Source organism: Entelurus aequoreus, linkage group LG24, assembly GCF_033978785.1.
Source record: "Entelurus aequoreus isolate RoL-2023_Sb linkage group LG24, RoL_Eaeq_v1.1, whole genome shotgun sequence".
Classification (NCBI taxonomy): Eukaryota; Metazoa; Chordata; class Actinopteri; order Syngnathiformes; family Syngnathidae; genus Entelurus; species Entelurus aequoreus.
Genome location: NC_084754.1, coordinates 33,191,532 through 33,314,173, shown reverse-complemented (window position 1 = coordinate 33,314,173; position 122,642 = coordinate 33,191,532). Strand labels below are relative to the sequence as shown.

Genomic DNA, 122,642 nt, shown 5'->3' with positions numbered 1-122,642 from the left:
AGCTCAATGCTATGTTATAGCTCTAGTGTAAATATGCATAAGGGACAGTTTTGTTCATAATTTGCAACTAACCCAGTTTCTCTCAAATTTGTCAAACCTGACATAACAATTTAAATGTCTCATTATTATAATGCTACAAGTAGTCATTTTCATGAGATTATTTTCTAATATAAGTGATTTGGCCCACTTAAATATTGTTTTTTTTAGTCAGCTATGTACTATAGTATGTTATGCCTGGGCGGGGGTCCTGCTTTGGAAATATTGTGTACCTCTTTCAGAGATCACATTTAGTTCCCCTTAAAACTTTCACATGTTGCATGAGATTAAGTGTACATTCCTGTAACTGTCTGTCTGTAAAATAAAAATATTTTTACTAGCAATTCTGTAATCTAGTAACATAATTTCATGATTATATCCAAACATAAAAATTCTTAATAAATGACTGTAGAATAAGCACACATCTGATTGAGGAGTCATAGTGTAACGACTTGGAATTTACACTTTATGTGTAATGTTGGGGGACGGGGGTTGAGGTGCAGGCAGCATACCCCTTCCCCTTCGAGCTCTCCTGGATGAAATTAAATTATTTTTTCCAATCATATCGGTTGATATCGGAATCGGTTATTAAGAGTTGGACAGTACCGGAGTATCGGATATCGGCAAAAAAGCCATTATCGGACATCTCTACTGTTTAGTTCTCCAAAAATATAGATTGTTAAATTTTGCTAACATTCAAAGATTAGCATCAATACAAATGGCCCATCGAATCCTAAATAACATTGCACCAGCGCCACTTAAGCTCTTTGTCCAGTTGTATCTTGTCTTTGCAGTCTATTCGATTGAATAAAAGTTGAAAGGGATTTGCAAATCATTGTATTCTGTTTTTATTTACGAATTACACAACATGCCAACTTCACTGGTTTTGGGTTTTGTAATTAATTTTTTTTAATTTCAGGCAAATTGATGCTCTGAAAAACAATGTTAATAAAGTTATTCTTTGTTTTAAGTTGTACTATATGTATTCCTTTCTTTTAAGTTGTCTTTAATAAGGATAACATGTCGTGCAGAGGTGTACTTATAACAATTTTATACACAAGCATATATTAACGGCGGAGAGTGGGGAGGGGGGGTGTGTTTTCTTCTTCGAGAGTTGTACCTGAAAATAATTGGAGAAGCACTGATCTACCCTCAGGTGAACACCTGAAGAGGACTTGTAAGTGGCAACACCTGCAAAGGGCAACAACAACAAAGCTTTTTTCACTTACCTTGCCAATAACATCGTTGCGACTGAGTCTGTCCTTGTCCATGACAGTGATGATGATGGTGGTTTCCCTCAGCACATGGGCGGGCACATCGAAGGGGAAGGACTCATTGAAGACGGGATTGAGACAGCGCTTCATCGTGACTGTCTTTTTCTTTTCTACACGCCTGTCTTTGTGCATCAGCCACACCTTCACGTAGGGATCTGCAATGTACATACCGAAGGTTGCGTGAGAGCAATGATCAAGAGCAATAAGACAAGATAGAATAGAAGAAGCATAACAGTGTACAGAAAATACTAAAACAAATAAGACAATGGAAGGTCATTCTTGAGGGTTGAGGGGCAGTTTTTCAATTACCCTCCATCGCTGATGAAAAGGGAAGGTGACGGGGGGGATACATTCACCATTTGAATGCAAGGTCAACTTATCCCATCGGCAAGGAAACATTCAGTGTAAATGAGCAAGCATTTATGAAACTAAATGTTTGGGTTAGTGAGCTAATAAAGAGACTATGAATATCTTGGATTGCAGCCGCGAGACTATTGTTGCGTCGGACCAGTTCTTCCTCCAAGGGAATCTAAGTTACTGGTCAATCCCAAGTTCTTTTGGATGACATAAAATCTGAGTAAGAAGGATCACCAGGACAGAATAGGAATATCATCAAGTTTTACTGAAATTTCAGGAGAACAACCTAGACTAATACATTCATACCGGCTTCCTAAGTTGCTCTAACACTTATACGGAAGAGCTTCCTTCTTACACAGAAAGAAAGCCCCCACCTTTCAGGGAAGGAGCACTGCCTCATTGTTCTACTGCAGATAAGATATAAGGGAGTACTCCTAGTCCTACATTCCAAGTCTTCAAGGTAACACACACAATTTACTTGCGGACAAATAGAAAGAGAACAAATGGAAAAACACTAGCTGTTTTCAAATATGACTATGAATAGAAAGAAATAACTCTTGCATATATATATATATATATATATATATATATATATATATATATATATATATATATATATATATATATATATATATATATATATATATATATATATATATATATATATATATGTATATATATATATATATATATATATATATATATATATATATATATATATATATGGGATAGGCTCCAGTGCCCCCAGCGACCCCGAAGGGAATAAGCGGTAGAAAATGGATGGATGGATATATATATATATACATTCTTCACACTATCAAACATCATTTTTAACGCCATCACCTGGTACATGTTGGTGTGTTTATGGCATTGTCACACTGGTAATGTTGAATCAAAGCATGTTTCATTCTGTTTAACATGAAGCATTTAGTAGGCTGTTAGCACCAGTTAAACTAAGCTAAGCTGAGCAAACTGCGGGTTACAAAAAATTTACAGTATTTGGGGGGGGGGGGAACAATAGCTCTATTTATAGATGTGAGAAAACTTTAATAACTGAAGCGACGAATAGACATCTGTACCCTTCAGGAAACCCGACTCCTCTCATCAGGCTCACTGAGAGAAACAGAATACACCTTCTTCTGGCAGGGGAAGCCTCCGGGTGAAACCAGAGAATACGGAGTTGGCTTTGCAGTCAAGAACACTCTACTAGGAGCAATAGTACTACCTACAGGTGGATCAGAGAGAATTTTAACCCTCTGCCTTAACACCACCATGGGACCTGTCCACCTGGTGAGTGTGTATGCACCAACACTTAGCTCCTCCCACGAAATAAAGGACAAATTCTATGATGAGTTTGAGGCGACTGTGAGAAACATCCCCAAACAAGATCAGCTCTACTTGCTTGGTGAGTTTAACGCAAGAGTTGGCTCAGATCATAACTCCTGGCCATCTTGCTTGGGTTACCGGGGCATTGGTAGAATGAACGAGAATGGGCAGCGTCTCCTTGAGTTCTGCACATTTCACAATCTCTGCATCACTAACTCATACTTTCAGTCCAAACCCCGGTCCACAAAGTCTCCTGGAGACACCCAAGATCTGGCCACTGGCACCAGTTGGACCTGATCATAACACGGCGCTCTGAACTCAGAAGTGTCCTCCAAACCCGTACCTTTCACAGTGCAGACTGTGACACCGATCATTCCCTCGTCTGCTGTAAAGTCAAACTGCAGACAAAAATTATCTACAGAGCCAAACCTAAAGGACCCCCCCGTGTGGATTGCAGCAAAGCAGCCGCTCCAACTAAAACTGCTTCCTTCAACCGTGCCTTAGAGGAATCCCTCCACCAACTACCCCAGTGCAGCTCTGCCCAGCAGTACTGGGAAAGCTTACGAGACACCATCCACACCACGGCCCTAACGGTTTTTGGCAAAAGATTGCGAAGGTCCAATGACTGGTTCGAAGCCAACGCATCTGTATTGGCACCGATACTGGAAGAAAAGCGCATCGCCCTTACCAACTACAAATGCACGTCGAGTGACAATACCCTACATGCTCTCAGGGCATCAAAAAAGAAACTGCAGAATGCCTCCCGTCGCTGTGCTAACAGCTACTGGCTACAGCTTTGCAGCAACATCCAATCAGCCGCTGACTCCGGTAACATCAAAGGCATGTACGACGGCATCAAAAAGGCCCTTGGACCATTACACCACACAACTGCTCCGCTGAAATCGGCACTGGGAGAAATCCTCACTGACCGCTCTAAACAACTCGACCGCTGGGTAGAACACTACTCCAAACTCTACGCCAGCGACAACACTGTCTCCGATGCAGCCCTCTGCCATGTTGAGTATCAACCCGTAATGGAAGAACTGGACATGGAACCAACAACTGAGGAGCTAAGCAAAGCGATTGACAGCCTAGCATGCGGTAAATCACCTGGCAGTGACGGAATCGCAGCTGAAATCCTCAAGTGTGGAAAGCCTGCTCTCCTCGACCAACTTCACAAGCTCCTCTGTCTGTGCTGGAGTGAAGGTGCTGTCCCACAGGACATGAGGGATGCTACCATCATAACCCTGTACAAGAATAAGGGAGACAGGAGTGATTGTAACAACTACCGTGGTATATCTCTACTCAGCACTACCGGCAAACTCTTTGCCAGAGTTGCACTGAATAGACTCCAGGTTCTCGCTGAGAAAATATACCCAGAATCTCAGGCATGGTTCAGAGCTGGTAGGTCTACTACTGACATGATTTTCTCTCTGAGACAGCTGCAGGAGAAGTGTAGAGAGCAGAGAAAACCACTATACATGGCATTTATTGACCTTACGAAAGCTTTCGACCTTGTGAGCAGGAGTGGCCTCTTTCAGCTGGTTGAACGAATAGGCTGTCCCCCCAAACTCCTTTGCATCCTCCAGTCCTTCCACACCGACATGCATGGCACCATCCAGTTCGATGGGTCCACATCAGACCCCTTCAAAATCTGCTGTGGTGTCAAGCAGGGATGCGTGCTGGCGCCCACCTTATTTGGGATCTTCTTTTCCCTCCTCCTGCGCCAAGCATTTGGTACAGCAACTGAAGGAGTCTACCTTCACACAAGGACAGACGGTAAACTATTCAACCTTGCCCGTCTGAAAGCCAAAACAAAGGTCAGGCCACTCGTCATCCGGGACATGCTGTTTGCTGACGACACAGTAGTGGTAGCACACTCCCAGGAGCACCTGCAAACCCTAATGGACCAGTTCACCAAAGCCTGTCAGGACTTCAGCCTGACCATCAGTCTGAGCAAAACCAAAACGATGGGACAGGGAACTGAACCACCCACCTCTATCACCATCAACAACTACACCCTGGAAGTCGTAAACACCTTCACCTACCTCGGTTCCACCATCACCGACAACCTGTCACTCGATGCCGAACTCAGTGGCCGCATCGGAAAAGCTGCCTCAACTTTTGGGAAGCTTACAGCGAGAGTATGGGAAAACAGCAAGCTCACTATCCGCACTAAGGTGCAGGTGTACAGAGCCTGTGTCACCAGCACTCTACTGTACGGCAGTGAAACCTGGACCCTATACTCCCACCAAGAGCGGCGGCTAAACATCTTTCATCTTCGCTGCCTTAGGCGTCTACTGGGCTTCACCTGGAGGAACAGGATCACAAATCAATCAGTCCTGGAAAGAGCACAGCTTCCCAGCATGTGCTCCCTACTGAGGCAGCGACGTCTCCGCTGGCTGGGCCATGTCCGGCGGATGGACGATGGGCGAATCCCAAAGGACATCCTCTATGCTGAACTCACAACTGGCAAGAGGCAGATTGGCCGTCCCCAGCTGCGTTACAAGGACGTCTGCAAACAAGGCCTCAAGTCTTTTGACATCAGCCCCAACAGCTGGGAAGATACAGCCCAGGACCGCCTTCAGTGGCAGCAGGCACTCCGCAGCGGACTGCTCAAGTCAGAAACCACCCTGGCCCAACACCATGAGGCAAAGAGGAAAAAGAGAAAGAAACAGGGCTCTGCGACACCGGCAACATCTATGGGACCGGTCTGGATATGTGACATCTGTGGCCGGGAATGTCTCTCACGAATTGGCCTACACAGCCACAGGAGACGCTGCGACAAGACCTGACTCCGAGGCACAGGAAATCAATGGTCTTCCGAGACTGCGATGCCGATGATGATATGAGATAGGCTCCAGCGCCCCCCGCGGCCCTGAAGGGAATAAGCGGTAGAAAATGGATGGATGGATATATATATATGAACCCGTTCTCAAACAATGGCAATAAAACTATTCTGATTCTGATTCTGATATATATATATATATATATACATTCTTCACACTATCAAACATCATTTTTAACGCCATCACCTGGTACATGTTGGTGTGTTTATGGCATTGTCACACTGGTAATGTTGAATCAAAGCATGTTTCATTCTGTTTAACATGAAGCATTTAGTAGGCTGTTAGCGCCAGTTAAACTAAGCTAAGCTGAGCAAACTGCGGGTTACAAAAAACGTACAGTATTTGGGGGGGAAAAAAACAATAGCTCTATTTATAGATCTGAGAAAACTTTAATAATTTCCACATTAATGCACAGTGTATTTTAAAGACTTCAAATATAGTTAGTTTAAAGCCAATTTCTGCAGGTGACACCACACAGTGACAAGTCCTGTTGACATACTGTACCTCTTAGAGGACGACAAGCTTCTCTTTCTGATGTAAAATGTGAAGGACTTGCACATACCCAAAGTTGGTTTTGTCCGTGAGCCTTAACCGACTTTGCATTCCAAAATGTTTGGCCTGTATAAAAACCATGTTGACGACTGCGATACAGGACACGTTCGGCAGCTTGCTCAAAACTCGCCTATGAAATGTGCTCTTATGGATAAATTTCAGCATTTTTTATTTTTTTTTAAGGTGGCGACCCTAAGGAACAGGGTCTAGGTTGTTTCAGTACAGTTCTTTGATTTTTTTCTTTCGTTCGATCTATTTCACTTAAGATGTGACTTTAAGGTTTTACTACCGTATTTTCCGCACCATAAGCCGCACCTAAAAACCACAAATGTTCTCAAAAGCTGACAGTGCGGCTAATAACCCGGTGCGCTTTATATATGGATTAATATTAATATTTATTTTCATAAAATTTAGGTCTCGCAACTACGGTAAACAGCCGCCATCTTTTTTCCCCGTAGAAGAGGAAGCGCTTCTTCTTCTACGGTAAGCAACCGCCCCCATAGAAGAGGAAGCGCTTCTTCTTCTACTGTAAGCAACCGCCAAGGTGAGCACCCGCCCCCGTAGAAGAAGAAGCGCGCGGATATTTCATTTCATTTGTGTGTGTCTGTAAAGACCACAAAATGGCTCCTACTAAGAGACACGCGTACAAGGTTCCATTGACATTTGATATTCCTGTGAACCGCACTGTGGATACAACGGGAGCACGTACGGTGAATATCCGTTAGCTTGCCATGTTAACGGCCAGAAACTTCCACCCTTGGTGATATTCAAAAGGAAGACCTTGCCAAAAGAGAACTTTCCAGCCGGCGTCATCATAAAAGCTAACTGGAAGGGATGGATGGATGAAGAAAAGATGAGCGAGTGGTTGATAGACGTTTACGCGAAGAGACCGGGTGACACCGAAGAAGAAGAAGAATTCGAGGGATTTGTGGATGAGTAATAACTTCAGAACGTGAGCTTTAAATGTTTATTTTGTGTGTTGTGTGACATTAACGTTCGAGCAAAGTTGAGTTATTGATGTTGCTATTGCTCTGCACTATTTTGTTGCTATTGCTCTGTACTATTTTGAGTGTTACTATTTTTGTGATTGCACATTTGCACATTACATTTTGGGAGTGAATAGAGTTGTTAGAACGCTGGTTTGTAATATATTATTAAAGTTTGACTGACCTATCTGACTGTTTTTTTGACATTCCCTTTAGCGCAGCGTAGGTGCGGCTAATAACACGGGGCGGCTAATAGGTAAACAAAGTTTTGAAATATGCCATTCATTGAAAGTGCGGCTAATAACACGGGGCGGCTTATGGTGCGGAAAATACGGTACTTATGTATAAAATACTACACGGTCTAGCTCCATCCTACCTTGCCGATTGTATAGTACCATATGTCCCGGCAAGAAATCTGTGTTCAAAGAACTCCGGCTTATTAGTGATTCCCAGAGCCCAAAAAAAGTCTGCGGGCTATAGAGCGTTTTCTATTCAGGCTCCAGTACTATGGAATGCCCTCCCGGTAACAGTTAGAGATGCTACCTCAGTAGAAGCATTTAAGTCCCATCTTAAAACTCATTTGTATACTCTAGCCTTTAAATAGACCCCCTTTTTAGACCAGTTGATCTGATGTTTCTTTTCTTCCCTCCTCTGCTCCCCTCTCCCTTGGGGAGGGGTAGTTGCACAGGTCCGGTGGCCATGGATGAAGTGCTGGCTGTCCAGAGTCGGGATCCGGGGTGGACCGCTCGCGCTGCTGACCCGTCTCTGCTTGGGATGGTCTCCTGCTGGCCCCACTATGGACTGGACTCTCACTATTATGTTAGATCCACTATGGACTGGACTCTCACTATTATGTTAGATCCACTATGGACTGGACTCTCACTATTATGTTAGATCCACTATGGACTGGACTTTCACAACATTATGTCAGACCCACTCGACGTCCATTGCACTTGGTCTCCCCTAGAGGGGGGGTTACCCACATTTGCGGTCCTCTCCAAGATTTCTCATAGTCATTCTCATCGACGTCCCACTGGGTTGTGAGTTTTTCCTTGCCCTTATGTGGGCGCTGAACCGCGGATGTCGTTGTGACACTTGTGATTTAGGGCTATATAAATAAACATCGATTGATTGATGATTGATAATCACAATTGTTGCGCCCTCTCAGAATACCGCAAGTACAGTACATACCCACGTCCAGCATAAATGGCTAACCAGCACCCACAATGCATTCGGAAATCACACGCTCTTTCGGGCCCTGTAGATTAATAACCATTTAGACCAGACCTGGGCAAATTACGGCCCGTTCAGATTGTCAATCCAACTCAACAGATGTTTCTAAATATTTTTTGTTAGCCCTTTAACATCGAAACTGTCGCCGCCATTATGATGTGCAATGCTGTTTTCAAATTACCCTAAGTCTTGAAATACACAAAATATTTCAATAGCTGGAATCTGTGCTTTTGCGTTAGATACAAATGATTACGATAATCTACGCCACAGCAGCTCAGACGACGCACCAAGCATTGTGGACGGGATTTGTTACTTTGTTTCTACAGAGTGTTTCCAGGCAGCGAGCCTGAAACGTGGGTGTCAGGGACATTCACCGAAGCAGGTTTTTACAACAAAGTTTTGCAGAAAAGTGATATTACTATCAGATTGTATGTGTTTTTTTTACCCTTTGCATTCATACTTTGCTGTGTTTGTTGCGTTTTGCTTAATTGTAACATATGTCGATCGAGGAGGTGGTGCGAGAAGTGAAAGTGAAGTGAAGTGAATTATATTTATATAGCGCTTTTTCTCTAGTGACTCAAAGCGCTTTACATAGTGAAACCCAATATCTAAGTTACATTTAAACCAGGCACTGGGAGCAGGTGGGTAAAGTGCCTTGCCCAAGGACACAAAGGCAGTGAAGCGGGGATCGAACCTGGAACCCTCAAGTTGCTGGCACGGCCACTCTACCAACCGAGCTATACCGCCCCTTTAAAACAACATGAGTTAAAAAGAGGAGCGATGTTCACACGCTGTCAATATTCAGTGTTTTATTGTTCCTGGTTAATATTGTAAATCTCACATTCTTTAGTTTCATGTACATTCAGTAAAAATATTTAAAAAATGTAATTCCTTTCCGTTTTTTTGAGGTGGCCTGTCATAGCGTTTTTAGCATTCAATTAGATATTATTGTGAGTTTTTTTTATTAGTGTTCCTAAAAAAAAGGGAACCCGGCACACACATTGTACAGCATATTTTTAAAGCATAAACACACCAGCCCCGAGGCACCAACTTTTTTTTCAACGTGGCCAGCGAAACAAAATAATTGCCCAGGCTTGATTCAGACCTATGTACCTAAGTGACCTAACATGCATGTTTTTGGACTGGGGGGAAAAAGGAGTACCCACAGTAAACTGACACAGGTACGAGAAGAACAAGCAAACGGCCCCCTCCCAATGTTTCTCATTGTATCCCATTGGGTTGAGTTTTTTTCTTGCCCTGATGTGGGATCTGAGCCGAGGATGTCGTTGTGGCTTGTGCAACCATTTGAGACACTTGTGATTAAGGGGCTACACAAATAAAATTGGATTGATTGATGACTTTGAACTGGAAAAGATGCCACAGGCGAACTGGACCAAACAGACAAGTGTCCATTGAGTAAGTGGTCATGATAGTGATTCTGATACATGGAGCACATCATGCTTAAATCACAGCTACATACAAAGACAATCTAGCCGCGCACAAACAAAACATGACATTTGGGCTAATGCTTTGCAAATAATGTGATTGTTATGTTTCTCAGTTTGTACAGGTTGTTGCCCTATTGTATTGTATTGTATTGGGAGGGAGGGGAAAGGTGTCACTCTGCCAGACAGGTAGTTTGTCGTTGTTAGCTCCTACAATAGCAGTGTCGCAATAGCTTGATTAATATGCAGGTCACAGCATATAAATGGAGCGGTTTTAGTCATTTTAGAGTGCTTCATAGGCAGAATAGATGACTTTTCCATTACCTGCCATGTTAACTGCCTCTTGCAAAAGTCTTTTCACGATTTAGTACTCACAGAAAAAAGTGTTCTTGTCTCACATAAGGATTGTGGATCATGGGCAAAATTTCCAGAAAAGCTTGAAAGGGGCTGTTTAATAACCTTTAAGTGTAAGCGTTATACCTCGCCCTTTTTCAGCTTTTTGCACGTAATGATGTAAACTACACCTGTACGTACAGTTGTGCTCATAAGTTTACATACCCTGGGAGAAGAAAGCCATCACTCCAAATTACTTTGTTCCAGAAGTTTTGAGGCTTGTCTCTGTGCTGTTTGCTGTAATGTAAGCGGGATACTTGGTGACATTTGCGCAGAAATGTCTTTCTTCTGGCGACTCGACCACGCAGCCCATTTTTCTTCAAGTGCCTCCTTATTTTGCATCTTGAAACAGACACACCACAATTTTTCAGAGAGTCCTGTGTTTCAGCTGAAGTTATTTGTGGATTTTTCTTTGCATCTCGAACAATTTTCCTGGCAGTGGTGGCTGAAATCTTTGCTGGTCTACCTGAATCCCTCATTTTCCACTTCTTAATTAGTGTTTGAACACTACTTATTGGCATTCTCAATTCCTTGGATATCTTTGTATACCCCTTTCCTGTTTTATGCAGTTCAATTACCTTTTTTCGCAGATAATTTGACAATTATTTTGCCTTCCCCATGATTTAGAATCCAGAAACATGTGTGCAGCACTGGATGAAAGATGCAATGGTCTGTCAGAAGCCCAGAAACTCACTGACCTTTTATACACACACATTAATTACAAACAAACATGTCACAGGTGAGGATTGGTACCTTGATTAGCCATTCAAACCTGTTTGTGTCAACTTTTGTGCATGTTATCAGATCAAAGTCACTGGGGTATGTAAACTTTTGATCAGGGTCATTTGGGTACTTTCTTTTGTCATGTTGATTTAAAAAGAGTAAACACAGTTGTTTGCCAATAAATAGCTTCACACAACCATTAAGCATGAGTGGAAGAAAGGTTTTTGTGTTATCATTCATATTCTCTGAAGAATGGCCAAGAAATCATAAATTCTCCCAGGGTATGTAAACTTATGAGCACGACTGTAATACACACCCATTAGCTTTGTGTTCAGGGACGTGCACATGATTATAGAGGGGCAGGGGCTCAAAGTCAAAAAAGGGCAGGACATTTTTTTTTGGTCCTTTACACAATATGGAAATTAATGTAAAATTGAATTTGCTAATAGGAAGCTAACTACTTAGCTGTGTGTCCTTTGTAGGTAAAAGTGATTGCCATTTCTTTTGTGTCAACAAATTATTGTCATAATGAGTTAATTCACATTATCATAGGCTTGGAAGACATGAAAAGCAACAAAACACTGGGTTATTATTAGGCTATTTATTGTTAAAGATAAGCACTCTAATATTGAACATTGAACAGTGCAACATGAACTCTGAAAAAAATACAAAAATAAATACCCAAATGGAAAAAACTTCACTGTGAAAATCTGTCCTTCTTCCCTTAACTTGATGAAAACACCATCAAGTTGTAACTTATGGTCTTTTTCAATTAATGCTCAGACTAAACAACTGAAACGCAATACAGGGCCAAAAATATGGACCAGGGGCCAGTCGAGGGCTGTAGGCCACCCATACCCAAATATGCTCCTCAATGTAAATTCAGGGCTTCCATGAAATGCAGTGAAATCATCCATTTTAGCCATGCATTAAGAGGTCTACTACCCTTAGCTGCTTCCTGGCGCTCCTTCTCCTTCCTTATCTGTATCCTTTCTTTTTTCGGCATTGTGCTGCAGGCATAATCAACATGAATCAAGTTTAAATACAGATGGTAATATTCCTAACAGATAACCTACATCTTATACCCCCAGAATGCTGAAATTATTATTATAATTATTATTATTATTAATAATAATAATAATAATTATTATTATCATTATTATTATTGTTATTATTGTTATTATTATCATTATTATCATTATTATTATTATTTTGTTAACCCACACAGTAATAGCAAAGTCACAATAAACTTTATAACTAAAACTCTACTGTGAGAAAAATGTGATCCGCCGTAAACACAGTGCATTTTATTTTGAAAATTAACCCGGTGTTTTATTTTATATTTTGTTCACTACTTCCTGTCCCGCACGATCCGCTCTGCTCTGTGCGGACTTGATGTGGCGTGCTCAATTGATGCGCCGTGCTCCGACGTCCGGCAAAAACAGAAGCTGACACATTAAATAATAGAATAATACAGCGTTTTTCTGCAATATTACCCATATTAGATGCTGAATAAGTGGACGCCGACTAGACCGTAACATAACTCACAGGTTCAAGTTGCTCCACTGTCACGTCTCAGGCTCAGGGGCGCAGTTGGCTCTCTCTCCTCTCACTTACTCACTCACTCGCCCTCTCTCTCTCTCTCTCTGGCCGAAGCGGCAGGCTCAAACAACCCCGTATTACAAGAAAATGTGGAGGTTTTTTCTTTTTTTTTTTACATCCCTGACAGGAATTTATTAATGTTGTTTAAAGAAAGAAAAAAAAAACACTCACACAGGCAGAGGGCACTTTTTAAGACGAGGCAAAAAAGGGCAGGGGCTCAAGCACCCATAGGGCCCTATGTGTGCACGTGCCTGTTTGTGTTGTCAGATAATGATACGTTTAACTACTAACGTTAGCTATCATTGAATGCATATTCTATCATAATAACATGACTGCAACTTATTAGTTGCTTGTCTTGGACTACTTTTCTGTACCTGCATGCGCTACCCGCGTGCACCCGTGGACAAGACAAGCCCGAACGCCAGAGAAATTCTTCGGACCCGCAAGTTATTTTTATTCAATATAATTATATTTGTGTAAAATATAAACACTTCAAAACAACATATGTTACAGGCTGTGTGTTTCCCACCTAGGCCTTCAGTGATGTCCTGTGTCCTATTGGGAATGATGACAACAGGACACCTGCTGATTGGAGTAAGCGTTGCTCTGGTTTGTCCACAAATTGGAAGTTGCTGGCAGTCTTCAAAGTAGCCCAAAGCTGCCACAAATGATTGGAGGATGCGGGAAGAACTGTGGACACTCTTGTGATTTTGGATCACATCGGACTGTCTGCCTCGCAGTTTTGAGGACCAGTTATAGACAATTTAGAGTGGAAAGCAAATTTTATTTTCACTCGCATACAAAACATTCTAACTTGGATTGTTTCCCTGGCGTCGAGACTCTCCCGAAGGACAGTGCGGCGAAGACACAACAAACTCTCTTCTTGTCTCTCATGTACACACACCTGTTGTTGTTGACTTTGAACTAGCGACTGCACAAGATCAATGCCGCGGAACAGAGACACACTACGGGCTTACACACACACATGCAACCACAAAAATATACGCCACACATACACACCCCAACCCCCCAAACCAACGCCCTCGACGCAAATCCCATAGGTGATGAATGGATGGTCAGCGCCTGAGAGCTGCGGCCTACCATCATGACCTCGCACTCCCTTCCCTCTGTTGCTAGATATCTCGAGATGTACGCTGTAATATGTATATGTGCTTTGCTATGGAGGTTTTTTCCCACTCCAGACTGGGCCCCCTTAGGAGCCCAGTCTAGATTGTATTTTTTTACTCATCCTTTCCCAGCGTTTTACCTTTTTCCAATCTTTTACGGGGCGCCTTGTGGCGACCCATCAGCGTTCCTGTTCTGTAACCCCGTACACTGTTTGTTTTGTATAATCTTGAGCGGGTTTGTGCTGAAAACAAAGTTTCGTTGTACTTGTGCAATGACAATAAAGACCTACCTACCTACCTACCTCTCAATGACCACATGACTATTGCTGGAGAAATGCTATACAGGAAAACAATTTACGCCCTACTGGGCATTGAATCACCACCAACGGTGTACAAAATGGGTTATTTTCTGGCGCATTTAAAAATCAATAAACGCACATCAGCAATTAAAACATATCTTATGTGGTACTGTCAAAATTTTAATTGCAAAAAAACATATCAAACGTGAAAAAATAAAGAAATAAAATACCTGAACTCACAATTTGTAGAGCCCATTCGAGCTTCCGGGGTTGGCAGACATCATCTCACAAAAGGTAGTTTCTCTTTAAATATCCTTCTTGAAAATATATGTGTTGTCTTGTCTAATCGTAAAAGATGCAGACGAGGCGTGTTGACTGAGTTCTTAAATTTTACTCCACAACGTGCTCATCAAAAACATCCCGCGGGAGCCATGACAACATTCAACCTAAACGGGGCTACTGCGCATGCCCTTCACTACTGTGGCATGCTGGGTAATGGAGTTCTTATGTTATCTAGCTCATAACGTCACAATATATATCTGCCTTAGGCCATCTATAAGGCCTTACTTGTGATCTGATTGGCTATCGCAACTGTCTGTCAAACAACTTTGTGTCCGTTGACTTACAGTGCAAGGACGCCAGCATCGTTGATTGTGAAGATGGGCAGATTTGGTACAGCATGGCAACATAAGCTGAATTCTAATTGGATGAAAACTCTATAACCTAAAAACAACAGCGCTGGAAGGAGCTTAATATGACATGAAGAGAATATGAATACTTTTAGATATTTAGGGAAAGTAAATTAAAAATGACTCTTGTCTTTAATTATGTTCATGATTTCTGGTTATGTTAGGCCAGCAGAGAAGGCCTTGCTGGCCCTGACGGCACACCACTGGTTAAACCACTGATTGTACAGGCTAGCCGGTGTCAAGGCCCGGGCGCACTCCAGTGTGTATTCATCTGTGCGCTGTGCAGAGCGCAACTCCAAGCATGTATCTGCGGGCGCCAATCTGCAATCATTCGCTGATGAGCTCCCTGGGCTTCTTAAGCCAGAGCAAACCTGTGTTCCGGGCCAGAACGTAGCGACCTGTTCCAGTACAGTAAGCCAACAATCTCGAGGTCTATGCCAGTGGTTCTTAACCTTGTTGGAGGTACCGAACCCCACCAGTTTCATATGCGCATTCACCGAACCCTTCTTTGTTGTTTTTTTTCAAATTCAAGACGAAGTTATACGTTTTTGGTAACACTTTAGTATGGAGAACATATTCTAAGTAACAAAGACTTAATTTAGAGTTTTTTGGACACTAGGGGAACATATTCTAAGTAACAAAGACTCAATTTAGAGTTATTTGGTTAGGGTTAGGGTTAGAGGATTAGGGCCAGGGTTAGAGGGTTAGGCTTAGATTAAGGTCATGCCGAATAAGGCATTAATAAGTACTTAATAATTACTAGTTAAGAGCCAATATGTTACTAATTTGCATGTTAATAAGCAACTAATTAATGGTGAATATGTTCCCCATACTACTTTTACCATGTTTTTTTTACTGGTGCGCAAAATGAACATCACCTTGTTCAAACAACAAAACCAACACAGTGCATCAACTCACAACAAATTACACACCTGCAAATCAGTCAGCTGTTGCCGTATCCGTAATACGCCGATAGGGAGAAGTTTTCATTTACACGATGAGTCGGGTGTGTCTTGACCTCCGCCGAACACCTGAGCCCGACTCACCGAACCCCTAGGGTTCGATCCAACCCAGGTTAAGAACCACTGGTCTATGCACTCTCTCTATCTGTGTTTCTCCCCCTCCGTGTTCATTTGTCTCGTGTTCCTTGTCGCCATCTAGCAGCATTCCTCCGTTGCCTCATCACAAGCTGCGTGTCTCGTCTCCCCGTATTCCCTCTGGTTCCCCTGGCTGCCTCTTTGGATCACAACCTCCCACCTGGACACAGATTTTGACGCCTCGCTCTTGCCTCAGACCTCATGCCTGTCTCTGGATCTCCAAGCTTGCCTTGCCCACTTGGACTTCCGCCTCTGGCTCAACACTCCTGGTAACACTCAGCTAATCGCCACACATAGTCACACCATACACATTTTGGATTCGTTTTCACACTTCATAATATTGTATAGAAATAAATAGAGCTAAACTGCGTCCCTGCATTCTGTGCCGTCTTCTTCCCCCCTGTAGTGTAACAGCCGGTGGTGTTTTTTGGTTTAAAAAATGTAAAATCGAGCAAATTGCAAAAAAACCTCTTAAAAGAAACTGTGAATTTCCTACAAACCCTGTTTCCATATGAGTTGGGAAATTGTGTTAAATGTAAATATAAACGAAATACAATGATTTGCAAATCCTTTTCAACCCATATTCAATTCAAGATATTTGATGTTCAAACTGATAAACTTTTTTTTTTTTTTTGCAAATAATAATTAACTTAGAATTTCATGGCTGCAACACGTGCCAAAGTAGTTGGGAAAGGGCATGTTCACCACTGTGTTACATGGCCTTTCCTTTTAACAACACTCAATAAACGATTGGGAACTGAGGAAACTAATTGTTGAAGCTTTGAAAGTGGAATTCTTTCCCATTCTTGTTTTATGTAGAGCTTCAGTCGTTCAACAGTCCGGGGTCTCCGCTGTCGTATTTTACGCTTCATAATGCGCCACACATTTTCGATGGGAGACAGGTCTGGACTGCAGGCGGGCCAGGAAAGTACCCGCACTCTTTTTTTACGAAGCCACGCTGTTGTAACACGTGCTGAATGTGGCTTGGCATTGTCTTGCTGAAATAAGCAGGGGCGTCCATGAAAAAGACAGCGCTTAGATGGCAGCATATGTTGTTCCAAAAGCTGTATGTACCTTTCAGCATTAATGGTGCCTTCACAGATGTGTAAGTTACCCATGTCTTGGCCACTAATGCACCCCCATACCATCACACATGTTGGCTTTTCAACTTTGCGTCAATAACAGTCTGGATGGTTCACTTCCCCTTTGATCCGGATGAAACGATGTCGAATATTTCCAAAAACAATTTGAAATGTGGACTCGTCAGACCACAGAACACTTTTCCACTTTGTATGAGTCCATCTTAGATGATCTCGGGCCCAGAGAAGCCGGCGGCGTTTCTGGGTGTTGTTGATAAATGGCTTTGGCTTTGCATAGTAGAGCTTTAACTTGCACTTACAGATGTAGCGACCAACTGTATTTAGTGACAGTGGTTTTCTGAAGTGTTCCTGAGCCCATGTGGTGATATCCTTTAGAGATTGATGTCGGTTTTTGATACAGTGCTGTCTTAGGGATGGAAGGTCACGGTCATTCAATGTTGGTTTCCGGCCATGCCGCTTACGTGGAGTGATTTCTCCAGATTCTCTGAACCTTTTGATGATATTATGGAGCATAGTTGTTGAAATCCCTAAATTTCTTGCAATTGCACTTTGAGAAATGTTGTTCTTAAACTGTTTGACTATTTGCTCACGCAGTTGTGGACAAAGTGGTGTACCTCGCCCCATCCTTTCTTGTGAAAGACTGAGCATTTTTTGGGGAAGCTGTTTCTATACCCAATCATGGCACCCACCTGTTCCCAATTAGCCTGCACACCTGTGGGATGTTCCAAATAAGTGTTTGATGAGCATTCCTCAACTTTATCAGTATTTATCGCCACCTTTCCCAACTTCTTTGGCACGTGTTGCTGGCATCAAATTCTAAAGTTAATTATTATTTGCAAAAAAAAAAAAATGTTTATCAGTTTGAACATCAAATATGTTGTCTTTGTAGCATATTCAACTGAATATGGCTTGAAAATGATTTGCAAATCATTGTATTCCGTTTATATTTACATCTAACACAATTTCCCAACTTATATGGAAACAGGGTTTGTATATAGAAACGTGGTCCACAGTGAGGCCTGCTACTATGAAAATGCGCATTAGACTGATCCGACCCAATTTTGTCTGGGATGCTGAGAGTCCTCTTAAATATACACAAGAGAGAACAAATGAGGGAGCAAGGTAAGACACTTGACGTAATGTCACCTTGCTATGACGAGCTGTAACCCTGCTCAGGAAAAAGGCGGCACACGTCCTTTGAACAGAGCGGGTCAATGAATGTTTAAATATGGAGCTGGCTTTGCGCAATGGCACGCAGGATTTAAAGGCGCCCTAAAGTGCTGAGCAAGGGTTAGAAAGTGAAGAGGAAACTACCTGAGGTACCCCCAATATCCATGGCTTTGAGATTACGAGCTTTGATGATGTTCACAGTTATGGTGTTGGCAGTGGGATTATAGCACAGAGACACCAGCAAGTCCCCTCGTCTTCCCTGAAGAATACAAACACACATTGGGGCATGAATCATCTCAACTAATGTCAGATTTCACAAGGGAATATCAAATTACGGATTACTCTCTATCATGTAATCCTAAATCGTTGCTCTAGTTTCTTGTGCATAACACAACAAGAACAAACCCTTAGGTTAAGATAAAAATGCCTTCGTCAAAAATAGCCTTGACATGTTCAGTGAGAAACTGCAATTGGAATTGATTGATGATGCGTCCCAGAGATTGTCCCTCCCACTCTTACACTGCCATCACTGCAGGGCTTGAGCTCCTTCCAGAAGGTCTTTATCTGGCCCAGTTCCACCTTGTTAAGGGGGATTGAGACCTCTCCAATAGGGTCATTCCTGCTGAAGCGGTCGTAGTCCAACACCTGAAGGTAAAGTGTGCGCTCCCTCACCTTCTCATAGGGGAAACCTAAAAAGGGAAATGAGGCATTTTTTTTAAAAACCATGGCACCACACTGCAAAAACTGAGATCTAAATAAGATTTAAATATCTCAAATAAGGGTGATATTTGCTTATTTTCTGTCTGATAAGATCATTCTTCTCACTAAGCAGATTTTATGTTAGAGTGTTTTACTTGTTTTAAGGGTTTTGGTCCTAAATGATCTCAGTAAGATATTACAGCTCGTTGCTGAGATTTGATGACCTATATTGAGTAAAACATGCTTGAAACTAGAATATCAACTGTTGCAAAGCTGTGTCATCAACACTCACAAGTATAAAACTACTTTTTAAAAGGAATAATTTCTTATTTCAAGCATGAAAAAAAAATCATGACTTTGATACAATTGTGTCTCATAAATTAAAACAGATGACAGCCAAATGGACTTTGCTGTTTTATTTTCAATGAAACAATAGAAAATAGGTACTCATATAGTAGTACTGAAGATGGCTGCGCTTCAGAGCAGCGGCTTCGTGCGAGCGCTCCTGGAAGTGAGGGCAAAAATACCCCTCAATTCAGTCAATTTCATGGCTGGCTCACAGCGTGTTCACTCCGTGATCACTTACGACCGACTTACAATTCTGGATGTGGAGAGATCGGGCCATTTTGGGCTGATAGATGCGTGTACGATGGACCTGCTCGCTAGCTTGGGAATTCTTCGCGAGCTACATCCAGCAGTGGCCTTTGAAGCAGCGGCGTCGACTACCAGCGGAGACTGTCAGCGAAAGAGACGTAAGCGGTGCGCTCGGAAGCAGAAGCGGGGGTGTCGGGCGGGGCTAACAACAAAGCTAAATGCTTTGTTGTTAGCGGGGCTAACGAAAAAGCTAAATGCTAATCCACAAAGAAGCGCTAATAAGGAGTCTGTTAAGCTAGAACGAGCCAGCGCCAGGCTGGATAATCCCTGCACACATAGCAATTCTTCTAGAATAATATACAACTCACATAATGTTTTTTCTGCGTCAGAGGTGGACATGCATTTTACTGAGGTGGCAAACAATCTAAAAATTCCTGTCATATCAATTCCTAGATATGGTCGAAATTATTTAAAGTGCACTATGCATAATAAACGTAACATTATTAATATTGCTACTACGGATACTTTCAACAAAAACTCCTCAAAACAGCCCACTACATATAATATGGGCTTTTTAAACATAAGGTCATTGTCCTCCAAAACGTTATTAGTTAATGAAGTCATCAGAGACAACAATCTTGATGTCGTTGGTTTAGCCGAGACCTGGCTCAAACCAGACGAATTTTTTGCGCTGGGTGAGGCGTCTCCTCCTGGCTATGCGGGAACGCATATTGCCCGCCCCATTAAAAGGGGTGGGGGTGTTGCACTAATATACAACAAAAACTTTAGCCTTACCTCGGACCTAAATAATAAATATAACTCGTTTGAGGTGCTCACTATGAGGTTTGTCACACCGCTGCCTCTCCACCTGGCTGTCATCTACCGCCCCCCTGGGCCCTATTCGGACTTTATCAATTAATTTTCAGAGTTCGTTGCTGATCTAGTGACGCACGCCGACAATATAATCATAATGGGAGACTTTAACATTCATATGAATACCCCATCGGACCCTCCATGCGTGGCGCTCCAGACTATAATTGATAGCTGTGGTCTTACACAAATAATAAATGAACCCACGCATCGCAACGGTAATACGATAGATCTAGTGCTTGTCAGGGGTGTCACCACCTCTAAAGTTACGATACTCCCGTACACTAAAGTAATGTCCGATCATTACCTTATAAAATTCGAAGTTCGGACTCATTGTCAACAAACTAATAATAATAATAATAACTACTATAGCAGCCGCAACATTAATGCTGCCACAACGACGACTCTTACTGACCTACTGCCTTCAGTAATGGCACCTTTCCCAAATTATGTGGGCTCTATTGATAACCTCACTAACAACTTTAACGACGCCCTGCGCGACACCATTGATATTGTAGCACCGCTAAAGCTAAAAAGGGCCCCTAAAAGGCGTACCCCATGGTTTACAGAAGAAACTAAAGCCCAGAAATTATCATGTAGAAAGCTGGAACGCAAATGGCGTGCGACTAAACTTGAGGTTTTCCATCAAGCATGGAGTGATAGTTTAATAACTTATAAACGCATGCTTACCTCAGCTAAAGCTAAATATTACTCAAATCTCATCCACCTCAACAAAAATGATCCTAAATTTTTGTTTAGTACAGTAGCATCGCTAACCCAACAAGGGACTCCTCCCAGTAGCTCCACCCACTCAGCAGATGACTTTATGAATTTCTTTAATAAGAAAATTGAACTCATCAGAAAAGAGATTAAAGACAATGCATCCCAGCCACAACTGGGTTCTATTAACACAAATATGACTGTATATACGACGGACATTGCCCTCCAAAATAGTTTCTCTCTCTTTGATGAAATAACATTGGAGGAATTGTTAAAATGTGTAAATGGGACAAAACAAACAACATGTTTACTTGACCCAATTCCTGGGAAACTTATCAAGGAGCTTTTTGTTTTATTAGGTCCATCAGTGTTAAATATTATAAACCTATCACTTTCCTCTGGTACTGTTCCTCTAGCATTCAAAAAAGCGGTTATTCATCCTCTACTCAAAAGACCTAACCTCGATCCTGACCTCATGGTGAACTACCGGCCGGTGTCCCACCTACCGTTTATCTCGAAAATTCTCGAAAAAATTGTCGCACAGCAGCTAAATGAACACTTAGTGACTAACAATCTCTGTGAACCTTTTCAATCCGGTTTCAGGGCAAATCACTCTACGGAGACAGCCCTCGCAAAAATGACTAATGATCTATTGCTGACGATGGATTCTGATGCTTCATCTATGTTGCTGCTTCTTGATCTTAGCGCCGCTTTCGATACTGTTGATCATAATATTTTATTAGAGCGTATCAAAACGCGTATTGGGATGTCAGACTTAGCCTTGTCTTGGTTTAACTCTTATCTTACTGACAGGATGCAGTGTGTCTCCCATAACAATGTGACCTCGGACTATGTTAAGGTAACGTGCGGAGTTCCCCAGGGTTCAGTTCTTGGCCCTGCACTCTTTAGTATTTACATGCTGCCGCTAGGTGACATTATACGCAAATACGGTGTTAGCTTTCACTGTTATGCTGATGACACCCAACTCTACATGCCCCTAAAGCTGACCAACACGCCGGATTGTAGTCAGCTGGAGGCGTGTCTTAATGAAATTAAACAATGGATGTCCGCTAACTTTTTGCAACTCAACGCTAAGAAAACGGAAATGCTGATTATCGGTCCTGCTCAACACCAACATCTATTTAATAATACCACCTTAACATTTGACAACCAAACAATTAAACAAGGCGACTCGGTAAAGAATCTGGGTATTATCTTCGACCCAACTCTCTCGTTTGAGTCACACATTAAGAGTGTTACTAAAACGGCCTTCTTTCATCTCCGTAATATCGCTAAAATTCGTTCCATTTTGTCCACAAGCGATGCTGAGATCATTATCCATGCGTTCGTTACATCTCGTCTCGATTACTGTAACGTATTATTTTCGGGCCTCCCTATGTCTAGCATTAAAAGATTACAGATGGTACAAAATGCGGCTGCTAGACTTTTGACAAAAACAAGAAAGTTTGATCATATTACGCCTATACTGGCTCACTTGCACTGGCTTCCTGTGCACCTAAGATGCGACTTTAAGGTTTTACTACTTACGTATAAAATACTACACGGTCAAGCTCCTGCCTATCTTGACGATTGTATTGTACCATATGTCCCGGCAAGAAATCTGCGTTCAAAGAACTCCGGCTTATTAGTGATTCCCAGAGCCCAAAAAAAGTCTGCGGGCTATAGAGCGTTTTCTATTCGGGCTCCAATACTATGGAATGCCCTCCCGGTAAAAGTTAGAGATGCTACCTCAGTAGAAGCATTTAAGTCTCATCTTAAAACTCATTTGTATACTCTAGCCTTTAAATAGACTCCCTTTTTAGACCAGTTGATCTGCCGTTTCTTTTCTTTTCTTTTCTAATCTGCTCCGGGGTGGACCGCTAGCCTGTCCATCAGATGGGGACATCTCTACGCTGCTGACCCGTCTCCACTCGGGATGGTTCCCGCTGGCCCCACCATGGACTGGACTTTCGCTGATGTGTTGGACTTTCACAATATTATATCAGACCCACTCGACACCGAGGATGTCGTTGTGGCTTGTACAGCCCTTTGAGACACTAGTGATTTAGGGCTATATAAATAAACATTGATTGATTGATTGATTGATAGTACAGTTGGCACAGTACAGTAAACTTACTGTTTATATGTAAACATTTAACATGTGACATTTCTAACAATTTTGAACGGAAAAGGTTCATGCACATTCAGTTAAAATCTTCAAAATTACAATTAAAAACATTTTGGCCGGGGGTCGGGCTGTATATATGCGCACTAATTGACTGAAAGAGCACGCACTTGGCGCGATGATGTCATGTTATCCATGGAAAAATGCATTTTTAGACAATATGATTTGCCTGAGCGGCTAGGAGACCCCGAGAGTAACAAGCGGTTGCCTTGATGCCTTTCCATTAAGAACAATAAATTAGTTTTTAGTATAAATTTGCTAGTTTCAAGAAATGTAATTCCGAGCGCATATCATTATGTCAAGATAATGGCACTAGCATTTACTTCATTTAAGAATATTTTTCAACATATTGAGCAAAAAGGTCTCATAATTTGTTTTTCTACCAAGAAAAGTGCACTTGTTATTAGTGAGAATATACTTATTTTAAGGTATTTTTGGGTTCATTGAGGTTAGCTCATTTGACTTGTTTTGGAAAGTCTTGACAAGCCAAATGTTCTTGTTCTATTGGCAGATAATTTTGCTTAGTTCAAATAAAATTGTATTTTTTTTTTCTTGTTTCTGAACACTGACTTTTTGCAGTGCACCCAGGGTTCTCTCATTCTCACATCAATGGCGGGACTTATTATAATGAAGGGACTTTCATTTTTCAAGTGCAATAATGTTCATTTTGCGGCGTGACTCCACTTTGTCATTGTGGCACCTTCAGTCCCATTAAAAGGGAAGCTCAGCAACTGTTCAGTCAAATGGCTTGAAAGCTAATCCTAAATAGAATTTACAGTCATGCCGAGCATTAATAATGAGGCTCATAGCACTCTGGTGGAAGAAAAAAACCTTAGGGGGTAAAAAAAAAAAACACATTTATTGAAAATCTGCCAAAAACTGCTTCCCCCAGGCAGTTCAACATGTCAGTTTAGTTGATGAGTGGCTATTCTACAAATGACAAACAGGGATGTTACCTTTTCTACAGGATAATGATTTAATTTTAACATGGGGATGTTCCGGTCAGGGTTTTATGATGTTAGATTCCGATACCGCTCGTCCATGAGTGAAATTGGGCGATACCAATCACATGATTTGACTGTCCATTTTTTAAAGTACAAACCCCGTTTCCATATGAGTTGGGAAATTGTGTTAGATGTAAATATAAACGGAATACAATCATTTGCAAATCATTTTCAACCCATATTCAATTGAATGCACTACAAAGACAACATATTTAAAGTTCAAACTCATAAACTTTATTTTTTTTTTGCAAATAATAATTAACTTCGAATTTCATTGCTGCAACACGTGTCAAAGTAGTTGGGAAAGAGCATGTTCACCACTGTGTTACATCAAATTCTAAAGTTAATGATTATTTGCAACAAAAAAAAAAAGGTTTATCAGTTTGAACATCAAATATGTTGTCTTTGTAGCATATTCAACTGAATATGGGTTGAAAAGGATTTGCAAATCATTGTATTCCGTTTATATTTACATCTAACACAATTTCCCAACTCATATGGAAACGGGGTTTGTATATATGGTCAGTGTCATAGACAGCAGGGATGTCCCAAATCAACATTTTTGCCCTCCATCAGATCCGATTTTGAGTCCTGATCCGATACTTGGACAATAAATCATAGAAAGGAATGTTTTATAGTGAGTAAGTAGTGAACACAATAACACAAGTTGATAAAAAAAAATATCACTATGCTAGTATTGTTGTAAATCAGATGATGTATAAACATTTGTGGTATCGGATGCTACATACATTCAGTTAAAAAAGGCAAATATCGGCCCCAATCCGATCCCATTGACGGGACATCTCATTAATTGATTTAATTAATTTAATTGAAGGTGTAACAATAACAACACAATATTTAAACCAGTTCCTTATTCTCTCTTATTATATACAGTTCTTAGAGTAAGTCAATAGTACCGTATTTTTCTGACTATAAGTCGCAGTTTTTTTCATAGGTTTGCCGGGGGTGCGACTTATACTCAGGAGCGACTTATGTGTGAAATTATTAACACATTAGCGTAAAATATCAAATAATATTATTTAGCTCATTCACGTAAGAGACTAGACGTATAAGATTTCATGGGATTTAGCGATTAGGAGTGACAGATTGTTTGGTAAACGTATAGCATGTTTTATATGTTATAGTTATTTGAATGACTCTTACCATAATATGTTACGTTAACATACCAGGCACGTTCTCAGTTGGTTATTTATGCCTCATATAACGTACACTTATTCAGCCTGTTGTTCACTATTCTTTATTTATTTTAAATTGCCTTTCAAATGTCCACTCTTGGTGTTGGCTTTTATCAAATAAATGTCCCCAAAAAATGTGACTTATATATGTTTTTTTCCTTCTTTATTATGCATTTTCGGCCGGTGCGACTTATACTCCGAAAAAAACGGTAAACATTAAATATCATCTACTATTCATTTAAATCAGGGGTGTCCAAAGCGCAGCCCGGGGGCCATTTGCGGCCCGCAGGTCCTTTTTTAACGGCCCCACGGCACATTTAGAAAATCTGATTGGAAAAAATTAAAAACATAAAAAATGGTATAAAAGAGCAAACAGGTGAAATAGAAAATGTTGCAATGTTTACTCTAACAACACAAAGCTGCCATGCAGGCTGTTTCTTTCTTTAAAAAAAAAAAAAAAAAGAATCAAAATCAATGTCATTATGAATTATTGACCTATTCAAGGCTCCAATTATGTCACATTAAATATTGCATTTTGAGATAGTTTTTGGGGAAAATGTTGTATATTTTGTGTTTGCCATATAAAAAACCGAGCTGTTTTTTTAAAGAAGGGCCTCAAACGAACAAACAAAAAACATAAACAACAATAACATTTATAATTGGCGGATAGATCTGAAGTTGAGATTATTGTGTTAAATGTAAACAGTAAAAAAAATGTATAATTTATTTTTTAACACTTTAATGAGTAGGACCCTTTTGGATCCCCAATAATGTTCGTGCGATTTGTTTTTAAGTGTCATTGCTCAAAAAGTAATAATGAATTAAAATCAATGGTGTTATGAGTTATTGACCTTTTTAAGGCTCCAATTATTATATAATGTCAAATATTCCACTTAAAAATTTTACTGGGTGAAAATATTGCATATTTTGTGTTTTTTCCATAAAAAAACGGGTTTTCTTTGACAAAAAGAGCATACAACTTAAATCTTTAAAAACGTTATATTGAAAGATAGACCTAATGTTTATCTAGAGATTTAAAACTTGAATAATAATAAAAATAATAATACTGAATAATGACACATTTTTTATATTTTTTTGACCAAAACCCTTTGGGGTACCCGGGATCAAACTTGAGTGGAGGCCTAAATGTATATTTTTTATACATATATTGTATTGGTTTTTTAAATAAAAAATATCAAAATGGGCCCCGCTTGCTTTGATTTTTCAGTGTGCGAAAAAGTTTAGACACCCCTGATTTAAATCGTTTGTTTTTTTTCCCCTTAAAGTCCTATTGTGTGCAGGCAATTATTCCCTGCATTTTTAAACATTAATAAAAACAAACAAAAAATGATTTTGAAAAAATAAAAATATCAACCTAAACACTAGTATTCATGCTGTACTGATCAACTAGCTTTGGTGTCCACATCAACAATTGTTGGATCGATCTGCCCTCGTCATACCAACGACTATACAAATGGGAGCCATTACCTCCCTGCTTGGCACTCAGCATCAAGGGTTGGAATTGGGGGTTAATTCGTCAAAATGATTCCAGAGCGCGGCCACCGCTGCTGCTCACTGCTGCCCTCACCTCCCAGGGTGTGGAACAAGGGGATGGGTCAAATGCAGAGGGTAATTTCACCACACCTATTGTGTTTGTGACTATCAGTGGTACTTTAACTTGAACTTACGTGTCTTGTACTGATTGTGACAATACTGACACACAAACATCTGTTGTTGTATTATTCTCTCTCTAGAATCGTATTAAAGTACTTGTTGATTTCTGTTAATACCTGCTTTCTGTCATAACGTGTTTCCATGTACACTTCTTAAACTTTACAAATCAATTATTTCTTGGTCTTGTTTGCAGTTAGCTTAGCAGTTAGCTTTGCGGTTAGCTTAGCGGTTAGCTTAGCGGTTAGCGTGCCTGCCCCTGGCTTGCTCTCAGGTTGTAACATACTTAGCCTCATCCTCCAGTGATAATGTAACTTTGTAATGATAATGAAGATAATAAGAAATGCAGTTCATTTGCCGTAATTGTTAAGATTATTATTGTCATCTTAGGGGGAGCAGCTCCACACATAATTACCGTAGCTGCTGGCCATTTTTCAGCTGTGGGACTAAAAAGAAATACATCGACACATCCTTAGTACAAAGAAAGGTGGTGCGTTACTTTGAGGGCTTTCCGAAATCCATTTCGGCCTGACTTTTTATGTTTCTGCCGATTCTTTGTGTCCTTTCTCTGCTGAGGGCATTCTGCGTCAAGTTTCCATGGAAACAGCATAATGGCGGTTGTTCTTTGAAATAAAACACCTTTGCATCTTCTTGCTAACACCTTTTTAACTAAGCCAATATTTTATTAAGTTGGCATTGATTTAATTCTGACAGTGTAGATTGTTTTACAGACAACGTCAATTTGATCTACAAACCCCGTTTCCATATGAGTTGGGAAATTGTGTTAGATGTAAATATAAACTGAATACAATGATTTGCAAATCCTTTTCAACACATATTCAATTGAATGCACTACAAAGACAACATATTTGATGTTCAAACTCATAAACTTTATTTTTTTTGCAAATAATAATTAAATTAGAATTACATGGCTGCAACACGTGCCAAAGTAGTTGGGAAAGGGCATGTTCACCACTGTGTTACATGGCCTTTCCTTTTAACAACACTCAATAAACAATTGGGAAATGAGGTTTGAAAGTGGAATTCTTTCCCATTCTTGTTTTATGTAGAGCTTCAGTCGTTCAACAGTCCGGGGTCTCCGCTGTCGTATTTTACGCTTCATAATGCGCCACACATTTTCGATGGGAGACAGGTCTGGACTGCAGGCGGGCCAGGAAAGTACCCGCACTCTTTTTTTACGAAGCCACGCTGTTGTAACACGTGCTGAATGTGGCTTGGCATTGTCTTGCTGAAATAAGCAGGGGCGTCCATGAAAATGACGGCGTTTAGATGCCAGCATATATTGTTCCAAAACCTGTATGGACCTTTCAGCATTAATGGTGCCTGCACAGATGTGTAAGTTACCCATGTCTTGGCCACTAATACACCCCCATACCATCACACATGCTGGCTTTTCAACTTTGCGTCGAAAACAGTCTGGATGGTTCGCTTCCCCTTTGGTCCGGATGACACAATGTCGAATATTTCCAAAAATAATCTGAAGTGTGGACTCATCAGACCACAGAACACTTTTCCACTTTGCATGAGTCCATCTTAGATGACCTCGGGCCCAGAGAAGCCGGATGTTGTTGATAAATGGCTTTGGCTTTGCATAGTAGAGCTTTAACTTGCACTTACAGATGTAGCGACCAACTGTATTTAGTGACAGTGGTTTTCTGAAGTGTTCCTGAACCCATGTGGTGATATCCTTTAGAGATTGATGTCGGTTTTTGATACAGTGCCGTCTGAGGGATGGAAGGTCACGGTCATTCAATGTTGGTTTCCGGCCATGCCGCTTACGTGGAGTGATTTCTCCAGATTCTCTGAATTTTTTGATGATATTATGGACCGTAGATGTTGAAATCCCTAAATTTCTTGCAATTGCACTTTGAGAAACGTTGTTATTAAACTGTTTGACTATTTGCTCACGCAGTTGTGGACAAAGGGGTGTACCTCGCCCCATCCTTTCTTGTGAAAGACTGAGCATTTTGTGGGAAGCTGTTTTTATACCCAATCATGGCACCCACCTGTTCCCAATTAGCCTGCACACCTGTGGGATGTTCCAAATAAGTGTTTGATGAGCATTCCTCAACTTTATCAGTATTTATTGCCACCTTTCTCAACTTATTTGTCACGTGCTGCTGGCATCAAATTCTAAAGTTAATGATTATTTGCAAAACCAAAAAAATGTTTATCAGTTTGAACATCAAATATGTTGTCTTTGTAGCATATTCAACTGAATATGTGTTGAAAATGATTTGCAAATCATTGTATTCCGTTTATATTTACATCTAACACAATTTCCCAACTCATATGGAAACGGGGTTTGTATATAATGATAAATGGGTTATACTTGTATAGCGCTTTTCTACCTTCAAGGTACTCAAAGCGCTTTGACACTATTTCCACATTCACACACACATTCACACACTGATGGCGGGAGCTGCCATGCAAGGCGCTAACCAGCAGCTATCAGGAGCAAGGGTGAAGTGTCTTGTCCAAGGACACAACGGGCGTGACTAGGATGGTAGAAGGTGGGGATTGAACCCCAGTAACCAGCAACCCTCCGATTGCTGGCACGGCCACTCTACCAACTTCGCCACGCCGTCCCCCGACGTATATTTCAAAAGTAAAATAGTTTGAAGGGAAATGACACCAACCTTCAAACAAGAAGGTTTCATTCCAGTGGGGGTTGAGGTTCTTCCTTTTGACCTTGGTTTCCAGTTTGTGCTTTTTATCAGGCAGCAGGTAGATTTTAACGAAGGGATCCGAGGTACCGGAAAAGTCCTTGGCTGGTAGCTCCTGGCCCCTGAGAACTTTGACTGTGAGGGTTGTGTTCTGGAAGCTGTAGCCTATGCTGAACTGGATACGGCCCAGCTTCTCACTGATAGGACCCTCGCCATCGTCATCCTCCGAACCTGGAGACAGCTACAGTGGCAACGAGTGCAGTCACATTAAAAATGAAAACATGCCATAGCAGCACAAAAGTTCAGGCAGAGGGCCGACACTCGACGGAGTAAGAATGTGTGCGCATGATCCGCAGAAACTTTGCAAGGAGAGGGATTTAGCTGCAGTTGCCTCACGTTTTACTAAGTAGAAGCTGAAAGTCAGAGATTGGTGTGACATTAAGCGGACTGACAAGAGTTTCATTTCCTTACTAATGTTCTTAAAAGGCGGAAGGTGCTCAGATTAAAGATTGTGGACCACCATTCCCTTTCACATACACTCTGGCTGCTTTATCGCTGCTGTGCACTAAAAGGCCACTATCTGATTAACGCAGGATATGGGTAAGGAAAGCGCAAAGAGACAAACAGTCGCAAAGAGAGACAGAGGGTGTGGCATTGTCTACATTTAGACAGAGAGTCAAGGTGGTAGAATTCAAGGTTCAGCAGTAATTTCAGCAGTCTTATTTAGTCCTTCATTTTATTTCCTGTGGCTGTCTTTATTGCCACTGTAACTTACATTTCCACTTTCCTTTTTATATTAGATTTTCCAGCAAATGGTAATCAAATTAATTACAATTAAAATTACCCTTATAGACAGTGAAATGTGGCAGGTCTGATGTTCGTTTTTTCTTTAAATCTTAAAGGGGAACTGCACTTATTTGGGAATTTTGTTCACAATCATTATGACAAACAAGAAAACAAACTTTTTTTTTTTCCGCTTTCTAACATTTAAAAATCGTCTCGTTCTTGGTAGCTAGTGAAGTGAATTAATTCACTCATATTATGTTCTACATATGGCAGTGGTTCTTAACCTGGGTTCGATCGAACTCTAGGGGTTCGGTGAGTCGGGCTCAGGGGTTCGGCGGAGGTCAAGACACACCCGACTCATCGTGTAAATAAAAACTTCTCCCTATCGGCGTATTAAGGATACGACAACAGCAGAAGTCAGACTGATTTGCAGGTGTGTAATTTGTTGTGAGTTTATGCACTGTGTTGGTTTTGTTGTTTGAACAAGGTGATGTTCATGCATGCTTCATTTTGTGCACCAGTAAAAAAAACATGGTAACACTTTAGTATGGGGAACATATTCACCATTAATTAGTTGCTTATTAACATGCAAATTAGTAACATATTGGCTCTTAACTAGTCATTATTATGTACTTATTAATGCCTTATTCGGCATTGCCTTATTATAACCCTAACCTTCTAACCCTGGCCTTAACCCTCTAACCCTAACCCTAACCCTAACCAAATAACTCTAAATTAAGTCTTTGTTACTTAGAATATGTACCCCTAGTGTCCAAAAAACTCTAAATTAAGTCTTTGTTACTTAGGATTTGTTCCCCATACTAAAGTGTTACCAAAAACATATAACTTTGTTTTGAATTTGAAAAAAAAGGAGGGTTCGGTGAATGCGCATATGAAACTAATGGGGTTCGGTACCTCCAACAAGGTTAAGAACCACTGACATATGGTGAATGTTTATATTCACCTTGGAGAAAGCAAACCCCCGAGTTTAATTAAATAGTGGTATTTCAGTTTGAGCACATAATAAGATAAGGCCCCTTAGTTTGACATTCGCAGGTGGATTGGATCACTTCCCGTAGGAAAAAGGGCCCTAATTGGGACTTCAGAATGCAAAAGGGATAACCATATCCTTGAGAAAAGCCTACCTGTCAAGCTCAAATCTAACATTTGAGTTATGACTTGAAGCAGTTGTTTTCCTGACACTACGCAGGAACATCTCCTTACATGGTCAGGTTGTGCTATCCTGACTTAGCACACACCCAGACAGAGAAAGAAGGAATATATAACGGATGGTTTGGCTTCTCCAGGTTAGGAGTCCTCCATTTTTGATCTGAGTTCCTCCAGGTACTGCAGACCTGTTTAATGAGGCTCGCTTGTAATAAAGCAACGTTTTGTTCATATATATATATATATATATACATGTTTTGTTGTATATATATTAGGGGTGTAACGGTACATGTATTTGTATTGAACCGTTTCGGTACGGGGGTTTCGGTTCGGTTCGGAGGTGTACCGAACGAGTTTCCACACGAACATATTAAGTAGCGCCTAAGCTAAAGTCTTAACAAGCTGCTCCGCTTCGTTGCCTCTGTCTCTGTCAGTACTCTGCAGCATGCAGCATTGTCCCACGCACACAACCATCTGATTGGTTACACGCAGAGTGGTAACAGCCAATCAGCAGTGCGTAGTCAGAGCGCATGTAGTCTGCTCCAGCGTCATGATGAGCAGGTAGGTGTTTAGCAGGTAAGCATCAGGCTGCGGACTCTCCCCAAATTATAATAAACACCACCCAGTCAACTACTAGTAACATCACTATGAGCCCGTTGACCTTCTAGAAATATAAACTGCAGCTCAGCTTGCTTGCAGTCCTGGCTTGAGGTGAAGGCTAATTAGCTTTTAGCATAATGTTAGCTCATTTTGCGGTGAGTGTGTGTGTGTGTGTGTGTGTGTGTGCGTGCGTGCGTGTGTGTGTTATGGACAGCAAAGCCCTGTCTGTCTGTTATTTCACTTTACCTTTTTCTGTGTTGATTGAGCTGTGTTGAAGCAGCAAAAAAGGACATTATGTTAAATGAAGAGTTTCTGTCTCTGATAGTTGATATAATAATGTAAGTGCATCATTAAGCCTACATGAACTCCATGGTGTTCAGGGATGAATAGTCTCTCCTATTGCTATTATACTATTTTTTTTTAGCTATAGTTACATTAATCATTAGTAATGGAGCAGCCTAGTTTTGAATGGCAGGGTCCCTGCTATCACATGTTGATAAAAATATAACATTTACATCATAAAAATCAACTACAGGCTTCCCAAATGCTGTAATAAATGAAGCATGATGAGTTGACTTGAAACTGTTTAATGTTGCACTTTTTATATGTAGAAGAAAAGTTTTGTCATTTTATTTAATCTGAGCAACAACTTGAGGCAGTTTAATGTTGATTAACGTGGGCAGAATTATTATAGTGTTCCCAATGTTAAGGATAAAGCCATTGTTTACAAATTTGGTAAATAAATAACCAAAAAATGTATATGTTGTTGTTTTCTTACTGTACCGACAATGAACCGAACCGTGACCTCTAAACCGAGGTATGTACCGAACTGAAATTTTTGTGTACGTTACACCCCTAATATAAATATATATATATATATATATATATATATATATATATATATATATATATATATATATATATATATATATATATATATATTTATATACACTACCGTTCAAAAGTTTGGGGTCACATGTAAATGTCCTTATTTTTGAAGGAAAAGCACAGTACTTTTCAATGAAGATAACTTTAAACTAGTCTTAACTTGAAAGAAATACACTCTATACATTGCTAATGTGGTAAATGACTATTCTAGCTGCAAATGTCTGGTTTTTGGTGCAATATCTACATAGGTGTATAGAGGCCCATTTCCAGCAACTATCACTCCAGTGTTCTAATGGTACAATGTGTTTGCTCATTGGCTCAGAAGGCTAATTGATGATTAGAAAACCCTTGTGCAATCATGTTCACACATCTGAAAACACTTTAGCTCGTTACAGAAGCTACAAAACTGACCTTCCTTTGAGCAGATTGAGTTTCTGGAGCATCACATTTGTGGGGTCACTTAAACGCTTAAAATGGCCAGAAAAAGAGAACTTTCATCTGAAACTCGACAGTCTCTTCTTGTTCTTAGAAATGAAGGCTATTCCACAAAATTGTTTGGGTGACCCCAAACTTTTGAACAGTAGTGTATGTAATTATTTTTTTAAAGTAATTTGCCCGACACTGCAAATATTAGCTTTTTTTTGCTCAGACCTTTACTTAACTGAAAAAGTGGGGTGCCCCGACATATGCTACGCATGTCCTTTAATATTTTACCAAAATGGAATATCAGCATTGTACTAACTTGTAGGTTTTGCATAGTACTCCATGTTTTACTACGTATTTGCGATTACAAAAACTACACTATTGATTTGGAGATACAACCCTCAGTTAGTAGAAGTACCTGTATCGTATTAGAACAGTGGTTCTTAACCTGGGTTCAATCGAACCCTAGGGGTTCGGTGAGCCGGCCTCAGGGGTTCGGCGGACCCTCCGCCGCGGAGGTCGAGACACACCCGACTCGTCGTGTAAATAAAAACTTCTCCCTATCGGCTTATTAGGGATACGGCAACAGCAGAAGTCAGACTGATTTGCAGGTGTGTAATTTGTTGTGAGTTCATGCACTGTGTTGGTTTTGTTCTTTGAACAAGGTGATGTTCTTGGATGGTTCATGTTGTGCAGCGGTAAAAAAACACATAACTTTGTCTTGAATTTGAAAAAATATATATATATATATTTTTCACTAAAGAAGGGTTCGGTGAATGCGCATATGAAACTGGTGGGGTTCAGTACCTCCAACAAGGTTAAGAACCACTGTATTAGAATATAGATAAGACAAGTCATTAAATGTGTTCTATATCAGCTTTGGCTTCCTATTCCAATCTGCTGAAGAAGTATTATCAAATCTATTTCATTGTACATCTTAGGTAATACTTAGTAATGGTTGTTAAAAGCTGTTGCAGATGGCATTGTGTCGTCTATTTGAGTGAGTTGCAATGAGAACAAACTGTTTAAAGTTGCAATAAATAAAGATCAGACAAAAAATAAATTATTTGTGCCTAGCTATGCATAATAACTCATTGTTTAGATGAATAAAATTGAAGTTTAAAAAAGAGCTGAAAGGATGTCTTGGGTTTACTCAGCCATCATTGATCATAGCTCACTATAAGACTTTGAGACATCATCTAAGTCAGTGTTTTTCAACCTTTTTTGAGCCAAGGCACATTTTTTTGCGTTGAACAAATGCGGAGGCACACCACCAGCAGAAATCATTAAAAAACGAAACTCAGTTGACAGTAAAAAGTCGTTGTCGCAATTGTTGGATATTACTTTAAAGCATAACCAAACATGCATCAATATAGCTCTTGTCTCAAAGTAGGTGTACAGTCACCAACTGTCACGTCACGCCCTGACTTATTTTGAGTTTTTTGCTGTTTTCCTGTGTGTAGTGTTTTAGTTCTTGTCTTGCGCTCCTATTTTGGTAGCTTTTTCTCTTCTTTTTTTTTGGTATTTTCCTGTAGCAGTTTCGTGTCTTCCTTTGAGCGATATTTCCCCGCATCTACTTTATTTTATCAGTCAAGAATATTTCAGTTGTTTTTATCCTTCTTTGTGGGGTCATTGTTGATTGTCATGTCATGTTCAGATGCACTTTGTGGACGACGTCTTTGCTCCACAGTAAGTCTTTGCTGTTGTCCAGCATTCTGTTTTTGTTTACTTTTTTACCAGTTCAGTTTTAGTTTCGTTCTGCACAGCCTTCCCTAAGCTTCAATGCCTTTTTTTTAGCGGCACTCACCTTTGTTCGGTGAGTCGGGCTCAGGGGTTCGGCGGAGGTCAAGACACACCCGACTCATCGTGTAAATAAAAACTTCTCCCTATCGGCGTATTACGGATACGGCAACAGCAGAAGTCACACTGATTTGCAGGTGTGTAATTTGTTGTGAGTTTATGCACTGTTTTGGTTTTGTTGTTTGAACAAGGTGATGTTCATGCACTGTTCATTTTGTGCACCAGTAATAAAAACATGGTAACACTTTAGTATGGGGAACATATTCACCATTAATTAGTTGCTTATTAACATGCAAATTAGTAACATATTGGCTCTTAACTAGTCATTATTAAGTACTTATTAATGCCTTATTCGGCATGGCCTTATTATAACCCTAACCCTCTAACCCTGGCCCTAACCCTCTAACCCTAACCCGAACCCTAACCCTAACCAAATAACTTTAAATTAAGTCTTTGTTACTTAGAATATGTTCCCCATACTAAAGTGTTACCAAAAACACATAATAACTTTGTCTTGAATTAGAAAAAAAAGGAGGGTTCGATGAATGCGCATATAAAACTGGTGGGGTTCGGTACCTCCAACAAGTTAAGAACCACTGGTTTAAGCATTAGATACCTTTTTACCTGCACGCTGCCTCCCGCCGTTTCCGACATCTACAAAGCAATTAGCTACCGGCTGCCACCTACTGATATGGAAGAGTATTACACGGTTACTCTGCCGAGGTCTAGACAGCACCGACACTCAACAGCAACACATCATTTGCAGACTATAATTACTGCTTTGCAAAAAATATCTTAAACCCAAATAGGTGAAACTACACACCAGACTGCATCTCACGGCACATTAGTGGTTGAACAACACTGATGTAAAGAATGCATTAGAGGCCTACTGAAAGCCACTACTACCGACCACGCAGTCTGATAGTTTATATATGATGAAATCTTAACATTGCAACACATGCCAATACGACCGGGTTAACTTATAAAGTGCAATATCCGGCTGAAAACGTCTTGGTATGATGACGTTTGTGCGTGACATCACGGATTGTGCGGAAGTATTGGGACAGCATTGTGGCCAGCTATTAAGTCGTCTGTTTTCATCGCAAAATTCCACAGTATTCTGGACATCTGTGCTGGTGAATCTTTTGCAATTTGTTTAATGAACAATTGAGACAGCAAAGAAGAAAGCTGTAGGTGGGATCGGTGTATTAGCGGCTGGCTGCAGCAACACAGCCAGGAGGACTTTGAGTTGGATAGCAGACGCGCTACCGTTAGTACAGCTTTGAATTCCAAACATTTGATCGCTTGCCCGTACGTGCGTGCCGCTATGTGCATGTCACGTACGTAACTTTGGGGAAATATATGTTTCTTGCCGACTCTGATGGCGGCCGGGGTGTCGTCGAAAGCCACAATGCCGTCCGCCGCCGCGCCGCTGTCCTCACCGGTGTCTGGGTTGACTTCCTCCGTCTCTGGGCCGCCGACCGCACCGATGATCGTGGTGAAGTCCTCCGTCGCGCCGTCGATCGCTGGAACGCAGGTGAGCACGGGTGGTGATGAGCAGATGAGGGCTGGCGTAAGTGGAGAGCTAATGTTTTTAGCATAGCTCTGTCGAGGTCCCGTAGCTAAGTTAGCTTCAATGGCGTCATTAGCAACAGCATTGCTCGGTTTCGCCAGGCGGGACAGCATTAACCGTGTGGTTACAGGTCCAGGGTTTAGTTCAGTGTCTCCTGATAGTAGAAGTAATAGTAGTATTGTTGATCTTCGGTCTATCCTTGCAGTCAGGGGCATGTTTCTTCTGTTTCTATCCGCAGTTAAGCACAATGCTATCACGTTAGCTCCGAAGCTAAAGTGGTTCGCCGATGTATTGTCGTGGAGATAAAAGTCACTGTGAATGTCCATTTCGCGTTCTTGACTCACTTTCAAGAGGATATAGTATCCGAGGTGGTTTAAAATACAAATCCGTGATCCACAATAGAAAAAGGAGAAAGTGTGGAATCCAATGAGCCCTTGTACCTAAGTTACGGTCAGAGCGAAAAAAGATACATCCTGGCGTCCTGCACTGCACTCTAATCCTTCACTCTCACTTTCCTCATCCACAAATCTTTCATCTTCGCTCAAATTAATGGGGTAATCGTTGCTTTCTCGGTCCGAATCGCTCTCGCTGTTGGTGGCAATGATTGTAAACAATGTGCAGATGTGAGGCGCTCCACAACCTGTGACGTCACGCTACTTACGGTACAGGCAAGGCTTTTTTATCAGCGACCAAAAGTTGCGAACTTTATCGTCGATGTTCTCTACTAAATCCTTTCAGCAAAAATATGGCCATATTGCAAAATGATCAAGTATGACACATAGAATGGACCCGCTATCCCCGTTTAAATAAGAACATTTCATTTCAGTAGGCCTTTAAGATTTGCTATGGAAATCCATTAACATTTAGATGACTCTAATTGATTGAAACATGTGTTGTTATCGGGCTCCAGTTTCTTAAAGCTATAAAAGGACAACTAACCTAGCAAGCTGTAAAACTTCAGAAGCTGCTGCTGAAATGTTATTTATTTGGATGACAATGTTCTTACCATCACCATGTCTCCAGTGAGAGAGTTGGCCAGGTCAGTTACGGAGGAGTGGCCGTCAGCATCAGGGGGTTGGCCTTTGGGGCTGTTGGCTGGCTTGTTACCCCTGGAAGCACAAACACACATTTACCAAGAGGACAGGACAGCCTCCACTCCAGAAAGAGAGAAAATCCGAGCACACGTTGGAGTCCAACCTACACCTGTTTGGCACATGAAAACTGCCTATCAGAAACATCCAATTTGGTCCAAGTTTTTCTTTGGATAGATGTCACTTCAAAGGCGATTATTATTTCTCTAAATGTCCTATTAACATGGGCCAGATCGGGATCTGCCAAGAAATACACAGATAAACAGCAGGCACCAAATTTGAGGACATTTTGATGCAGAGGGTTGTGTTTGGTGGAACTTTGAATCTGAAAGGTATGTAGAATGTGGCAAACATCCATATCTCCAACAAGAAAGTGTCCTCCAGCAACATAAAAGAGAAATTCTAAATTAATTGGCCAACCATGAAATCCATTGGGGGGCAATGACAGTACGCCCACATATAAATGACATGTACAAACCCCCGTTTCCATATGAGTTGGGAAATTGTGTTACGGATTACAATGATTTGCAAATCATTGTATTCCATTTATATTTACATCTAACACAATTTCCCAACTCATATGGAAACGGGGGTTTGTATAAGCAACACAACGTGACAAAGAACACAGAGGACAAACATGTATAGCAACATTGACAAGACTAGACGTTTGACAGGACAGTTGATGTTTTGTGTCGTGTTTATTTAAAGTCCCTATCACCAGTAAGAAAATATGAGTATAAACATGAAAAAAACAAGCAAATATCTCCCATGAATGTTTTGTTCCTTCACAGGAGGATTGTTGAAAACACAAGAAATACTTGAAGTTCGTATAGCATGAAAACAAGACGGCGTACTGAATGAAAACAAAACAAAAAGACAATCAATAAGATATGAAACTAAAGAAAGAACATAATAGAAGAATAAAATCCAAAAGTCCTGGTCGATGCAGTATGGCACATTAGAAAACACTCCATAGATGAAACACTGTTAGGCAATAAATGAACAATAGAGAAGAGAAGAAGCACACAGAGGAAAGAAATGAGAGTAAAATCAAACAAGAGGAGGCTGAAAGTTGCAGACACAAAGTTGACAGAAATCATAAAGATTGTAGATAAGATAGACGGTCCAACAGGTAATGTAAGAAAGAGGAAAGCAAGCAAAGAACCATTTATCTGTACAGAAGAGATAACGAGTATTAATAGTATGAACAGTGAGGTCACAAAAACCGAAAGCAAAAACAGAGAGTGAGATCGTTACAAAGAACAGCACATTAGATAGAAAAAAATAGAGCTGCAAGAAAAGATAGGGAGTGAAGGAAGGAAAGCCTGGAAACACAAGAAAGACTTAGTTGGTCAGTCTGATAAGTATCAACGAAGAAGTTACAAAAAGAAAGAGTTCTAAACAAATAACCTATCCAACAGTAGACAAAGAGAAAGGCATGCTGAAAGAGAGAAGAGAACAGTGAGGAAACTAAAAGGACAAATACAATTGACTACCAGCAAAAAAGAGAACAAAAATGTTGATCAAGATAAATGATAATGGGGTTCTAGAAAAGGGAAATAAGTGTGGATACACTAAAAACAATTTGGGAAGACAAATGATACATACTTTTGCTAGGAACATGGGAAATGCCCGTTTAGAGTGTTACAAAAGAGGGTGTTGCTTGAGATAAAGTAATGCAAACTTTACAATCCAACCGCATTTCCCAAACATTTGGCAACACTCTAAACGTGAGGACTGGGGGTCACAGGGGCCAAAGCACAGACGGGCATTGGCTACATGTGCATATAAGACATATGCAAGTAGTTGTCACTGGAAAGTGAGGACAATGCCTTGGACAGGCAGGAGGAAACAAGGAGCCTATAAACAAGTCTGTCTCTCTGGCCAGCATCTGCCAACTTTGATCCATTGATGTTTCGTGGCGTGTTGGGATTGTTTGGGACGCCAAAATTCCGAGATGTCGGATGTAATAGTTTTGCTGAGGACAAAGACAGAACTGGGGGGTGGGGGATATACTGACAAAAAGACAGACGGATAAAGCGAGCAAACAGGACAGGCAAACAAACACAATCACTTCAACCAGCAAATGATTAAGGATCGAGGGGGGAGGGCTGGGGGTGGGGTTGGGATGGGGGCGTTGACTATCTCCAGGAGATAAGGGAATATTAATCAATTGCCATTACAGTGGAACCTTGATTTACGAACCCCTCGTAACTCTTTGACAAACGAACCGCAGACCGAATACACATTTGCTTTGGTGTACAAACCTTGTCTCAGTGCACAAATTATCCATCCACCCATTTTAGGCCTGCAGGGCAGCCAACAATATGAAGTAGATTTCATTTTTGTGTTATTCCTAATAATTTCAGCAACTTGGCTATTAATGTTAAGGAGTTTTGCGATTTCAAACTGTGAGTGCACCACCGGGCTAGCGACAATGTGTGCGTCAGGGACAGTTCAGCTATGTTGGCATTGTCATCAAATACAAAGTTGATCCAGCGCCCATTTGTTTGATATAAAGTACTGTATTGCCCTTTATATTGTGTTCAAAACTGTCAAATCTCGTGATTAATCACAAAAAATATTGCATTAATCAGTAACGCAATCAGATTAAACATGCAATTTATTTTGACCATACAAGCTTTTATCTTAACCGCTTTACTGTCAGTGATCAGATCAATGCATACGTCAGTACAAAAATGAGTGAGGAGACTCAGACAGACAGGCAAATTTCACTGCAAAATACAGCCTGAAAAAGCTCTAGCTAAAACAGTTTTCCATTTTTGTGCATATAAATGACATGCATTCAAGAAAAACCTTTAAAAACGTACCTGGATGACATTCTGATGATAAAATTGCATGTGTGTACAAATATCAGGGTGTGTATTATTCAGGATTAATCCAAAGTTCGTAGAGTGAATCATTTGATTTAAAAAAAAAATATTTATTTGAGAGCCCGAGTTAAAAGTCTATAAACGTTTACTAAAATATGGACTTTTGTCAAGGGTGGAACCCATTATTCATGTTTACATAGTTTCTTATGAAGAAAATTGCTTCAATATACAAACGCTTCTATGTACAAAACCGTGTATAAGTGCCAATTAAGTTCGTAAATCGAGGCTCCACTGTAGTTGTATTAGTTTGCAAGGGAGGTCATTCCATTTCCTTCAGACAATTTAAATTATACATGCGAGGAATCATTTGTGATTAATCATGATTAATCCAAAGTCCATAGAGGGAATCATCTGATTTTTAACAAATATTCATTTGAGAGCCTCAGTTAAAAGTATATAAGCGTTTACTAAAACATGGACTTGTGTCAAGGGCGGAACCCACTATTTATGTTTACATAGTGTCTTATGAAGTAGTTTGCTTCAATATACAAACTTTTCTATTTACAAACCATGTATAAGTGCCAATTAAGTTCGTAAATCGAGGCTCCACTGTAGTTGTATTAGTTTGCAAGGGAGGTCATTCCATTTCCTTTAGACAATTTCAATTATGTAAGCGTAGAATCATTTATGATTAATCATGATTAATCCAAAGTCCATAGAGGGAATCATCTGATTTTTAACAAATATTCATTTGAGAGCCTGAGTTAAAAGTCTATAAACGTTTACTAAAATATGGACTTTTCTCAAGGGTGGTACCCACTATTTATGTTTACATAGTTTCTTATGAAGTAATTTACTTCAATATACAAACTTTTCTATTTAAAACCATGTATAAGTGCCAATTAGTTCGTAAATCGAGGCTCCACTGTAGTTGTATTAGTTTGCAAGGGAGGTCATTCCATTTACTTTAGACAATTTCAATTATGCGAGCGAGGAATCATTTGTGATTAATCATGATTAATCCAAAGTCCAAAGAGTGAATCATCTGATTTTAAAAAAATATTCATTTGAGAGCCCGAGTTAAGTCTATAAATGTTTACTAAAATATGGACTTTTGTCAAGGGTGCAACCCACTATTCATGTTTACATAGTTAAGAATCTGCTTCAATATACACACTTTTCTATTTACAAACCACGTACAAGTGCCAATTAAGGTTGTAAATCGAGGCTTCACTGTAGTTGTATTAGTTTGTAAGGGAGGTCATTATATTTCCTTTAGACAATTTCAATTATGCAAGCGAGGAATAATTTATGATTAATCATGATTAATCAAAAGTCTATAGAATGAATCATCTGATTTTTAAAAAAATATTTATTTAAGAGCCCCTGTTAAAAGTCTATAAACGTTTACTAAAACATGGACTTTTGTCAAGGGTGCAACCCACTATTCATGTTTACATAGTTAAGAATCTGCTTCAATATACACACTTTTCTATTTACAAACCACGTACAAGTGCCAATTAAGGTTGTAAATCGAGGCTTCACTGTAGTTGTATTAGTTTGTAAGGGAGGTCATTATATTTCCTTTAGACAATTTCAATTATGCAAGCGAGGAATAATTTATGATTAATCATGATTAATCAAAAGTCTATAGAATGAATCATCTGATTTTTAAAAAAATATTTATTTAAGAGCCCCTGTTAAAAGTCTATAAACGTTTACTAAAACATGGACTTTTGTCAAGGGTGCAACCCACTATTCATGTTTACATAGTTAAGAATGTGCTTCAATATACAAACGTTTGTATTTACAAACCATGTATTAGTGCCAATTAAGTTCGTAAATCGAGGCTCCACTGTAGTTGTATTAGTTTACAAGGGAGGTCATTCCATTTTCTTAAGACATTTTCAATTACGCAAGCGACAAATCATTTATGATTAATCCAAAGTCCATAGAGTGAATCATCTGATTTTTTTTAAATATTCATTTGAGATCCCAAGTTAAAAGTCTATAAACGTTTACTAAAATATGGACTTTTGTCAAGGGTGCAACCCACTATTCATGTTTATATAGTTGAGAATTTGCTTCAATGTACAAACTTTTATATTTACAAACCATGTGTAAGTGCCAATTAAGTTCGTAAATCGAGGCTCCACTGTAGTTGTATTAGTTTGTAAGGGAGGCCATTCCATTTCCTTTAGACAATTTCAAGTATGCAAGCGAGGAATCATTTATGATTAATCACGATTAATCCAAAGTCTATAGAGTGAATCATCTGTTGTTGTTTTTTTTATATTTATTTAAGAGCCCGAGTTAAAAGTCTATAAACGTTTACTAAAATATGGACTTTTGTCAAGGGTGCAACCCACTATTCATGTTTACATAGTTAAGAATCTGCTTCAATATACACACTTTTCTATTTACAAACCACGTACAAGTGCCAATTAAGGTTGTAAATCGAGGCTCCACTGTAGTTGTATTGGTTTGCAAGGGAGGTCATTATATTTCCTTTAGACAATTTCAATTATGCAAGCGAGGAATAATTTATGATTAATCATGATTAATCCAAAGTCTATAGAGTGAATCATCTGATTTTTTTAAAAATATTTATTTAAGAGCCCCAGTTTAAAGTCTATAAACGTTTACTAAAAAATGGACTTTTGTCAAGGGTGCAACCCACTATTCATGTTTACATAGTTAAGAATGTGCTTCAATAAACAAACTGTTGTATTTACAAACCATGTATTAGTGCCAATTAAGTTCGTAAATCGAGGCTCCACTGTAGTTGTATTAGTTTGCAAGGGAGGTCATTCCATTTTCTTTAAACATTTTCAATTATGCAAGCGACGAATCATTTATGATTAATCCAAAGTCCATAGAGTGAATCATCTGATTTTTAAAAAATATTCATTTGAGATCCCTAGTTAAAAGTCTATAAACGTTTACTAAAATATGGACTTTTGTCAAGGGTGGAACCCACTATTCATGTTTATATAGTTGAGAATTTGCTTCAATGTACAAACTTTTCTATTTACAAACCATGTATAAGTGCCAATTAAGTTCGTAAATCGAGGCTCCACTGTAGTTGTATTAGTTTGCAAGGGAGACCATTCCATTTCCTTTAGACGATTTCAATTAGGCAAGCGAGGAATCATTTATGATTAATCATGATTAATCCAAAGTCAGTAGAGTGAATCATCTGATTTTTATCAAATATTCACTTGAGAGCCCGAGTTAAAAGTCTATAAACGTTTACTAAAATATGGACTTTTTTCAAGGGTGCAACCCACTATTCATGTTTACATAATTAACAATTTGCTTCAATATACAAACTTTTGTATTTACAAACCATGTATAAGTGCCAATTAAGTTCGTAAATTGAGGCTCCACTGTAGTTGTATTAGTTTGCAAGGGAGGTCATTATATTTGCTTTAGACAATTTCAATTATGCGAGCGAGGAATAATTTGTGATTAATCATGATTAATCCTAAGTCAGTAGAGTGAATCATCTGATTTTTAACAAATATTCATTTGAGAGCCCGAGTTAAAAGTCTATAAACATTTACTAAAATATGGACTTTTGTCAAGGGTGGAACACACTATTTATGTTTACATAGTGTCTTATGAAGTAATTTGTTTCAATATACAAACTTTTCTGTTTACAAACCACGTATAAGTGTCAATTAAGTTCGTACATCGAGGCTCCACTGTAGTTGTATTAGTTTGCAAGGGAGGTCATTCCATTTGCTTTAGACAATTTCATTTATGCAAGCGAGGAATCATTTGTGACTAATCATGATTAATCCAAAGTCAGTAGAGTGAATCATGGGATTTTTAACAAATATTCACTTGAGAGCCCGAGTTAAAAGTCTATAAACGTTTACTAAAATATGGACTTTTGTCTGGGGTGCAACCCACTATTTATGTTTACATAGTGTCTTATGAAGTAATTTGTTTCAATATACAAACTTTTCTGTTTACAAACCACGTATAAGTGTCAATTAAGTTCGTACATCGAGGCTCCACTGTAGTTGTATTAGTTTGCAAGGGAGGTCATTCCATTTGCTTTAGACAATTTCATTTATGCAAGCGAGGAATCATTTGTGACTAATCATGATTAATCCAAAGTCAGTAGAGTGAATCATGTGATTTTTAACAAATATTCACTTGAGAGCCCGAGTTAAAAGTCTATAAACGTTTACTAAAATATGGACTTTTGTCTGGGGTGCAACCCACTATTTATGTTTACATAGTGTCTTATGAAGTAATTTGCTTCAATATACAAACTTTTCTATGTACAAACCATGTATAAGTGCCAATTAAGTTCGTAAATCGAGGCTTCACTGTAGTTGTATTAGTTTGCAAGGGAGGTCATTCCTTTTTTTTTTTTTTTTAGACAATTTCAATTATGAGAGCGAGGAATAATTTGTGATTAATCATGATTAATCCAAAGTCTATAGAGTGAATCATCTGATTTTTAACAAATATTCACTTGAGAGCCCGAGTTAAAAGTCTATAAACGTTTACTACAACATGGACTTTTGTCAAGGGTGGTACCCACTATTCATGTTTACATAGTTAAGAATGTGCTTCAATATACAAACTTTTGTATTTACAAACCACGTATTAGTGCCAATTAAGTTCGTACATCGAGGCTTCACTGTAGTTGTATCAGTTTGCAAGGGAGGTCATTCCATTTGCTTCAGACAATTTAAATTATAAAAGCAAAGAATCATTTATGATTCATCATGATTATTCCAAAGTATATAGAGTGAATCATTTGATTTAAAAAAATATATTTATTTGAGAGCCGGAGTTAAAAGTCTATAAACGTTTACTAAAACATGGACTTTTGTCAAGGGTGGTACTCACTATTCATGTTTACATAGTTAAGAATCTGCTTCAATATACAGATTTTTCTATGTACAAACCATGTATTAGTGCCAATTAAGTTGGTAATCGAGGCTCCACTGTAGTTGTATTAGTTTGTAAGGGAGGTCATTCCATTTCCATGGGCCCGTGGTTTTGTTTGATTTCTAAGGCAGGCAAAATGTCTTAAGTTTTAATATCTGAGACTGTTGAAAGAAGCATAGAGTGACACTTGGGATTTAGAGTAAAGCAGGCCACCTCCTTCCTCCTCCACCTCCCAAGTATCGATGGGGGAGTGAGCATCCTCTATTATTCATTCTCCTTCATGCTTCACTCAAAGGTTCATTGCATTCTCCGGTAAAAGCTCCTGAAGCCACGGGAATGACTCTCCTACTAGCCCTGCTCTACAGCACCACCGGTGGTCCTCTGCTCCGGTGCTGTTCTTTTAACCAACTGAACCAAATACTTCAACCCCTCTATGAATTAAAATGAGGTATTGTTTCCTTTTCCTCTTGGAGCCATTTCTGTCTGACCCCTTCGGGGGGGGTTGATGGAGAAGTTCTTAAAAAGCCTGCAGTTGCCTACAGTATCCATCAGGAGGCAGAGTTGACTTGAGTTCATATCCGAATGCAGCTCAGAAAGTGGGCTGTTGGCATAGCAACGGCTTTTGGAAACATAGCCCATGCATATTTGGAATTGAGGGTGTTGGGTCCAGGGGGCAGGTGTGTTAGGAGGGGAGTAGCAAACAGGCAAGCACAATGAGAACAGACATTGTCTAGGATATATGACAGGTACGGGTGAGAGCCTGGCAGACACACACCTTCACATCAACACACATATGGAGGCAGGCGGGGCCACTGTGGCTTTCACCGTCCTGTGATACTATCCTGTTTCGTTACCTGACCGAGGCCAGCAGCTCGAAGAGAGGGGTGGGGGGATTTTTGGGGAGGGGAAGACACTCCACTTCAAGGCTGGAGAGAGACGCGAGAAAGAAAGCCCCCTTTTGCCCCCCCCCAACCCCTGCAAACAAGACACACTCAGACATGCCTGAGACTATGGATTGATGGATTTCTATCTCATAGCCACCCCCAACTTAGCTATACATCTTCAGTGTATAGTGCACACACACACACACACACACACACACACACACACACACACACACACACACACACACACACACACACACACACACACACACACACACACACACACACACACGCACACACACACACACTGTTGTACAAACCCTGTTTCTATATGAGTTGGGAAATTGTATTAGATGTAAATATAAACATTTTCAACCCATATTCAGTTGAATATGCTACAAAGACAACATATTTGATGTTCAAACTGATAAAAACAAATTTTTTTTTCAAATAATCATTAACTTTAGAATTTGATGCCAGCAACACGTGACAAAGAAGTTGGGAAAGGTGGCAATAAATACTGATAAAGTTGAGGAATGCTCATCAAACACTTATTTGGAACATCTCACAGGTGAACAGGCTAATTGGGAACAGGTGGGTGCCATGATTGGGTATAAAAGTAGATTCCATGAAATGCTCAGTCATTCACAAACAAGAATGGGGCGAGGGTCACCACTTTGTCAACAAATGCAGGAGCAAATTGTTGAACAGTTTAAGAAAAACCTTTCTCAAGCAGCTATTGCAAGGAATTTAGGGATTTCACCATCTACGCTCCGTAATATCATCAAAGGGTTCAGAGAATCTGGAGAAATCACTGCACGTAAGCAGCTAAGCCCGTGACCTTCCATCCCTCAGGCTGTACTGCATCAACAAGCGACATCAGTGTGTAAAGGATATCACCACATGGGCTCAGGAACACTTCAGAAACCCACTGTCAGTAACTACAGTTGGTCGCTACATCTGTAACTGCAAGTTAAAACTCTCCTATGCAAGGCGAAAACCGTTTATCAACAACACCCAGAAACGCCGTCTGGTTCGCTGGGCCTGAGCTCATCTAAGATGGACTGATACAAAGTGGAAAAGTGTTCTGTGGTCTGAAGAGTCCACATTTTAAATTGTTTTTGGAAACTGTGGACGTCGTGTCCTCCGGACCAAAGAGGAAAAGAACCATCCGGATTGTTATAGGCGCAAAGTTGAAAAGCCAGCATGTGTGATGGTATGGGGGTATATTAGTGCCCAAGACATGGGTAACTTACACATCTGTGAAGGCGCCATTAATGCTGAAAGGTACATACAGGTTTTGGAGCAACATATGTTGCCATCCCAGAAACGTTACCATGGACGCCCCTGCTTATTTCAGCAAGACAATGCCAAGCCACGTGTTACATCAACGTGGCTTCATAGTAAAAGAGTGCGGGTACTAGACTGGCCTGCCTGTAGTCCAGACCTGTCTCCCATTGAAAATGTGTGGCGCATTATGAAGCCTAAAATACCACAACGGAGACCCCCGTTGAACTGTTGAACAACTTAAGCTATACATCAAGCAAGAATGGGAAAGAATTCCACCTGAGAAGCTTCAAAAATGTGTCTCCTCAGTTCCCAAACGTTTACTGAGTGTTGTTAAAAGGAAAGGCCATGTAACACAGTGGTGAACATGCCCTTTCACAACTAATTTGGCACGTGTTGCAGCCATGAAATTCTAGGTTAATTATTATTTGCAACAAAAAAAAAAAGTTTATGAGTTTGAACATCAAATATGTTGTCTTTGTAGTGCATTCAATTGAATATGGCTTGAAAAGGATTTGCAAATCATTGTATTCCGTTTATATTTACATCTAACACAATTTCCCAACTCATATGGAAACGGGGTTTTTAATAAAAAAGCTTGTTGTGAAAAATTTGTTGGAATTTCTCAAGAAAAAGGTCACAATTGCACAAGAAAAACTCAGAATTTTGGAAGTATCATGAAAGAAGTCGTAATTTTACACAAGGCAGGTCAAAATTTTACAAGAAAAACTGAAAATGTGTGCAATATTATGATAAAAGTTGGAATTTCACTAGAAAAGCTTAAAAGTTTGGCAATTTTATGAAAAGAGTCATAATTTTACTCGACAAAAGTCACAATTTCAATACAAAAACTTTGAAATGTTGGCAATATTATAATAATATTCGGAATTTCACTCAGCAAAATTATGACAAAAGACATAATTTTACTCAAAAGACTTCACTATTTTACAAGAACAACAAACACATTGGCAATATTGTGATACAAGACGGAATTTTATATGACAAATGTCACTATTTTGCATTAAAAGGTAATAATTTTACATTAAAAAAATAACAATTTTACGAGAAAATATTGCAATATTACAGAAATAGAAAGAATATGAGAAATATTTCCCAATTTTATGAGTAAGAAGTCGACACATTGGGAGAAAAAGACTGCTTTTAGTTCCTTTTGTTTGTTTGTAATTGTTTTGTAATCTTCATTATTTACTTCAAGTTATGACAGTATGTCTCTATACACATATTTATTTTTTTAATAAATTTTGGCCAAAGGTGGTGCTTTTCAATTTCTTACAAAGACTTGTTATTTCATATGTTGACCAGAGGGGGAGCACTTTTAAAAGCAACACACAGTCAATTTGAAAAATGCCTCCTTTTTGGGACCACCCTCATTTAGATAGATGTCACCAGCAGGGGGTGCTAATGAGACATAGATGTCTCCAGAAGGGTAGCAATACAAGAACACACACACACACACACACACACACACACACACACACACACACACACACACACACACACACACACACACACACACACACACACACACACACACACACACACACACAGTAATGCTTACATAACTTATCATTCCCATTAAACACATGAACATTTAGACAGTCATCCCTGCTGCTTGACCTCCCCAGTCCCCACCCCCAGACCAAAACTCGGATGCTTTCACTGTTAACTAATTGCTCCCTGCGTGTCGGGGCTGGGCATGTGACTTTAAATAGCAACATTTGCTGAAAGAACGAGGCACTACAACGTCGCATTCTGTGCCTCCGCCTCGTTGACAGGGCACTAGATTGGAACCAATATAAAGAGTAAAGAATCATTTTAAAAAAGGGACCCTGTGATGATTTTAAATCTGCATTTAAAACACTTAATTGTTGTGTCTATATGTATATGGTAGGGGTGTAACGGTACGTGTATTTGAATTGAACCGTTTCGGTACAGGGGTTCCGGTTCGGTTCGGAGGTGTACCGAACGAGTTTCCACACGGACATATTAAGTAGCGTACCCCACGTTGTGTAAACAATGCACAGTGAGGCACAACACACGGCATGCTAGCAGCTAACGGGCTACGATAGACTGACCAGTGACGTGCTGTCAGGGGAGGCAAGTGAGGCAGTGCCTCATCTTGCCACCAGGTGGGTAAAGGCTTAAAGGCCTACTGAAATGAATTTTTTTTTTAATTTAAACGGGAATAGCAGATCCATTCTATGTGTCATACTTGATCATTTTGCGATATTGCCATATTTTTGTTGAAAGGATTTAGTATAGAACAACGTCGATAAAGTTCGCAACTTTTGGTCTCTGATAAAAAAAAGCCTTGCCCCTACCGGAAGTAGCGTGACGTTGTCAGTTGTTCACTTCCTCATATTTTCCTATTGTTTTCAACGCAGCTAAAGCTATTCGGACCGACAAAGCGACGATTACCCCATTAATTTGAGCGAGGATGAAAGATTTGTGGATGAGGAATGTTAGAGTGACGGACTAGAATGCAGTGAAATACATATCTTTTTTCCGCTCTGACTATAACTTAGGTACAAGATGGCTCATTGGATTCCACACTCTCTCCTTTTTCTATTGTGGATCACAGATTTGTATTTTAAACCACCTCGGATACTATATCCTCTTGAAAATGAGAGTCTAAAACGCGAAATGGACATTCACAGTGACTCTTATCTCCACGACAATACATCGACGAAGCTCTTTAGCTACTGAGCTAATGTGATAGCATCCGTCTCAAATGCAGATAGAAACAAAATAAATAAATCCCTGACTGGAAGGATAGACAGAAGATCAACAATACTATTAAACCATGGACATGTAACTACACGGTTAATAATTCTCAGCCTGGCAAAGCTTAACAATGCTGTTGCTAACGACGCTAAAGCTAACTTAGCAACTTAGCAACCGGACCTCACAGAGCTATGATAAAAACATTAGCGCTCCACCTACGCCAGCCAGCCCTCATCTGCTCATCAACACCCGTGCTCACCTGCGTTCCAGCGATCGACGGCGCGACGAAGGACTTCACCCCAACGCAGATGTGGTTGGCGGCTAGCATCGGCTGGCGCGTCTGCTATCCAAGTAAGTCCTTCTTGTTGTGTTGCTACAGCCAGCCGCTAATACACCGATCCCACCTACAACTTTCTTCTTTGCAATCTCCATTGTTCATTAAACAAATTGCAAAAGATTCACCAACACAGATGTCCAGAATACTGTGGAATTATGAAATGAAAACAGAGCTTTTTTGTATTGTATTCAATGGGGAAACCATACCAATGTTCCCCTGGCTACGTCACGCGCATAAGTCATCCTCCAAAGGCTTTTTCAACCGGAAGTTTAGCGGGAAATTTAAAATTGCACTTTATAAGTTAACCCGGCCGTATTGGCATGTGTTGCAATGTTAAGATTTCATCATTGATATATAAACTATCAGACTGCGTGGTCGGTAGTAGTGGCTTTCAGTAGGCCTTTAACCATGAGATGTTCAAAAACGAAGTAATAAAATAAAATACATTTTGATATTTCTCTTTTGGTCTATGCTCTCTATGTGATTTTGGTGTGGTTCCTGTACATTTTGATCATTTTCATGGTCAAAATCGCGGAAATTCCGTGTTTCCTGATCAAAATAACAAGGCAGACGAGAAGTGAGGCAGCCACAGGTGGTGCCTCCACGGCTACACACAAAGTGTATTGAGCGTGTGCGTGCGAGGGGGCGCTTGCTTGTTGCCACGGGGAAAAGGCAGGCCATGAGGCAGCAAGTACCTCTGCCTCAAAGTAAAAAAAAGTATTTAATTAACAACTTTATCAAATACTTTTTGGACCCATTTATCATATCATAATATCATTATGATAACGTTTTTATGAAAGTGAATTACTCCCTTCTTTTTCCTGTTATTCTAATGTGCAACATAAATCAACAATGATTAGAGCTCAAAACATAATATTGAATCAAAATCAATGTTATTATGAATTATTGACCTATCCAAGGTTCCCATTACTTCACATCAAATATTACACTAAGAAAAATATTTTTGGTGGAAGATTTTGCAAATTTGGTAAATAAATAACCCAAACATTTATATTTTGTTGTTTTCTTACTGTACCGAAAATGAACCGAACCGTGACCTCTAAACCGAAGTACGTACCGAACCGACATGTTTGTGTACTGTTACATCCCTAGTATATGGATATGTTTTTGTGTAAATTGTGCATGCATTTTGCGCCTCAGTCACTTTTATAACCCATTTTTTTGAGTCTGTCAACAAGATGTTTGATATTGGAGGCATTCCCAGATTGCAAATGAAACCACGCCCCACACTTTCCAAAAGTATCACAGTTTATCTTTTGAAAATGTAAACCGTTTAAATCAGGGGTGTCCAAACTTTTTCCACTGAGGGCCGCACATTGAAAAATCAAAGCAAGCGGGGGCCATTTTGATATTTTTTATTTTAAAAACCAATACAATATATGTATAAAAAATATACATTTAGGCTTCCACTCAGGCTTGATCCCGGGGACCCCAAAGGGTTTTGGTCCAAAAAATATAAAAAATGTGTCATTATTCAGTATTATTATTTGTGTTGTTATTCAAGTTTTTAAATCTCTAGATCAACATTAGGTCTATCTGTCAATATAAAAATTTTTAAAGATTTAAATTGTATGCTCTTTTTGTCAAAGAAAACCCTTTTTTTAATAAAAAAAACCCCACAAAATATGCAATATTTTCACCCAATAAAATTTTTAAGTGGGATATTTGAGATTATATAATAATTGGAGCCTTAAAAAGGTCAATAACTCATAACACCATTGATTTTAATTCATTATTATCTTTTGAGCAATGACACTTAAAAACTAATCACACTAAAATTGTAGGGGATCCAAAAGGGTCATACTCATTAAAGTGTTAAAAAAATAAAATGTATATATATATTTTTTTTACTGTTTACTTTTAACACAATAATCTCGAGATCAACTTCAGATCAATCTGTCAATTATAAGTTTTATTGTTGTTTATGTTTTTTGTTTGTTCGTTTTAGGCCCTTCTTTAAAAAAAAACAGCTCGTTTTTTACATGGCAAACACAAAATATGCAACATTTTCCCCCAAAAATATCTCAAAATATTTAATGTGACATAATTGGAGCCTTGAATAGGTCAATAATTCATAATGACATTGATTTTGATTCATTATTATTTTTTAAAGAAAGAAACAGCCTACATGGCAGCTTTGTGTGATTAGAGTAAACATTGCTACATTTTCTTGTTACATTTCACCTATTTGCTCTTTCAATACCACTTTAAATGTTTTTAATTTTTTTCAATCATATTTTTAAAATGTGGCGCGGGGCCGTTAAAAAATGACCTGCGGGCCGCACTTTCGACACCCCTGCTTTAAATAAATATCTTGAAGTCATCACTAGGGATGCAATAATTAACCAACCCGTTTTCTTATTACCATATTTTTCGGACTATAAGACTATAATCCTTTCATTTTCTCAAAACTCGACAGTGCGCCTTATAACCTGGTGTGCCTAATATACGGAATAATTTTGGTTGTGCTTACCGACCTGGAAGCTATTTTATTTGGTACATGGTGAAATGACCAGTAGACAGCAGTCACACATAAGAGATACGTGTAGACTGCAATATGACTCAAGTAAACAACACCAAAATGCCATATGTTCCGTTGAAAATATAGAACATTACACAGGGCACTCAAAAATCCATCAAAATGTTTCGGTACGACTTTGGTAAGCTATGAAGTCGCACTGCTTGATGGATTGTACTGTGCTTCAACATACGAGTATCATTATGGTGTGTTTGCAAGGTAAGACATATTATCTGGCGTTTTGTTTCGTAATATTATGCAAAACTAACTTTTTTTACCTTCTGGTACCTGCTGATCTGTATTTAGGATCTGCATAAGTCCTGAAAATGTGTTCTGTGGTCTGACGAGTCCACATTTCAAAAAATTTTTTGGAAACCGCGGACGTCGTGCCCTCCGGAACGAAGAGGAAAAGAACCACCCGGCAAGGATTAGTGATTTAGAAGTAACTAAAACAATGTGGAGGCATGTTAGCAGCTAGCGAGGACTCTGTAGTGCATTGAGGAAGCTTTCGTTCTCTCGTCACTGTCAAATTTGCCAGGCATTGACATTAAAATTGTAATGATATATATAAAATGATTGTTGTATATCGTCTATATCGCACAGCCCAACATATTAAAGAACTGCTTGTAGAGCAGCGCTTTAGTGTTTACAATTTCACCTTTATTGTTCGTTTTGAAGCCAAGATATGCCCATTCTCCGTCTTCTGTCTCCACCCTGTTTCCACTTATAAGTGCTCTGTGCGTATGTTGACTCACATGCGCCTCGGTTTATATTACCAGCCACCTCTCAAGTGCGTGCCATAATGCGTACAAAACAAAAAAATTCTGGTATTTTTTAAAGGCAGCATAGTACCTTTTTGAATTCATTAGTGTACTGTACTTTATCAGTATAACATGGTATCCAGTTATTATTAACACAGAATGAAAGAGATTATTAAAAAAGAAAATATAGGCATGGATGACTGCTGATGACAATAACACTTCAGTTTTTGACCTACATGATTAACATTTTTCCCTGGGGATCAATACAGTCAATCTTGGTATTATATTAATATACAATAATACATTATCTATTAATTAATAATAATTTGCGACCCCAAGAGGGACAAGCGGTACAAAAATGGATGGATGGATGGATGCATGTTTATATTTATTAATTTGTACTGTTATTATAATATTAGTGGGGCTGCACGGTGGACCAGTGGTTAGAGCTCGTGTCTAACAGCGAGAAGGTCCTGGGTTTGATTACCTGGCTTGGGGTCTTTCTGTGGGAAGTTTGTGTGTTCTCCCTGTATCTGCGGGGGTTCTCTCTGGGTACTCCGGCTTCCTCCCACCTGCACCTGGTGATAGGCTGATTGGCAACAATAAATTGACCCTAGTTTGTCAGTGTCAATCGTTGCCTGTCTGATTGTCTTGGCCCTGAGGGGGCGGGGGGCGGGGTTGGGGGCGTGGTTATTTACAGCTAGAATTCACCAACTCGAGTATTTCATATATATTTCATATATATATATATATATATATACATATATATATATATACATATATATATATATATATATATATATATACATATATATATATATATATATATATATACATATATATATATATATATATACATATATATATATATATATATATATATATATATACATATATATATATATATATATATATATACATATATATATATATATATATATACATATATATATATATATATATATATATATATATATATACATATATATATATATATATACATATATATATATATATATATATATACACATTATATATATATATATATATATATATATATATATATATATATATATATATATATATATATGTATGTATTAAATACTTGACTTTCAGTGAATTCTAGCTATATATATATATATATATATTTATTTATTTTATTATTTTATTTACATAAAATAAATACTTGAATTTCAGTGTTCCGGTGGCTATCCATTAGATGGCAGTATTGTCCTGTTTAACTTCTCAGTTCATGATGAGTATATCATTTCGGCCACCGTGTTCAATGGAGAAGTCTGTTCTACATATTTACAGGCAACATACACCTTCCCCTCCGAACTGTCCTGGATGAACTGAAATTCTTGTTTCCATTCGTTTTGGAACTTGCAAGCGTATTTCTTCATCTTGCTCGTCGACGGCGTCGCCATGTCTGTAATTTCCTCGTTCTTCTGCTTTGTCTCCTTGTTGTGTGCGCAGTTGTGCACTCTACTCTCTAAAAGCCCTAGATGTTATGACGTCATTGGGCAGGCAAGCTGTTTATATTGTGGGAAAGCGGACGTGAGAACAGGCTGTCCCCACTCAGTCTCAGGTCCGCATTGAGCTGGAGGGGGCGTGGCCTCCAGCTCCGGCTGAATACCGGGAGTTTGTCGGGAGAAAATCTCTGCCGGGAGGTTGTCGGGAGAGGCGCTGAATACCGGGATTCTCCCGCTAAAAACGGGAGGGTTGGCAAGTATGGACTGATAATCCAGACAATAGAGAGTGACGTCTGCCTCCAACCCGATGAACAGATGGGAAGACTGGCCGTGACTCGGCCCCCCAGTGTTCGCCGTGGCATTTCAGCAACAGACACCTTGAGTCTAGACTTATAAACTACTGAAATGTAAAATGTTGTTTTAGGTGGGGCTGAAAGTTTGTAAACCAAACCCCTGTAGGGGCGTCATCCTCCCCCAGAAGATTTCTATGTGATTTTCACAAACAAATATTGAATATCTTTGCTCCTTCTCAACTCTGTGTTAATATTCTTTTCACAAAATACAACCAATAGTACGGTCACCTTGCCAACTGCCGGCTCCCTCAAAAACTTGCGACATGTGTGGCATTGTGATAAAACTGCACATTTCTGAGTAGCCTTTTATTGTGGGCAGCCTAAGGCACGCTGTTTAATCAGCACCTTGATATGCCACACCTATGAGGATTATCTTGGCAAAGAAGAAATGCTCACTAACACAGATTGAGACAGATTTGTGAACAATATTTGAGAAAAATAGGTCTTTTGTGTATAGAGCAGTGGTTCTTAACCTGGGTTCGATCAAACCCTAGGGGTTCGGTGAGTCGGCCTCAGGGATTCGGCGGAGCCTCCGCCGCGGAGGTCAAGACACACCCGACTCATCGTGTAAATAAAAACTTCTTCCTATCGGCGTATTATGGATACCCCCAAGCAATGTTCCCTCTAATTTTCCATATGCGTGAGCAAACACAAAAACTTCTTGAGCATTCAGTGGAGCACATGTGAGCGACGTTAGACGTAAACATGCACTGTGGCCACACCAGCAGCACACAGGTCCCAAACCTGACTAAATAACAAGTTAAATGTTTTATTATTATAATCAAAGGACAGCAGTCATTTCCATGAGATTATTTTCTAATATAAATATTTTGGCCCAATTACAATGACAATAACAAAAAATATTGTTTTTTATTGAGCTGTGTACTAGTATTGTATGTCTGGGTGGGGTTCCTGCTTTGGAAATAATGTGTACCCCTTTCAGATATCGCATTTAGTTCCCACTAAAACATTCACATGTTGCACAATGAGATGTAAACATGGGATCATGTGTACATTCCTGTAACTTTGTTTGTAAAATATATCTTTATTAGTATTTATTTAATATAATAACATAATTTCATGGTTAATATTTATAAATTAAGATACAATTAAGAACAAAAACATTTTATTGTTCACTAAAGAAGGGTTCGGTGAATGCGCATATGAAACTGGTGGGGTTCGGTACCTCAAACAAGGTTAAGAACCACTTGTATAGAGTAAACATTTTAGATCTTTGAGTTCAACTCATGAAAAGTGTTGCAATTAAATTGGTATTCAGTGTGTATACAGTATATGTATACTTCATATTCAGTGTATATATCAGTGGTTCTTAACCTTGTTGGAGGTACCAAACCCCACCAGTTTCATATGCGCATTCACCGAACCCTTCTTTAGTGAAAAATAAAATGTTTTTTTTTTTCAAATTCAAGAAAAAGTTATATGTTTTTTTTACTGGTGCACAAAATGAACCGTGCATGAAAGAACAAAACCAACACAGTGCATGAACTCAAAACAAATTACACACCTTTCACACATTACCATGAATTGATTAACGTGAACCCCAACTTAAACAAGTTGAAAAACTTATTCGGGTGTTACCATTTAGTGGTCAATGGTACGGAATATGTACTGTACTGTGTAAACTGTACTGTTTCATGTAATGTATTCTCTTCCTTTGCAATCTACTTGTGAAAGTTTCAATCGTTCAATCAAAAAACCTGCAAATCAGATGGAAAATTAGAGGGAACATTGTTTGAGGGTATCCATAATACGCCGATAGGGAGAAGTTTTTATTTACACGATAAGTCGGATGTGTCTTTACCTCTGAGCCCGACTCACCGAACCCCTAGGGTTCGATCGAACCCAGGTTAAGAACCACTGGTATATATACACATACACACACCAGCCCCCAGACACATTTCTCTCAATGTGGCTCCCGAGTCAAAATAATTGCCCAGGCCTGCCTTAATAGCTTGTCTCCCCTTCCATGTGTAATAGCGTGTACCTGCTGCCTAGAAGGCTGCAGTCAGGCCCACATAATGCATGGATGTGCAGAGTACACAGAGTCCGCGCTCCAATTGCTCCTTTGGAAGATTGAGTTTCCCTCAGTCCTTGCTTGACGCGCAGTATTAATGGATGGATAGAAGACTACAAACCCCCCACCCAACAACCCATTGCTTTGTGACTGGACTTCGCCTTTACTTAGCAAGTAGCGATAATGCACATTCCCCTGCGATGCAAGGATGTGAACGGTGGACATGGCGAAGGGGATTCCTCAGGGGGCTACATTCACCAAAGCCTCTAAGGAGGCGACAGATTAGTGAGTCCGGAAAAGCTTTCTGTCACAGTAACACAGCAAGTTCTAATCAATTCAAAGAAACACACAGGTTATACAATTTGAACAGTCATTTTGTTCCACCACAAAATGACCGACCACTGGATGATGAATACACACACGCTTAAAGTCATAATGTCCATCGACTATGTTTGATGTTGCCTCTCAAACGCGGTCAGTAGTTAAGCGCCACAATCATCTCATAAAATATAAAGCACTATTATACATCCCACTTGGCAATAAACAAGCACAATTGCAGGATGCATGCCATATTTTAGGCTATGAAATTAGCATCTATCTATTAATACCTCCCAGATGCATTCTAAAACAAGCTCCATCTCCACCGGCTTACACAAAATGATGCAACATCCACAGATGAATAATTGAAAGGCCACAGGCAAGTGGATTGAATGTTAATGTGGCATAAGTATACATCCCGCCTCCTAGTCGAGAGCCTCCTTCTCCATTGGGCGGCTGACTGGCTGCTCACGTAGAGATCTAGATTCAAAGCTCTTGGGGAATGGGGTTTCTCTTTATAGCCACGCTGAAGGAGTGTGTACTGTATAGGTTCACTGAATCGCATAGGAATTGTAAGAGTGAGAACCAATGAGGCATTAACAAGCCACTCCAACATTCTAATTAGGCTTTCTAAGATCCACAGCCTATGGATGCCTGGGACCGAACCATCTCAGCGCACTTGGCCCCAATCAGAGCAATAAAACCATTTTGTAATCCGACTGAACACGTCTGTTATTTTGTCCCGCATTTCCTCCTCCTCTTCTCCCACATGCAACCTCCATTCCAGCACCCCTCACGTGTCGTTTACTTCAAACTGTTTATCTACCCGAGCTCGCCGCCTCGTAAATTCATGGTTACGAGGAACGCCTTCATGCCGTTTTTATCATGTGATCGTGCACACGCAAGGTCAGCGACAGTGCCTAATGAATAAAGTTGCCTAGATGGCCTCGCCATGGCCAGTGGGCAGGATGGCGTGTTTGTTTGGATTGTTTTCAAGCTTAGCAATTAGGCATTAGCACACTGCTGAAGGGCGAGCGGAGGGCCCATACAGTATGTTATTTCACCCTTAGATACTTCACATACGTGAACACTTAGTTACTAAGCAAGGTCAAGCGTGTCGGGAAATACTCCACAGCGAGATCAAATATAGACATATTAACATCAACTAGCAAGTACACTTTAAGCTGAAACTCAATTATAATTCTGCATAAACTGATCAGTGCTGTACATGAGTCAATAATAGATTAGTACTGAGGCTGTGTCTAATACGAATTAGACAACAACTGGCTGTCTATCTGTGTTGGTCCTGTGATAAGGTGGTGACTTGTCAAGGGTGTACCCCGCCTTCCGCCCGATTGTAGCTGAGATAGGCTCCAGCACCAACCGCGACCTCAAAAGGGATAAGCGGTAGGAAATGGATGGATTGATGGATGGCTTGGTTTTAATCTAGTCATCCAGAATTTATGAGATCAGAAGTATGTTTTCATTGCCTTCATCTGGATGTTAAATTATTGCGCTCATTGTGTGTGATTAATCACAGTGGTCTCCATTCAGCAATATGTTCCTAACTTTTCCTCTAAGTGATTTCCTAAGAGGAGTCCATCCAAATTCATGATGTGTTCTTAAACGACCAAATTGTTCCCACCTGCTGTTCTTAAGTTGCTGAATGCCAAATGGTTAGCGTGTGCATGTCTATCATAATTTGCATATAAACACGCCCTTATTTCCCCAATATGCATATGTAAACACCCTTAATGCCGTAATTTGCATAGGTAAACGCCCTCAATTCCCCATATAAGGACACAATTCCGGCGGAAAAGCCGAACATCAAACACAAACAGATTACAGCAGAGAAATTCGTATTATCCCGCGGGGGAAATGCATAATGTCAAAACGTAAGTTTAAGAAAGGGGGGACATCTCTCGGTAGCTTAAAGCGTTCAAATAAATATTCGTCACTTCGTCCATGGTCGTGAAACATGCGCTCCCTCCCCAGGGAATGATCTGCGGCATCTTGCCATCTTGCAGTATGTGTGTATTATCCCACGGGGGAAATACATAATGTCAAAACGTAATTTTAAGAAAGGGGGGACAGCTCTCGGTAGCTTAAAGCATTCAAATAAATATTTGTCACTTCGTCCATGGTCGTGAAATATGCGCTCCCTCCCCAGGGCATGATCTGCGGCATCTTGCAGTATGTGTGTGTGTGTGTGTGTGTGTGTGTGTGTGTGTGTGTGTGTGTGTGTGTGTGTGTGTGTGTGTGTGTGTGTGTGTGTGTGTGTGTGTGCGTGCCTGCACGCACATGGTATTTTGAAATGTCTATAAATTGCTCATTTTGCTATATGTCTGTCTGTCTTGTCTATCTTTATCCATCTATCTATCTATCTATCTATCTATCTATCTATCTATCTATCTATCTATCTATCTATCTATCTATGTGTCTATTTGTGTATGAAATTAATTTAACATTAGACAATAGAAGTAAGGGAACTTGTCACACTCAAGAACAAATAGGCCACCCCAAGAGTGCCCTGGAGTACTCGTACATTTTGTTCTTACCTACGAACAAATCCCAGCTAAGAAAACATTGGTGAATACAAAAATCTCCTTAAAAACTCCGTAAGTGGGCCTAAGAACAACATTTGTTCTTAGGCCAAACGGTTGCTGAATGGGGCCCAGTGATATTTGGCGTGTTATGTTTTATTATCGTGTTGATCAAATTTGAAATTTTCACATTTTCGTTATTGTCTCTGTAAACTTGCGAGTTGTCTTGCCCTATTCTTGTGCCTGACTAAAAGTTACAACATTACTGCCATGCAGCACAAAGTATAATACATTATCTGTATATATTGTCTAATAGGTTATCTAAGCTAGATATTTTGAAAAGATATGTGAATGTGTAGCCACGGCGAAAAATAAGTCTAGCTGTGTCAAGATACTGATGTCAGCGGCTTTAACCTCTAAAGGCCATGCGTGGACAGCACCTTTTAGCTGTTATTTCCAAAATTGTGTACACTACTGAATTGGGGTCTTATGCCGACATATGGACACATACTGCTATCTGGTGGTGTCAGAAGAGTATAACATACAATGGAATTTGGAAAAAAAAAGTGTAAAAATAAAAATTAGCATGTCCCTACACATAAAGTACACGTTTGTTACTTATGGACTAAGTACATCATATAAAAATATGATTTTTAGTGTTTATTCTAGCCCAAATAGCAAAGAGAAATAAAAAAAACATGTAAACAAACAGCTTGGGCCTTAAGACGTTAATGAATCGTAAATTGTTTTTAATCACTTGACATTGCTAGCATATATATGAGTAAGTGATGGCTAGGAATGATGTTTGATAAGAAATTATCGAGTTCGAGCCCATTATCAAATCCTCTTATCGAACCGATTCCTTATCGATTCTCTTATCGAATCCAGATAGGTTGTTGTATATGGAAAAAAAACAATATTTGGTTTAACAAAAGCTCATTTTTATTTTATAAGAAAAAACTACAATAAAATAAACAAATAAATATTGACTGTTACCCCCCTAAAAAAATTAAAAAAATAAATATTGACTGTTGTTACCCAAAGTATATTAAGTGGGATTTTACAGAAAAACAAATATATACAGTAACACAAAAACAACCTGCCTCTGTGATCACTGTAGGTGTATAAATAATAATATAGTTTTAAATAAAATCAGTCCCTTGGGCACAAAACTGAAAATAATACAGCTCTCCAAAAAGTGCACTTCTGCAGCTATTGGAACATACTAACTACACATACAGGCAGACAGCTAACAAACAATCCATGACGTCTAATAAAGTTCCAAAGCAGATTAATCCATTTAGGCTCTTTATTGTTGTTGATCTTGCTTTGTCTTTTCCTATCTTTACTTTTGTCTTGCACTGGACTGTTATTTATTTATTTTTTAAACTGAAATACACACAATGACAAATGTATAAGCTATGTGATGCAATTAACATACTGAAATGTAATACACAATATGTAAATATTAGCTTCACACAAATATACAGTACTATCATCAAACAATTACTTCTGAGTGTTGAAATTATTTCGATGGTGGAAATACACGACTGGCAGCCATTTTAAGTCCTCAAAACATCCATTGAAACAGTGCACACAAATCGTTTTTCAATAAACATCTTACTATTAAATGTAGCCACTTTCCACCTTAATATTGAGTTACATAAACAAGCTAAACAGTTTACTTACAGACTTATATTTTCCAAGGCCTGTAAGCTAACACAACTTGTCTACTTCTCAATTGTCTCATGAACTAGACTAACATCGTCAACCCGGAAGTGCCCAAACTATTGACGCATAGTATTTTCATATCGCCACAAGGTGTCAGTAAGAGTCTACAATCAAATGGGCATAACATTGCCAATTTGGGATTCGTTCCCAGGGATTTGAATAAAGAACCAACTCTTTTTCTTTACTATAGTGGTCTCGATAACGGGAACCGGTTCTCAAAAGGGGATTCGAGTCCATGGAATCGGTTCTTTTCCTATCGAACAACCGGGAGAATCGGGTTCGAACATCATCACTAGTGATGGCCACAGAAATATGTCAATACACAGAATGTTATGTGGTGTTTTAAATAAAGTGAAATGAACAAAAACAAAGCCTTATTTTCAGCTTTAGGCTGTTTCCAGATGATCATCGGCAATATGGTAAAAATGTAGATAATGTAGATTTGATCATAGTAGGACATCTGTGAAGTCATCACTAACACACTACAGATAATCATACATTCGTAGAAAACTGTCACTGAGTACTGCTTACACACCATGGGTTGTGTTTGAGCCTCTATATTTAGCATCCAATTAAAGTGTGACTAAATCACTCACCGTACACTTTAGCCTGCAATTTGTCAATAGACACACAACACAATAGGTGGCTCAAGTGAAATTAGTTGACAGCACAGGTGGAGGGCGTATAAATGCTCGCCGAAAAGGTTACGGTCTTCAAGTCTTTAATTATAATCTCAATCCTACATTACATTTTTATTCTATTTCCAAGAAATTACATGAACCTCAGGTTAATCTATAAAAAATAACACAAAGAACTCCATCCAGGTTAATGGAGGTGAGCAGTCGTGGCTGTGTGCTGGACCGAGCAGCCTTGCATCGCCCGCCTCTTGTTGTGCATATTAGTAGATTTCACGAGCCATTAAAGGAGGTTTCCAGGTGAGCACAAAAGATGGACAAGCCAGACGTAATATGCAGGAAATGGCAGTTTGAATTGTATACTAATCCTGGGAAATTGAGGTAGTTTTGATGTTAATAAAAGACATCTTCTTCCACAGAGGACAGTTTATAAAGTTTAAAGGCCTACTGAATTTTTTTTTTTTTAAATTTAAACGGGGATAGCAGATCCATTCTATGTGTCATACTTGATCATTTCGCGATATTGCCATATTTTTGCTGAAAGGATTTAGTAGAGAACATCGACGATAAAGTTCGCAACTTTTGGTCGCTGATAAAAAAAGCCTTGCCTGTACCGGAAGTAGCGTGACGTCAAAGGTTGAAAGGCTCCTCACATTTCTTCATTGATTTCAATGCAGCGAGAGCGATTCGGACCGAGAAAGCGACGATTACCCCATTAATTTGAGCGAGGATGAAAGATTTGTGGATGAAGAACGTGAGAGTGAAGGACTAGAGTGCAGTGCAGGACGCATCGTTTTTCGCTCTGACCGTAACTTAGATACAAGCTGGCTCATTGGATTCCACACTCTCTCCTTTTTCTATTGTGGATCACGGATTTGTATTTTAAACCACCTGGGATACTATATCCTCTTGAAAATGAGAGTCGAGAACGCGAAATGGACATTCACAGTGACTTTTATCTCCACGACAATACATCGGCGAAACACTTTAGCTACGGAGCTAACATGATAGCATCTGGCTTAACTGCATATAGAAACAAATGAAATAAGCCCCTGACTGGAAGGATAGACAGAAAATCAACAATACTATTAAACCATGGACATGTAACTACACGGTTAATGCTTTCCAGGCTGGCGAAGGTTAACAATGCTGTTGCTAACGACGCCATTGAAGCTAACTTAGCAACGGGACCTCACAGAGCTATGCTAAAAACATTAGCTATCCACCTACACCAGCCAGCCCTCATCTGCTCATCAACACCCGTGCTCACCTGCGTTCCAGCGATCGACGGTGCGACGAAGAACTTCACCCGTTCATCAATGCGGTCGGCGGCTTGCGTCGGATAGCGCGTCTGCTATCCACCTCAAAGTCCTCCTGGTTGTGTTGCTGCAGCCAGCCGCTAATACACCGATCCCACCTACAACTTTCTTCTTTGCAGTCTTCATTGTTCATTAAACAAATTGCAAAAGATTCACCAAAACAGATGTCCAGAAAACTGTGGAATTTTGAGATGAAAACAGAGCTTTTTGTATTGGATTCAATGGCGTCCGAATACTTCCATTTCAACGATTGACGTCACGCGCATACGTCATCATACATAGACGTTTTCAACCGGAAGTTTGGCGGGAAATTTAAAATGTCACTTTATAAGTTAACCCGGCCGTATTGGCATGTGTTGCAATGTTAAGATTTCATCATTGATATATAAACTATCAGACTGCGTGGTCGCTAGTAGTGGCTTTCAGTAGGCCTTTAAAAACGTTTTTTTTTATGGTTACCCTTTGTGGGAGAAACATCTATAGCTATGTTTGGAGGCGGTTTTAAGTAGCAGAACGTTGGCCAGGAATGATAAAGCAGCTATCGGTCTTGTAATGGTGCTCTAGTTCAACACATGTCTCATACTAACGAAAGAAACACTGGTGAGGAAAAATTGCTGTGGGGAATAATCTAAATGTTTTTACCCTACTATGCCATTTTAAGGTGTGTGTGCGTGTGTGTGTGTGTTTGTGTATATATGTGTGTGTGTGTGTGTGTGTGTGTGTGTGTGTGTGTGTGTGTGTGTGTGTGTGTGTGTGTGTGTGTGTGTGTGTGTGTGTGTGTGTGTGTGTGTGTGTGTGTGTGTGTGTGTGTGTGTGTGTGTTATTGTATTTCCACCAGGGCTGTCCGATAATGGCTTTTTTGCCGATATCCGATATTCCGATATTGTCCAACTCTTAATTACCGATACCGATATCAACCGATACCGATATATACAGTCGTGGAATTAACACATTATTATCCCTAATTTGGACAACCAGGTATGGTGAAGATAAGGTCCTTTTTTAAAAAAAAAATTAAATAAAATATGATAAATTTAAAAAAATGTCTTGAATAAAAAAGAATGTAAAACAATATAAAAACAGTTAAATAGAAACTAGTAATTAATGAAAATGAGTAAAATCAACTGTTAAAGGTTAGTACTATTAGTGGACCAGCGGCACGCACAATCATGTGTGCTTACGGACTGTATCCCTTGCAGACTGTATTGATATATAATGTAGGAAGCAGAATATTAATAACAGAAAGAAACAATCCTTTTGTGTGAATGAGTGTGAATGAGGGAGGGAGGTTTTTTGGATTGGTGTACTATTGTAAGTGTATCTTCTGTTTTTTATGTTGATTTAATAAAAAAAAAAACCAAAAAAAAACGATACCGATAATACAAAACCGATACCGATAATTTCCGATATCACATTTTAAAGCATTTATCTGCCGATAATATCGGCCTGCCGATATTATCGGACATCTCTCATTTCTACCCTTCTTGAGACATCAACAGGGAAAAGTACCTTCCATATGAGGACGGGTGAACAATTTAGGACCGAAATCATTGTCCCAATATGGAAAACCATTGCATCTAATAGAGAGCCAAATACTACATTCCCGGGCGCGGGTGCTGCTCACTGCTCCCCTCACCTCCCAGGGGGTGATCAAGGGTGATGGGTCAAATGCAGAGAATAATTTCGCCACACCTAGTGTGTGCGTGTGTGTCTGTGACAATCATGGGTACTTTAACTTTAACTTAAGAGTCTGTGAACATTGCTCCAAAGTCAGGATTTTTTCATTGATTTAATGTGCATGCAAAAGTAAACATTGACAGGTGCAAAAGCAGCGATATATGATAAAACAAGACGGCAGCTAAAGAAGGACTTCCCTATTCATCCCCGAAAAAACCCGGCAGATGAACAGCTGATTTTTTACGACTTCCGGTGCTGATGTAAGACAAGCCGCGTCCCATATGTGACCATAGGATGAACAAATACACTACGGTACTAAGACTATAGTGGTCATTAACAGTTAACTTCTAAAGCTGGGGTGCCCAAAGTGCGGCACATGGGCCATCTGTGGTCCGTGACTCGTTTGTCATCGGCCTTAAGCACGTTACAAAAAAATAGAGATCTCATTTGCACCCCTGGTGGTGAAATCTATCAAAATGAGGGTGGTCCCAAAAAAGAGGGATTTTTAAAAATTGACTTTGTGTCGGGTATAAAAGTGCGCCCCGTCTGGTCAACATATGAAATAACAAGTGTGTGTAAGAAATTTGAGTGCTCCCCCTCTGGCCAACATATGTAATAAGAAGTGTGTGTAACAAATTAAAATGCGCCCCCTTTGGCCAAAATGTATTTAAAAAAAAAAGATAAATACAGTTTTTATCAGTGGTGTGCCGTCAGATCCAGCAAGGCCTTCTCTGCTGGCCTAACATAACCAGAAATCATGATCATAATTAAAGGTGAAATTATTTTTGAATTTACTTTACCTAAATATCTAAAAGTATTCATATTCTCTTCATGTCATATTATGCTCCTTCCTTGCTGTTGTTTTTAGGTTAGGGTTTTTATCCAATCAGAATTCAGCTCGCTTATGTTGCCATGCTGTACCAAATCTGCCCAGAGCCTTCAGATCCAACAATATCTGTGCACTGTAAGTGAACAGACACATACAGTTGATAGACAGTTGCGATAGCCAGTCAGATCACAAGTTGTTGACAGTAGCCTATCTAGGTAGCCTGACGTTAACGTGACTAAGATTGGATACTCACTTGTCACTCCCGAGTGAGTATCCAATCAGAGGTTGCAGTTTAGGAAATCAGGAAGTGTTGCACCGGAGCGTAGCCGTAGCAGAGAAACCCACAAAGAAGGAGAACAAAACGTCAATTAGGTGGCAGATATAAAATTTGCAAGGCCATTTTCAAGAGGGATAGTTAAAGAGAAACTACATTTTGTGAGACCATGTTGGCCAACCCCGGAAGCTAGCTCAGTCGTCCCGTCCACTTGAATCTACAGTCGAAAGGTGCTACAAATAGTAAGTTCAAATATTGCATTTTTTCATGTTTAATATGTCTTTTTCAATTTTAATTTTCACAGTACCACATAAGATATGTTATAATTTATGATGCGGGTTTATTTATTTTTAAAAGCGCCAGAAAATAACCTGTTTTGTACACTGTTGAGGTGTTTCAATGCGCAGTAGTGCGTAAATGTGTTCCTGTATAGTATTTCTCCAGCAATGATCATGTGGTGACATCAATGATGGTATTTTGAGAGGTAATCATTGAAGTCGGACATCACTGAAGGCCTAGGTGGGAAACGCACAAACCGCCATTGGTTTGTATATACAGTCGTGGTCAAAAGTTGACATCATGTCATGGCTGTCTTATTTTTTGTGTTAGAGTGATTGGAGCACATACTTGCTGGTCACAAAAAACATTCATGAAGTTTGCTTCTTTTATGAATTTATTATGAGTCTACTGAAAATGTGAGCAAATGTGCTGGGTCAAAAGTATACATACAGCAATGTTAATATTTGCTTACATGTTCCTTGGCTAGTTTCACTGCAATAAGGCACTTTTGGTAGCCATCCACAAGCTTCTGGTGGAATTTTTGACCACTCCCTTTGCCAAAATGGTTGCAGTTCAGCTAAATGTGTTGGTTTTTTGACATGGACTTGTTTCTTCGGCATTGTCCACACGTTTAAGTCAGGACTTTGGGAAGGTCATACTAAAACCTTCATTCTAGCCTGATTTAGCCATTCCTTTACCACTTTTGACATGTGTTTGGGGTCATTGTCCTGTTGGAACACCCAACTGCGCCCAAGACCCAACCTCTGGGCTGATGATTTTAGCTTGTCCTGAAGAATTTGGAGGTAATCCTTCTTTTTCATTGTCCAATTTACTCTCTTTAAAGCACCAGTTCCACTGGGAGAAAAACAGGCCCAAAGCATAATACTACCACCACCATGCTTGACGGTAGGCCTGGTGTTCCTGGGATTAAAGGCCTCACCTTTTCTCCTCCAAACATACTGCTGGGTATTGTGGCCAAACAGCTCAATTTTTGGCATGAACAAAGATAAGACCTTCTGGAGGAAAGGTCGGTGTTTTTTTGTGACAAACAAGTATGTGCTCCAATCACTCTATCACAAAAAAATAAGAGTTGTAGAAAATATTGGAAACTCAAGACAGCCATGACATTATGTTCTTTACAAGTGTATGTAAAGGTTTGTATATGTATATATATATATATATTTTTTTTTTATTTATTTTTTTTTTTTTTAAGTGCACAAATTAAAACAAAAAATGTAAATAAAAATAAAATAATTAATGGTTTTTATCATGACATTTTGGCAACTTCCAAAGGCATAATGGTAATTCTGCCCCTGACGCCACATAGCTGTTGTGTACCACACAAGCACAGAGCGCTTTGAGCAGTTTGTTTCACAAGAATGAGCCAATGTAGTCATTTGTAATTCATGAAATGCTTCATACCACTCCAAAAAGCAATTATTTTGGGAGATGAGCGTAATGGATCCTCATAGATGAGTGGTATTTTTTTTGGCCGCTAATGTGCAAGGTGGCAGGCAAGGAACAGGTTTATTTTTAACAGAATATTTATGTAAGCGACGAACATGTTGTGGAATAATGAGAAGGCTCTCTGGGCCATTGAGCTACAGAGACGGGACTCTGAGAGCAGCAGAGGGTGATTGAAGGCACATAATGAGCATGAGGCGAGGGGAAAAAAGACAGCAGTAGAAGAGACTAGAATAATAAAAAAATAAAAACATGAAAATACAAAGGGAATGTGATAACTATGGTGGGAGTGGGGTGGCAAGAGTGAAATGACAAACACAAAAAAAAAGGAATGGAGAGAAGAATGTCGTGATACAGAAGATAATTATCATCGCCAGATAAAAAAAAAAGGTAATCGGCTTGAGAAAACACAATTCTTTTTGATTTGGCAAAATGTGTAGAGGGGAAATAAGAGTGGCACATATGGGTGCAAATGACTGCGATGCTGTGATGTATGGCTTCATTATAGCTTTCACAGCTAACACACACACAGCTTCGCCTTTTTAGCTTTTTCTAAAATTGCAGAAATGTGTTTCCCAACAGCTCTTTTCATTTCAGCGTAGAGCTCCAGTGTTTTTTTCAATTACAAACCCCGTTTCCATATGAGTTGGGAAATTGTGTTAGATGTAAATATAAACGAAATACAATGATTTGCAAATCCTTTTCAAGCCATATTCAGTTGAATATGCTACAAAGACAACATATTTGATGTTCTAACTGATAAACATTTTTTTTTTTTTGCAAATAATCATTAACTTTAGAATTGGATGCCAGCAACACGAGACAAAGACGTTGGGAAAGGTGGCAATAAATACTGATAAAGTTGAGGAATGCTCATCAAACACTTATTTGGAACATCCCACAGGTGAACAGGCAAATTGGGAACAGGTGGGTGCCATGATTGGGTATAAAAGTAGATTCCATGAAATGCTCAGTCATTCACAAACAAGGATGGGGCGAGGGTCACCACTTTGTCAACAAATGCGTGACCAAATTGTTGAACAGTTTAAGAAAAAACTTTCTCAACCAGCTATTGCAAGGAATTTAGGGATTTCACCATCTACGCTCCGTAATATCATCAAAGGGTTCAGAGAATCTGGAGAAATCACTGCACGTAAGCAGCTAAGCCCGTGACCTTCCATCCCTCAGGCTGTACTGCATCAACAAGCGACATCAGTGTGTAAAGGGTATCACCACATGGGCTCAAGGAACACTTCAGAAACCCACTGTCGGTAACTACAGTTGGTCGCTACATCTGTAAGTGCAAGTTAAAACTCTCCTATGCAAGGCGAAAACCGTTTATCAACAACACCCAGAAACGCCGTCGGCTTCGCTGGGCCTGAGCTCATCTAAGATGGACTGATACAAAGTGGAAAAGTGTTCTGTGGTCTGACGAGTCCACATTTCAAATTGTTTTTGGAAACTGTGGACGTTGTGTCCTCCGGACCAAAGAGGAAAAGAACCATCCGGATTGTTATAGGCGCAAAGTTGAAAAGCCAACATCTGTGATGGTGTGGGGGTGTATTAATGCCCAAGACATGGGTAATTTACACATCTCTGAAGGCGCCATTAATGCTGAAAGGTACATACAGGTTTTGGAGCAATATATGTTGCCATCCAAGCAACGTTACCATGGACGCCCCTGCTTATTTCAGCAAGACAATGCCAAGCCATGTGTTACATCAACGTGGCTTCATAGTAAAAGAGTGCGGGTACTAGACTGGCCTGCCTGTAGTCCAGACCTGTCTCCCATTGAAAATGTGTGGCGCATTATGAAGCCTAAAATAGCAGAAGGGAGACCCCCGGACTGTTGAACTACTTAAGCTGTACATCAAGCAAGAATGGGAAAGAATTCCACCTGAGAAGCTTCAAAAATGTGTCTCCTCAGTTCCCAAACGTTTACTGAGTGTTGTTAAAAGGAAAGGCCATGTAACATTTTGGACAAAATGGCGGCGCATGAGAAATGCTGCGGCTCACTAATGCTCTTGGGAGTGTAGAGCGATTTGGCAAAAAACACCCGTCATTTCTGTCAATTTCATGGCTGGCTCAAAGCGTGAACACTCTGTGATCACATATGACCGACAGACAATTCTGGATGTGGATGGATCGGGTCGTTATAGACTGAAAGATGCATGTACAGTGGACCTCCTCGCTAGCATGGGAATACTTCGTGGGCTACATCGAGCGGCCTTTGTAGCAGCGGAGTCAAGTGCTAGCGGTGACCGCCAATGGAGACGACATAAGCGGTGCGAGCGGAAGCAGAAGCGGGGATGCCGAGCTGGGCTAACAACAAAGAGAAAAGCTAACCAAAGAAACGTGGAGTCTCCGGGTAAGAAGCCATTTAAACTAGAACTAGCCGGCGTCAGGCTGGATAATCCCTGCACACATAGCAATTCTCTTAGAATAAAACCCAACTCACATAATGTTTTTTCTTTTGTGACCGTGTCAGAGGCAGACATACATTGTACTGAGGTAGCTAACTATGATGCGTTCAGTTTATCGCAACATCAAGCAAACAATCTGAATATCCCTGTCGTATCAATTCCTAGATATGGTCAAAACTATTTAAAGTGCAATACGCATAATAAACGCAACATTATTAATATTGCTACTTCGGATAATTTCAACAAACAATCCTCAAAACAGCCCACTACCTATAATATGGGCTTTTTAAACATAAGATCATTATCTTCCAAAACGTTATTAGTTAATGAAGTCATTAGAGACAACAAACTTGACGTCGTTGGTCTCGCCGAGACCTGGCTCAAACCAGACGATTTTTTTGCGCTAAATGAAGCATCTCCTCCTGGCTATACCAATACACATGTTGCCCGACCTCTTAAAAGGGGAGGGGGTGTCGCACTAATATACAATGAAAACTATAATTTTACACCTAACCTAAATAATAAATATAACTCGTTTGAGGTGCTCACTTTGAGGTTTGTCACAACGCTGCCTCTCCACCTGGCTGTTATCTACCGCCCCCCTGGGCCCTATTCGGACTTCATCAGTGAATTCTCAGAGTTTGTTGCTGATCTAGTGACGCACGCCGACAATATAATCATAATGGGGGACTTTAATATCCATATGAATACCCCATCGGACCCTCCATGCGTGGCGCTCCAGACTATAATTGATAGCTGTGGTCTTACACAAATAATAAATGAACCCACGCATCGCAACGGTAATACGATAGATCTAGTGCTTGTCAGGGGTGTCACCACCTCTAAAGTTACGATACTCCCGTACACTAAAGTAATGTCCGACCATTACCTTATAAAATTCGAAGTTCTGACTCATTGTCAACAAACTAATAATAATAATAATAACTACTATAGCAGCCGCAACATTAATGCTGCCACAACGACGACTCTTACTGACCTACTGCCTTCGGTAATGGCACCATTCCCAAATTATTTGGGCTCTATTGATAACCTCACTAACAACTTTAATGACGCCCTGCGCGACACCATTGATATTGTAGCACCGCTAAAGCTAAAAAGGGCCCCTAAAAGGCGTACCCCATGGTTTACAGAAGAAACTAAAGCCCAGAAATGATCATGTAGAAAGCTGGAACGCAAATGGCGTGCGACTAAACTTGAGGTTTTCCATCAAGCATGGTGTGATAGTTTAATAACTTATAAACGCATGCTTACCTCAGCTAAAGCTAAATATTAATCAAATCTCATCCACCTCAACAAAAATTATCCTAATTTCTGTTTAGTACGGTAGCATCGCTAACCCAACAAGGGACTCCTCCCAGTAGCTCCACCCACTCAGCAGATGACTTTATGAATTTCTTTAATAAGAAAATTGAAGTCATTAGAAAAGAGATTAAAGACAATGCATCTCAGCTACAACTGGGTTCTATTAACACAAATACGACTGTATATACGATGGATACCGCCCTCCAAAATAGTTTCTCTCTCTTTGATGAAATAACATTGGAGGAATTGTCAAAATGTGTAAATGGGACAAAACAAACAACATGTTTACTTGACCCAATTCCTGGGAAACTTATCAAGGAGCTTTTTGTATTATTATGTCCATCAGTGTTAAATATTATAAACTTATCACTTTCCTCTGGTACTGTTCCCCTAGCATTCAAAAAAGCGGTTATTCATCCTCTACTCAAAAGACCTAACCTCGATCCTGATCTCCTGGTAAACTACCGGCCGGTGTCCCACCTTCCGTTTATCTCGAAAATCCTCGAAAAAATTGTAGCACAGCAGCTAAATGAACACTTAGCGTCTAACAATCTCTGTGAACCTTTTCAGTCCGGTTTCAGGGCAAATCACTCTACGGAGACAGCCCTCGCAAAAATGACTAATGATCTATTACTAACGATGGATTCTGATGCGTCATCTATGTTGCTGCTTCTTGATCTTAGCGCCGCTTTCGATACTGTTGATCATAATATTTTATTAGAGCGTATCAAAACGCGTATTGGGATGACAGACTTAGCCTTGTCTTGGTTTAACTCTTATCTTACTGACAGGATGCAGTGTGTCTCCCATAACAATGTGACCTCGGACTATGTCAAGGTAACGTGCGGAGTTCCCCAGGGTTCGGTTCTTGGCCCTGCACTCTTTAGTATTTACATGCTGCCGCTAGGTGACATCATACGCAAATACGGTGTTAGCTTTCACTGTTATGCTGATGACACTCAACTCTACATGCCCCTAAAGCTGACCAACACGCCGGATTGTAGTCAGCTGGAGGCGTGTCTTAATGAAATTAAACAATGGATGTCCGCTAACTTTTTGCAACTCAACGCTAAGAAAACGGAAATGCTGATTATCGGTCCTGCTCAACACCGACATCTATTTAATAATACCACCTTAACATTTGACAACCAAACAATTAAACAAGGTGACTCTGTAAAGAATCTGGGTATTATCTTCCACCCAACTCTCTCGTTTGAGTCACACATTAAGAGTGTTACTAAAACGGCCTTCTTTCATCTCCGTAATATCGCTAAAATTCGTCCCATTTTGTCCACAAGCGATGCTGAGATCATTATCCATGCGTTCATTACATCTCGTCTCGATTACTGTAACGTATTATTTTCGGGTCTCCCTATGTCTAGCATTAAAAGATTACAGATGGTACAAAATGCGGCTGCAAGACTTTTGACAAAAACAAGAAAGTTTGATCATATTACGCCTATACTGGCTCACTTGCACTGGCTTCCTGTGCACCTAAGATGCGACTTTAAGGTTTTACTACTTACGTATAAAATACTACACGGTCAAGCTCCTGCCTATCTTGACGATTGTATTGTACCATATGTCCCGGCAAGAAATCTGCATTCAAAGAACTCCGGCTTATTAGTGATTCCCAGAGCCCAAAAAAAGTCTGCGGGCTATAGAGCGTTTTCTATTCGGGCTCCAATATTATGGAATGCCTTCCCGGTAAAAGTTAGAGATGCTACCTCAGTAGAAGCATTTAAGTCTCATCTTAAAACTCATTTGTATACTCTAGCCTTTAAATAGACTCCCTGTTTAGACCAGTTGATCTGCCGTTTCTTTTCTTTTCTTTTCTACTCTGCTCCAAACCCGGGGTGGACCGCTAGCCTGTTCATCAGATGGGGACATCTCTACGCTGCTGACCCGTCTCCACTCGGGATGGTTCCTGCTGGCCCCACTATGGACTGGACTCTCGCTGATGTGTTAGACTTTCACAATATTATGTCAGACCCACTCGACATCCATTGCTTTCGGTCTCCCCTAGAGGGGGGGGGGGGGGGGGGGTTACCCACATATGCGGTCCTCTCCAAGGATTCTCATAGTCACTCACATTGACGTCCCACTGGGGTGAGTTTTCCTTGCCCGTATGTGGGCTCTGTACCGAGGATGTCGTTGTGGCTTGTACAGCCCTTTGAGACACTTGTGATTTAGGGCTATATAAATAAACATTAATTGATTGATTGATTGAACACAGTGGTGAACATGCCCTTTCCCAACTACTTTGGCACGTGTTGCAGCCATGAAATTCTAAGTTAATTATTATTTGCAAAAAAAACCTAAAAACTTTATGAGTTTGAACATCAAATATGTTGTCTTTGTAGTGCATTCAACTGAATATGGGTTGAAAAGGATTTGCAAATCATTGTATTCCGTTTATATTTACATCTAACACAATTTCCCAACTCATATGGAAACGGGGTTTGTAATTTGTACCCCTTTCAGACATTGCATTTAGTTCCCATTAAAACATTCACATGTTGCACAATGAGATGTAAGCAGGGGATCATGCGTACATTCCTGCAACTTCCTGTTTGTAAAAAATATATTTTTATTAGTATTTATTTAATATACGAACAGCATTTCATGATTAATATTTATAAATTAAGATTCCTAATAAATGACACTAGAATAAGCACACATATGATTGGTAAATCATTGTGTAACGACCTGGAATGACACTTTATGTGTGGTGTTGGAGTTGTCCGACTTTTTGTGTGGCTGTAAACGCATCACTGGCTAAGTGCCATATGTGCATGTGTTGGCGCAAGTGAGAAAGAGCGAGCGGCTGCTGTTGATATAACAAAGTTGCTTTTGGTCTGATTTGTACTGCAGAAAATGTCCAGTTTTGCTAGATATCATTTTTTTTACTAATGTTTTGGTGACGTGTTTATGGCCGCTCAGTAAAGTGATGGATGGAATTCATGTCCTCAAAGCGTCTCGACAGACGTTACAATATTTGAACAATGATGACGAAAACTGTTTTCTCTATCGTGTCCGTGTCGTGTCGAAAATTGTTATGCGCTTATTTTTTTATTTGATTTTGTGCGTGGCATAGATTTGCCGTGCGCAGAGGACGCTTGAGCAGTGCTCAATTACACAGGCGCGCACCTTAGAGGGAACGTTGCTCCGGAGCGACTTATACTCCGAAAAATACAGTACATTGTTTATCATAAAGCATTTAAGTGATATGGCTCACCATTAGTCAAAACTACTCTCCCCTACCTTGCTGCAGAAATCCTTTCTAAGCTTGTTCTTCGATATCATACCCATCACATCCTTTCATTTGCCACTCTCCCTAACACACACACACACACACACACACACACGCACACGGACTTACACACACAAGCGCTCCCATACATTATATGGTACCTCTTCTCGAGGGGGGGCTCCTGACTGGCTGCAGGGGCCGCCTGTGCCGTTTCTTGCAGGTCAGGGATATTGGCAAAGTCGTCTTGCTCGGCCACACCGATGGCCAAAGACAGAACCACCAGCTTTCCTTCACTGGCTCCCCGGGAAACAAAACAATCAGATACAGAGATGGAAAGAGAGAAGCAAGAGAGAGAGGAATGGAGCAGGAAAAAAGGTGTGGTGCAAGTGGGGAAAACGAGAAGGAAAGAAAAGACAAGTCATTTGAGGAGAGAAGGAAAACAGCTGCACTGTGACAGGACACTTCTGGACCTTGCGAGAGGGAAGAGGAGGGCATCAAAAAGAAAAATGGCATTTTAAGAGAATTTTAGCAACATCAGGGAACAGTGACACTTTGTCCAGGGAAGGAGGATCTTACAAAACAAACATGAGCCAATTCAAAACCAGAATGCACTTTTAAATCTCTGCTAGAGCTGAATTGTGGTGAAAATGAACAATAATTTAATATAACGTATTTTCCGAACCATAGGGCGCACTGGGTTAGACTTAGACTTACACTTCCTTACCATTAATTAGTTTCTTATTAATATGCAAATTAGTACTGGGCCAGCAATCGGAGGGTTGCTGGTTACTGGGGTTCAATTCCCACCTTCTACCATCCTAGTCACGTCCGTTGTGTCCTTGGGCTAGACACTTCACCCTTGCTCCTGATGGCTGCTGGTTAGCGCCTTGCATGGCAGCTCCCGCCATCAGTGTGTGAATGTGTGTGTGAATGGGTGAATGTGGAAATAGTGTCAAAGCGCTTTGAGTACCTTGAAGGTAGAAAAGCGCTATACAAGTACAACCCATTTATTATTATTTATTTATAGTAACATATTGGCTCTTAATTAGTCGTAATTAAGTACTTACTAATGCCTTATGCTGCATGGCCTTATTATACTTTATTTTTTGCTAATATTAGCATGCCTGCAACATGTTTCAAAAAAGCTGGCACAAGACTGAGAAAGTTGAGGAAATCTCATCAAACACTTATTTGGAACATCCCACCGGTGAACAGGCTAATTGGGAACAGGTGGGTGCCATGAAAAGGTTCAGAGAATCTGGAGAAATTACTCTACGTAAGCAGCAGGGCTGAAAACCAACATTGAATGCCCGTGACCTTCGATCCTTCAGGCGGTACTGCATCAAAACAGTGTGTAAAGGATATCACCACATGGGCTCAGGAACACTTCAGAAAACCACTGTCAGTAACTACAGTTCATCGCTACATCTGTAAGTGCAAGTTAAAACTCTACTATGCAAAGCCAAAGCCATTTATCAACAACACCCAGAAACGCGGCCGGCTTTGCTGGGCCCCAGCTCATCTAAGATGGACTGATGCAAAATGGAAAAGTGTTCTGTGGTCTGACGAGTCCACATTTCAAATTGTTTTTGGAAACTGTGGACGTCGTGTCCTCCGGACCAAAGAGGAAATTAACCATCCGGATTGTTATAGGCGCAAAGTTGAAAAGCCAGCATCTGTGATGGTATGGGGGTGTATTAGTGCCCAATGCATGGGTAACTTACACATCTGTGAAGGCACCATTAATGCTGAAAGGTACATACAGGTTTTGGAGCAACATATGTTGCCATCCAAGCAACGTTATCATGGACGCCCCTGCTTATTTCAGCAAGACAATGCCAAGCCACGTGTTACAACAGCGTGGCTTCATAGTAAAAGAGTGCAGGTACTAGACTGGCCTGCATGTAGTCCAAACCTTCTTCTTTGTTTGGATAAAGATGTTGATTAGAGGTGTAACCACTATACAACTGACCAAGCTCTGGTCCACAGCTGCCAGACCACGATTCCCGTTAGGATGGCTGTATATGGGACAGGATGTTATGATGTGGTCTGCAGTTTACTCCTCTGCACCACACTCACATGCCGCAGAAGAAGCCATACCCCATTTGCACACAGTTGAGCGGAAAAGACCGACGCCAGTACAAAGGTGATTAAGCCTGACCTAAGCAGGCCTGGGAAAGCATATTCCCTTCTTCTTCATTTGATTAGAGGTGTAACCACTATACAGCTGGGCAAGTGTTTTAACAACCAACTGACCAAGCTCTCGCCCAGTCCAGACCTGTCTCCCATTGAAAATGTGCGGCGCATTGTGAAGCCTAAAATACCACAACGGAGACCCCCGGACTGTTGAACAACTTAAGCTGTACATCAAGCAAGAATGGGAAAGAATTCCACCTGAGAAGCTTCAAAAATGTGTCTCCTCAGTTCCCAAATCTTTACTGAGTGTTGTTAAAAGGAAAGGCCATGTAACACAGTGGTGAACATGCCCCTGTGCCAACCTTTTTGCAATGTGTTGCTGCCATTAAATTCTAAGTTAATGATTATTTGCAAAAAACACGGTGAAAGAGGGGTTAGTGCGTCTGCCTCACAATACGAAGGCCATGGGTTCGATCCTGCGCTCGGGATCTTTCTGTGTGGAGTTTGCATGTTCTCCCCGTGACTGCGTGGGTTCTACTCCGGCTTCCTCCCACCTCCAAAGACATGCACCTGGGGATAGGCCCCTCCCACCTCCAAAGACATGCACCTGGGGATAGGCCCCTCCCACCTCCAAAGACATGCACCTGGGGATAGGCCCCTCCCACCTCCAAAGACATGCACCTGGGGATAGGCCCCTCCCACCTCCAAAGACATGCACCTGGGGATAGGCCCCTCCCACCTCCAAAGACATGCACCTGGGGATAGGCCCCTCCCACCTCCAAAGACATGCACCTGGGGATAGGTTGATTGGCAACACTAAATGGTCCCTAGTGTGTGAATGTGAGTGTGAATGTTGTCTGTCTATCTGTGTTGGCCCTGTGATGAGGTGGCGACTTGTCCAGGGTGTACTCTGCCTTCTGCCCGAATGCAGCTGAGACAGGCTCCAGCACCCCCGCGACCCCGAACGGGACAAGCGGTAGAAAATGGATGGATGGATGCAAAAAAAAAAAAGTTTCTCAGTTGGAACATTAAATATCTTGTCTTTGCAGTCTTTTCAATTGAATATAAGTTGAAAAGGATTTGCAAATCATTGTATTCTGTTTTTATGTACAAATTGCACAACATGCCAACTTCACTGGTTTTAGGGTTTGTAGTTGCTGTTAAAATGTGAGTGTAAAGATAGCACTCTGGCTCACTAGCTATGCTGTGGCTAACATGTGTGTCCTCCAGTGTTGGGTTGATTACTGAAAACCAGTAACTAGTTACAGTTACTAGTTACTTTATTTGAAAAGTAACTCAGTTACTAATTTAGTTACTTACACCAAAAAGTAATGTGTTACTGTGAAAAGTAACTATTTAGTTACTTTTTTATATATATATATATATATATATATATATATATATATATATATATATATATATATATATATATATATATATATATATATATATTTTTTTTTTTTTTTTTTTTTTTTTTTTTTTTAAAGTACGGAGCCCCTAAAGGGACATGGGAATTTTTTTTTTTTTAGACATGTATCTCGTGGCCACGAGAAAGTATCTCGTGGCCACGAGAAACTTTCTCGTGGCCACGAGAAACTTTTTATAAAAAAAAAAAAAAAAAAAAAAAAAAAAAATTTTTTTTTTTTTTTTTTTTTTTTTAATAAAAAGTTTCTCGTGCGCACGAGAAAGTTTCTCGTGGCCACGAGAAAGTTTCTCGTGGCCACGAGAAAGTTTCTCGTGGCCACGAGAAACTTTTTATTAAAAAAAAAAAAAAAAAAAAAAAAAAATTTTTTTTTTTTTTTTTTTTTTTTTATAAAAAGTTTCTCGTGCGCACGAGATACTTTCTCGTGGCCACGAGATACATGTCTAAAAAAAAAAAAAATCCCATGTCCCTTTAGGGGCTCCGTATTAAAGGCCTACTGAAATGAATTTTTTAAATTTAAACGGGGATAGCAGATCCATTCTATGTGTCATACTTGATCATTTCGCGATATTGCCATATTTTTGCTGAAAGGATTTAGTAGAGTACATCGACGATAAAGTTCACAACTTTTGGTCGCTGATAAAAAAAAAGCCTTGCCTGTACCGGAAGTAGCGTGACGTCACAGGTTGAAAGGCTCCTCACATTTCCCCATTGTTTACACCAGCAGCGAGAGCGTTTCGGACCGAGAAACCGACGATTACCCCATTAATTTGAGCCAGGATGAAAGATTTGTGGATGAGGAAAGTGAGAGTGAAGGACTAGAGTGCAGTGCAGGACGCATCTTTTTTCGCTCTGACCGTAACTTAGGTACAAGCTGGCTCATTGGATTCCACACTCTCTCCTTTTTCTATTGTGGATCCCGGATTTGTATTTTAAACCACCTCGGATACTATATCCTCTTGAAAATGGGAGTCGAGAACCCGAAATGGACATTCACAGTGACTTTTATCTCCACGACAATACATCGCTATGGAGCTAACATGATAGCATCGGGCTTAACTGCAGATAGAAACAAAATAAATAACCCCCTGACTGGAAGGATAGACAGAAGATCAACAATACTATTAAACCATGGACCTGTAACTACACGGTTAATGCTTTCCAGCCTGGCGAAGCTTAAAAATGCTGTTGCTAACGACGCCATTGAAGCTAACTTAGCAACGGGACCTCACAGAACTATGCTAAAAACATTAACTATCCACCTACGCCAGCCAGCCCTCATCTGCTCATCAACACCCTTGCTCACCTGCGTTCCAGCGATCGACGGAGCGACGAAGGACTTCACCCGATCATCAATGCGGTCGGCGGCTAGCGTCGGATAGCGCGTCTGCTATCCAAGTCAAAGTCCTCCTGGTTGTGTTGCTGCAGCCAGCCGCTAATACACCGATCCCACCTACAGCTTTCTTCTTTGCAGTCTTCATTGTTCATTAAACAAATTGCAAAAGATTCACCAACACAGATGTCCAGAATACTGTGGAATTTTGCGATGAAAACCAAGCTTTTTGTATTGGATACAATGTGTCCGAATACTTCCGTTTCAACGATTGACGTCACGCGCATACGTCATCATACATAGACGTTTTCAACCGGAAGTTTCGCGGGAAATGTAAAATGTCACTTTATAAGTTAACCCGGCCATATTTGCATGTGTTGCAATGTTAAGATTTCATCATTGATATATAAACTATCAGACTGCGTGGTCGGTAGTAGTGGCTTTCAGTAGGCCTTTAAGGCCCCCTTTAATGCCCTTTTAGCCTTCATTTCAGTTCTGTTATTGCACTGGAGAATAATACAATGTGTTGATCAACTTGACATGCATTTGCATCACTGAACTCTGCTAAGCAATGTGCTCTACATACAACACACAAAGAAATTGGCCCTTTGAAACATATGTTTCAAAGGGCCAATTTATTTCAGGCCAGAACAAATTGACAAAACTATTTTAAATAGCTGCAACATAACATACATAAGTAACAAACAGCATAATAACAGCACAGCTGTAAACCAAGGAAGGCACACACTACATACACAAAGCCTAACCAGGCGTTTTTTCTCTCTCAAGGAATTCTGAAATAAAATCATGTCTGAAGCCCAGAACACTCTACACATTTCCCCAGTTTTAGTTTAGAGACAAGGAAAGATTGGCCTGGCCCACTAGGATCCCTCTTTTTGTTTGTGAACTTTATAGTCTATACATTTAGAGTGATGTGATAATCAAACACTCTAAAAGTCTAGAATGAAAGAGTATGTGTACAGCTCTGGTAATGGGTACATTCGCACCCACCTGCACAAATGTACTTCAAAATGTAACAATCAAAATAAATACTACTTTTTTTTGTTTACTAGGGCATGCATACATAATATGCATTAGTTTGACCATTTAAAATCAACGATAATAAAAATAAGATGCTTGGAAATAGCATAAAAATGCCCCAAAAACGTGGAAAAACGCGATTCATAGCGTTACTTTTTGGTGTAACCATCATGAGCGTTCTGTTCAGGTATATTTCTTTTATATTTTGATAAATCATCATAAATAGGTATTGATCAATCTTTAAGTTGTGTGTATTTGATTTCAGTTTGCATTTGACATCTTATTTAGAATTGTAGTTGAAACTTTTACAACCTTGTGTTGCGCTCATGATGGCGTAACCAAACTAGATTATTTTGAATATTTATTCCCTTTTTCACATTTAATTTATTTAAATATACTGTGTTTGATGCTTTTTTCTTTTTGGGGCATGTACTATACATATAATACAATAAAGTCCCATATAAAATTATGTTTCTAGCAATACTTTAATTTTGCCTTTGAAAGTAACACTCCAATGGTAAATGGTAAATGGGTTGTACTTGTATAGCGCTTTTGTACCCCTTTTTAAGGGGCCCAAAGCGCTTTGACAGTATTTCCACATTCACCCATTCACACACACATTCACACACTGATGGCGGGAGCTGCCATGCAAGGGGCTAACCAGGACCCATCAGGAGCAAGGGTGAAGTGTCTTGCCCAAGGACACAACGGACGTGACTAGGATGGTAGAAGGTGGGGATTGAACCAGTAACCCTCAGATTGCTGGCACGGCCACTCTCCCAACTTCGCCGCGCCATGTCCATTAGTGGAACTGTACACGTATATAAGAGAATTGACAGAGTGTGTTTACCTTCAGTGCTGCAATGGCTCTATCAATGTTGTCCTGGCTAGCAGTGCCTGGTTAAAATCCAGCCGCTGTTGCTTAGGAGCTGAAGTGTGACTCTCTTTACTTGCTTCGTCGAAGCATGTTGCTTTTGTAGCTGTTTCAGCAGATTTGAATTGCTAGGATAGGATCTTTAAATCCAAGACACAACTTACATTTAACTAAAAATGTATTTTCTTTGTGGTCGACAAAAGAAAAGTAGTGAGAATACCTCCATGTTAAGAAACTCGGCTTCGGGCTTCGCCATGACATCTTGTTAGTAAACACAGACACGCCCCCTCCCACACACACACATACACATGCACAAAGCGCGCCTCTTCTCCGTCTCCTCTTCTGCAGTGCTCCAATAACACACTCAGATCTTCTGAGTTTCTAGCCGATACTACATAAAAAATAATGTAAAATAACGCAGTAACGCATCACGTAGTAACGGTAACTGAGTTACTGAATATAAAAAATAACGCGTCCGATTACTATTTACCGCCGCGTTAGTCCCAACACTGGTGTCCTCCTATCCAACTTCTAAATGTTAATTTTTTGTATGGGCTACAGTAGATGGCATCTATTATGTTGGACAGAGTCACAGGTGGAGCCACACAGTCGTGTCGGAGACCAGCATTGACAAACAGCTCCTTGGCATTACAGCACAAAAGCATTTGTCATCTGTCTAAATTCAGCTAGATTTTGGCGAACACGCTTCCAATACACTATTGCGGACACTTCCCCCACCCAACATGTCCGCTGTCTGCTTTCTCCACAGTTAATATTGAATTAAGCCTCATTACAAGGATGTGGACTAATTGTTTCTATTTGAGTGATACGGTGTCGAAAGGTGCTTGCAGTGTGTCACCGTTTTCTGGGTCACTGCTCTCTCAGCCACCATGCTGCACTCCTCACCCTTGGGCTTTACTGTTCAGCCACACTTCCCACCACAAATCCCCCCACATCCCTTTTCCCCTTCGTCTTAAAACCTCCTGCCTCCTCATCGCTTCCCCACCGCCTGTCACACACACCCACGCTTCTATAGCCTAAGCCTCTGACGCCGCCACTGTACCTCCACTTACAAAATATGGTGCTGTCAGGCCGTGGAAATTTATCCCCCTTTGCTTCACAATTCTTGCATTCTTACATGCAATTCAGAGCTTTTCTTGCAGAACGATTAAACTCTGTTTAATAATCTCTAGCTGTATATCAGGACCTCCCCACCTTTTCTATCCTCCATGCATATTTGAAGTCCAAGGTCGTAATTTGCTACGCAAAAACCTCCCATATCCATTATTGGTTTACTTCTAAAAATAAGAAAATATATTCTAAAATTGGTAACCCAATATTGTTCAACTAACTTCAACAACAACCTCAAACTACATACGGATTAAATGACTGCAGGGATACACGGAAGGGAAAATGTAGAATCTAGTTAGCATTGGCCTGAACTTCAAAAAAAGTTTTTGGTACCGTATTTTTCGGAGTATAAGTCGCTACGGAGTATAAGTCGCACCAGCTGAAAATGCATAATAAAGAAGGAAAACAACATATATAAGTCGCACTGGAGTATAAGTCGCATTTTTGGGGAAATGTATTTGATAAAACCCAACACCAAGAATAGACATTTGAAAGGCAATTTAAAATAAATAACGAATAGTGAAAAACAGGCTGAATAAGTGTACGTTATATGAAGCATAAATAACCAACTGAGAACGTAATAGTGTATCTTCTGTGACGACCTGGTCGCATGGTGATGCGGGTGTTGTTCTCCCAGGAATGCAGACGGGCTTCGGACACAGCTTGCAGGTAAGAATGATTTATTTAAGAAATAAATAATATTTGAACAAACAAAACCGTGCTCATAGCACTTAAGGTAGAAACAAAAGACTAGCGTGAGCTAGCAAGCCAAAATAGCCTAGTGTGAAAACTAGTCGCTAAAGAGCAGGAAACAAAAGTCGTCAACTGTTGTGTGGAACAAACTAGGAAGCCAGACCGAGTGAGGCCAGGGCAAAGACTAAATAGCCCTCTGATTAGTGCCTGGACAACAGGTGAGCGTCTCGAACACTAACCAGAGGCAGGTGAGCACAATCTGCCGTCATGGCAACAGAAACAAACAAACACAAGGTGCTGAAAACACATGTGACTTGAAAACGTAAACAAACTATGATCCGGGAAGCGGAGCCTAACAGTACCCCCCTAAAAGGACAGATTCCAGATGTCCCTTGAAAACAGAAAAACAACTGGAACCCAAAAAAAACAAACAATAGTTCACGAGTCAAGGGCGGGCGGGGGGAGGACTTGGTGGTGGGTCGCCAGGCCACGTGTCCCCGAATCCACCGGGGACGAGTCAAGTGGCGGCGGCGAATGGAACGCCGCTGCCGCAGGCGAGGCGGGCAACCACGGAAAGGCCATGTTTGTGGCCGCCGAGAAGGTGGGCGTGAGTGGCGCCAGAAGTTCAGCAGCCGGAGAGTTCTACGACAACATTAAGATTAAAGATTAAAGTACCAATGATTGTCACACACACACTAGATGTGGTGAAATTTGTCCTCTGCATTTGACCCATCCCCTTGGGGAGCAGTGGGCAGCAGCGGCGCCGTGCCCGGGAATCATTTTGTCTTGGGTGTCGCTGCTGTTTGCGCCACTGGCGTCCATTACCTGACCTCTGAGAGAGCTGCTTGCGCAGCCGGACCACTCGAGGTCGCTGAGACGTCGCCGTGGCAGCCGGAGGAGTCGACGTCGCTGTCGTGGCAGCCGGAGGAGTCGACGTCGTGGCAGCCGGAGGAGTCGACGTCGTGGCAGCCGGAGTCGCTGACGTCGTGGCAGCAGGAGTCGCTGTCGTGGCAGAAGGAGTCGCTGTCGTGGCAGCCGGTGCTGTTGCGAGAACCAGTCGTGGTACAGGTGCTGGTGCGAGAACCAGCCGTGGTGCAGGTACTGGTGTGAGAACCAGTCGAGGTGCAGGTACTGATGTGGGAACCAGCCGAGGTGCAGGTACTGGAACCTGTGGTGGAGCTGGTGCTAGCCTTAGCCTTGGCGCTAGCTTAGTTGCAGGTGGCCTAGCTGCCAGTTGCGGCTTAGCAGGCCGAAAAACCGGTGGTGGCGGCCGGGCAGGTAGTTGCGGTTTAGCACGCAGACGGACTGGTGGCGGTGGCCGAGCAGGAGGTTGCGGCTTAGCCCGCTGAAGGACTGGTGGCGGTGGCCGAGCAGGAGGTTGTGGCTTGGCTGAGCGTAGTTGTGCCACCCCACTAGCACAGCTCCCAGTACTAGCCCCCCCTCAAGAAGCGGATACCAGACGCGCTCCTTGCGGTTTGGAACCGTCTTCAAGGGTGGGTGGAGGGAGGTCAGGAGGAGGGCAGAATCCTCTCCTCTAAATTGTCCAAAATGTCTATTCTTACTCCCCACTTGAGACTGGGTGGGAGCACAGGGGGAAAAAATATGTGCAGTGGGCGGAGCAATAGTCACTGGGGGTGGAGCTAGAAAGTCAGGTGACTGGGACTGACTAGATTTAGTCCTTAAAAAAATGTCCTGATAATGCTTAATTGCAGAATTAAAGTCACTTGTAAATGGCTGGCAGAAAGAATTGATAGAATGTCTAAAAATGTCTTTGTCTATGACGTCATCCAAAATGGACGGGACAACGTCATCAAGCGGCATGTCATCAGGGGGTGCCGATGGAATGACGTCATAGCTGCAGTCCCAGTGATTGACAGGCCAGTCATAACAATCTTCGGTAAGGTAGTTGATGGGATTAACAGACCTTTGAAGAGGGGAATCTTGGGCGGAATGTAGCTTGCTGTGTACCGGTGGAGGAGTTTGAGGGAGTGGCATGTCTTGGCAGCAAAGTGAAGACCCTTTGGGCGGCTTCCGTCTTCGCTGACGCGTCCGGTACTGCGGAGGTGTGGCAATGTCCTCGGGCCAAACGGAGTGGATTGGGACCAACCTTCCGTTAGGACCCCATAACAGGTCCTCGCGCTCCGAGGGGGAATAGCGAAGAGTCTCCGCCTCCATCGCTCGCAACACCATCGACGTACCTTCGTCCAATTCCTCCATCATGCTCGCTGCGGGAGAACCTTTTCTTGCTGGCTTCCTACTGTGACGACCTGGTCGCATGGTGATGCGGGTGTTGTTCTCCTAGGAATGCAGATGGGCTTCGGACACAGCTTGCAGGTAAGAATGATTTATTTAAGAAATAAATAATATTTGAACAAACAAAACCATGCTCATAGCACTTAAGGTAGAACCAAAAGACTAGCGTGGGAGCTAGCAAGCCAAAATAGCCTAGTGTGAAAACTAATCGCTAAAGAGCAGGAAACAAAAGTCGTCAACTGTTGTGTGGAACAAACTAGGAAGCCAGACCGAGTGAGGCCAGGGCAAAGACTAAATAGCCCTCTAAATTAGTGCCCGGACAACAGGTGAGTGTCTCGAACACTAACCAGAGGCAGCTGAGCACAATCTGCCGTCATGGCAACAGAAACAAACAAACACAAGGTGCTGAAAACACATGTGACTTGAAAACGTAAACAAACTATGATCTGGGCAGCGGATCCTAACATCTTCTGTATTATTCTGTATTAAGAAAGCAATGGCTCTCTTTTTAAGTCTTACTGGACAAGTGGAAAACTAAAGTATGACCTAATACAGGGGTGGGCAATTAATTTTTACCGGGGGCCACATGAGCAACCTGAGCACTGCTGGAGGGCCACACCGACAATATTTCAATTACATTTTGCTCAAATTATTTTTGATATACTGTAAGATGAATAATAATAATAATAATAATTTCATTTAACCTAACTTAACTTTATACAAAAGCAGAATGCTTTTGATGGTTTTATTTTCAACACTGTCTTACACAACACTTCCGGATGTATAATACAATGCAAAAATGTCAATTACTGTCACTTTATCCTGCATCCTCTTTAAAAGTCCAACATTTTTCCCCGTCAGATTTGGACAACCATCTGTTGTCACACATGCCAGCTTGTCCCATTTCAGTCCTAACATGTCCAAACACGCATTTACCTATGTGAACAAGTCATTACCTGTGGTTGTCTCTTTAATTGACTGCATGGCTGCCAGCCCCTCTGTGATTTGAAAGTCTGCAGTTATCCCATGTAGGAAGATGAGCAGCTGGGCGGTGTTACGTACATTGCAGCTCTCATCCAAAGCCAGCAAAAAACAGTCAAAGTCGGCCGTTCTGTTCTTCAGCTGAAGCTCCAAGTTTCTAGCAATGGTCTCAACCCGCCTTGTTACAGTGCGTCGGGAGAGTGACACGTTCTCAAATGCGCCCCTCTTCTCCGGACATATCAGCGCAACAGAGTCCAATAACCACTCCTTAATAAATTCTCCGTCAGAAAACGCCTTACTTTTTCTGGCGATTTTGTGAGAAATGACAAACTTGTCCTGACGGCTGCATCTCTGGAGGTGTGAAATTAGGCAAAAAGTCCTTGTTGGGTTTGCAGTTTTACCATCAACGCATCAGCCTCCCTTGCACGCTCTTCATCAGACAGATTACCATATTTTTCCTCGTGCTTCGTCGTGTAGTGGCGATTCAAATGATATTCTTTAAACACAGCAACCTGTGTACCACAAATTAAGCACACGGCTTTACCTTTAATTTCTGTAAAGAAATACTTGGCAGTCCATGTCTTGTTGAAAACACGCCATTCCTCATCAACTTTTCTCTTTTTAGCGTCTCGGGGATAACCGTGCATCACTTGTCGCTGTGCATCTTTTTTCACTCACAGGTTACACATGGACATACGCGCATAAATAACACTTTTCAAAATAAAAGCAGCACAGTTGTATTGCACGCACGACATAGATGTTTTTTTTAAATGTATTTTGTCATTTGTGATTGCCGCTGTTCACATTCACTCACAATCGCGCACGAGCATACGTCCACACGGAAGTAATACAAATAGCGCTTTTCAAATCAAAAGCAGCACCGTTGTATGGCACACTCGGAATAGATACTTTTTTAAATTTATTTTGTAATTTATGATTGGCCTCACGCGGGCCGGACAGGGACGCACAAAGGGCCGGATGTGGCCCGCGGGCCGCCGAATGCTCAGGTCTGACCTAATATTAGCATTATTAGCAAATTAAGCTTGAACAAAACTAGCTCTCACAAACTTTTTAGTAAAATGATGCAAAAATGTAAAAATAAATCTCTATATTTAGTTTTGTCACATGCAGCAGAGAGAGCCCTAATGCTGGTTAATTTAAGGGCCCGATAAAAAACTATGAAGACTGTCGGCTAGGACAGAACATAAAAACAGGACGTTTGGTCACCCTACATTAACATCAGGATCTATCCCCACATTGTCTCTCTTCTATCACGAACGCCTGTGTTAGCTCATGTCTCTAAACCAGGGGTGCCCAGAGTGGGGCCTGTGGGCCACATTGTCCCTGCTTTGTCGTTTTGTTTGAGGCTTCCCAATGTTGATACAAATTCCTACTGGACTCTTTCAAGCTCATGTAATCATTAATGGCAAAATCCGCAAGGCTAACGAGTGGCCAACTATTGAAGGTAACAATCTCCGCTGAACTCTGTAGAATTTATAAACGGAATCCATCCTATTTGGGTCCCACATCAACCTTAAGAAAGTCAGTGACTTCACTATAAAAGTGGGTGACATTGTTATCACCTAGGTTCCATTCTAGAGGCTAATCTTTCCTGTGATAAAATCGCAACCAAGGTAATCAAAAAGGTCAACCAACGAATGAGATTTCTCTACACAATCTCTTCTCTGGTCAACAAAAGCACCATGAAGATTCTAGCGGGAACTCTCATTCAACCCTTTTTCGATTACGCATGCACCTCCTGGTACCCTAGCACCTCCAAAACCCTCAAATCTAGTCTCCAAACATCCCAGAACAAGCTAGTCAGATTACTTCTAGACCTCCACCCCAGATCACACCTCACTCCTACCCACTTCTCCCAAGTGGGCTGGCTCAGGGTGGAGGACAGAGTAAAACAACTTGCACTGAGCCTAGTCTATAAAATCCGCTACACCTCCCTGACACCGAAGTACATGTCAAACTACTTCCTTAACATAAATAACCGCCATAACCACAACACCAGGGGGAGCTCCACTAACCACGTTAAACCCAGATTCCGATCTAACAAAGGTCTTAACTCATTCTCCTTCTATGCCACATCAATATGGAATGCACTCCCAACAGGTGTAAAAGAAAGGGCATCTCTATCCTCCTTCAAAACCGCAATAAAACAACACCTCCAGGCAACTTCAACCCTTGACTAAAACGCTCCCCCTTCCACATCCCTCCTCCCTGGATTGTAAATAATCAAATGTAGATACTGGTTCTTATGCTTTCTGATCTCTCTCTCTCTATGTCCACTGCTCGCTGTACATATCCTACACTGTTTCAATGTCCATTTCTCTGATGATGCAATTGTTGATGACTGAAGTGCTGATATCAACCAAACCTAAGCCACCCCTCCACATTCCACACCCCGGATTGTAAACAATGTAAATAATTCAATGTACATACTCTGATGATTAACTTGTGTGATGACTGTATTATGATGATAGTATATATCTGTATCATGAATCAATTTAAGTGGACCCCGACTTAAATAAGTTGAAAAACTTATTGGGGTGTTACCATTTAGTGGTCAATTGTACGGAATATGTACTGTACTGTGCAATCTACTAATAAAAGTTTCAATCAGTCAATCAAGCAAACACTACCTTAAATATGGTGGTATGGGAAAAACTGCCCATGTTGCTGCTGTATGGTTAAAATCGCTGTGTTTTGCCTACGGCCCATTGGCACATTTTTACTTTGGCCATAGGAGGCAAAACATTTGGCCAACCCTGCTTAAAAAAACATGAAAACCCTAAACAATTGGTTAAATAATACCCAATATTGTAGGAGTAATATCTGATATTTTCTGTAGTACATTCTGTTGTTCAGGCTAAGGATGTGCCCAGTTTCCCTGGATGTCAATTTGGTAAAACCTCTCAAAGTCTAGATATCTGTGACAAAACATGGATTATTTCACTCAGCAATGATTCACTCCAATCATGAATTTGTCAGCGATTGGCATGAGTTTGAACAAGCACTTGTGTCTATTATGGCCGTGTCTTGTCACCAAACATATGAGGTGTTGCTGTGGCACAGGAAATACAACAATGAGCTCTCCTCTCATATTTATACTAATGAGAGCTCCACTTGACGACAAACCCCAAAACCAGTGAAGTTGGCAGGTTGTGTAAATTGTAAATAAAAACAGAATACAATGATTTGCGAATCCTTTTCAACTTATATTCAATTGAATAAACTGCAAAGATACTCAACATTCAAACTGGAAAACTTTGTTATTTTTTTTGCAAATATTAGCTCAATTTGAATTTGATGCCTGCAACATGTTTCAAAAAAGCTGTCACATGTGGCAAAAAAGACTGAGAAAGTAGAGGAATGCTCGTCAAACACTTATTTGGAACATCCCACAGGTGAACAGGCTAATTGGGAACAGGTGGGTGCCATGATTGGGTATAAAAGCAGCTTCCATTAAATGCTCGGTCATTCACTAACAAGGATGGGGCGAAGTTCAGAGAATCTGGAGAAATCACTGCACGTAAGCAGCTAAGCCAGTGACCTTCAATCCCTCAGGCGGTAATGTATCAAAAAGCGGCATCAGTGTGTAAAGGATATCACCACATCGGTTCAGGAATACTTCAGAAAACCACTGTCAGTAACTACAGTTCATCACTACATCTGTAAGTGCAAGTTAAAACTCTACTATGCAAAGCCAAAGCCATTTATCAACAACACCCAGAAACGCCGCCGGCTTCACTGGTTCCGAGCTCATCTAAGATGGACTGATGCAAAATGTAAAAGTGTCCTGTGGTCTGACGAGTCCACATTTCAAATTGCTTTTGGAAACTGTGGACGTCGTGTCCTCCGGAACAAAAGGGAAAAGGACCATCCGGATTGTTCTAGGCGCAACGTGTAAAAGGCAGCATGTGTGATGGTATGGGGGTGTATTAGTGCCCAAGACATGGGTAACTTACACATCTGTGAAGGCGCCATTAATGCTGAAAGGTACATACAGGTTTTGGAGCAACATATGTTGCCATCCAAGCAACGTTACCATGGACGCCCCTGCTTATTTCAGCAAGACAATGCCAAGCCATGTGCTACAACAGCGTGGCTTCGTAGTAAAAGGGTGCGGGTACTAGACTGGCCGACTTAAGCTGTACATCAAGCAAGAATGGGAAAGAATTCCACCTGAAAAGTTTCAAAAATTGGTCTCCTCAGTTCCCAAAGTGTTGTTAAAAGGAAAGGCCATGTAACACAGTGGTAAAAATGCCCTGTGACAATTTTTTTGCAACGTGTTGCTGCCATTAAATCCTAAATTAATGATTATTTGCACAAAAAAAAAGGTTTCTCAGTTGGAACATGAAGTATCTTGTCTTTGCAGTCTATTCAATTGAATATAAGTTGAAAAGGATTTGCAAATCATTGTATTCTCTTTTTATTTACGAATTACACAACGTGCCAACTTCACTGGTTTTGGGTTTTGTATAATGGGCAGTTCCCTCACTGACCTTGCTGCTTGCATGTGCTACATTGCTAATGCTCAGTGAGCTGAAGGCATTAGTCCAGCTGTGTCACTCTTATATGCCCAGCAGAAGCTTAAAACTCACACAAAAAAGGGGCAAGATAATGTTTCAACAGGCTATTGTATAGCATTGAATCAGCACAAAGGCCCAAGTTGTACCTCGGCAGTGTCCCTCCTCAGCCTCTCCATCCTCGTATGGCCTAAAGCAACAATATGTTGTAGATGTAATGGAGCTGCTGACATTAGATCGATGCTTCAGCTGCTTAACCCTTGCTATTGGACTGATGCACAGTGACACATGGCCTGTGAGACAAGCAGCACAGATATCAGTCTGGGCTTACCATCAGCATGAAACCAAAAACAATTTTAGCTTGCAATGGTCATGAAATATATAATACTTATGTGTCTTCTAAGCCAGTGTTTTTCAACCACTGTGCCGCGGCACACTAGTGTGCCGTGAGATACAGTCTGGTGTGCCGTGGGAGATTATCCCAGTCTGTGGAACGCTCTCCCTGACCACCTGAGGGCACCTCAGACTGTGGATGCTTTTAAAAAAGGCTTAAAAACCCATCTTTTTAAAAAAGCCTTTTTATAGATTTTTATAGATATATGCATGCTGGTTCTAGCTATTGGGCTGTTTCTAGTTTTGTATTTTATTTATTTGTATTATCTTTTATTATTATTATTATCACTATTGTATTTTTCTTTTTTTAACACTGTGGCACTTTGAGGTTGTTTGCTCAACGTAAAGTAAAATCTATTATTATTATTATTATCTAATTTCACCTATTTGGGTTAAAAATATTTTTCGCAAAGCAGTAATTATAGTCTGCAAATGTGTTGTTGTTGAGTGTCGGTGCTGTCTAGAGCTCGGCAGAGTAACCCTGTAATACTCTTCCATATCAGTAGGTGACAGCCGGTAGCTAATTGCTTTGTAGATGTCTGGAATAGCGGAAGGCAGTGTGCAGGTAAAAAGGTGTCTAATGCTTAAACCAAAAAATAAACAAAAGGTGAGTGTCCCTAAGAAAAGGCATTGAAGCTTAGGGAAAGCTATTCAGAACAAAACTAAAACTGAACTGGCTACAAAGTGAACAAAAACAGATTACTGGACGACAGCAAAGACTTACTGTGGAGCAAAGACGACGTCCACAATGTACATCCGAACATGACATGACAATCAACAATGTCCCCACGAAGAAGGATAAAAACAACTTAAATGTTCTTGATTGCTAAAACAAAGTAGATGCGGGGAATATCGCTCAAAAGAAGACATGAAACTCCTACAGGAAAATACCAAAAAAGAGAAAAAGCCACCAAAATAGGAGCGCAAGACAAGAAGTAAAACACTACACACAGGAAAACAGCAAAAAAGTCCAAATAAGTCAGGGCGTGATGTGACACACTGCAAAAAGTCAGTGTTCAAAAACAATAAAAAAAAATTAAAAATGAGGGGTATTTTATTTGAACTAAGCAACATTTTTGCCAATAGAACAAGAAAATTTGGCTTGTCAAGACTTTCCAAAACAAGTAAAATTAGCTAATCTCAACAAACCCAAAAATACCTTCAAATAAGTATATTCTCACTAATAACAAGTGCACTTTTCTTGGTAGAAAAAAAAATTAGACCTTTTTGCTCAATATGTTTAAAAATATTATTCAATTAATTAAATGCTAGTGCCATTATCTTGACATAATGATATGCGCTCGGCATCATGATTATTTTTTTTAAGCTTGAAGTAAGAAATGATAACTTTAAAAAAGTAGTTTTATACTTGTGAGTGTTGATGACACAGCTTTGCAACAGTTGATATTCTAGTTTCAAGCATGTTTTACTCAATATAGCTCATCAAATCTCAGCTGCAAGCTGTAATATCTTACTGAGATCATTTAGGACCAAAACACTTCAAACAAGTAAAACATAAAAATCTGCTTAGTGAGAAGAATTATCTTATCAGACAGAAAATATGCAAACATCACCCTTATTTGAGATATTTAATCTTACTTAAATTTCAGTTTTTGCAGTGCAGGTGGTGACAGTACACCTACTTTGAGACAAGAGCTACATTGATGCATGCTTGGTTATGCTTTATAGTCATATCCAACAATTGGGACAACGACTTTTTACTGTCAACTGAGTTTCGTTTTTTTACTGACTTCTCCCTGTGGTGTGCCTCTTGATTTTTTCAACGCAAAAAATATGCCTTGGCTCAAAAAAGGTTGAAAAACACTGTTCTAAGCAATACGTTTCTTAGTTATTCCACAGGGACGGTGCAGAAATACATTGCACAATATAATAATTCACTGTATAAATATGTATTACAGAAATTCTCCCTGAAAACCTCATGTATATTGTAAACCTGCCCTCTTAAGACAGTTGCACCAGGCAGGCTGCAATCCATCCAAGAAGATGTCGATGTAGCTGAGCATACAGCACTAATATTGCACACTTTATCACAGAATAAGACGGCGATAGCTGAAACTACCCTGACATTAAAGTTAGAAAGTCCTTGTGTGACTGATAAGAAACATTGGAATTGTACCTCATCACCAATGAGGAAGCATGCATTCATGGGCAATTACAGTAACTGCATTTTTTCTACAAAACCCAAAACCAGTGAAGTTGTCACGTTGTGTAAATGGTAAATAAAAACAGAATTCAATGATTTGCAAATCCTTTTCAACTTATATTCAATTGAATAGACTGCAAAGACAAGATACTTAACGTTCAAACTGGTAAACGTTGTTATTTTTTGCAAATATTAGCTCATTTGGAATTTGATGCCTGCAACATGTTTCAAAAAAGCTGGCACAAGTGGCAAAAAAGACTGAGAAAGTTGAGGAATGCTCATCAAACACTTATTTGGAACATCCCACAGGTGAACAGGCTAATTGGGAACAGGTGGGTGCCGTGATTGGGTATAAAAGCAGCTTCCATGAAATGCTCAGTCGTTCACAAACAAGGATGGGGCGAGGGTCACCAATTTTCTCAACAAATGCGTGAGCAAATTGTCGAACAGTTTAAGAACAACATTTCTCAACCAGCATTTGCAAGGAATTTAGGGATTTCACCATCTACGGTGCGTAATATCATCAAAAGGTTCAGAGAATCTGGAGAAATCACTGCACATAACATTGAATGCCCGTGACCTTCGATCCCTCAGGCTGTACTGCATCAAAAAGCATCAGTTTGTAAAGGATATCACCACATGGGCTCAGGAACACTTCAGAAAACCATTGTCAGTAACTACAGTTTGTCGCTACATCTGTAAGTGCAAGTTCAAACTCTACTATGCAAAGCAATAGCTATTTATCAACAACACCCAGAAACGCCGCCGGCTTCACTGAGCCCGAGCTCATCTAAGATGGACTGATGCAAAGAAGGAACGTGTTATGTGGTCTGACAAGTCCACATTTCGAATTGTTTTTGTAAACTGTGGACGTCGTGTTCTCAGGACCAAAAGAGGAAAAGAACCATGCGGATTGTTATAGGCGCAAAGTTGAAAAGCCAGCATGTGTGTTGGTATGGGGGTGTATTAGTGCCCAAGACATGGGTAACTTACACATCTGTGAAGGCGCCATTAATGCTGAAAGGTACATACAGGTTTTGGAGCAACATATGTTGCCATCCAAGCAACGTTGCCATGGACGCCCCTGCTTATTTCAGCAAGACAATGACAAGCCACGTGTTAAAACAGCATGGCTTCATAGAAAAGAGTGCGGGTACTAGACTGGCCTGCCTGTAATCCAGACCTGTCTCCCATTGAAAATGTGTGGCGCATTATGAAGCCTAAAATAGCACAAGGGAGACCCCCGGACTGTTGAACAACTTAAGCTGTACATCAAGCAAGAATGGGAAAAAATTCCACCTGAAAAGCTCCAAAATATGCTCTCCTCAGTTACCAAACGTTTACTGAGTGTTGTTAAAAGGAAAGGCCCCAGTGCCAACTTTTTTGCAATGTGTTTCTGCCATTAAATTCTAAGTTAAAGATTAAACAAAAAATAAGTTTCTCAGTTGGAACATTAAATATCTTGTCTTTGCAGTCTATTCAATTGAATATAAGTTGAAAAGGATTTGCAAATCATTGTATTCTGTTTTTATTTACGAATTACACAACGTGCCAACTTCACTGGTTTTGTCATAAACTTTTGTTATTTTATATCACTACCTACGTACTTCCGTATGCAATAAAATGTAATCTTCCTAATATCACTGTAAGATGTATAGGCCACTGTCTCAGTCAAATGACATGCTGATCTATCTCAACCAATTCTTGCAGCTAACAGCAACATGCAATTAATATCTATATTACCCATTTTTCAAAACATGCCAACCTTAGAATCATTTGCTCTCGACCTCATCCATCTACTATTGCATAATAGTACATCAGCTAGAATAGCTTGGTCGTAACCAGTGTTGGGACTAACTGTAACGCTGTTATTTTCGGCGGTAACTAGTAGTCTAAAGCGTTATTTTTTATTTTCAGTAACTCAGTTACCGTTACTACATAAGTTACTGCGTTATTTTACGTTATTTTTTATGTAGTATCGGCTAGAAACTGAGAAGATCTGAGTGTGTTTTACTGGAGAGTTGCAGAAGAGGCGCGGGAGAAGAGGAGCGCTCTGTGTGTGTCTGGGTGTTGGTGTGGGGGGGCGTGTCTGTGTTTACTAACAAGACATCATGGTGGCGCCGCAGTTGAATTTCTTAACATGGAGATATTCTCACTACTTTTCTTTTGTCGAGCAAAAAAGAAAAGAACATTTTAGTTCAATGTAAGTTGTGTCTTGGATCAAAGATCCCATCTACTGCCCAAAACAGCTATTCAAATCTGCTGAAACAGCTACAAAAGCAACATGCTTTGACGAAGCTAGTAAAGAGAGACACACTTCCATCACCATCTAAGCAACAGCGGCTGGATTTTAACGGAGGGACTGCTAGCCAAGACGACATTGATAGAGCCATTGCAGTGTATGTGCTAGAAGACATGCAGGCTATTTCTACAGTGGGGTCACCCGCTTTCAGGCAGCTAATTAGCATGATAGCGGGCGTCAAACAGCAAATGGCACGGAAACCTTTTCCAAATACCTGGACACAGTGGACAGTGAGGACATGCAAATGGAAAGTAAGCTGAAAAAAACACTCCAAACTCTGCCTCTGCTCATCATTCAGCACTGAAGGTACACACTCTATGTCAATTCTCTTATATACCCTTTCATTCTAGACTTCTAGAGTGTTTGATTATCACATCACTCTAAATGTATAGACTATAAATTTTACAAACATAAAGAGGGATCCTAGTGGGCCAGGCCAATCTTTCCTTATCTCTAAACTAAAACTGGAAATGTGTAGAGTGTTCTGGGCTTCAGACATGATTTTATTTCACAATTCTTTGTGAGAAAAAAACGCCTGGTTAGGCTTTGTGTATGTAGTGTGTGCCTTCCTTGCTTTACAGCTATGTTGTTATTAAGCTGTTTGTTACTTATGTATGTTATGTTGCAGCTATTTAAAATAGTTTCGTCAATTTGTTCTGGCCAGAAACAAATTGGCCTTTGTAACATATCTTTGTCTTTGTGTGTTGTATGTAGAGCACATTGTTTGTGTGTTGTATGTAGACAACATTGTTTGTGTGTTGTATGTAGAGCACATTGCTTAGCAGAGTTCAGTGATGCAAATGCATGTCAAGTTGATCAACACATTGTATTATTCTCCAGTGCAATAACGGTACTGAAATGAAGGCTAAAAGGGCATTAAAGGGGGCCTTAGAAAAATAAATAAATAAATAAAATAGAAGTAACTACTAGTTACTTTTCACAGTAACGCATTACTTTTTGGTGTAAGTAACTGAGTTAGTAACAAAGTTACTTTTGAAATAAAGTAACTAATAACTGCAACTAGTTACTGCTTTTCAGTAACTAACCCAACACTGGTCGTAAATGTATGTACAGCTAAATAATTAATATGAAGCGGTTTTACGCTACGTTTCCAATGCATCACACAAAAGCAGCGTAATATATATGTGATGCCTTCACAATGTGGAATATAGATGTTTTTTTTGTCAATCGCTTTTTTATTGACAGAGGTTATAGCCGTTTTTCATCCATGTTAGCAGGTCCGGCCCGTGGCATAGGCCGTATAGACAAATGCTAAGGGCGCCGTCCATCAGGGGGCGCCACGCCAGTGCCACAAATGTTGGAGGAAAAAAATAAATAAATAAAGTTGGTACTATTATTTCTAAATACAAAAAATAATCCCACGTTAATTAAAATGCAAAGTAAAGCCTATTTAATAGAAATATTATTTGTTACAACATTACGCCCCCCCGCACACTGCGCCCCATCCCTTCCCGTATCATGACTCTTACCACATCAAAAAATCAACACAAGATGTCAAAACGGCCAAAACTGTCAGGTGCCCAGGGAAGAAAAAAGAGAAAAGAAGAGGAGAAACGAGAAAAAGACAGAGGTAGCAGGTAGGTAACGTTAGCCTACATGAAATTATTTGTATGTTACAGAATGTGATAGTAACCTGGCTTTTTAGCATTAAGCTAATGTTACATGATTCGGCAATTGCTAATCAACAAATAGCTAGTTCTGTTTTAACGTTGGGTTAGTATTGTGGAGGGGGCTAAATTGTTATGGAAAATAATAATGTAACGTTAGGTAATTACAGTACTCCCACCTTACATTCCTCAGGGACATTTGTATTAGATCTTTTAAGCAGGTGTTTTTTGTTTACATTGTTATTGCCTTCTGGTTAGCTAATGTTTGCCCTGCATGTAATAGTCACTTTTCCACCCCTTTATATATTAGGTATAGTTGTAAGCCTAGTTGTTAAAGTGCACATCATTAATGTTAATTAAGCAATATCACATGAGAAGGAATGCTGTTTTTTAATTTGAGCACTGCTGTGATTCGGTTAAAGATAATCATCACATAACATTCTCATATAATATATTATACTGCTGATTGTTAATTTGCTTTCTTTAAGTAAAAAAAATGGTCAAAGACAAAGCTATTCGGTTTCTTGTGAGTATATACACTTCACCTCCGATGTGGGGGGGCGCCACCTAAAATTGTTCCTATGGCGCCAGATTGGTTAGGGCCAGGCCTGCATGTTAGTGTAAAGACAGAAATGAAGAGCGGAACTAATGTGTTTTGAAGTAGTTGCCCGTAGGTCCCTTTTTAGGTGTGGATATTTCCTCCCCCCTCCACTCAGAGGAAACTTGGGAAGCTTCAAGGATTGTTCGTGTCTTCACTCTTCTTAAACATTGCCTGTGTTTTCCAGGTTAGTAATGTTGTGAAATATCTCAAATGTAAACATTTGATAATTAAACACCCTACAATTCAAATGTAATATGGTTCAGTGACAGAGATTGATGTTTTAGCGCCTTTAGACTTTAATACCACCGTGTGTTAGCATCTAGCTAGCTCTTCTCAGTTGAGAGCAGTTAACCCTTTTTATGCCAGCCGAAGAGCACTGCAGTGTGTGTTTATAGTTCTGTGTTGTAAAGAAATACTCTTCTATCTTTATCTCACACAAGGTCATATTATTATCTGTGTAAATATGTTATTGTTGTTTCTTATATTTGTAAATAGATAATGAACTGAGTGATGTGGATACATTTTGTTTCACCCCAAGTATACTTCCCAAGGACATTTCATGTCTAAATGATACTTCCCCATTTGTAAAAGAGTTTATTACTCAAGATGTTTCTGTAACAACAATATAAAGAAATGTGAATATACAGAAGTATATACCATTATAATAGCTATTGTGCTATGGAGAAGATGTTTTGAGAATGGAATATTGAATTTAGATAATAATAATTATATTGTTATTGGGGATTATAGAAAATATGTATAATGTGTAATAAAGAGAGGAAACTGGGAAGCTTCAAGGATTGTTCGTGTCTTCACTCTTCTTAAACATTGCCTGTGTTTTCCAGGGGTTAGACTATGAACACAACCTTTTGTCTACTGAACTCACACGCCTGTGAGACCGGAAACATTCACTTGTTTACCACGTCACTCAGTGTGCACTTCTTTCAAATTTTGACAGAAATATATATTATCCTTCCCTGGATAAATTAAATTAAAAATAAACTAGAGGGTACATACAGTCAAGATAGAAGCAGATTAGTTAGCAACAGGGTTCGTACACATTTTCAATGGCCAAATTCGAGTACTTCTTAAGGACTTTCAAGATCAATTTTCCAGTTTGTACAGTACTCTTCAAAAGGCGAAAACCTGTGTGAATCAATCCATCGCCTTGTTGTTTGAGGTCACCAAATGCTGTCCGTTGGAAAAATATGGAAAATCTGCTCAAACCTAAGCCTAACATTGAACTGAATGGGGCATAGAAAATGAAGCAGTGTTTGTCATTGGTGTTTGCATTGTGTCTCCATTTGTGTTGTTTTTCAAATGTCTTGTTCTTTTTCTTACTTACAACCCTCAATGACATCGAACAGCACGGATTGATTCACACCGTATTTGTGCTTGTAAACTGCATAATGTGTTATAAATACACGCATCCTGAAAATGTCAATTCCACTCATTTATTAACAGAACTGTTACACATTATAAGGATAATAAATTAAAGGAAAATAGTTAGTTTCTTTCACAACACCTCAGTCACCTTTCATTAAGCATATCTAGCCTTATAACTGTGGCTATGATAAGAAATTAAGAAAAAGAGGTAGCCAGACAAGTTAAGCAGACAATGAAAATAATAGAGCAAAAAAATGCATACAACCATGTTGTGTAAAAACTACAAAATCCTTCATATTAACTCAGCTCTAAGTTGTGAAAAAGGTTACAAATTATACATTACATGACCTTCACAGTACAAACGAATCCAATAATGTAACCATTTTAATGCAATTACCTTATTTTCCACACTATAATGTGCGCACCTTCAATGAATGGCCTATTTTAAAACATTGTTCATATATAAGGCCCACCGCATTATAAGGCGCATAGAATAGACGCTACAGTAGAGGCCGGGGTTGCGAGACCTGTTGTGGCTCAATATTGGTCCATATATAAGGCGCACCGGATTATAAGGCGCACTGTCAGCTTTTGAGAAAATTTGAGGTTTTTAGGTGCGCCTTATAGTGCGGAAAATACGATAACCAAAACGACAAAATGTAACTCGGTCGCTTTAACTGAGGTAGTCAGACAAATTAAGTAGACAACCAAAATAATGGAGCAAAAAATACGTCGAACTATGTTGGATTTCCTTTTTGCATACTTTGCAGCAGGCCACACGTGGATTTGGTCCGCGTTTTATCCAAAGTTTGTATTTGTAATTTTTTAGAGATGTCCGATAATGGCTTTTTTGCCGATATCCGATATTCCGACATTGTCCAACTCTTAATTACGATTCCGATATCAACCGATACCGATATATACAGTACGTGGAATTACCACATTATTATGCCTCATTTTGTTGTGATGCCCCGCTGGATGCATTAAACAATGTAACAAGGTTTTCCAAAATAAATCAACTCAAGTTATGGGGAAAAAATGCCAACATGGCACTGCCATATTTATTATTGAAGTCACAAAGTGCATATATTTTTTTTAACATGCCTCAAAACAGCAGCTTGGAATTTGGGACATGCTCTACCTGAGAGAGCATGAGGAGGTTGAGGTAGGCGGGGTTTGGGGTGGCGGGGTAGGGAGTAGCGGGGGTGTATATTGTAGCGTCCCGGAAGAGTTAGTGCTGCAAGGGGTTCTGGGTATTTGTTCTGTTGTGTTTATGTCGTGTTACGGTGCGGATGTTCTCCCGAAATGTGTTTGTCATTCTTGTTTGGTGTGGGTTCACAGTGTGGCGCATATTTGTAACAGTGTTAAAGTTGTTTATACGTCCACCCTCAGTGTGACCTGTATGGCTGTTGACCAAGTTTGCCTTGCACACAAGTGTGTGTGTGAAAAGCCGTATATATTTTGTGGCTGGCCCGGCACGCAAAGACAGTGCCTTTAAGGTGTATTGGTGCTCTGTATTAAAAAGTCATGAATTTTACTTTTTGAAACCGATACCGTTAATTTTGAAACTGATTCCGATAATTTCCGATATTAAATTTGAAAGCATTCATCGACCGATAATATCGGCAGTCCGATATTATCGGACATCTCTAGTGTTCATTAAAACGACAACCTCCCGGCATGACGGACAGTTATTTTGTTCCATTTTTTTTTTCAGCCTGTTGAGTCAGACTGCCGAGGAATATGATGAACATTTCCAAGCATTTTACAAGCACTTCACCCACAATTCAAGCATTTTTCAAACCTTGAAAACACGACATTAAAATCAGAGCATTTTCAAGGTTTTTAAGCACCCGTACGAACCCTGTAATAAATAAATACAATATAAACATGTTCATTTATAATGACATGCAAACAGAGGTGGGTAGTAACGCGCTACATTTACTCCGCTACATCTACTTGAGCAACTTTTGGGATAAATTGTACTTCTAAGAGTAGTTTTAATGCAACATACTTTTACTTGAGTATATTTATAGAGAAGAAACGCTACTTTTACTCCGCTCCATTTATCTACATTCAGCTCGCTACTCGCTACTGATTTTTATCCATCTGTTAATGCACACTTTGTTTGTTTTGGTTTGTCGGACAGACCTTCAAAGTAGGATCTATCGCATGCCTGCGTTTCACCAATCAAATACAGTCTCTGGTGACGTATGACTCCGTTTCACCAATCAAATAGAGCCAGGCGGTCACGTGATTAACTGCACATGAAGTGTCAGTGGCAACAAGCTTAAGCTTACATGAACTCAACATCAAATTTGAGGAAGCACATGGCGGTAAGTAACGTTAGTAGATATTTTGGCTGTCACCATAGGCTGTTGTTAGCTTCCCTGCTATGAATCACTGTCAAATGTACATCATGTGGGGACATTTATTAACGCACTGCAGCCTCATAGACAGACAGACAAAGACACACACGCGCACACACACACACACACACACACACACACACACACACACACATAGAAACACCAATCAGAAGTGCACAGTGTTTTCCGAAATGCAGCCCACGCCTATCAGTTTATGGTTTGCGTAAAGGCTAACTTGTTATTTTCCTTTGTAATCTCTGCCTACTGAGCCTATGGTGCTGTTAAGTTATTGTGGCTCAATTTGCCTTAATTTTTTTTATGTTAATGTATTATTATTTAATATATATTATTGTTTTAGTTGCTTAAGAGATATTCCTGGCTCTGAATTTGCTCATTGCTATTTTTATGTTTTTGTGCATTATTTGTTGCCATCATCATTAAACGAACAGGTTACTCATCAGTTACTCAGTACTTGAGTAGTTTTTTCACAACATACTTTTTACTTTTATTTAAGTAAATATTTGGGTGACTACTCCTTACTTTTACTTGAGTAATAAATCTCTAAAGTAACCGTACTCTTACTTGAGTACAATTTCTGGCTACTCTACCCACCTCTGCATGCAAACATGACACTACTCCACAAACATAAACATAGAGACTCACAGAAAGGATTTGACGTCCAGGCCACGATTCCGGATCTGGTCCATCGTGTAATCCCAGCTGCCGGGATTACCACGTGAGCGGCCTCCTGCGTCGCCTCCCCTATAGCGAGAGGCACCAGCCCCTGCGGGGCTTCCCCGCGTGGCCCGCGGAACAGCTCTTTTACCTGCAACTCCACCCTCGCCACCGCCGTCACCACCTCCATCTCCTCTCCCGGCGGCCCCGGGTGCGGTGTGTAATTGTCCCAAACTCTGGGACGTGGTCGGAGGGTGGCCGAAACTCGAGCCCGGCGGGTGGATGAGGGGCTGCTGGAGACTCTGCTGGCGTAGCAGCGTCCGGGGGCGGGCGGGCCCGATTGGGATGTGCTCCAGAGTGGAAGTGTAGGATAAGACCGGATCCCCAAAGCTGGTAGGGCAGGGAAGCAGGGACGAAAGAAAACGAGAATATGGCCGAGGTGAGGAGGAACCGGAAGAAGAGGAGGTGTAGAGGAAGGCGACGGAACCATCAGAGGTGAGGCATGGTGACAGAGGGCAGAGGGAAGACAAGGCAGATACAGTCAGGTTGGCATCGGGATGGGCCAAAAGTTCATCCGCGCAGGAAGTTAATGTTGGCGAGGCGGAAGAGGAAGTAGACGAGGACGGAGTGGAGGGTGGAGCACGGGGAATTGGAGACAGGAGGAGGAGGAGGAAAAAGGATAGTGAGGTAAGGCAGCAGAAATAACAGCAGTAACAGAAATAGCAGTAGAAAGTGCAGCTGGAGTGAGCTCCCTGTGACGCCGGCCGACCTTGCACGAGCTGTGCGCTCCCCCTGCGTGCCTCATGCGCCACGTGCCTCGGCGCCTGTGTCTGCGCGGCTGGAGCGCGCCGTCTGCGCGCGGGCGTGTTTCGAAGTAGCGGAGGTCGGAGACGCGCGGTCCGAACAAGCGAGGGGCGGCACGGCGGCGTTTTGCTGCTCGACGCTTTGCGGCTTCCGGCCGTTCCCGGCGAGGTTTTTTTGCTCTGATGAGAGATCCCCATTTCCTCCACTCACCAGTGACAAATGTTCATCTCTGACAGCCTGTCATCCTTTCTCTCCAAGTCTTTTTGGGTCTTTTAAACACATGCTGCGTCTCCAGAGACTTCCACTAGCCAACCAAGGCCTACAGTATGTTCCCCTCCCTCTGCCAACTTCTCTTTTTCCACTCCCCTTTTAAGATTCTCTCTTAACTATTTTAATAAACACACATGCAGCTGTGTGACTTGTTCATCATAGTTTTTTGAATGAATGAATAGAATGAAATAAGTTTATTTCGGTCATATAATCAACCATCAACCATTTTGTGTGACCAGTTTAACGGTACAGATTAGACATATTTAACAATCATACACATTTACACACAAAAAGAAAATGAAAGAAAAAGAATGACCGAAAAAGGAATAGGCTGAAGCCAAAGCTTATATTTGCCTATCCTACACATTCACTGAACATTAAACTACCTGGAACATCAACGTTAAAGGCCTATTGAAATTAATTTTTTTTATTTAAACGGGGATAGCAGATCCATTCTATGTGTCATACTTTATCATTTCGCGATTTTGCCATATTTTTGCTGAAAGGATTTAGTAGAGAACAACGACGATAAAGTTCGCAACTTTTGGTCGCTGATAAAAAAAAAAGCCTTGCCTGAACCGGAAGTAGCGTGACGTCACCGGAGTAAGGACTGCTCACATTTTCCCATTGTTTACTATGCAGAGAGAGAGATTCGGACCGAGAAAGCGACGATTACCCCATTAATTTGAGCGAGGATGAAAGATTTGTGGATGAGGAAAGTGAGAGTGAAGGACTAGAGTGCAGTGCAGGACGTATCTTTTTTCGCTTTGACCGTAACTTAGGTACAAGCTGGCTCATTGGATTCCACACTTTCTCCTTTTTCTATTGTGGATCACGGATTTGTATTTTAAACCACCTGGGATACTATATCCTCTTGAAAATGAGTCGAGAACGCGAAATGGACATTTACAGTGACTTTTATCTCCACGACAATACATCGGCGAAACACTTTAGCTACGGAGCTAACGTGATATCATCGGGCTCGAATTCAGATAGAAACAAAATAAATAAACGCCTGACTGGAAGGATCGACAGAAGATCAACAATACTATTAAACCATGGACATGTAAATACACGGTTAATGCTTTCCAGCCTGTCGAAGCTTAACAATGCTGTTGCTAACGACGCCATTGAAGCTAACTTAGCAATGGAACCTCACAGAGCTATGCTAAAAATATTAGCTCTCCACCTACGCCAGCCAGCCCTCATTTGCTCATCAACACCCGTGCTCACCTGCGTTCCAGCGATCGGCAGAAGGACGAAGGACTCCACCCGATGCGTTTGGCCGCCCGGAGACGTAGGAAGTCAAGGTGAAGTCGCCGGCTAGCGCGGCTAGCGCTCCAACAAAGTCCTCCTGGTTGTGTTGCTGTAGTCCGCTGCTAATACACCGATCCCACCTACAACTGTCTTCTTTGCAGCCTTCATTGTTCATTAAAAAAATTGCAAAAGATGTCCAGAATACTGTGGAATTATGAAATGAAAACAGAGCTTTTTGTATAGGATTCTATGGGGTACCATAACTTCCGTTACTCAGACTTCGTCACGCGCATACGTCATCATACCGCGATGTTTCAGCCGGATATTTCCCGGGAATTTTAAAATGTCACTTTATAAGTTAACCCGGCCGTATTGGCATGTGTTGCAATGTTAAGATTTCATCATTGATATATAAACTATCAGACTGCATGGTCGCTAGTAGTAGGTTTCAGTAGGCCTTTAACCGTGTATTTACATGTCCACGGTTTAATAGTATTGTTGATTTTCTATCTATCCTTCCAGTCAGGGGTTTATTTTATTTTTTTCTATATGCAGTTGAAGCACGATGCTATCACGTTAGCTCATAGCTAAAGCGTTTCGCCGATGTATTGTCGTGGAGATAAAAGGCACTGAATGTCCATTTCGTGTTCTCGACTCTCATTTTCAAGAGGATATAGTATCCGAGGTGGTTTAAAATACAAATCTGTGATCCACAATAGAAAAAGGAGAGTGTGGAATCCAATGAACCAGCTTGTACCTAAGTTACGGTCAGAGCAAAAAAAAAAATGTATTTCACTGCATTCTAGTCCGTCACTCTAACGTTCCTCGTCCACAAATCTTTCATCCTCGCTCAAATTAATGGGGAATGGTCCGAATAGCTCTAGCTGCGTTGAAAACAATAGGAAAATATGAGGGAGTGAACAACTGACAACGTCACGCTACTTCCGGTAGGGGCAAGGTTTTTTTTTATCAGAGACCAAAAGTTGCGAACTTTATCGACGTTGTTCTCTACTAAATCCTTTCAGCAAAAATATGGCAATATCGCAAAATGATCAAGTATGACACATAGAATGGATCTGCTATCCCCGTTTAAATAAAAAAAAATTCATTTCAGTAGGCCTTTAACTTAACTTAATATGTTTCTTATTGCAGTTAAGTCCTTAAATAAAATAGTGAACATACAAGACAACTTGTCTTTTAGTAGTAAGTAAACAAACAAAGACTGCTAATTTAGCTGCTGACATATGCAGTAACATATTGTGTCATTTATCATTCTATTATTTTGTCAACATTATTAAGGACAAGTGGTAGAAAATGAATTATTAATCTACTTGTTCATTTACTGTTAATATCTGCTTATTTTCTCTTTTAACATGTTCTGTCTACACTTCTGTTGACATGTAATTCACTTATTCTTCTGTTGTTTGATGCTTTACATTAGTTTTGGAGGATACCACAAATTTTGGGTATCAATCCGATACCAAGTAGTTACAGGATCATACATTAGTCATATTCAAAGTCCTCATGTGTCCAGGGACATATTTCCTGAGTTTATAAACACAATATACATTTCTCAAAAACAAAATCAGATGTTGTGATGCCAAAAAATATTGACGTAATCATAGTAGTATTGACTAGATACGCTCCTGTACTTGATATCATTACAGTGGATGTCAGGTGTAGATCCACCAATGGCGTTTGTTTACATTTTGATGCCGGTGATCTACGGTGTGTAGTGAAGCATGTTTAGCTATTCCTCGTCCTGCAGGGATGATACTTGTAAGAAACGTACTTTTATTTGTCGCCATGGAGACGAGGATTAGTGATTTAGAAGTCGCTAAAACACTGCCGACCGCGGATGGACATAGCTAGCTATGTCTTAAAGCACCTCCTCCTGAGGGCATTTCAGTGTTATAGCTAGGGATGATGTTCGAAATCGGCTCTCCCGGTTGTTCGATAAGAAAAGAACCGATTCCATGGACTCGAATCCTTTTTTGAGAACCGGTTCCCGTTATCGAGGCCACTATAGTAAAGAAAAAGAGTTGGTTCTTTATTTGAATCCCTGGGAACGAATCCCTTCCCACATACAGGAAATGCCCTGTGGGACCTGCAATGTTATGCCCATTTGATTGTAGACTCTTACTGACACCTTGTGGCGATATGAAAGTACTACGCGTCATTAGTTTGGGCACTTCCGGGTTGAGACAATTGAGAAGTAGACAAGTTGTGTTAGCTCTTACAAGCCTTGGAAAAGATAAGTCTGTAAGTAAACTGTTTAACTTGTTTATGTAACTCAATATTAAGGTGGAAAGTGGTTAAGTTTGATACTAAGATGTTTATTAAAAAACGATTTTTGTGCGCTGTTTCAATGGATGTTTTGAGGACTTAAAATGGCTGCCAGTCGTATATTTCCAACATCGAAATAGTTTCAACACTCAGAAGTATTTGTTTGATGATAGTACTGTATATTTGTGTGAAGCTAATATTTACATATTGTGTATTACACTTCAGTATGTTAATTGGCAGCTTATACATTTGTCATTGTGTGTATTTCAGTTTAAAAAAAATATATAATAACAGTCCAGTGCAAGACAAAAGTAAAGATAGGAAAAGACAAAGCAAGACCAACAACAATAAAGAGCCTAAATGGATTAATCTGCTTTGGATTGTTTGTTAGCTGTCTGCCAAGCTGTATAACCTCAACACGTATAGTGAGGGCAGAACAGGCAATATGCAATTATTGCCAGGCTTCGCTCTCATGTAAGGGGGGAAGAATTGTTGATTGATGACTGTGGTGTTCTTGGTGTCATAGTGTGTGTAGTTAGTATGTTCCAATAGCAGCAGAAGTGCACTTTTTGGAGAGCTGTATTATTTTCAGTTTTGTGCCCAAGGGACTGATTTTATTTAACACTATATTATTATTTATACACCTATAGTGATCACAGAGACAGGTTGTTTTTGTGTTACTGTATATATTTGTTTTTCTTAAAAATCCCATTTAATATACTTTGGGTAACAACAGTCAATATTTTTTTTAGGGGGGTAACTGTCAATATTTTTTTATTTTTTTATTTTTCTTATAAAATAAAAGTGAGCTTTTGTTAAACCAAATATTGTGTTTTTTTCCATATACCTGTACAACAACCTATCTGGATTCGATAAGAGAATCGATAAGGAATCGGTTCGATGAGAGGATTCGATAATGGGCTCGAACTCGATAATTTCTTATCAAACATCATCCCTAGCTATAACTTCACCTTTATCGTTAGTTTTTAAGCCAAAATGCGTCCGTTTTCCCTTTTCTGTCTACACACTGTGTCTGCTTGTAAGTACTCTGTGATTGTGTGCCGCCGAACATGCTCGTCTGCTCGAAAAGCCAGCAAAGACATGACGTGACGATGACGCGGGCACGTGGGGGGGGATGCGGGACCGATACGTTTCAGAGGCGGTATAGTACCGAAAATGATTCATTAGTATCGCGGTACTATACTAATACCGGTATCCCGTACAACCCTAATTTATACATTTATACATCATTTTTTTCCACTGACCAAATATATCCTCCACTCTCAGCTGACTTCATAACCCAGACCACCAGAATTAGGTCACAAGAGAGCTATTCACATCAGTTGACTCCGCTTTGCATTACTTCACCCCGCCGTTATTTTTGCAATTTTTGTCTTCAGTGTGCCGTTAATCATATTTACTGCCTGGACATAAAAGATAAAATGGGTAATTTTCAGTGAGGCCGAAATGGAACACAAGATTTACAGACTCGGAGGAGTGGCCGTACACGGAGACAGAAAGATGGAGAGGGATAACTGCAGAGGTTGACGACGGAGGAGAGTCAGGAAAATGGGGTGCCAGACACAAACATGAGAGACAGACTCTTATGACTGCCCGAAAATAGAAACCAATTACAGAGAAGGGGGTAAAAAGGAACGATGAGGAGGGGGTGGGGAGTGGGGGGGGGGGGGGGTTGGGGTGTAGCGATGAGTGTGAACGTGTTATGGAGGAAGAAAATCACAAGGTGCCAAAGGAAGGTGCAAAAATCACGCCCGACTGTAAAATTAACAGCCTCATAGTTGCTGAAAATAGACTCTCGATGATGTCATACGTCACGGGACGGAAATCACGCGGTGCACGAGCGTTTTGCTCAAAAGGTGGCAGTTTACAGTATTTCAGCCACTGTTTTATTTCCGTTGCAGTGTCAGCTGAAGGCTTGAGCCGGTGCATAGGCGCCGATCTACATTTCTGCCAGTGGGTCAGTGTTCCAAAACAAGAAAAAAAAATACAAAAATGAGGGGTATTTTATTTGAACTAAGCAAAATTATCTCTCAATAGAACAAGAAAATTCGGCTTGTCAAGACTTTCCAAAACAAGTAAAATAAGCTAACTTCAATGAACCCAAACATACCTTAAAGGCCTACTGAAAGCCACTACTACCGACCACGCAGTCTGATAGTTTATATATCAATGATGAAATCTTAACATTATAACACATGCCAATACGGCCGGGTTAACTTATAAAGTGACATTTTAAATTTGCCGCTAAACTTCCGGTTCGAAACGCCTCTGAGGATGACGTATGCGCGTGACGTAGACCGGCAAACACGGGTATGCCTTCCACATTGAAGCCAATACGAAAAAGCTCTGTTTTCATTTCATAATTCCACAGTATTCTGGACATCTGTGTTCGTGAATCTGTTGCAATCATGTTCATTGCATTATGGAGAAGGAAGCTGAGCAAGCAAAGAATAAAGTTGTCGGTGCGAAATGGACGTATTTTTCAAACGTAGTCAGCGACAACAGTACACAGCCGGCGCTTCTTTGTTTACATTCCCGGAAGATGCAGTCAAGATGGAAGAACTCGGATAACAGAGACTCTAACCAGGAGGACTTTTGACTTCGATACACAGACGCCTGTAGAGAACTGGGACAACACAGACTCTTACCAGGATTACTTTGATTTGGATGACAAAGACGCAGACGTGCTACTGTGAGTATGCAGCTTTGGCTTCTAAACATTTGATCGCTTGACCGTATGTGCGCAACTTTTTTTTGCGTATGTACGTAACTTTTTAAAAATATATAAGCTTTATGAACCTTGGGTTAGGTGAACGGTCTTTTGGGCTGAGTGATTGTGTGTGTTGATCAGGTGTTTGAATTGTATTGGCGTGTTCTATGGAGCTAGGAGCTAGCAGAGGAGCTAGGAGCTAGCGTAACAAACACGCAGGTGTTTTTATGCAGGATTAATTTGTGGCATATTAAATATAAGCCTGGTTGTGTTGTGGCTAATAGAGTATATATATGTCTTGTGTTTATTTACTGTTGTAGTCATTCCCAGCTGAATATCAGGTCACCCCCGGCTCTCACAGCATCTTCCCTATCTGAATAGCTTCAACTCCCCACTAGTCCTTCACTTGCACTTTCCTCATCCACAAATCTTTCATCCTCGCTCAAATTAATGGGGAAATTGTCGCTTTCTCGGTCCGAATCTCTCTCACTTCATGCGGCCATCATTGTAAACAATAGGGAACTTTGCGTATATGTTCAACTGACTACGTCACGCTACTTCCGGTAGGTGCAAGCCTTTTTTTTATCAGATACTAAAAGTTGCAATCTTTATCCTCGTTGTTCTATACTAAATCCTTTCAGCAAAAATAGGGCAATATCGCGAAATGATCAAGTATGACACATAGAATAGATCTGCTATCCCCGTTTAAATAAAAAAAATTCATTTCAGTAGGCCTTTAAAATAAGTATATTCTCACTAATAACAAGTGCACGTTTCTTGGTAGAAAAAAAAATGAGACCTTTTTGCTCAATATGTTGAAAAATATTCTTAAATGAAGTAAATGCTAGTACCATTATCTTGACATAATGATATACACTCGGCATTACATTTCTTGAAACCAGCAAACTTATACTAAAAACTTAATTTATTGTTCTTAATGGAAAGGCAACAAGGCAACCGCTTGTTACTCTCGGGGTCTCCTAGCCGCTCAGGCAAATCAAAAAATGCATTTTTCCATGGATAACATGACATCATCGCGCCAAGTGCGTGCTCTTTCAGTCAATTAGTGCGCATATATACAGCCCGGCCCCCGGCCCAAATGTTTTTAATTGTAATTTTGAAGAATTTATCTGAATGTGCATGAACTATTTCTGTTCAAAATTGTTTGAAATGTCAAATGTTAAATGTTTAAATATTAACTGTCAGTTTACTGTACTGTGCCAACTGTACTACTATATGAGTTTTCTATTGTTTCATTGAAAATAAAACAGCAAAGTCCATTTGGCTGTCATCTGTTTTAATTATGAGACACAATTGTGTCAAAATCAGGATTTATTTTTTTTTATGCCTGAAATAAGAAATGATTACTTTAAAAAAGTAGTTTTATACTTGTGAGTGTTGATGACACAGCTTTGCAACAGTTGATATTCTAGTTTCAAGCATGTTTTACTCAATATAGGTCATCAAATCTCAGCAACAAACTGTAATATCTTACTGAGATCATTTAGGATCAAAACCCTTAAAACAAGTAAAACACTCTAACATAAAATCTGCTTAGTGAGAAGAATGATCTTATCAGACAGAAAATAAGCAAATATCACCCTTATTTGAGATATTTCATCTTACTTACATTTTTTTGCTGTGTGTTGTCCTGATACCAATATTGTGGTACCGGTACAAAAAGTATTTCGGTACTTTTCTAAATAAAGGGGACCACAAAAAATGTCATTATAGGCTTTATTTTAACAAAAAAATCTTAGGGTACATTAAACATACACTACCGTTCAAAAGTTTGGGGTCACATGTAAATGTCCTTATTTTTGAAGGAAAAGCACTGTACTTTTCAATGAAGATAACTTTAAACTAGTCTTAACTTGAAAGAAATACACTCTATACATTGCTAATGTGGTAAATGACTATTCTAGCTGCAAATGTCTGGTTTTTGGTGCAATATCTACATAGGTGTATAGAGGCCCATTTCCAGCAACTATCCCTCCAGTGTTCTAATGGTACAATGTGTTTGCTCATTGGCTCAGAAGGCTAATTGATGATTAGAAAACCCTTATGCAATCATGTTCACACATCTGAAAACAGTTTAGCTCCTTACAGAAGCTACAAAACTGACCTTCCTTTGAGCAGATTGAGTTTCTGGAGCATCACATTTGTGGGGTCAATTAAACGCTCAAAATGGCCAGAAAAAGAGAACTTTCATCTGAAACTCGACAGTCTATTCTTGTTCTTAGAAATGAAGGCTATTCCACTAAATTGTTTGGGTGACCCCAAACTTTTGAACGGTAGTGTATGTTTCTTACAATCATTGGTACTTTAACTTTAACTTATTGCAATTTAGTCCTTAAATAAAATAGTGAACATACAAGACAACTTGTCTTTTAGTAGTAAGTAAGCAAACAAAGGCTCCAAATTTAGTCTGCTAAAATATGCAGTAACATATTGTGTCATTTATCTACCTATTATTTTGTCAAAATTATGACTAGTTAGGACTTTTTTAAAGTACCGTATTTTTCAGACTACGAGTCGCAGTTTTTTTCATAGTTTGACTCTTACCATAATATGTTACGTTAACATACCAGGCACGTTCTCAGTTGGTTAGTTATGCCTCATATAACGTACACTTATTCAGTCTGTTGTTCACTATTCTTTATTTATTTTAAATTGCCTTTCAAATGTCTATTCTTGGTGTTGGCTTTTATCAAATACTTTTCCCCCAAAAAATGCGACTTATATATGTTTTTTTCCTTCTTTATTATGCATTTTCGGCCGGTGGGACTTATACTCCGGAGCGACTTATACTCTGAAAAATATGGTAGTCCGAAAAATACGGTAGATACGCTATTGTACGTGGTATCATTACAGTGGATGTTAGGTGTAAATCCACCAATGGCGTTTGTTACTTTGTAGCCGCCCGAATGCAGCTGAGATAGGCTCCAGCACCCCCCGCGACCCCGAACGGGACAAGCGGTAAAAATGGATGGATGGGTCCTGGAAGAGTTGGTGCTACAGGGAATTCTGGGAATTTGTTCTGTAGTGTTTATGTTGTGTTGCGCTGCAAATATTCTTCCAAAATGTGTTTGTCATTGTTGTTTAGTGGGGTTTCACTATATGGCACATGTTTATGACAGTGTTGGCGTTGTTCATACTGCCACCCTCAGTGTGACATGTAAGGCTGTTGAGTAAGTATGCCCTTCATTCGCTCGTGTTCAGTGTGTTCAAAGTTATGATGATTGTGTCAGTAGTTTGTTGAAATCTTGGAGAGGCTTTGTTACTTTTAAACTGTAATTTGTGATTTTTTTATTATGTAAAACGTACCAAGTGTGGGATACTTCTCTTGTTGCCTTATTTGTATTTGACTATATTTAATGTATTTATTTTATCATTTGGTGCAGCCGGGCCGGAGCAGGAGGGGATAGAAAGAGAAAAAAAAAGGAAGACAGAGGGGGGAATTGTGGGGACAAGACAGAGAGACAACAACAGCAAACACAACAATAACAACAACAATAGAACAACATCAGCAAATAGGATATGTACAAATATGATAGCACAAGTGATAGCAAAGAAGCAGTTAGTGAAATAAATACTAATACAGAAATGACAATGAACATTATTACACTACAAATGGAGCAATACAAATAGCAATAGAAATATCACTATTGATAATGAATATTAACAATAATTTACCTATATTATCAGCAATACAATTGTTCAAATGCAACAATTAGGGGTGTAACGGTACGTGTATTTGTATTGAACCGTTTCGGTACGGGGGTTCCGGTTCTGTTCGGAGGTGTACCGAACGAGTTTCCACACGGATATATTAAGTAGCGTAACGCACGTTGTGTAAACAATGCACACCGAGGCACAACACACGGCATGCTAGCAGCTAACGGGCTAGGATAGACTGACCATACGTCCTCTTTTCACCGGACATGTCCTCTTTCGTGGAGCTGTCAGGGCGGAGTTTCTTAAATGCCTCAAATGTCCGGCATTTTTAAGTTAGGGTTGCGTGTATTTTCAATGTACGTTCAGGGTTAAGAAGGGGTTAAAAACAAAACAAATTGTGCGCGCAGCAGCATTGGTGAGGGAGGGGCAGAGACAGAGAGAGAGTTATGATAAACGCGCATGCGTCGTCAGGCTCTGCTTTTTATCCATAGATTTATCACATTTAATTTTTCATTATCTATAGCAGGGGTGTCAAAAGTGTGCCCCGGAGGCCATTTGTGGCCCACAGCTAATGTTTTAAAGGCCCACGGCACATTCTAAAAATACTATTCAAATAAACAAAAACATAACAAAAGTAAAATAAAAAAGCGTAAAGGTTAAATGTAATTTAGAAAAAGTTGCAATGTTGACTAATAAAACAAAGCTGTTTTTTTTTCTTTCAAACTGTCATTGCTCAAAACATAATATTGAATCAAAATCAATGTTACTATGAATTATTGACCTATCCAAGGTTCCCATTACTTCACATCAAATATTCCACTAAGAAAAATACTTTTGGTGAAAGATTTTGCAAATTTGGTAAATAAATAACCCAAAAATGTAAATTTTGTTGTTTTCTTACTGTACCGAAAATGAACTGAACCGTGACCTCTAAACCGAGGTACGTACCGAACCGACATTTTTGTGTACCGTTACACCCCTAGCAACAATACATATATGTAATGATAACTCCAGATACAAAAGAAAGCAGATAAATGGAGGGGAAGAAAGAGAAGCCAGCTATATTAACCTTGTAGATTGTTATAGGTTAAGCTTTGTCAGTGTGCCATGTGTTACCCAGTTTACCCTAGGGTAACAACGTTAATATATGTTTGATGAAACGTGATTATATGCATGAGTGTATGTATGTATAATATATGTACTTGTATATGTACAGTATGTGTATATGTACAAACCCCGTTTCCATATGAGTTGGGAAATTGTGTTCGATGTAAATATAAACGGAATACAATGATTTGCAAATCCTTTTCAAGCCATATTCAATTGAATGCACTACAAAGACAACATATTTGATGTTCAAACTGATAAACTTTTTTTTTTTTGCAAATAATAATTAACTTAGAATTTCATGGCTGCAACACGTGCCAAAGTAGTTGGGAAAGGGCATGTTCACCACTGTGTTACATGGCCTTTCCTTTTAACAACACTCAGTAAACGTTTGGGAACTGAGGAGACACATTTTTGAAGCTTCTCAGGTGGAATTCTTTCCCATTCTTGCTTGATGTACAGCTTAAGTTGTTCAACAGTCCGGGGGTCTCCCTTCTGCTATTTTAGGCTTCATAATGCGCCACACAATTTCAATGGGAGACAGGTCTGGACTACAGGCAGGCCAGTCTAGTACCCGCACTCTTTTACTATGAAGCCACGTTGATGTAACACGTGGCTTGGCATTGCCTTAATGAAATAAGCAGGGGCGTCCATGGTAACGTTGCTTGGATGGCAACATATGTTGCTCCAAAACCTGTATGTACCTTTCAGCATTAATGGCGCCTTCACAGATGTGTAAGTTACCCATGTCTTGGGCACTAATACACCCCCATACCATCACACATGCTGGCTTTTTAACTTTGCACCTATAACAATCCGGATGGTTCTTTTCCTCTTCGGTCCGGAGGACATGACGTCCACAGTTTCCAAAAACAATTTGAAATGTGGACTCGTCAGACCACAGAACACTTTTCCACTTTGTATCAGTCCATCTTAGATGAGCTCAGGCCCAGCGAAGCAGACGGCGTTTCTGGGTGTTGTTGATAAACGGTTTTCGCCTTGCATAGGAGAGTTTTAACTTGCACTTACAGATGTAGCGACCAACTGTAGTTACTGACAGTGGGTTACTGAAGTGTTCCTGAGCCCATGTGGTGATATCCTTTACACACTGATGTCGCTTGTTGATGCAGTACAGCCTGAGGGATGGAAGGTCACGGGCTTAGCTGCTTACGTGCAGTGATTTCTCCAGATTCTCTGAACCCTTTGATGATATTACGGAGCGTAGATGGTGAAATCCCTAAATTCCTTGCAATAGCAGGTTGAGAAAGGTTTTTTCTTAAACTGTTCAACAATTTGCTCACGCATTTGTTGACAAAGTGGTGACCCTCGCCCCATCCTTGTTTGTGAATGACTGAGCATTTCATGGAATCTACTTTATTACCCAATCATGGCACCCACCTGTTCCCAATCAGCCTGCACACCTGTGGGATGTTCCAAATAAGTGTTTGATGAGCATTCCTCAACTTTATCAGTATTTTTTGCCACCTTTCCCAACTTCTTTGTCACGTGTTGCTGCCATCAAATTCTAAAGTTAATGATTATTTGCACACAAAAAAATGTTTATCAGTTTGAACATGAAATATGTTGTCTTTGTAGCATATTCAACTGAATATGGCTTGAAAATGATTTGCAAATCATTGTATTTCGTTTACATTTACATCTAACACAATTTCCCAACTCATTTGGAAACGGGGTTTGTATGTTTGTACAGTGAATGTATACGTACATGTATGTGTATATGTATGTTTTTCCAGTGACTGGAGCACCTTGATCACATTGACACTGAGCCCCATCTCTAATGTTGCTGAACTCGACCTACTTCGTCACAACTCATGCGATTGGTGCAAACATGTTTAGCTGACTTGCGCTCTCCTCCAGTCCTTAACTTACTTGCTGGGTCTGAATCCTCCAGACTGCATGTGGCCCTGGACAGTCTGCCATCTCCCGGCCTTGGCTCCCTCCGCCATCATGCTCTTCATGCTGTCACTGCGATAAGGACTACCCCCATCCTCCCCGTGTCCAGTCGCTGCCCCCTTCTGACACCCTGACAGCGCCCCACTAAGGGAGACAGACAGGGCACGGAGGTATGGCAGCAGAGAGAGAGAGAGAGTGTCCAGAGAGGTGACGGCAACAACAGGCAAAGGAGAAAAAGACCAAGGAGTGTGTGTGTGAGAGAGATGGAGAGAGCGACGCACACAACACACACACAGGAAAAGAAGGTTGAGCAAGCACATGGTTAAGTAGGTGAGACATTAGTAGAGTGTGTGAGGAGACAGTCTTCCAAGCCAGGTACATGGAAAAGGTCTGGAATCCAGTGTGTTCAAACATAAGGATTGGGGAGGAGAAGCATTTGCCTAAAAGGTGGAAAAACACAAGAGGTTTCTTTTTTTGGTCTGGGTCTGAAGGACCAACCTCAAGGTGGTCAGCATTCAACCAGCAGCAGCAGCAGCCTGTGTGGGAATGCTGGTCATTAAACTCGCATTATTTTCTTCATTTAGGCATTCATTCGGGGCTTGAGGCGTGCCACTACACGAGGCATGTCCATGGTGGCAACACACAGTTTGGAGTGGAGTGCAAAACAATTGACTCGTTTGTGGCGCCATTAAAAAGGCATCGTGTTCCAGTAAAACATTGATTACACTTTACATGTGAAATATTTGACCTTAGGAGTGCTGTCATCTGATCACCACTTATGTGGAATACAAAACCCCAAATCAGTGAAGTTGGCACGTTGTGTAAATGGTAAATAGAAACAGAATACAATGATTTGCAATGATTTTCAACCTATATTCAATTGAACAGACTGCAAAGACGAGACACTTAACCAGGGGTGGGCAATTAATTTTTACCGGGGGCCGCATGAGCTACCCGAGCACTGCTGGAGGGCCACATCGACAATATTTCAATTAAATTTTGCTCAATATCATTTTTGATGTATACCGTAAGATAAATAATAATAATAATAATAATAGTAATACTTCAACATAGTGTGTGTAACAGCATTCCATGACTAATATAAATAAATTAACATTAATAATAAATGACAGTAAAATAAGCACACGTATGACTGAGGAGTCATAGTGTAACTTTGTGTGATGTTTGAGTTGTCCGACTTTTTGTGTGGCCATAAACGCACCAGTGGTTTAGTGGTATGCGTGTTGGTGACAAGTTGCTTTTGGCCTGGTTTGTACGGCAGAAAATGACTAGTTTTTCCAGATAGAAGTGTTTTACTTATGTTTTTGGTGTGGTTATGGCCGAATATAAACAGTTTTGCTCAATAAAGTGATCGATATAATTCCTGTCCTCGAAGCATCTCGATAGACGTTACAATAATTGAACGGTGTTCAATTGAACGGTGTTGACGAACACCGTTAGGGCCGCTTGTTGTCACTGTCACTCAAAGTTGCATTGCAAAATTACATAGAATAAATATGTTTATTTTGTTTAGAATTCAGATGGGATTTGATTTGGTGCGCGGCATATATTTGCTGCGCGCAGCAGACGCTTGAGCAGTGCGCAATTGCGCAGGCACGCACCTTAGAGGGAACGTTGCTTGGCAGTCCATGTCTTGTTGGAAACACGCCATTCTTCATCAACTTTTCTCTTTTTAGCGTCTCGGGTGTAAACCGTGCATCACTTGTCGCTGCATGTGCACCTTCACTCGCAGGTTACACACTGACACACGCCCATAAATAATACTTTTCAAAATAAAAGCAGCACAGTTGTATTGCGCGCACGACATAGATGTTTTTTCAACTTTATTTTGTCATTAATGATTGCCGCTGTTCACATTCACTCACAATCACGCACACGCATACGTCCACACGGAAGTAATACAAATAACGATTTTCAAAACAAAAGCAGCACCGTTGTATTGCACACTCGACATAGATACTTTTTAAAATTTATTTTGTAATTTATAATTGGCCTCACGCGGGCCGGACAGGGACGCACAAAGGGCCGGATGCGGCCCGCGGGCCGCAGAATGCCCAGGTCTGCACTTAACGTTCGAACTGGAAAACTTTCTGCAAATATTAGCTCATTTGGAATTTGATGCCTGCAACATGTTTCAAAAAAGCTGGCACAAGTGGCAGAAAAGACTGAGAACATTGAGGAATGCGCATCAAAACACTTATTTGGAACATCCCACAGGTGAACAGGCTAATTGGGAACAGGTGGGTGCCATGATTGGGTATAAAAGCAGCTTCCACACTGCAAAAACTGAAATCTAAGTAAGATGAAATATCTCAAATAAGGGTGATATTTGCTTATTTTCTGTCTGATAAGATCATTCTTCTCACTAAGCAGATTTTATGTTAGAGTGTTTTACTTGTTTTAAGTGTTTTGGTCCTAAATGATCTCAGTAAGATATTACAGCTTGTTGCTGAGATTTGATTACCTATATTGAGTAAAACATGCTTGAAACTAGAATATCAACTGTTGTGTCATCAACACTCACAAGTATAAAACTGCTTTTTTAAAGTCATCATTTCTTATTTCAAGCATGAAAAAAAAAACTTTTTTTGACACAATTGTGTGTCATAATTAAAACAGATGACAGCCAAATGGACTTTGCAGTTTTATTTTCAATGAAACAATAGAAAACACGTACTCATATAGTAGTACAGTTGGCACAGTACAGTAAACTGACAGTTAATATTTAAACATTTGACATTTCTAACAATTTTGAACAGAAATAGTTCATGCACATTCAGATAAATTCCTCAAAATTATAATTAAAAACATTTTGGCCGGGGGCCGGGCTGTATATATGTGCACTAATTGACTGAAAGAGCACGCACTTGGCGCGATGATGTCATGTTATCCATGGGAAAATGCATTTTTAGACCATATGATTTGCCTGAGCGGCTAGGAGACCCAGAAAGTAACTGTCACGTGGGTGGGTCGCAGCTGGCTGCGGGGTTGTTCTTCCAATGCAAAAAACGGCTGGGGACGACAGCGTGAAGGTGAGCTTGGATTTATTCAACATAAATCACTCAAACTACCATCAAAAAAGCAAACAATAAAGCAAAAAGGCAAGCGTGCCAAAAACACAAATGAAGCTGCTACTGAGCAGAAGCTATGACGTGGACTATGACAACTTACTTGTTCAGCAAGAGACATGAACCCATGTGACAAAGACAACGCAGGCAGAACGGGTGAAGAACAAAGGTAGACTTCAATAACAGTGACTTAAATGGTGAAAACAGGTGCGTGACTCAAAACGTATAACAGGTGCGTGACGTGACAGGTGAAAACTAATGAGTAACCATGGAAACAAACAAACAAGGAAGTGAAACCAGGAACTAAGAAAGTGTCCAAAAAACAGCACATGGCCAAAACAGAAACATGATAAACAGACATGACAGAAACAAGCGCTTGCCTTGTTGCCTTTCCATTAAGAACAATAAATTAGTTTTTTGTATAAGTTTGCTGGTTTCAAGAAATGTAATGCCGAGCGCATATCATCATGTCAAGATAATAGCACTAACATTTACTTCATTTAAGAATATTTTTCAACATATTGAGCAAAAAGGTCTCTTTTTTTTCAACCAAGAAAAGTGCACTTATTAGTGAGAATATACTTATTTTAAGCTATTTTGGGGTTCATTGATGTTAGCTAATTTTACTTGTTTTGGAAAGTCTTGACAAGCCAAATTTTCTTGTTCTATTGGCAGATAATTTTGCTTAGTTCAAATAAAATACCCCTCATTTTTGTATTTTTTGTCTTGTTTTTGAACACTGACTTTTTGCAGTGCATGAAATGCTCAGTCATTTACAAACAAGGATGGGGTTGAGGGTCAGTTTCAAAACATTTCACAACGAGCTATTGCAAGGAATTTAGGGATTTCACCATCTACGCTCCATAATATCATCAACTTAAGCTGTATTTTTATTTTTTTTATTTTCCTACTTTAATGATGTTGGATCTGTGTTGTTGTTATTGTTGGGGACAAGTGTTGTAAATGAGCTTTGGCTACAAACACTATGATGCATACATCGGATAACGGTTTCAGATGTCTATGTTTTTGTATCTGTCCCTATTTCAAATAAACCTCTACACCTCAAGCAAGAATAAGAAAGAATTCCACTTGAAAAGCTTAAAAAAATGGTCTCTTCAGTTTCCAAACGTTGTTAAAAGGAAAG

At 40.2% G+C, this 122,642-nt stretch overlaps 1 protein-coding gene across 1 annotated transcript; it reads right to left on the bottom strand.

The window, feature by feature from the left end:
• Positions 1-1,188: 1,188 nt before the first annotated feature.
• On the bottom strand, positions 1,189-118,718 carry LOC133641704 (synaptotagmin-7-like). Its single transcript, XM_062035646.1, has 9 exons — positions 118,386-118,718; positions 104,351-104,752; positions 76,591-76,734; positions 38,128-38,230; positions 29,858-30,125; positions 18,778-18,947; positions 18,403-18,517; positions 1,266-1,465; positions 1,189-1,200 (listed from the first exon to the last, which is right to left on the bottom strand). The coding sequence occupies exons 1-9, from the start codon at positions 118,472-118,474 to the stop codon at positions 1,189-1,191; spliced, it is 1,503 nt and encodes a 500-aa protein (XP_061891630.1). The 5' UTR covers positions 118,475-118,718.
• Between the last annotated feature and the right edge of the window lie 3,924 nt (positions 118,719-122,642).

Coding starts and splice junctions, on each gene's coding strand:
- LOC133641704 (XM_062035646.1), bottom strand. CDS start 118,474: ATGAAGAGCATGATGGCGGAGGGAGCCAAGGCCGGGAGATGGCAGACT. Junction 104,753..118,385: donor GGAGGATTCAGACCCAGCAA/GTAAGTTAAGGA, acceptor CTGCCCTACCAG/CTTTGGGGATCCGGTCTTAT. Junction 30,126..38,127: donor TCACTGGAGACATGGTGATG/GTAAGAACATTG, acceptor TTGCCACTGTAG/CTGTCTCCAGGTTCGGAGGA.